This window comes from Vitis riparia, chromosome 18, assembly GCF_004353265.1.
Source record: "Vitis riparia cultivar Riparia Gloire de Montpellier isolate 1030 chromosome 18, EGFV_Vit.rip_1.0, whole genome shotgun sequence".
NCBI lineage: Eukaryota > Viridiplantae > Streptophyta > Magnoliopsida > Vitales > Vitaceae > Vitis > Vitis riparia.
Genome location: NC_048448.1, coordinates 23,626,139 through 23,754,192, shown reverse-complemented (window position 1 = coordinate 23,754,192; position 128,054 = coordinate 23,626,139). Strand labels below are relative to the sequence as shown.

General features: G+C 32.7%; 7 protein-coding genes and 2 long non-coding RNA genes across 10 annotated transcripts; 4 read left to right on the top strand and 5 right to left on the bottom strand.

Moving 5' to 3' along the window:
• Positions 1-12,307: 12,307 nt before the first annotated feature.
• On the top strand, positions 12,308-15,319 carry LOC117907809 (peroxidase 12). Its single transcript, XM_034821469.1, has 3 exons — positions 12,308-12,721; positions 14,186-14,380; positions 14,456-15,319. The coding sequence occupies exons 1-3, from the start codon at positions 12,461-12,463 to the stop codon at positions 15,071-15,073; spliced, it is 1,074 nt and encodes a 357-aa protein (XP_034677360.1). The 5' UTR covers positions 12,308-12,460; the 3' UTR covers positions 15,074-15,319.
• A 4,744-nt stretch (positions 15,320-20,063) lies between these two features.
• LOC117907851 lies at positions 20,064-20,647 on the bottom strand. Its single transcript, XR_004650069.1, has 2 exons — positions 20,515-20,647; positions 20,064-20,416 (listed from the first exon to the last, which is right to left on the bottom strand). It is a non-coding gene; the product is annotated as an uncharacterized LOC117907851 (long non-coding RNA).
• A 9,014-nt stretch (positions 20,648-29,661) lies between these two features.
• Positions 29,662-30,307, top strand: LOC117907222. Its single transcript, XM_034820683.1, has one exon. It carries the CDS (start codon positions 29,684-29,686, stop codon positions 29,945-29,947), a length of 264 nt encoding a protein of 87 aa, XP_034676574.1. The 5' UTR covers positions 29,662-29,683; the 3' UTR covers positions 29,948-30,307.
• Positions 30,308-31,267: 960 nt separating this feature from the next.
• LOC117906458 (probable serine/threonine-protein kinase At1g54610) lies at positions 31,268-35,376 on the bottom strand. Its single transcript, XM_034819480.1, has 7 exons — positions 34,781-35,376; positions 33,910-34,191; positions 33,508-33,825; positions 33,001-33,222; positions 32,555-32,649; positions 32,064-32,163; positions 31,268-31,710 (listed from the first exon to the last, which is right to left on the bottom strand). Exons 1-7 carry the CDS (start codon positions 35,156-35,158, stop codon positions 31,357-31,359), a joined length of 1,749 nt encoding a protein of 582 aa, XP_034675371.1. The 5' UTR covers positions 35,159-35,376; the 3' UTR covers positions 31,268-31,356.
• A 20,884-nt stretch (positions 35,377-56,260) lies between these two features.
• LOC117907931 lies at positions 56,261-57,307 on the top strand. Its single transcript, XR_004650090.1, has 2 exons — positions 56,261-56,350; positions 56,451-57,307. It is a non-coding gene; the product is annotated as an uncharacterized LOC117907931 (long non-coding RNA).
• Positions 57,308-57,397: 90 nt separating this feature from the next.
• LOC117907930 (light-harvesting complex-like protein OHP2, chloroplastic) lies at positions 57,398-60,811 on the bottom strand. Its single transcript, XM_034821609.1, has 2 exons — positions 60,195-60,811; positions 57,398-57,698 (listed from the first exon to the last, which is right to left on the bottom strand). Exons 1-2 carry the CDS (start codon positions 60,770-60,772, stop codon positions 57,584-57,586), a joined length of 693 nt encoding a protein of 230 aa, XP_034677500.1. The 5' UTR covers positions 60,773-60,811; the 3' UTR covers positions 57,398-57,583.
• A 4,631-nt stretch (positions 60,812-65,442) lies between these two features.
• On the top strand, positions 65,443-66,030 carry LOC117905564 (ubiquinone biosynthesis protein COQ4 homolog, mitochondrial-like). Its single transcript, XM_034818462.1, has one exon. The coding sequence runs from the start codon at positions 65,443-65,445 to the stop codon at positions 66,028-66,030; it is 588 nt and encodes a 195-aa protein (XP_034674353.1).
• Positions 66,031-70,266: 4,236 nt separating this feature from the next.
• Positions 70,267-77,392, bottom strand: LOC117907176. 2 transcript variants are annotated; one of them, XM_034820617.1, is made up of 3 exons: positions 77,201-77,388; positions 75,205-75,826; positions 70,267-70,838 (listed from the first exon to the last, which is right to left on the bottom strand). In XM_034820617.1, exons 2-3 carry the CDS (start codon positions 75,750-75,752, stop codon positions 70,769-70,771), a joined length of 618 nt encoding a protein of 205 aa, XP_034676508.1. In that variant the 5' UTR covers positions 75,753-75,826; positions 77,201-77,388; the 3' UTR covers positions 70,267-70,768. The 2 variants fall into 2 exon arrangements, with proteins under 2 accessions (XP_034676508.1, XP_034676509.1); XM_034820618.1 differs by lacking the exon at positions 70,267-70,838 and adding an exon at positions 70,845-71,283 and having other exon boundaries at positions 77,201-77,392.
• Positions 77,393-84,121: 6,729 nt separating this feature from the next.
• On the bottom strand, positions 84,122-92,259 carry LOC117907184. Its single transcript, XM_034820626.1, has 3 exons — positions 91,931-92,259; positions 86,531-86,611; positions 84,122-85,005 (listed from the first exon to the last, which is right to left on the bottom strand). Exons 1-3 carry the CDS (start codon positions 92,087-92,089, stop codon positions 84,595-84,597), a joined length of 651 nt encoding a protein of 216 aa, XP_034676517.1. The 5' UTR covers positions 92,090-92,259; the 3' UTR covers positions 84,122-84,594.
• Between the last annotated feature and the right edge of the window lie 35,795 nt (positions 92,260-128,054).

Genomic DNA, 128,054 nt, shown 5'->3' with positions numbered 1-128,054 from the left:
ATTCCATTGTTTGGAATTACGAAAAATTCGTTCATGCTTATTAAAAACAAAAGGAGCAGAAGATTGTTTAAAGACCAGAATGGAATTAAGCTATTTGAGAGAAAATCGGATTTTTGAAATTCATTTGAAAAGTTGGAGTCTCGAAAGTTATTTGAAGGCGGACTTTATAGAAATAACGAATAAGATGATAATGATAATGATAATAATAAGTAGTGGGATAAATACGGGAATTGGAGCATGGAAAACTGAAAATTAAGTTCAGAGATTGGACAATTGGAGTTTCAAATAACTAAATTTAAAAATCGAAATTTTGAAGAATTAGACCTTAATGATTGAGATTTTTAAGAGAAATAAATAGGTAAATATGGAATAATGTTCTTAATTAATCAAAAAGATATTTGGACGGATGAATAGTGAATAGTGGGATTTTGAAAATTAAGTTTGAAAGTCGGATCTCTGAATAATTGGACTCTAATTATTGGAATTTTTAGAAGAAATAAATAAATAAATGTGGAATTTATAACAATAATAACAAAGATGATATTTGAATGAATAAAAGTGAATGGTGGAATTTTTTAGTCTCAAGGTTAAATTTGGAAGTTCGGTTTTGAAGAATTGAATTTTAATGATTGAAAAAAATAAATAAATAAGTATGGAATAATGATACTAATTAGCAAAAATAATGTTTAAACGAGTAAAAAAAAAGAATAGTGGAATTTTTCTAATTAAGAATTTGAATTAGGGCGTTGGATTTTTAAAGGATATGACTTTGAATAAATAGGTAGGTATAAGATTATAATACTAATTAACGAGAATAATATTTAGGTGATTAATAGAATTTCTAAGGTTGAAAGTTAAATTGAGGCTTTTGAAATATCGGACTTTAAATAAATATGGGATGATGGTTCTAATTGATAAAAAGGAAATTTAAACGAATTGTGGAATTCTTAGGATTGGAAAATTAAATTAAAATATGAAATGTTCGAAGGATTAGACTTTAAATAACTAAATAAATACGGGATTGTAACTCTAAGTGATGAAAATAAGATTGAGTTGACTTGTAGAGTTTTTAGGATTTGAAAGATTAAATTAAAACGTGGAATTTTTGCAGGATTAAACTTTAAATAACTAGATAAATATGTGATAATAATTCTAATTGATGAAAATAAGATTTAAACGAATTAGTGAAAGATTAAATTAAGATTGAAAAATCAAATTAAAAAAATATGGAGTGTTTGAAGGATTAGAATTAAGTTTTAGCGAATGAGATTTTTAAAAGGTGATAAATAGATTCATACGAAATAATAATAATAATAAATAATCATAATGTTTAAGATAGTGAAATCGAATAGTATAAATTTCGAAATAAAAATACAATTAATAATTTGTCTTTAAGTTTGAGCTAACTAAATTGGTGAAGATAAAAATAAAATAAAATAAGTAAAATGACAATGCATGAATAAGTTAATAATTTATTAAAATTAAAGACTTAAAACTTGTTAGTATATGAAGTAACTAAATGGGCTCACTCATCATGGACTTGGGCCATGAGAGTGGCTAGCATAAGGAGCAATTGGGCCTTCCATCAGCAACCCTGGGCTTGGGCTCCAACTTAAACCCAAAACCAAAGCCAATATAGGATTGGGCCTAATGCCCCAGCTCAAGCCCAAGCCCAAGACTTACCTTTTCTTCTAGCTTGCCTCTCCCTCCGCACCTGGCTTCAGCACGATCACCACCTCCCCGCGGCGGTAGCGGCGACGCCAGCTAGCACCAGCACCAGCCAGCAGCCAGCACAAACCAGCACCAGCCAGCTTCGAAAAATTTTCAGAATCCTCTTAAGCGCCAGAAAAACTCATTTCTCCTTTCTTCTCTATTTCGGACCATCCCCGAAAAGTTTTCTCTGCCCGTTTTTCTACTGCTCCTCAAGTTTTCATTCAAATTTTCTTGCAATTAGGTGTCATTAAACCTAGACAAACAAATGGATCCCCCAATCCACACCAAAATGACAAACTGATGCCCACAAAGACAGCTAAAAATGGAAATCCAACCATATAACAAAAAAATGAGAAACTAACAAGCTGTAAGAGTTGTACCTGGGAAGCTCTCCTCAAGCCAAGAGTTGCTCATCTCCCACCATCTTCGTTTTTTTCTTTCTTTCCTTCCCCTCATTTTCTTGCTTATTTAGCTATGGAGTACCCTCTCACCCGGATGCTCTCCGCAACCCTCTGCTCTGGATTTTTTTTTTTTTTTTTTTCTGTTTGTGTCTTTCTCAGCAAGCCATCCTCCCTGCTGCTACATGTCCCATCTGGTGGCTACCCCCCATCCTCTCTAGCTGCCCGAGAGCAGCCCACTTGAGAGGCAGTCAAAAAACAACAAATAATAATAATAATAATAAAAAGCTAAAGCTCCTCGGGAGGGTCTACACTAAGACTAGCCACCCCTCCAATTAGGAGGCAGTGTACTACAATCTTAAAAGGATTGTCTAATTACATGAATTGGTTGTGAACAAATAATTTATTTGCAAAGAACCTATGACTTGGATCTTTCTTGCAACTCTTAATATACTCAAGTTATGTACAAAACAAGAAATGTAGGTCAAAATGTTCATAAAGTATAATGTATGGAATAATGATACATAAAAGTGCAACTAGAATACAATTAAATAAATAATAAAATTCCAAATTTGTTATATAATGTTATGCTTTAAAATGTTTTATCCTAATAATCGACACTCTACATTTAATTTTATATATTGATTTCAATTCCAAGATTTAATTCTTATGACTAAGAATTAAAGTTTGGAAATAATGAAGATTCTATGTTTTATAATTCTTGTTTGATTGGCTTTAACACTTTACATGGTAATCTCTATTCATTGAATTTAGATTACAAATATTCACAATCTCTTTTATCTTATTATGTGTATGAATTCTCTAAAAATGAGATTGAGTGAATGAAGATTCATCTATATTGTGGCATAAGCAATTGGATCACATTTCAAGAGAAAGGATGGAACTTCTTATTAAAGATGAAGCATTAACTTCATTTGACTTTTTTTATTATTATTTATTATTTTAATATTTGTATTGAATGCATTAAAGGAAAATACATTAAGGTTAAGAAAAAAAATGTCTTGAGGACACTAAATTGTTAGAATGTATTCATACTAACATTTAGGGACCTTATCCAATTCTAAATGTTAGTGACATAAGTATTTTATTAATTTTATTGATGACTTTTCAAGGTATTCTTATGTGTATCTTATTTGTGAAAAATCTAAAGCAATAGATGTTTTCAAGATCTATAAATCATAGGTTGAAAATCAACTTAATTGAAGAATTAAAAGTGTAAGATTTGATAGAGGTGGTGAATATTATGATAAGTTCACCAAATCAAGTAAACATCCTAGTGCTTTTACCTTATTTTTAAGAGAACATGGTATCGTTGCAAACTACATAATGCTTGGCACATCAAACTAAAATGGTGTAGCAAAGTGATGAAATTGTACTTTAATTACATGGTGAGAAGTATGATGAATAACATAATCTTGCCTAAATTTTTGTAAGGTGAAACATTGAAAATTGTAGTTCACATTCTCAATCATGTTCCTAGTAAAGCTATACTTAAAACTCCTTATGAGTTATGGGTGGACAAGAAACCAACTTAGAATTATTTACATGTATGGGAATGTCTAGTTGAAGCTAAAAATTTTAACCCATAAATAAAGAAATTGAATTCTAAAACCATAATTTGTCATTTCATTGGCTATCCTAAAAGGTAAAAAGGTTTTAAATTTTATTGTTATGGTTAGGATCCTAAAATTGTTGAAACTAGACATGTTATGTTTTTAGAAAATGAAGATTTTAGTAGGAAAATTGAACTTAAAAAATTTACCTTTAATGGAAATCGGGTTATCTAAGAAAATGAAGTATCAACACCAATGATGGAATATGGTACAATTGAAGAGGCTTCTCATGATGAAAGTAAGAATGTCTTAACTGTAGAACAATCTTTACGAAGATCACAAAGAGAGAAAAGACCTAATATATCAAATGACTACAAGGTTTATCTTAATGAGTGTGATTATGATTTTGACTTAGAATATGATCCTACTTCTTATGATTAGGCCAACAATAGTGAAAATTCAACTCCATGGCTTAATGTCATGAAAGAAGAGTTGAAATAAATAAAAGATAACGAAGCTTGTGATCTTTTAGAATTGCTTAAAAGAATTGAAATTATTGGTTGTAAATAGATTTTTAAAACCAAACATGATTCTAAGGGCAATATCAAAAGATACAAAGTCAAGTTAGTTGCAAAATACACTCAAAAGGAAGGAATCAACTAAAATAAGCATCTTCTTCAGTTTCTAAAAAAGATTCCCTAAGAATAGTCATGGCTTTACTAGTTCATTTTGACTTAGAGTTACATATAAGGGATGTTAAAATTGCCTTCTTAGATGGTGGCTTGCATGAAAAGGTTTATATGGATCAACTTAAGGGTTTTCAAGATAAAGGTAAGGAATATATGGTATGTAAACTTAAGAAGTCCATATATGGTCTAAAGTAGGTTTTTAAATAATGATATCTTAAGTTCCATGAAATTCTCATTACTTTTGGTTTCAAAGAAAATCTAGTTGATCAATGTATATACTTTAAAATCAATGGGAGTGAGATTTGTGTTATTGTATTACATGTTGATGATATGTTGCTTACTAACAACAATTTGGGAATGATTCATTTTTTTTTAATAAATAGCAATATGGGAATGATTCATGAAACCAAACAATTCCTATATAAGAACTTTGATATAAAAGATCTTGGTAAAGCATCCTATGTGATGAGTCTTGAGATTCATCGAGATAGGTTGTGTGGATTATTATGATTATCCCAAAAGAATTATATTGAAAAAGTTCTTAAAAGATTCAACATGCAAAATTGTTCTAGTAGTGTTGCCCTTGTTGTGAAAGGGAACATATTTTGCGAATTTCAATATCCTAAAAATGATCTTGAAAAAGAAACATATGGAAAAAATTCCTTATGCTTCTGAAGTAGGGAGTATCATGTGTACTCAAGTTTTCACACAATCAAACATAACTTATGTAGTAGATATGTTTGGTTGATATCAAAGTAATCTGTGTATTTGATTGCAAACAATTAAGAAAATGCTGCGCTATTAACAAGAGACAAAGTACTACATGCTTACATACAAAAAAACAAATGATCTAGAAATTATTGGTTATTTTGTTTCTGATTATGTTGGTTGTAAAGATACTAGAAGATCTACATTTGGATATATTTTTATGCTATTTGATGGACTTATTTCATGAAAGAGTCAAACAATCATTGATAGCTTTTTCCACAATGGAAGTAGAATATATAGCATATTATGACGTCACATGTTATGTAATATGGTTGAGAAATTGTCTCAAGGCTACGTGTTATTAATTCAATAATGAGACCATTGAGAATATGTTGTGATAATAATGTTGATATGCGATTTTCTAAAAATAATAAAACTACAAGAGGATTAAAACAAATTTAAATTAAGCATATGGTTGTAAGAGAGAGAGTTCAAAATAGAGTTGTCTCTATTCAATGTATTAAAAATACACTCATGTAGGCATATTCTTTGACCATAGACCTTTCACCTAAGTATTTTAAGGCTTATGTAGCACACATAAGCCTAGTGGCAAATTTGTTAATTTTAGACTGATTGAGAGTGTAATGTATATAATCACATTATAATGTATATAATGTCTTGATTATGAGATATTGATTATTATTATTATGTTACTTTTACACATCAATTTTGTGCATGATCTTGATGTTTAAAAGTTAATGAGACCATTATGCAGATAAATTAACATTATTACATATTGTTAATGTCATAAAAGTCATTAATTCGTGTTAATGAAGGTGCTAACACTATAATAATAAAAAAAATATTGCAACATTGCATGATTCAATTATTTCAATAATTTGAAGTTAGTGGTTCCATAAACATAATTTTAAATGTAAAAAATGCAAATTTTTGAAAAATTGTTATGGTTATATTATCATTATAATCTATTATAAATATAATTATGTAGGCAAAGTGTGAGATTGTTGTCATTTTTTTATACTATAATGAAAAAAAGTACACACACGAAAAAAAAAAAGTACTATATTATTATTTTACCATTAATTAAAAAAATTAGATTAAGATTTTGATCAAAAAAATTTAAATGTCGTTCGAGAAGGAAAAGGTAAGTGGTTGTGAATCTAAGTGATTGAGTTTTAATAATATTTTGCAGTAATTCATTAAGTACAAAAGAGAATTGTGTTTTAAATGTGAAAAAAGAATATAGATGATAACCGATATAAAATCTTGAAAGTAGATGCTTTTATTCTTCGTCAAAATTAGTCGATAAATTTTAATTGTTGAACAATTTGTGGTTATTTTAGATCTAGAGTTTATAGAAAATTTAGTAGGTGCTTTTTTCTGTGACAAATTCAATGTTTATTTACATATTTTATTTATGTATGAAATTGATCAACTTTTGACCGATATTGATATGATAATTAAAATAATTAATATCATATAGAAATTAATAATTTGGGGTTATCTCGTTTGTACTACCTATTTATGTGTCTCTAGAGAATTTTGTTGATCAAGATAAGAACTTTTAACGATAACAAAAATTCTTTGTATGAATTCATTTTTAGATTTAAAAATAATAAATAAGGAATGCCTCCCTCATTAGGTCGGCCTAAAATTTTAATGGGCCTCGTAATTGGGCCCATCTAGAGCCAAGACCTGCAACCTTTACTTTAGGCCCAAAGATTCTATTTTTATATAAAAGTTTCTAATTTAAAAAAAATAAAAAAATAAATTAAAAGGCACTTACATCAATTGTTCTAAGCGGAACAAATCGTTTTGGGGTTGAATCAACCATTCTAAGGTTAACCAACCATTCCAAGGTTGAACCAATCAACATATTGTTTGACAAAAACCTTAGTGGACTTTCTCTTTGCTTGGCACCATTGTGCTATACAAACTCCTTTGATAAGTATATTGTTACATATTTATATATTAATGTTGGTTACAATTTTTTATCATATAAAACATTTAAATTCGTATTTATTTTTATAATAATTATTAACAATGAATATGAAAATAATTTGAATTAATTAATATAATAATTTTTAAAATTTCAAAATAATCAAATACATAGATAAATTAAATATTATCATTTTATTTTTATATTAAAATATTATACATATTTTATTTAATAAAATTTAATATATTAATTATTTAAATGATATATCAAATATATTAAAAATATAAATTATATATAGCTTTTTTTATCGGTTTAATGAAACTTTGAAAACATTGAAAATATCTTTAAAAATATTACTTACCAACTCGGAACTCCCCCTGGAAGCATCAGAACCCAAAAATAGTGAAGATTCTCAATATTTTTTTACCATGATTGAGATTTCAGAGGCAACTTCTTAAATTTTTTTTTTTTTTGTCTTTCTTGAAATCTCAATGGTTGGCTGCTGCTGCCTTCAACCATGACTTCTTTTCATGTACTTTTGTGCATCCCAAAGAGGGTGTGTTGTACGCACGCGGGCGGCTACTGTTGGATAAGGCCAAAGTGTCAAGCTGACAAGGATTGACAGACCCCCCTTTCGAAATCATCCTCCCATTCGAAATCGAAATTGAAAATTTCCCGGAAAAAGGCCAAAAGAAACTTCCTCATCACGGAGGTGAAGCCTTTAATTCTGTGTGCGATTTTTTCTCGCAAACTTTTTCAAATACTTGCGCCGAGCATACACCACTAAGCTAATATCTCATTCGCCTGATTCTAATTCCCCACTCTTCTTTCTCAAGCATCCATAAATGATTTTGGGCACGGCTCTTTTTATTTTTCCAAAAAGTTGTCTGCCATAGAAAAGCAGATGAAGGATATAAACTCCAACTTAATTTATATGAAACTCAAGACATAGATAATATTTATACAAAGTCAATGTTGGATTTCAAACTTTGGTGAAACTTGAAGAATGGTTTTTTCCAACATCTTGGAGAAAAAGGTTTTTTTTTTTTTTTGTGTTGTCATTTCACCTTAACATGGATGGATGGTTTTCTCAAAGATAACTATGAATATGTCATCTTAAAGTGGGTGGATTTCTTGAAAGATCATTGAATGGTCAAGTTCTAATTTTATCAAAATCAGATGGTGTGCGTATTATTGAAGTTCTATTACTTCATACTTGAATACTTTATTGTATTATATATTACGTTTCATTATATTACACTTTTGATTTCATTCCATTATATCTTATTTCATTTATTTATAACTTAAAATCATTCTTTTATATCTTGGTTATATATTTGTAACTTTCTTACTTAAAATTCATTCTACACTTTCTTCCCAAATTCAAAGTTAGATATGAACTTGGTAACTTAATAATTTTCCATTTCCCAATACTTGATATTAATCATATGTAATGATCCCCATCATGTAAACTAATAATAATGATAAAAGTAATGTATTTTGTTCAATAATTACTACAACAATTCATACCCAATCATAAAGATATTATCTGTTTTGAATTCAAAATACCATCATAACTTTAAAATACATTTATAAGGTTAAGGAAAACTCATACATATATAGCGTTAGAAACTTTATTTCCTATTCGATATAAGATATCATAAACACCCCTTTTATAGACATTGTGTCCTATGAGATTATGATACCAAATGGGCAAACATCCATTACGGGGCTAAACAAATTCCTATATAAGGGTTGAGGATAAATTCTAATATCATTTATAACAGTCCACTCTCAATCGTGTATATATTATCCGCTTTGAGACCAAAGGGATTGTCACGACTTTAAAACGTGTTTATAATATTAAAAGAAGTTTATAAATATATAATATAAAGAATTTTTTTCTCTATCTAATGTGGGGCATTATAATCACCCCCATGCATACACAATATCCTTATTATGTTCCACAAAATTGTGAGGTCAAATAGATAAACACGCATTGCAAGGCCAAACAAACTTCCCCATCGGGGTCAAGGATCAATTTTGATACCATTTGTAACGACTCCTATCAAACCGTGTAGATATTATCTAAAACACATTTTAAAGTCATGAGGGTCTCGTTGAGTTCAGAGCGAATAATATCTATATGATTAGAAGTGAGTTGTTACAAATGGTATTAAAACCGATCTTTGATGTCGATGTGGGGGTTTCTTTGATGTCATGAGGGTCCTGCAATTCCATGGGACACAACGTCCATGAGGAGAGTGTTTGTGATATATTACATTGGATATGAAAAAAAGTAATTGACGCTATATACGTATAAACTTCTCTTAACCTTATAAATGCGTCCTAAAGCCGTGAGAGTCCCTTTAGGCCCAAAATGAGTTACTTACAAATGGTATTATAGTAAATCCCCGATCTCCAATGAGGAGATTTGTTTGGCCTCGTGAGGAATGTCTATCTGTTTGACGTTCGATCCTGTAGGACATAATGGTCATGAGGAGAGGTGTTTATGATATTCCACATTAGATATGAGATAAATTTATATATATATATATATATATATATATATATATATATATATATATATATGAGCTTCTCTTAAAGTTATGGACGCATTTTAAAGTCCACCCTAATGGGTTAGGGGGTTGTTTGACCTTATGATATGTGTTTGTCTGTTTGGCCTCATAATCTTATGGGCATAATGAGGATGTTGTGTTTACATGAGGGTGATTGTGATGTCCCACATCGGATAAAAGAGAGTTTTTAGCGCTATCTATATATGAACTCTTCTTAATCTTGTATACATGTTTTAAAACTGTGAGAGTCTCTTTGAGTTTAAAGCGAACAATATCTATACAGTTAAGAACGAGTTGTTATAAATGATATTAGAGTCAACCTTGGTATGAGGGTTTGTTTGACCTTGTGAGTGGTGTTTGTCTATTTGACCTTATAATTTTGTGGGACACAATATTTATAAGGAGGATGTTTGTGATATCTCACATTGGATATGAGAAAAAGTTCTCAATGTTATATATGTATGAGCTTCTTTTAATTTTGTAGACACGTTTTAAAACCATGATGATCCATTTCGACATAAATGGATAATATCTATACGATTGAATATAAATTGTTACAATTAGATATGAAAAAATGGATTATAGAATCTTAGTTTATGTAAAAGAAATGAACTAATAGTCTAATTTATGTGTTGGTGACCATAATGATTAATGAGTGGTGCTTTGATTCACCATAGTCATAATTACATTTTTGGGTTAAAACTGCAGGCAGGTGCCTAGCAAGTTCATAGAATCATGACGCTTTATGATTCCTTTCTCATGGGGTTTTACTATTAGTGACATATCAACTTCGTACACTGAAATGAATGCTAATTAGCTGTCATTTATCTCTAAGTTCTTCACATATATATTCAATTATTTTTTACCCTCTTTCTCTCTCTCCCTCTCTCTAACATTTTGGAAAGGTGGGAGGCTATTGGGTTTTTACCTTGAATATCTCAAATGGAGCATTTTGAAAACGTGGAGGAATGGGGATATGGGCTTCTAAACCACTGAGTTGCGTGTTATTGGGAAACACCATTATTTTCAGTGTTCTTTGCTTCACTCATAATTGAGATCAGTTGAATTTTGTGTTTTAAGTTCATTTATAATTGGTTTGTATTCCTCATAAGGTTATTATCGAGTGGAGGTTTGTTTTCCAAGCTAATTAATCATACCCTAGCCAAATTATTCGCATTATATTTGCTACCATCATTATCTATGTGACTAAAGATGTTAAATCTTCTAGAGGTATATTGACATGCATATGAAAATTTCTATTTCATTTTGAAATTTTGATAGTATATGAACAAATTAATCCCTATTTTTGTTATAAGATTGTGATTTGATATATATATATTTATGGTAAAAAGAATAATCTTTTATTTTATTTTGAGAATTTTAAATATAAATTATTTACTTTTTAAGTTACAAAAAGAAAAGAAAAAAGAAAAGAAGAAAGTGCGAGAAAAGAGAAAAACGAAGAAAAGTAAAAAGAAAAAAATTTAAAATTAATAAATTATTTATTTATATTATTTTAAAATTTATTTAATTTATTTTATATAAAAATAAATAATTTAAAAATATATAAACTTTTAATTAAATACTATAATTTTTTCAATAATTTTTTCATGAATTTGGATATCCTGGCAAAGTCATTATTTAAGTTATAACATTATATAAATCATATTTGGTACTCCTTTATTATTTTATATTTATAAAAATTTTAATTATTTTAGTGTGATTGAGATATAATTTTTATTTTTTATTTTAAAATACAAAATAATAACAACTCCCATATAAAATGCACAAAATTTCATATAAAAAGGAGGAATTTATTTGCTATATTTTATACAGAATTTATTAAACTTAATATTATTTTATATATTTAAAACACATTCCATCAAAATAAAACATTTCCAAACCAACCTTGATACCAATCATAGTGTGAAAGGAGTGGACATTGAGTCCAAATCATGAAAGTTTAAGTTTTTAAAAATTTTAATAATTTAAATTGGTACTCAATTTGATGTTATGAGTTCAGTCATTTTTTGGTTTATTGGATATAAATTTAAATTTTGCCATTCTCTCCATGCATGAATTGAATTAAGATAACTTTTTCACACTCAGTTAAGCCGAGTTAATTTTTAGAAAAATTGATAATTGAACATAAAACACCATAGAAATTCGATAATTCTAAATATTTGAAAATTTGGGTTTTCTTTAAGAATGAAAAAAACAAAGATAATCTAAATGCGTCTTCTTAGTATGAGAAAACTTATGGGTCTCTTCTTTTAAGGACAAAATTCAAAAAGATAACGAGAACATTGAGAAGTAAAAGATAAAAAAAAAAAAAAAAAGTCAGAGAAAGACGATTTCAAACATGTGGCAAGCATCAGACAGATGATTGCTTCCATCTACACGGCGCGGGGGCTATGTCCCGGCTTTGGGGGTGCTTGGGCACCAAGTTGAAGTTATTGTGCTCAGCTTTCATTCAATAATTTGTGACCCTTTTTTTTTTTTTTTTGTTGGCTGGAAATCTAGTACCAAATAAGATAGGATTTTCCATGAATCTGACTTCTTTAATTTAATCATCCATTCACATTGAGATAGAGGAGAGATGTGTTCACCACGTGGCCTCTCAATTCACCTTTCTCTTTTCAAGCTAAGCCTTTTCCTTAAAGTCTTCAACTACTCCAAAAGCTAGCCAAAGTCGTCTAATAGTGTTGTAGGGGAAAACCAAGGCATTAAGCATTTAGATCATTCAAACCAGTGGTGGGTATAGCCTATAAATATAAGCATTCTGTGGGTTGTGTTGGGCATCAAAGCTCAAACCATCGACGAGTTCAAAGTTAAAGCCATGGCTCCTTCTTCTTCTTCTTATTCGACATCTCATCTTCTGCTCTTGGTTGGGTCCTGTCTTTTGCTGGTTTCCTACTTTGCTGTTTCAGAGGCTTACACTACCCCACATCTGGTGAAGGGTCTGTCGTGGAGCTTCTATAAAAACTCATGTCCAAAAGTGGAGTCCGTCATCAGAAGGCACCTCAAGAAGGTGTTCAAGAAGGATATCGGCAACGCCGCTGGCTTGCTTCGCCTCCACTTTCATGACTGCTTTGTTCAGGTACAGTCACTACATTCCTCCATCTTTGGTCTCGTTTTTGGCCTTTTTACTCCATGCCCATCTGCTCCTTTTTTGCTCCACTGCTCTCTCTACCACACGCCTTCTCGATTTTTCTACTGAAGTTCTTTTTCCCTTTCAAACTTTTTAAAATCTTAAGATAATCGAGAATCACGCACAGTGATGGTGGGTCCATTATGAACTATTTGGTGATGAGCCCCATGGCCCACTCTCCAATATTTTCTTAAAAGGATAGGTCTGTGCTAATTTACGCATGTGCACAAGTTAGCAGAAAGATCCCGTTTGTTTCTTCATAATTCTGTAGGACAACTTCTGAGAAGAAGAAAGGGAAAAAAAAAAAAAAGGAAAGTTGGGTTCACGCTGGAGAACTACGTACTTGGTCGGTCGCTTGGTCCATTCCACGAGAGTCTAATACAAACAATTTGGGTTTGTGCTAACTTACGCGTGGGCGCAAGTTAGCAGAGAGATCTTGTTTGTTTTCCTGGAAATATAGTGGGATAGGTGGTTGGTGACATTTGTAGAAGCACGTGCGTGGAAAGTAGAAACATTGACCGACAGAGAGAGTGCAGGAGCCGAGGGTGAAACCTCGGGAACCTTGGACACGCTCGCTTGACATTATAGCGAGGGTTGGGGACCGGTTGCCCCATCCCAACCCCACCCCGCCCCGCAATTGTTTTTTATAAAAACTATTTTTAAAATTTTCTAATTATATCAAAACATATATATTTTATAAAATATTATACTTTTTTTATAATTTACTTTATTATTATATATTAAAAATAAAAAAATAAAAATTAAATTAATTTTATATATAATGAAAACAGAGTAAGATAATACTTGAACTTGCATCGAGTTTTAAAAAAATAATTCTAAATTCATTCGTAACTTATTTATTTAAATCTTAAATTAGCCCCATTAAGAACTATTCAAACTCATCTCGTTAAAGACGGGATGTAACAAGTACACGAAGAAACCACCCAATCATCCCTAATTGAAAAGACAAAATTCAATTGAAAGTATTATCATTCATTTTCATTCTAATTAAATAAGGGGCACATGTTATTTTTATTTTATTATTTAAAAATTTAATTAAATAAAAAATTGCTTCCAAGGGTATGGATCGGTAAACGAAGATTTGCTTTTATCTATAAATTATTAAAAAATTAATTTACAAAATTTATTTCCAAAATTTGAAAATCGATAGTAAACAGTAAACACCTTTTTCTTTACATTTATTCATTCGATTATTTGTCATAATTTGTGAAAAAAAATTAGAGGCCATAGACTTGATTACTTATTACTTTACCCTTGATTGTCCACATCTTTGAATTGTCAAAGGCGCTCCTAGGCATATTATCACATCTTATTTTTTTTGAACATTTTATTTTAAGAAGCAAAGAATCATAACCTAATACCATATATGTATGAAAAAAAATAAAAATGCAGGGATGTGATGCCTCAGTGTTGCTAGATGGCTCAGCAAGTGGTCCTGGTGAACAAGAAGCCCGTCCAAACCTGAGCTTGAGAGCCGCAGCATTTCAGATCATCGACGAGCTCCGCGAGCTGGTCGATGAGGAGTGTGGCACTGTTGTTTCCTGCGCTGACATCGTCGCCATCGCCGCCCGTGACTCCGTCCACCTGGTAAATTATAATTAAATCCTATATCTATATCTATATATCTCATCAATTTCTCTCGTTGATTTGTCTCTGTTACAGTCAGGAGGACCCGACTATGATGTCCCATTGGGAAGGAGAGATGGACTCAACTTTGCCTCAAGCGACGCAACAGTAGCTAACCTACCTTCACCCAACACCAATGCCAGCACCCTTATTGAATTTCTCGCCACCAAAAACTTGGATGCCACAGACCTTGTGGCCCTCTCCGGTGGCCACACCATTGGGCTCGGCCACTGCAGCTCCTTCACCGGCCGTCTCTACCCTACCCAAGACCCAACCATGGAGGAAAAGTTTGCCAATGACCTCAAGGAGATTTGTCCCGCATCAGACACCAATGCCACCACGGTGCTGGACATCAGGACTCCCAACCATTTCGATAACAAGTACTACGTCGATCTGGTGCACCGACAGGGCCTGTTCACTTCAGACCAAGACTTGTACTCGTATGAAAAGACTCGCGGCATTGTTAAGAGCTTTGCGGAGGATGAGGCTTTGTTCTACGAAAAGTTTGTGCATGCTATGCTGAAGATGGGGCAGCTGAGCGTGTTGACGGGCAAGAAGGGTGAAATTCGTGCCAACTGCTCGGTGAGGAACTCCGATAACATCCAACTGAAGACAGTGGTGGAAGAGGACAAGGAAACTTCTGCTGAACTTTAAGGATGTATGGTAGTTATGTGACTGTTGGGTTGTTTACTTGGATGTTTTGTTGTTGATAATTGTGTGAATTTCTAGTTCCTTTGCCTTTTCTCTTTCGAGAATACTCTTCAATAAGGAGATGGTTATATATGACTTATAACTAACTGTTTTCAGAGATGGGCCTGGTTTAGTCATCATCATGGACATGGCTAGGATTAAGTCATGATTAAGAAATCTTAAACAAACAAATTGCAAGTGATTTAATTAGGAGTTTGCTTGCGTATATTGTGAGATTCATCTTTCCATTGTCATCTAATAAGTTTTTGGCTTGGATGAGTTTGGAAAAATTAATTTATAATATGCAAATTGAGTTTAAAAAATATATTTTTCCAATTATAACTCAATTTGGGTTGTACTCAAGCAAATCGATTGGATAGCCTTTACCTATCTCATCTGCCCAATTTAAATAACATTTATTTTTATTTTTATTTTTATTTTTAAAATTATGAGATGTTTAATTTGAGTTTAACTTATACAACTCGATGTATTGATTAATTAAAGATTAACTCAAGTTTGATTCCATTTGGAAAAAAAAAAGTTAGATTTATATTCAAATCTAAAACTAAAAGTGGGTAGAATTTGAATTTGGATGAAGGGCTTTGTATTCGGCTTGATTGGGTTAAACTTAACCTGACAACATAACTCTAAAATGGATTAGGCATGCAGTTCACTCATTTTTTTAATTCAAGATATTTATGAAGGAAATACTTGATTAAAAGAGATGAGACGATGTTGCATTTAGAAAAATAGCTTTTATATATTAAAATTTACACATAATTTTATTTTGATATTTTTTATCCTTAAATTATTTTTATTCAAAAACCATTAGACATGAGATAAAAATTTTAAAAATTGTTTTGAAAGTATTTTTATCCAAAAAAAAATAATAATTATATTTGATATTTTAAAAAAAGGGAGGTCATATTTCCAAATTTGTATTTTTCAGTTACCCATCTAATAATGGAAACCCTTTATTAATTGCTGATGTCCCATTGCCTGACCCACATTCTGTACTCCATTCTATTTGAATTAAAATAAAAGCCTGCATGCGGACCCATTAACACACCCCCAACCATTATAAAGTACGAGATTTATCTAGGTTTGCCAATTCTTTAATCCTGAATATGGACAAGAAATTTATTGAAAGATCCCAAAGACAATAAAACATGGCCCAAAGAGAAGAGGATTGGCAAATCGAAAACTAAAGCGAAAATTGTGTTTTGGACCCAACTAGGCTCAAAAATTAAACTTTGGTCCATCTAAGTTGCATAATTAATGAAGATGATATAAAATATGAAAAGACCAATATACCCTTCAAAACTATTTTCTATAATAATGTTTGACAAGTTTTTTTATCTTAATTTTTTTTAATAATTATTCTGAAAATGATATATTTTTAGAAAAATATATTTTTAAAAAAAATATATTCTAAAAATATATCATTTAAAAAAAATAAATTTGACATATTTTTAGTTATTTTTTATATACACAATTTTAAAAATATATATTTTCCAAGATATTTGATTTTTAAATAATAATAATAATTATTATTTATTTATATTTTTTTTGGAAAAAGAGTGTATTTTTTTAATCACTAAAGTATATTAAATTTTATTGAGGTTTACAAAAGGAATAAAATTTAAATTAATATTTTTTTACTCTTTTTTTTTTCATAGTCAACAAATATCATTTATGGAAAGATAAAAAATTCATACCATTCTTCTCAATTTTCACACTTCCTTTGGGTCTTGAGCTTAAATGGTGAACTTATGTGGACTAAAGATTAATTTTTGGGCCTAACTAGATTCAAAATACAATTATCTCAAAACTAAAAAAACACAGACTCTTCTTACTAACTTGGATCTAACGATTCTACATTACGGCTTGCTTTTATGAAGTTGAGTGAGTCTTTAGCTAGGGTCTATAGATCATGTTGGCCTAGGAATTATGCACACAGAAACATTCTAGACTTTCCTTTTGATTATTAATTATGATAACCATACTTCACTAAGGAATTGTAAGCGATAATTTATTAGGATCTAATTTAATTTGAGGAATATTATGATAAAAGAGACTATGGGGAGCTTATTATTATTATTATTAGCCTAAAGGTTCTCTTAAGTATGTTTTGATAATAATAAATCATGGCTAGTATGCTAATGGTTCTAAATTGAGATAAGTTTCAGGATAGTATTAATAAAAGAAAGTCAAATAAACAACAAGTGCAACTTAAAGAATCGAAGGGAAGCAAAGTCAAGGATATGTAAAGACCTTTCAAGTTTAGAAAATCAATGTAAGATGAATATCTTGAGTGCACTTAAGATTTTTACTTGTTCATGCATTTTTTCATACTTAGTTTTCTTGAAATCAAGCTTTAAAGATCATATTTTATCTAAACTCGAGTATATTTTCAAAAACCTTAGGCAAATTGATTTTAAATTAACCTATAGAGGTATGTAGCTAAAGGTGTAAGGTTTTGGATTTGAAAAAGAAAGGTTTTGAGCATTTTTAGGTTCAAATGGTTAAGGGTGGATTGAATCGGCTCAACCGGTTAGGTAGATTATATTAATAGTCCATAAATTCTACAACCCTCCCAAGCTATCTAGCAATCAAAAAGCATTTCCTCTCCCCTCCATGGTATTCTTTTTTTCTATTACAAAACTTCTAAAATTCTCTTTTACGTGGTGGTAGCAATATGCATGGCTCTCAACTTTAAATATCTTAGGACAAATTAGTTATAATAATATGTAAATATAAAATTCCTATTACTAATTAAATATTTACTTGCAATCAATTATGATATTGTTATTTTTTTAATATAAGAAAATTTTCTAATTATTACATTTTTAAGCCATATAATTTTATTTAATTTTATAGGATATAGGATGAATAAGTAAGATTAAAAAATAATATCAATATAACTTAATTTCATATAATACTTTTATACAATTAATTACAACTAAGTTAATATTTCCTACTCAATTTTTTGTAGATAGTCAACTATTAAAATAACATTAACAAATGAAAAAACATTTAAGGAAATAATTTCACCAATAGAAGATAACCAAAATTAGTGCTATACTTTAATAAAGTTACACATAAAAACAAAAAGTTAACAATAATTAAAAAATTAACTACACGAATTTGACAATAATTTTATTATTTTAAAATAAACTTGGAAGCAACCAAAAAAACAAAAAAACAAAAACAAAAACAAAACAAAACAAAAAAACAAAATTTGAGCCCGGAAAAGACAAAAGGTATTTCAAATTTAACACAATTTAGGAAGGAGACTTCTCATATTGCACTAAATAAAAAAATCATAAACTAAAAAGGAAAAGAGAAAAAGAAAAAGGTAAAACAAAACAAACAAAAATATTAAAAATTCGAAAATATAGGTAAAAAAATCTTCTTCTTCTCCGTAGAGCTTCTTGTGTATCGTAAAATCCATTGATTTTTTTTTTTCTTTTTTTTCACTAACTTAACCAAATTTATTTATTTATTTTTCATGCTATATTCACACCGGAAATCTATCCTCCACAACCCTATTTTTCAAACTCATTTTTTCCTATTGCCTTTAGTTACAGCCACAAAATCCTAAACCAATCCAAGTTCTCACACATCTAACTCAAATATATTACAAAACATATCTCAAATCTACCTACCTCAACAATCATACAAACAACACATATAGACCTAAATCGCAATAATTATAGGTACTTGAATTTTTTATACTATCTTTAATAATGTAGCTAGATATCAAGAGAATGGTGGGAGTTTGTGGATGCAAATAAAGAGATGTCATCAAGGTTACATCAAGATTGGGTGGGGAAACCTCTCATTCTCCTCTTTTTCCATCTCAAGTGTGACAATAAAGCCTATTAATAAAAATTAAAAAGAAAAAAAAAAAAGGGAAAAACCCACTCCATGAGTAAGTTTTGACATTTTTTAAATATTCAATAGGGAATACCTATCTTTTCTAATGTAGCTAGATATCAAGCAAATGGTGGAGTTTGTGGATGCAAATAAAGAGATGTCATCAAGGTTACATCTCGATTGGGTGGGGAAGTCCTTCTCCGATTCTTCTTTCAACCCAAGTTTGACAGTAATATTATCAATTAATAAAAATAATTTTTTTTTAAAAAGAAAAGAAAAGAAAAGAAAAACCCACTTCCATAAGTCAGTTTTGACATTTATGTTGGAGAGACTCTTATTACTTTAAGTTTGAAATTTTAAACTCTTTTTTAAATAAAAAGAAGGGTTCCCCCATAGTCTTTTTACCATAATTTTTCCTTTATTTTATATGTTAATCCCATGGATCCAATTTGGACATAGGTTGTCAAAACACAATCTTATTATTTGGGGCATGTATCTTTTGCTACATGGGGATGTGATCAGGTATTAAATTTGTTACTTGAAACTACTTATATTGAGGCAAAATATTAATGTTGGAGCCCAAAAAAGAATTAGATTTGAATCTTTTCCAAAATTTTTAGGAGAATGCCTTTCCAGTGAGCATTGAAATTGCAGGAAATGGGTTGCTTTTCTACAAAACATCAGTTTAGGACAAAGGGGTTTCCCCAATACTTTCACCAGCACTTAGGTATGAGATTTCCTGTGCCGAACACTCACATGCATATTCATACAATCTATATTCATATACTCACTTCTCAATTCATACAATCTATATAATCTATATGCATATATCCACTTCTCAAACCAGTAACCATACAAAGATCATCACAACCACAACTAGAAAATGAAAGGAACCACATAAGGAAAGCAATTTTCTGCTTTTGTTGATCAGCTGGCTTGTATTTTTCAAGAAGATTGGCCTGCAGCAAACACTAGATAGATTTGGAACATGAAGCATGTAACATTAATTAGCTAGCAGTACAAAGGCATTTTTACTAGCATATATATGATTAGTTCACTACTTCAACATTTCATGTAACAATAGCTGAAAACTTATTCAACCAACCATAAACTTATCTTCCATCAACACTTCCAATATGGCTTATAAGCAAACTGCCAGTATAGTTAACTTATTTCCAAGGAAAACCAGAATACTAGTTGGGGGAAGTTATTCCCTCCTGCACTGTATATAATTACTCCAAACCCTACTTACTTGCATATACTATATATACTAATTATGAATAGGTGTCTTTCTTCGAGCCGGCGTATAATCCATGGCCAGCCAATCTTCTTCTCCACGATGGCCATCTTCTTTCGTTATGAGAACTGCATTCTGACTCGAATGAGGGACATCATGGGCTGCATGGACATCGGTCTTCACACTCCATGCTGCTTGAACAAAACCATAATATTATTGAGTGACTTCCTGAGAAAATTTTTCATGGATCGATAGGGGTAATAAATCAAGCACATAGAGTAGAAGTTACCTTGGAGGAGAACCGATGAGGAGAAGAAGAATATAAAGCTCACCAGAAGAACAGCCTTCCAAGGCAGATAGTGGTTTTTCATGTCTCCTTCTGAAGGCTTCTGCTGAATTAACGAAAATTGTTTGATTCGAGCTTTGCGTTTGTTTGTGTTTCCTTATCTCACTAGCTTATATTATTTATAGATAGAGAGATGACAGTTATAGACGTGTAACATGTAAGATAATTATGTATTCTCATCTGTGTCCAACTATGGAGATTAATTTCACAAGGACAAATTTTATATATGTTGGATGTTCAACATTTCTTCTATGCTGATAATATATGTCTTGATGGAGTTGTTCTGATTGGAGGACATGAGGCCACGACCACATACAACAAAAGGTTCCAAAGTGTTTATGGAAAATAATACAATATCTAGTGGGAAAAGGGAGAGCAAATTCAATAATTTTGCATGGTGAGGAGTTGAGCTCAGTAAGTGTATAGGATTGAGGAACTGATGTGGTGGGTTACATTGATGATGCAAGGTTGTACAGAGAGGGAACAGCTAAAAGCATGTCTTGGATATGTAGCCATTGGTCATGGCTATGGACCTGCAATATCAAGTGAGGTGTTGGAGCTGTTCAGCTTCTCCAGACTTGGTGTGGCCGTACTGATTAGCTCCTGCCTGTTTTCCTTCTAATATCATACAACCCTAGACCCTTCATGTTCTTGAAGAGTTAACAGCCTGTTCTGCAAGAAACAAAATACATCTGTGTCGGTTTGTTTTCTCTGCTTGCTTCTTAGATAAACGCATACACATGTTTACAACATCTTTGAGAAAAGAAAAAGAAAAAAACAGACGGGTTTGATCAGCTTCTGTAACATTTATATATACTTTTAGCAGAGTTCATTACAAAAAAAGGGCAATAATAGTGAAGACAACTGTAATATTTTCTCTTGATGCAGTCTTCAAAATACATGCTTCTATGTAAAATTTAGAAAACTCCCATTTCGAATTGCAGAATGAAGATCAGTAATCAAACAAGTCTCCTGTGAAATATAGGCCATATATATATATCAAGGCTGTGAGCTGAAGATCAGCAAGGATTAGTGAGTTGGCCCAAAAGGTGGAATGAAAAATGGACAAGTTGAGAATAGGTCCATTTGGTGGAACAATGGAGGGCCTTGGCTGGGGCCACGTGATGATCCATTGAAGAGCACAGAAAAAGGTGAAGAGTAGAGAGGGCAATGTGAGACACATAGGGGAGGGGGCCGAAGACATCATGTCTCACAGCAAATGAATCCAAAAATGTTCTAGTTGAGAAGCCCGGACGAAGCATAGGCATGATGCACAATGTCCGGCTTCTGGGTCCTTTGTCTCCCTTCTAAGCTGTAGCCCTTCTATCTTCCAAGGCTACTATACTTATGGAAATAAAGCGTTTCTAGGGTCAGGAAACACACACACCCCTTGTTTCGTTACATTGTAAAGTAAGCTGATCATGAGAAAAATCTTCCCCAATAATGTAAATCAAGTTTAGCCTGTCTTGCATTGCCATCTTTGCCCCGTCCTTTACATGACAAGATGATCAGGAGTTTGCCATTTTCCCTGTCAATGAAGAGTGGGCATCTACAGTTTCATAATCAAAACCCACTGTGTCAATTGGTACAAAAAAAAAAAATAATACCACCACTGTAGAGGTCCATGTTTATCCACTTACCTTGTACTGAATTTTACTCATCTGTACCTTTGTACGATTCTCTGTTAATATTATTTATTTATATCTTTATCCAATAATTTAAATTTTTCTACAACTATATTATAGAGAATTCTACGGTGTCATTTTGATAGGTTCTATTTAATTTTTTATTATAATTTGTACACCGTTCAATATCTCATTAGACAATATTGGAAGGCACGTCAAGTTACCATAGTTTGACCCATGTATCGTTGGATCACAATCAAAGATATTTTCTCAATAGATACTTTAAAACCAACATCATGAATTTAGTAGTGTCATATATATACATTTTCATGTGTCATCTTCTGGAGTGGATGATACCTTCGTATAACAGAAAAGATGCCCACGTTATTTGGTTCATGTTCTTGATAACACGGCCACAAAAAATATTATCTTCAACGAGGAGAGATCATATTGAATTGCAAGGCGAAAAAAGGGGCTCTCCATCATGGCCACCTCATCACCCATGACCAATTCCATGGTCATCATTAAGAGAAAACAACATTGTTACAACTAAAATTAAAAATCATTAAAGGTGGTAACCTAATCCTCTTACTTGAATGAGAATGGGTTTTACCAAGTCTTAACCTCAAATTAATTATGGATTAATCAGCAATAAGAGACGACAATACTTTGAAACAAAACCAGGGTCACATATGTAACCCACTATAGCTTAAACTGACCCAATGATCCACCCATATGGTCCATCTGAGTGGGAAATCCCAGCTACCAAAAATTGTATTCGACAATATGTGCCACAAAATGTATAGTTTAATTTAAAACACTCGAATTTTCAAGACATGGCACCCGCATCATCTTATCAGAAACAGGAGCCAATGACCCACCAGCCAATAGGTTCATATTTTCTGATATATGAAGAAGAAAATGAAGAGAATTGGATCATCACAACCATTCAATTAATGGAGGTGTTTGAATGTGGTGCACAAGTATATAACAATAAAAGACAGAATAGAGATGTTGTGAGGAAGGAGACAGGGGTGTTGACGTTGAGTAGTGCTGCTGCCATGGCCACATACAGGTACCATCAAGGTTAGTGGTGATCTTCACCTTTGATTTAAGTTGAGCTTGCTTCTGTCTCCTTTCTAGAGCTCATTTTTAGGTTTTTTTTCACTATATATATAAAACCAATTCATGTGATAGAGAAATTTTGAACTGGGTTTGCCATCTACGAAGCTATAGTCTTCCCACATTACTGATTTGTCGGTAAGGATGAAGATCTTCTCTTGTGAATTCAATTTGTTATTTTACTTTATTTTGCCTTGAAGACAATGAAAGAATTGGAAATTAGAAGAGAAGATAGTACATTTGACTAGATGTATGAGTAAAAACGAAGATATTGTTGGGACAATGAGTCCTGTACTTTGTTTGTTGATGATTTTGCTCTTTTTTAGGTAGTAAAGTACTCTCTACAAAAGATGTGAGGTTGTTCATTTAATTGGATTGTCATAGATAAGTTTAAAAAAGTTTATTAAGGGTAATTTTTTTAATAAGGTGGCATTGGATCATATATTTTAAAATTGAGCTAAAATAAAATTAATTTTTGAAATTTTGAAATTTTATTTTTTAAAAGAATTTCATTTCCAGCACTTTAGGCTATTAGGCATATATATATTCTACATAAATATGTTTTTGGTGGAACACTTCAAGAAAACAAACTAACTTATACTAATCTCTTTACGAATTTTGGGTTGTTGGAAGGATCTGTATTTCTTAGATATTGAGAAAAATCCATTGGAGTATCGAAGGTGCAAGGTTCTGGTCGTAAATCAAAGTATATGTACTAGAGAATTTTCTATTTTTTTTTTTATGATTTATTATAAATATTTGATTATAAATAGAAAAAGTGAAATATTTCAACTTTTTTCTAAAATAGAAAAAGTAACCTGTTGACTTTTCTTTACTCTTAACACTTAATATAAATAAAATATTATAAAAACAAATAACATAATACTTAACACTATTTAATACTATTTTGTTTTAATTTATATTTAGAATTAAGTAAAAAAAAACAAATATCACCTAATTCTTTAAGGTAAAGTGACCAGATAAATTTATGTACTTTGATATCAAATACTAAATTATAGATTAAAGGTTTTAGATACTATGATTTTTTTATCTCTACAACTAGTATGAGGTTTTCATGTAAAAATTCTTATGTTTCTTGTTGATGTTTGATTATTTTGTTTATTAATGATATTTCCTAGTTTAAATTTGGATACAAATGTATAATCCTTATATTATAATTTTTAAAAATTACTCATTTACATCCTCTTGGTGATTTTTTTTTTCAGATATAATAAAAATTAATAAGACATTTATATCTCATTTAGAAAAAAAAAAATTAGTTTCTATTTTAAAAACTTGAGCTTTCCTTTATTCATGGTTCACGAGTGATTATGCCATCCTCAAAAATTAGTTATTAACTCATTATTTCCAAAACATACATAATGTGGGATTTCTAATCAAATTTCTTTTCTTAAGAAAAGGTTCAAAAATGTTTTTGCTACAAAAAAAGAAAGTGATAATAACAATAATAATAATGAAGATGTTACGATCCATTAGAGGGCCTACATGAGATATATGAAATGATTCATATTAAGTTTTGTAATTATTAAAGTTTTATCAAACCATATTACAATTAATAAAAAAATTTAAAATTTACCTTCTATATTTGAAGCATATAAAAAAAAAAAAAAAAAAAATCCTAATTTGATGGTACTTTAGAGAAGAGTAAAAAAAAAGAAAAAAGAAAGAGGCCCCAAAACAACACCATAGGCCCTCAAAAGATAGTTGATTTTCTTTTCTTTCTTTTTTTTTTTTTCCCTTCTTTTTTTTTCTTTTTTTCCTTTCTCTGTAGTAGAAGTATCAAATAATGTCACCGACACCTTTCTTTTTCCCTTTTTAACATGAGATAATTATAAGGAATTAAGGTTGAGACAATTATGGTTTTGGACCAGCAAACTGAAGTTGGAGATGGTATGACATGACTTCTCAGAAAAATTACTTTGGAAAAAAAAAAAAACAGTTACCCATGATATGAATGAGTCAATTCCTTAGCTGAATTGAGTCCTTCCACCAGTTTGACATGCTTGCAGACAAAAGAGTACATATTTCCCCAGCAAGAGAGAGGTAGGAAGCTGAACTGAATTAAAATTACTTGAATTGAGTTGAAAATAATAGAAAAAAGAAAAAGAAAAATGAAAGGAACAAGGAGAGAGCAATTATTTAGAAGAGCATATTTTGTCTGCCATTTGAGTTACTTAAACCAACAAAAGACAGGCTGCATATATAGAATATAATGTATGCTTGGAACTTGGGCTTGAACAGGTGTTGTGCCTAATTCTCACAAGTTGAAGGCAACTGAGAGGGAAATTGTTGTAAAAAGTAGAAAAGAAACCCACAAGGCTGAGAGAGAAGCCAACTACATTATGTTGATTGGTGTCAGTTTTAGATGCTCATGGACAGCACATTCTTATCCCGAGTCTCCATCTGTGGGATTGACTTGGAGTTGGAGGGTCATGGTCACCTTTTTCAGTTCTGGAAACCCACCCCACACTCAAAGGCCCAAAACACACACACATACATGCATGTATATTAATTAAGGGTTATGATTATACATCAATTGGGGGAGCTTTGTGTTTATCTATACAGTTTCTGTGCATCTGGACATGTGTCTATGCATCTTGTTCAATCACAAATTAATCAGCTGTAAATTCATTCTTGAGTTCAGAAATAAGTTGGGTGTTGATGTTTCCAAGGAGACTCCATTGTATGTATATCATGAATAGAAGTTTAAAATTAGAAGAAAAAATTGGGATTAGGAAGTGTTCAACAAGTATTGGTGGGATGAGTGTCCTGGACAATGGGTAATTGCAAGCCACAAATCTCAAAGAAGAAGAAGAAGAAGAAAAAGTTTAAGGTATTGAAGAGGTAGTTATATATTGTTGGTCTTAACTATCAAAAGTGCATGGTAAAATATAAATCATTAAAGGATGATCTAAATAATAAAATCAATTAACAAAAAATACGGATCGGGTATAAACAATGGAATGTATGTATAAAAAAAAATGAAATTGAAGTAAAAAGAATGAAATTAGCCTTAAAACAAAACAAAAAAATGAGATCAGATATAAATCAATATTGGAACTCATGTATCAAAGAATTGGATTGAGATATAAAGCAATAGAATTGAGTTTGATACAAAGTAAAAGCATGATTAGGTATAACCAATGGAGTTCAAGTATAAGTAAATGAAAATTAAGAACAAAGCAATAAATCAGATTTGATATAAAGCAATAGAATCTAAATATATATGTGACATGACCTGATGATCCGATTGATTGCATTTTTGAACACATACCTATTCTACATTGATAATTGATGAAGGGTAACCTAAATGTCTCTAAGTTCTCATTTGGGGAACTTGTGGGGACTTGCAAGGTATACTTAATATTCCCATTTTGATACCTTTTAGAAGGACGAAAGTGCCAAAAATCAAAATCAAAGGGAAAAAATTAAGGTAAATATTCTTGATTTGAGTATCTATAGATTCATAATGATAGGCTTATAGGTAGGAATGACAATGAAGTGAGGTTTTTTTTTTTTTTTTGGTACCTGCCCTATCTCAATTCTAATGAGATAAGTTTAAAAAATAAATAAATAAATTAGGGAAGAGTTTGAAATTTTATTTAAAACTTAAGAGAAGTTTAGCATGGGTTTGGATATTACTATGTCTTACCTCGCCCAAATTATATATAAAATTAATTTTATCTTATTTTTCTATTTTTAATATATAATAATAACAACAATAATAAATATTTTTCAATAAAATAAATTATAAAAAATTATAATATTTTAATTATTTATAAAATATAATTATTTTAATGTAATTAAAAATAATTTTAAAAAATTAAATAGGGTGGGCGGCGAGTATGAGAAATTTGCATATCTATCCTATTCCATCCCACCCTATTTAATTTTTTTTCATGGGATGAAAATTAAAATTATTTTAAATAAATAGGGTAAAATTAAGATGATGTCGACTTGTTTTGAACCTGCTATATTACCATCCCTACTTATGGGACCCAATATTTGATTTATTGAATGGGCGAGGATATGATTTGGAGGGACATAGTCAATTTTTAAGATGCTGCATGGATTGAAAATTGTGAAGAAAATAGCTAGGCCTATGAGAATACATAAAAGCCATAAAGAAACTGAACAAATGTTAGGACCATTTCATAAAGAGAAGATGCTCTTCAAAAGTACTTGTGAATGGAGTAACATTTAGCTGAACTAATGTTGTTTGGACCATTTATAAATAGCCAATACAATATTCTTTCTTCCCTTTTTTATTTACTCTTTCAACCAAAGAAAAAAAGGCAGTGGCATATGCTGTCTAAGCTTTGAAATCTCAAGGCACATGTGTAAAGGCTGCAACTATTTTTTTCTTTCCTTTTTTTGGGCATCATAGTTTCACTTCATTTTTACTATTTTTTTCCTCAAATGGACACTCTGAAAACAGCAATAGCCATCCTTTTCAAGCCCCACCAACTAAAATAATTAAATAAATTTTTAAAAAAAAAAGAAAAAAAAAACTGAAAACCCATTTTAAAAACTTTTCATGATTCACAAGGGAGCCTCTTTAAGATACTAATATCTCATCAAATCTTTATTATTGATTTAGTAGTACTAAAGGACTAACTTCTTTCTTCATTAAACAAGTTACACACATTCTTTTAAAAGAAAATGAAAAATAAAATCAATAATAAATTAAAAATAAATAAATAAATTGATGATGTAAGTAGGAACATGAATCATGAATTAAGATGGATGGTTTCCAAATGTCAAAAAAAGCAAGCTTCTTCAAGTCACCAATAGACATAATGACCTTGCCTTTTTCATCAAGTAGGGCAACCCATCTTTTGGGGCAAGAGGAAGGTAATCAAAGTAGATTTCATTTGCTTTCACTTTGTGCATCACAAAATATATACTTTTTGGAATATGTATTGATATTAATGAAGAAAACAATAACAAGCATGAGACATATTCCCACAGTGAATTTGAAGAGCTGAACACCATGTCCAATTTCATAGGTTCTCAGACATTTCCTGTCTACTTACCAGAATAAATATGATCTTGTTCATTCCTCCACTATCACTAGTGGCTAAAGGTTGCCTCTCTTCATTTATTAAGCTTCCCTTTCTTAATAATAATAATAATAATAATAATAATAATAATAATTAGAACTGCAACTTGTACAAGTTGGTCAAGTTGATAATTGACCCGAGTTCAACTCAAAATAATCACTCCAACACAATCTCTAACTTAAGGTATTCAACTTAACTCCAATCCAACATTATTTTTCTAAATTGTGATTGAATTCAGATTGGTAAAATTAAACTCGAGTTAATCGCGTTAAACTTGAGTTTATCGTGTTAAACTCAAGTTGGTGAGATTGATTAAATTGCATGATTTAAATTTTTAAAATCACTACCAAAACAACTTTTATTTCTATATATATATATATATATATATATATATATATATATATATATATATATGTCTTTCTAAATAGTATAAAATGATTTTTACCATTTGGACATCACTTCCAAAGTACATAATATTTTGGAGTATTGCCAAGTGGTCGCATTTTGCTCATAATTATTGCGCGTGTAGCGCGGGGCCATTAACATATTAATAAGACCAGACAAAACAAGTTAATTAGCAAAGCTTCAAGGGTCCCACATTACGATTACAAAGTAGAAGTCTCTGGAGCCTAACTTAATCAATCAATGCCCCCGGTGACACTTAGGCCCCACATCCCACTAAGCCACCATCATCCATGCCTAATCACTTTTCATAAAGCCAAAGTTTCTATACAAATTATCGAAAGAAAAACACGGTTGGAAACTGCACTTGTAGCTTGCCTAGTTGCTCTCCTGTAGATGTGCATCATCATCAATGTGATAATCCTATCCCCATTGCAAATAGCCTTTATCCTCCCTTTAAATTGAAAGAAACATTTCCAAGTATTGGGTCCCAATCACCATGTGAACCCTTGATGGCTGATTGCATCTTCACTCAACTTGGCCCCCCACCACCACACCCTCTCATCATTCTCCCAACCCTTTTCCTCCAACATCACACATGCCCCTTTACCCACTTCTGATCATCACTGCCCCCACAACCTATTATGCTGCACCCACCTAATCTCCACCCTCCATTACATGCATGTACCACTCTGATGCTCCCCTTTTTTGACCCCAAACGCTCTTTTTTCTTGTTTTTTTTATTTTTAACGTGCATGTACACTTCAACTTTTACGTGAATGTAATGCATTGAATTGATTATAGCTGTCACTCTTTCCATCTTGTGTGTATATATATAGAGGGGAATGTGTAGGTAGTATATCAAAGTTGAGCTTGGGGATGGAGAAGAGCAGGTCATTTCCCGAGTACTCGTCCTCTTATGCCGGCGAGTTCGGGTTCCATGACAGATCAAATTCTTATAGCTTTAATGGGCCGTGCAACAAGGGGAGTGGTTTTGCGACGTCTAATGATCCGGAGCTAAAGAGGAAGAAGAGGATTGCTTCATATAATGTGTTTACCGTGGAAGGGAAGCTAAAGACTTCCGTAAGGAGCAGCTTCAAGTGGATCAAGACCAAGTTGAGCGATATACGATATGGTGTGTGAGTTGCAGAGACTGTCCTCACTCCTCAGCCACGAAGTGATCATTTCTCACCCTTCACTGTATAGAGTTTGGCGTCAAAAGTGTGTGCAGCGATTGGATGATGGTGTGTGGCTCTTGTTGCATGGGAAACTACATGCCATGCATCAATCCAGGGAGGCCTTTTTGGGTAGATTAGGTAGTATGTTTTGATGAACAAGAGCTGAACCCATCCCCCCGTTTTTTGTTCTCTTTTTGCTTTTTGATCTTTCATCAAAACTTGGTATCCATATTTCTATCAGATGTACAAATACCGAAGGGTGTGAATGATGATTTTGATGGTCCTTTGAAAGATTTTGTATGTTTTACTGATCTTTTTGGCCAAAGCTGATGATGAGGTATTTAATTTGTGCTAAATCCTGCAAACCCCAATTGAATATGCAGAGTTTCTTCAATGGGATTTGGGCGAAGTTTTGCCTATTTGATCTGAAACCACCCCCCCTCCTGTGTATTTGTCTCTGCCCTTTCTACATTGAATTGAACATAGCAAGGAAGGAGGAGAGAGAGGTTAGGTAGCCATCAAGAGTTGATATTAAAGCAACTCCTCCCCCTTTACTGGGGCTTAAAGTTTACATATATTAATTGCTTGTTTGGCAGTGGTGGAGTAAACAGAAAGATTCAATTAATAAAAGAATTTGTTTGGGGCCATGTCAAAGTAATGGGATCAACTTGAACCTACCTTTGAAGGCCCTTCATAAGTTAGTCCCTTTACTGTAAAAGGAAACTCCTAGCCATTCAATAATGGGTACATTTCAAACCCTTTCTCAAGACCCTACAGGCCACATAACGAGCCAAGAAAATGGCTGGAAAGAAGATCCAAATATTGCAGCTAGTTATGACATTATATTGATGGTATCTTCCTCTCATAAACCCTGTCCCATATCTGAAAATTTTATGTTGTAGAGGTGTCAAATGTACATAAAAAATGAGATCCTTACAGAAAACCCAATTAAAGGTTGCTGGTATTCTTCATCCATCCATTAACAGAATCATGTCCTAAGTAACATTCTCAGCAATTGATTTGGTTGGCTGCTGTGTTTCTCATTTTTGCATTTGTTTTGCTGTTTGCTTTCAAAACCAAAAAGTACGTCAAATATGCTAAGGAGGACAATATCTTATGTGTCAGATCCAAATGTCGCGGTGAATTGTCAGCAGGGACCTACCAACTTGCCCAAAAAAGTGGTGGTGTTGGGCTAAAAAAACAATAACAGAGAGAAAACTAATCATGCTGATATATGCAAATGAAACACATTGATACAATTCATAACAAAAATATGTAACCCTGATATATTTATTCATTTATATTATGGTCTCTGAGGAGAAAAAATATATAGAACCAAGAAAAAAAAACTAAAAATACAGCAAATAAAGTGGCCTAATCTTCCAAAGGATAGGGTTTCAAATGCTTCCTTTGATCCAAATTTCGGAATTCTCTAGTGGATGCAGACCTATGAACATGATTCGATCTATACATGTTATTGTTTTCTTTGCTGCGGTTGGTTGCACTTGTTTTGGAATTCGGTAATGGAGGTAGGTTCTTAATGTTGTTTCCAGCATTAGGATAGTCTTGGGTTCTTGGGGACATCTTTTGACGAGAGGATGCAACTGGGGAGAGCAAAAAGGGTGGGCTCTCTTCTTGAAGTGCTGGCCTTGCACTGGAGGAGGCACTGCCTGTGCTATTCCTGGACTCCTGACTCTGGCTGGTCCGTTCTGTACTCTTTTCGGTTTCCTGACACAGCATGTTATACAATTAACATACCACCTTCAATGTGATCGAATTCAGCTGAATCAGCTCCACCTCAATCATTGCAATTAGCAGCATGCCAACAATCACAATGGCCTGCCTTGCTTTTCTGGTGAAGTCAGGCAGCTTCTTTTGATTTCAGAATGTGGCATGCTGCTGTTTGTGAGGGGTTGGCCATCATAACAGTTGCCCTTCCATGGACAGAAATTTATAGGCGTGTGTTTGTGCCAAATCAAGGCACAAGTCATGTATGGAAATATGAAAAATGAAAAGAGAATCAGAGCAGAAATTCATTTTTACTATGTCTCTGTTCTTTCCACGAGGGATTAGGCTTATACCTCTTTGGAAGACCCAGAATCTCCTTTCGGTTTTTCAGCGGTTGGATCCTTTCTCCTATGACCTGTTCGAGAATGCTGCTTCATTTTGGACCTTCTAGGCCTATATTGAAAAAGATAAGGGATCAGATATTTCAACCAGTTGAAAATAGAGGACCCTGAGGCCTTACATTGATTGATAATTCATAGAAAAAAAACAGATGTACAGATATTCGAACTTATCTGTAAGAAATAGAAGCAAATGATATATGATAAATTAGTGTCAAAAGGTGAACCAAATCTTCCAAAAGATAGTCTACTTAGTAACAGACGGTACCAAATCAATTTTGAGTTTTGTCTTTGATTTTTCATGGAGACATTATTGGAATTCATCCATCTTTTATACATCTCTTTATAACCTTTCTTTCTGTATCTTTCTCAGAATCTATCTACCACATGGCATGAACTTTACTGTGCTGATAAATATTTACCCACTATCAGAATCCATGACTTACTTTCTGTGCTCTCTGGCTTGAGCTGCCTCATCATCCTCTTTGTAAATTACAGGTAGACCTGTAAGGTCACACGCCAACGGCCATGTGTGAAAGAACTGCAAAGCAGAGGTGTAAGGCCTTAGCACAGATGTAAAGAATAAGCTTGTTTTTAATGTACTTTGCTCATACAAAACAAATTCAAGGTAGCTGCTTACACCGATATGTCAAAGAAAATTGTGAAACTAAGTAATACTCTGATAGTGTAGTCAAACCTTTCAATTAGTATTCCTATGCTTACGGATCTTCAGAAGTTTTAGGGCGTTTTTAAGAATGTATGACTAATTGAAAAAATTAACAGGCACAATAATGAATCATTGTATACCAACTAATCCATGTGAGAGACTAGAAGGTTTGTAGCCAGTAAACTAATCTTGAGGCACTTGCTGGGCCTTTCAATATGTACTTACTTCATTCTGAAGAGCAGAACGTGCCGAACCACGATATGAAGGGTCTAGAGCAAGAAGAGTGCTCAAAAGACCCAAAGAAGATGTAGGAAAATCCCTGAAAGCTTCAACCAAACTAGGTTTGTACATTTGTGGTGGTCGGAAGGTTGTGGGCATTCTTAGTTTTTTCCAGTATTCCTCTGAGGGTGTGCCACATAACTTGAAAATCCTATGAATTTGCTCAACCTGAAAGCATAAAAGCATGATTAATCCGAAGGCTAGCTACCTGCCAATGGTAAGATCATCAAGCTCAATGTCATTATCCCTAGACATAATATGAACTAGAACTAGCATCACAACTTCAAATCTCAAAGAAATTTAAAAGAATTTGATGTTCTAGTTTTGGTTTCAGTCCATTTCAGAGCTCCAATCTATTCTGAAATCTGAAAACAAGTTCATTTTGGTCTTTCCAGGATTCAAAGTTTTGCCCTCACTCCATTCTTCAAACCCTTGTTAAGAAAACTGTATTACCTCAGTCCTACCAGGCATAATTGGCCCCCCCAAGAACATCTCTGCCAAGAGACACCCAGCACTCCATAGATCAATGCCAACTCCATAATCTGTAGCACCTAATAATAGCTCAGGTGCTCTATACCAAAGGGTCACAACCCTGCTTGTGAGGGGATGATTTCGGTTAGGATAAAAATGATTCGCAAGCCCAAAATCCGCTATCTTTAGCCTCCCATCTTTATCAATCAACAGGTTGGACCCCTTTATGTCTCGGTGTAGAATCCCCCTCTCATGGCAATGCTGCAGACCAGAGAGCAGTTGATGCATATAACACTTGATCTGCACCATCAGTTGAACATAGCAAATAAGAAAATTGTCACTCCTAATTAGAAATCTCAACCAGACGACAAGGAAAGTCTCAACCTGTGGTTCGGTAAGCCTTTCAGGACAGGCAATGACTCTGGCCAAATCTGACTGCATGAAGTCAAAAACCAAATAGAGACTATATTGCATCCTTGATGTTACCAACCCTTCAAGCTTTATGACATTGGGATGATCCAGCTGTCGTAGTATCGTAATTTCTCGGGCCATAAACTTGACACTCTCAGGTTCAGTTGTTTCAAACCTGACCTTCTTCAAGGCAACAATTTTTCCAGTGTCTTTGTCCCGAGCTTTATACACATTACTGTAGGTGCCCTGGCCTATCTGTAATACCAGACACATCAAAATTCAGTTCAAATATCTACTTCTTTCCCCAGTGGAATCAGTAGACTTATGTATGCACTGTTTGGCTGCTGAGAAAATTAAGCAAAGGGAATAAATTGAAAATAAATTGAAACAATAATTAGTAAAGATCTCCACTTGCCTCAGCCTAATACAACCATCTACTTCAGTTGGGCTGAGTTTTGTACTCCTTGGTAACTAGGAAAGAAACATGAGATCCAAAACTATATTTTTATTTTTCTCCTCTTTCCCAGAAACCAAACGGAACTAGTCCTGAGAAAACAGAGTTACAGAAAGATTTCTTCTAAAAAGTAGGGTGACCCACAAAAAGATGAGAGATTAGGTGAAAAGACAATTACAAGACACAATCCCTTCCACTCTGCTTTTACAACCAGAGAACCCTTCAACATAACAAACAATTGCCAAATATTCGAATCATAATCACTTCAACAATGACAAGTTCATGAAAAAAAATAAAAATTCATTCCTTGTTAATTGCATACTCCTACACATACAAATGAAATTCATACGAAAAAAAGAAAGTGAAAATAAAAAATCAGAAGGGCCTCACCTTATCGAGTTTATCAAAGGATTCAGCACTCCTTGGAACCAAGCCAGCCAGAGCCGCTTTAGGAATATTATCAGTGAGCCAATTAGGCCACCCATCAACTATTTCTTTCCCTTTAACTTGAGAAACCTCACTGCCGCCATCATCTCTCTTTTCCTCTTTATTAATGGATTTCTCCTCCCCACCACCATCACCACTCACAAACAAAACCTTATTACTTCCAGATTCAGGCCTTAAAACCCGACCAGAGTCCTTATCCGGGTACCTCTGACCAGTTGATCTCCGTCCGGACGCTTTTGACACATACCCATTATCCATTTTCAACTTCTCCAAACCTCTAGGTGGTGAATTCATGGAAGTTTTGGCCTGAACACAGCCCATCAACTAATTGCCCTGTGGGTGGAGTACTGTCTATTAGAAAAGTGTGAAGCAGAAGAAGAATAAGAGAAGAAGCTATAACAGTAGGTGGTTAACATAGTGGATGAAAGACCAAGAAGGAGAGGAACTAGAGGAAGACATGTGTTGGAAGCAGAGAGAGAATGAAAAATGAAAAGGGATGGGAGAAGAAGACAATAAAGCCGTCCGTGGCCGGCAATTTGGTACGGGGACGGGGGAGTATAGCGGAGGAGGATCTTTTGGGAAATTGTTCATCTTTCATCTTTCATCTTTCATCTTTCATCTTAGCTTTCTCCGCTGAAATGATTCAATCTGAGAAAAGCTATAACCTACCCTGCGCTGTGCCTCTCATATCTCGTGGGCTTTGTCAGTTGTGTTTGGTAGGATTTAGCGCGAAGCTTTTGCAAGTCCAATTGGGTTTTGAATATGTGATTTTTTTTTTTCTTTTTTTTTTTTTTCCTTTTAAAAGAAAAATCAAGCATTTAACTAATGGGAAACGCTTCTTACCTACTAACATTTTATCAAATGAGTTGTTTTCAAATATTAAAAATACTAAAAATGTTTCATAAAATATGTGTCAAACAAGTTTTTATAATGTTTTATCAAGAAATATTTGATAGGTAATTTTCTAAAAAATACTTATACATTATGTTTCAATCTCAACAAATGTTAAGAAAAAAAAAAATTAAAGTTATGTTTGGTTCTTGGAAAATTTGAAGGAATAAAATAAGGAAGAAGAGTAGAAAAAAAGAAAAAGTTAAATAAAAAATAAAAAATAAATTTAAATTTAATAAATTATTTTTATACGGTTTCTTCAAATTCATTTTACTTATATAAAATTTAAATTAATTTAAATCATATTATATTTTCCATAGTGAAACTAAATATGAGAAAACCATTTTTTTAATATTTTTTTTCTTGTCCTAATATTTTCTGGGAACCAAACATAGTAAAAAAAATGGTTTTCTCATATTTAGTTTTAATATGGAAAATATGAAAGAATATCAAATACAATTAAATTTGAGAGAAAATGCTAAGAAAAGAAAACAGAGAGGAAAAGTGTGAGAAAAGAAAACTTAAAGGAAAATAAAAAAAAATTGATTTGAAATCAATAAATTATTTTTACATACAACTTCAAACTCATTTTATTTAAATTAATTTTTCGATATAAAGATTAAATAATTCAAAATTTCTTAAGTTTTTAATTTATTTTAATTATATTTGATTTTCTTTTGTATTTTTCATAATACAATCAAATATAAGAAAATCATTTTCCTTATCATTTTTTTTCTTTCCTTAATACTACTCTAGAGGAACCAAACATAACATAGAAATTTATGGATTTTAAAATTATTTAATTTTAAAATAATGAAAGAAAAATAGTAAAATAAATTTCACGAAATATATAAAATAATTTATTGACTTTGAATCTATTTTTAATTTTCTTTCAATTTTTTCTTCTTTTTTTTTTTCTTTTTGTTTTCGTTTCTTCACATTTTCCTTGAATTTTCCAAGAATAAAACATAATCATAAAGAAAATGTTGGAGAAATCACAAATTATATAGAATGATTATAGAATCTAATCAACTAAACAATATATATGTCAGAATCTCATGTTAAATCTATATGATAATAATATCGGAAGACATACCTGAATCCATTGAAATTATGTACTTGGGTTTTGTCTTCCACACCTAAAACAAGTATTGCAACCTTAAAATCACTCACTAATGGGATGTGAATAATTAACAATTTTTTTTTTTATCTCCTCTCGTTTAGACTAGATACCATAACCCTATTTATACCCCTTATTATTTTTATTTTATTTATTGACCCATTATTGATAAATAAAATAAAATTGGTCTCTACACATTTCAAAGCCCATACAGTCCATATATATAGAGATGTTTTAAAGGTCTATCATTAACTTAATTGATCACATATAATTAGGTCCAAATATAAGATAGTTGAATGTACAATTGGTTAATATGTAGGCCCATAATTACCAAAATATCCAACAATCTCCCATTTGGGCCACATATGTCATTAAACAATTGAACATTACAAAAATGAGTTCAATATTTGCTATCTTAACTGTAAGCATCTCAAAACAATCTGGCCCATCAATTATACAAATATAGAACCAAAGCGATCTTCGTTACATGTTTCGTAACTAGACCCATCAATGATCACCACATTAATACAATCAACGACATAGATCAAGTATGGATGTGTAGCATGGAAATTTCATGTAATGTGATCCCATATCATACCTATTTCCAATTGGTCCAACTTTATAACTCAAAAGAATTCAACACACTTTCAAATCTTATGCAAAACTGCAATTGAAATAATATAGCTTTATTTTAGAGTTTTTGATAAGTAAAACAAGAATAATACTTAAGTCTAATAAGAAAAACATGTCATTAACTAATGAACATCAATCAACAAACTCCCAATACACAAGCATATCACCAAGATGAACCACACCCATACGAGCCACATGCTCATGAAACACTTTAGGTGGTACACCTTTGGTAAACGGATCGCAATCATGAAGTTTGTACTAGTATGTTCAATAGACACTTGAAAACTCTGAGCTTTCTCCTTAACAACTAGAAACTTCAAGTCAATATGCTTTGATTTTGACGAACTTCTGTTGTTCTTAGAATATAATTCTGCAACTTTATTATCACAATTTATCCTTAATGGTCTCTCAATGCCATTAACAATATGCAATCCAGTGATAAAATTTCACAACCATATTGCTTGGTTCGATGCTTCATAACAAACTATAAATTCTGCTTGCATGTTGGAAATAGCTATGAGTGATTGTTTAACACTCTTCCATGAGACAGCTCCTTCAGCCAACATAAAAACATAGCCAAAAGTGGATCTTCTGCTATCAATGTAGCCAATAAACTCGGAGTTGGAATACCCTATGATCTCTAAATGCTCATATCTCCGATATGTGAGCATACATTCTTTTGTTCTCTACAAATATCGCATGACCCGTTTTGCTGCCTTTCAATGGATCATTCATGGGTTACTTAAATATCTGCCAAGCATACTAACTACATACACAATATCCGGACGTGTACAAACTTGAGCATACATGAAAATCCCTATTGTTGATGCATAAGGGATGTTTTCCATTTCTTTTTTCTCAATTTCGTTATTTGGCCATTGAAGCAAATTGAATTTATCACCCGTAGCAATTGGGGTATCTCCTAGTGCACAATCTTTCATGCCAAATCTACTAAGCATTTTATCAATATATGTCTTTTGTGATAAGCCAAGAATACCACAAGAACAATCTCGATAAATCTGTATGCCCAACACAAATGATGCATTACCAAGATCTTTCATTTCAAAATTATTTGAAAGAAATCTCTTAGTTTCATGCAATATGCCTATATTCTTGTTTGCTAACAGAATATCGTTGACATATAACACCAGAAGAATAAATTTACTCCTACTGATCTTTTGATAAATACATTGATCAACAGTGTTTTCTTTAAAACCAAAAGAGGTAATCACTTTATCAAACTTTTGATACCATTGACAAGATGCTTTCTTTAAACCATAAATTGATTTCTTTAATTTGCATACCAGATGTTTTGACTATTTGGATTCAAAATTCTCTAGTTGCACCATGTATATGGTTTCTTCATTGTCACCATTGAGAAACATAGTCTTCACATCCATCTGATGTAACTCCAAATCATAATAAGCTACAAGTGTCATAATGATTCTAAAAGAGTCTTTTTTTGAAACTGGAGAGAAAGTCTCTTTATAATCAATGTCTTCCCTTTGAGTGAAACCTTTGGCGACTAAATGTGTCTTATATCTTTCGACATTGCCTTTCAAATCCTGCTTGGTTTTATAAATCTATTTACAACCAATCAGTTTTGCTTCTTCAGGCTATTCGACAAGATCCCAAACATCATTGTCTTTCATTGATTTCATCTCATCTTTTATGGCTTCTATAAATTTCTGGGAGTTTACACTTTGTTTAGCTTAACTGAAAGATATTGGATCATCTTCTAGTCCCATATCAAATTCATGTTCTTGGAGATACACAATACAATCATTTGGAATCATCATTCTCCTCTCCCTAGTGGATCTCCTTAACGACACTTCCAATTAAGGGTGTTGTTGTTCCCCCTCCTTATGAATTGGAAAGAGTTCTTCATTATGAGTATAGGTAACTCAAAAGTGTCTAGATTTTCTAGATTTGCATCCTGAATAATGTTAGGCATAGTTACCTGATCATTTTCAGTTGCAACTGTAGAAATAATAACATATTCCTCTTCAAAGACAAAGTTCCTAAGTCTAGTACTCCCACCATATTCAACACCTTCAATGAATTTAGCATTGTCCATCTCAAAAAAAGATTTTCTCGAGGGATCATAAAACTTAAAACCCTTTGACTTTTTTGAGTACCCAACAAACTAGCAGCTTACTATTCTTGAGTCCAATTTTCTTTCATTAGGCCTATATGGCCTTGTCTCAACTGGATAACCCTAAACATAAAGATGCCTAATACTAGGTTTCTTTTTAATCCATAGTTCATATGAGGTTTTAGCTACTGCTTTGCTTGGAACTTGATTAAGGATATATATTGTAGTTTTTATGGCTTCTCCCCAAAGTGATTCTGACAAAGAAGAATGATTTATCATACTTCTTACCATATCCTTCAAGGTCCAGTTTCGTCTCTCAGATATACCATTTTGACTTGGAATCCCTAGAATGGTGTACTGAGGAATAATGCCACATTCCTGTAAGTATCTCATAAAAGGTCCTAGACGTTGTTCACTTGATCCATGATATCTACCATAGTACTCACCACCATGATTAGATTTAACGGTTCTAATTTTCTTTCCAAGTTGATTTTCAACTTTAGCTTTATAGGATTTGAAAACTTCCAACGATTGAGACTTCATGAATCAAATAGAGGTACCCATAACGAGAATAATTGTCTATGAAAGTAACAAAATATTGTTGACCATTCCAAGAAGCCATATGGAATGGACCACAAATATCAATAGGAATTAATTCAAAGACACCTAAACTCTTGTTAGCACCAATTTTTTTTTACATTTGTTTGTTTTCTCTTAGTGCATTCAATGCATATTTTCAAATCTAAAAAGTCAAGGGAATCAAGAATTCCTTTTGACACAAGTCTTTGAATCCTTTGTTTAGAAATATGTCCTAATCGCTTGCGCCACAAGATGGAAGAATTCTCATAAGTTAACTTACACTTTGTATTTACTTGCATGCAAGGATTCATCAATATGTGAGACATTAATATCTAATTTATATAGATTATCAACCAAAAAACCTATACCAATCATATTTGAATATTGAAAAAGACTCATTTTTCCATTTCCAAATGAACAAGAGTGGTTAGTTTGTCCAAACAAGAAACAAATGCCAAATTTCGTCTAAATGACAATGCATAAAAAGTCTCATCTAAATCCAAATAACAACCAGATTCTAATTGTAATCTAAATAAATCAATTGTCTCAATAGGAGCTTTGTTGTCATTTCCCATATAAATGAATCTTTCAGCATCAATTGGCACTCAACTTCTTAGATAACTTTGCATTGTCACACTTATGTGAGTAGTTACACTTGTATCTATCCACCAAGTGTGATTTGGTATTAAAGCCAAGTTAACTTCAGAACAAACAAAGTTGATAATTTTACCCTTTTTGACTAGCCATTTTGCATAATTAGGACAATCCTTCTTCACAAGTCCACATTTCTTGCAAAAGAAACAAGTGATGACCTTATCATGTTTCTGTTGCACCTTAGGCTATAAGGTCCCACTATCTGTAGCTCATTTTCCTTTACTGTTATTGTTCATTTTCCTTTTCCTGTTGGTAGCATTGTCATGAGAGGTAGTATCTAAGTAAGCACTTTTTATCTTTTATTGTTTCAATCTCTCTTCCTTTTGCACACATTGAGCACTGAGTTCATTAAGAGTCCATTTTTCCTTTTGAGTATTATAACTTATCTTAAAAGGACTAAATTGTGGAGGGAGAGAGATCAAGACCAGGTGTACAAGGATGTCATTAGACAACTCCAACTTTAGTGCCCTCAATTGAGTAATAAGATTAAACATTTCCATAATGTACTCACTTATGTTCCATTTGCCTTTGTACCACATTGAAACAAACTTAGACAAAATGGTGTTTGTTTCGACCTTTTCATATCCAACAAATTGGTTTACTATTTGGCTTAGGAAACTCTTAGCATTTTCCTTCTAAGGCATTGCACTCCTAATGGTATCTATAATAGAGTGTTTCATGATCATAAGACTCATGCGGTTAGAATGCTCCCATTTTTCAACGTTAGCCCTTTGTTCCACAGTATTGTCATTAGTAAGGATAGGAAGTCATTCATTTTGGATCGCATAGTCTAGATCCATACACTCAAGTAAAATAGTAATATGTTCTTTCCATTTTCCAAAGTTAGTGTCATTAAGCATGGGAATGTTGCTTATGTTAACAGATATAACGGAAAACATTAATTGTATGCAGAATAAAATAATAAGCTCACAATAAACAATAATGTCATTTACTTTAAGTATATAAGAATTAACTACATGCATACATATAATACAAAAGCAATAAGATGAGCTCTTATAATATACCTAACACAACATTGAAATTTAGTCTTTGGACAAAAATAACAATTTGTAAATCGTACTATTATAAAAAATAAAAATAAAAAAGTAGTTAATAAATATTCATAACAAATCGTGCCAACAATATACCTATCTTTGGATTGACTTATTGCATGCATCGACATCACCAAAATATCACATATTTACTACCACAAGTGTCTAAAATCTAGCTAAGAATAACCTTTCTTTGGGCCAATTATTTTATGCATAGATTTAGACACTACTCAAAATTCCAAAATAAAATCTACATACTTCAATTTAAATAAATTTACATAATAGAGGTCATTTTGGTGACATGTAATTTCAATTTAATTTATATTGAAATATTGGATTTTAAACATGCAAAGTTTTTTTTTTTTTTTTTGTCAACGGTCCAAGTTAACGGTCCACACTACTATTAAAATAGAAAACAATAACGTTTTTATAAAGTATCATTATTTAATGTTTTATTAGATATACAATGGCACTTGTTTGGAAGCATCATTTTTTAGTATATTTTTAATTTTATGACGCGTATTCGAAGTGACATTATTTGTTGTAGTATATTTTACTTTACATTATCATTCAATGGTGCTTATGGTAAACGTCTTAGTATTATTATTTTACCTTGGTGTTTTAGAGAAATGTCAAGGAATTATAACTATATATTTATATATCTCATAGAATTATTTTGCTCCAAAATTATTGAAAATGAACAACCTTTCAAAACCCTCGACAATGGTTGACCTAGAAAACCCTTCCCACCACTAAGATCTACAACAGGCAACAATAAATTGGAAACACCATTGCCTTTTATCGTTTGGCTTCCCCACCACTTCATCGAAACCCTAACTATCCTTTTCATCTTGCTAATGAGGCCTCTACTACTGTCTAACTAATTGAGGAGGAGGCATATACTACTATCGACAGATCCATCTATGTTAATGAAACTGGTATTGATATTGTCCAAAGGTTTTTTAGGAAGATTGGTAAGAAAATTTTTAAGGTCGTGAAAACCAGATCTGTTTCTTGTTTTATGGCAAATGATAGACCTCAGAGTCTTGTTGTGGTTGTAAAAAATTTTCAATGCTCTGATTTTTCTTATGCCATTTGTGATTTTCCTAGTCTTCCAAACGCCTCTAAATATTTTCACTATTTTAATGTTTGTATAAAAACTCATTGGTTTTGGTCATTTATTTCATTTCTTGTTATAGAATCCCATTTCCATACCCTTTTAAAGAATCCCTTACAAGACTGGTGAAATCCATGTTTGGCCATCATTAGCTAAATCTTTGACCGGTAAATCTCTTTCTCTCTCAAAAGATTTTCGATTTTACAGTTTAGGGTTTTTTTTTTTTGGGTGTTTATGATTTTTTTATGGGGTGTTTGTTAAGGCTAAATATTTAATCTAACAAATATAACAATTTGTTTGTGTTTGTATTGTTTTTAGAAACCCATTCCTTCATGTTGTTTGGCATCTAACTGCAATTTTTGGCATTAACACCTAATGTAAGCTCTAATCTATATCTATTCATATTCAGATTTTGTATTATAGGTTTTTTTTTTTTTTTTTTTTTTTTTGTAAATTTTGGGTTTCAATGTACTTGGAATGAAATAATGCATGTTGCTATGTTTTTTGGGAAGTGGTGGTTGGAACTTTGTTTTTGGAAAGTGGCAGCTAGATTCTCTTATACATGCAGAATTGTTGTTAATTTATGGGAAATGAATTTTTTGCAATGGGTTTTGCAACTATTTTGTTTTGGGAGGCATATATCAAACCACTTTTTCATGACTCTTGTGGTGAATTTGTGATGTTGGAGATTATTGATATCATGTTGTAGGCTCATTGAATTTGATTGTCAAACTATGGAAATTGGATTGTTGATTTTCCAAACTGCCAACATACTATTTGCAGATGTTTCGGTGCGAGTAATGATTTAATTTTCCTAAAGAAAATGAGTAAAACTTGATAGAAGAAATAAAAAGTAAATAGTTAATTGGTTGTAATTATGATTATAAGTGAAACAATAATTGTTCAATTTGAAAACTACAAGCAATATCACAAAGATTTGTCATTTTTTTTATTATTATTATCAAAGTTTTGATGTAGTGGTTAATTGATTACCCACAATTCCTGTAAGTTCAATTCTTTGTTAAGGTTAACTCATATTCAAGCATTACTACTCTTATGGTCATACAACATTTAGATGGTAACATGAATTAAGTTTTACCCATTAAAACAATGTCACTTTATGAATTAGAATCATTAAGGTTTTGGTTGAATTTGAACTTTCAGGTAACAATAATGGAGATACACCATGCTTGAATCTCAAAGTAGCTTATCTAATTGCATAGATCAAAAAATTTTACCAGCTTTTTGTTCTAGTTCTTAGAAAGTTTAAGAAATAATTGCGTAGAATAACAACCTAGGTCTTAGTGCTTATTGAAGATGCTTTTGACTCGTGGGTTGCAATTTAAAAATCATGATTATGTGTGGTGAGGATGAGTTGAAAATATGTATGCATTATAAATGCTTCCACCATGTGGAAGCTGGTGGGCTTTCTTTTCTCATTTTCTATTGTACCTTTCTTTATGGGTTGGTTTTGGCATGAAAAGCGAAAAAAAAAATGGTTATGAACTTAGAATATTTTAATTTAAATAAATATGTAGAATTGGTAGTTTTCTTGATGAGAGGTTTGCTATAGTAAGATGTATTCCAACTAAGTTGTTTAGAACTCTATAAATTAAAAATAAAATATTCATTTCTATATGTTTATTATTTCATCCTTTATGTGGGCCTAAGTGAATAGGCACTTAGGGAAATCCCATCCCATTCGTCCTTTTACCTAGATTATCTAAATTTTTTTGTTCAATTATAGTATAAATGAAAGTAAAATTCTTGAGTACTGTACTTCCTTATGAATGATCAAATCCTTGTAAAGGAGAACCTTAGAATTTTAAAATAAAAATAATTAAATAAGATTATGTTTGGTTGTAATTTTCTTTTCTTTTATTTTTTATTTTATTACTTTTCAAATTAAATATAGAAAATTTTCTTTTTTATAAAATCATGTCTAATACCTATAGTAACTTTTATTATACTCTTTGCAAAAAACAAATTTGAGAATGATTTTCAAAAAACAAATAAACCATAAAATAAAAAATAAAATAAAAATTGGTTTTAAGTGTTGAATACATTATAAGGAAGAAAAAAAATTAATAGCAAAGAAAATTCATGGTTTTTAATTTTTTTTTTTTTTTTGGATGGAAAATCTCATTGCAATTATTTCCTCATGGTCATCCCTTTGTAGAAGATAATATTTTAATTAGGGTAATATATGTGCTTTGAATTTGATTTTGTTCCTTAATTTTTAAAATTATATGCAAGAAGCAAGTAGCGTTTTGCTCCAAGGATATTTTATTTGATCAAATATAGATTCTAAGCAAGCAAATAATTAAGGATGACTTTATTTTAGAAATAGATAGCAATCATCTATATCTATATATATATATATATATATATATATATATTTGCCCATTATTACCTTAGTAAGAGTTTCAACAGTTATTTACTATTAATTATACTGACTATGCTATTAATTATGTTTGTTGTACGGTTAAGATAAGTTGGAATTCAAAAAACAAATAAAAATCTTTAGTAACCTAAATTATCAACTTCAATTCATTGAAAGTCTTACCAAGAAAAGGGAATTCTGGTAAAACAAAAGTCCATTTGACCCCTTCATTTGCTACTACTACATCAATTTTAGTGCAATTGTAATCACAAAATATTAAAATAAGAAATATTTTTTTAATAACCACACATCATAATTATTAAATGAATTATTTACTAATAGATTTATTTTATTTATTTATTTATTATTTGTTTTGCATATTCATCTTTTAAGGGACAATGACCTACATTGGACTACGAGAAGTGTGTGATGCAAGACTTGAGACAAAGATAGACTAGGGAAGGTACACTATTTTTCCTTATACAAGCCAACATATTTTAATTATAATGTCATTTTTACTTTGGGTGGTTAGAAGAATATAATGGAGGCATTATTTTAAATTTTGTTTAAATTTTATTAAGTACCTGAATTCTACAAGTTATTCCCCAGCTTAGTTTGATACCAAGGCCTAAAATTTGACCCAAGGCTATGACATAGTCTGGTGTGACTTGATTTGGAAATCATGGGCCATACGTATACTTTCTGTGCACCTAACAAGCTACTTAGGTGTATTGGCACGTACGAGGGTGCCAATTAGATATAACACATGGCAAGATGTCCTTGAACAATTGAAGGACAAGTTGTGGGACTCTATTGAGGTAACTTTATTTTATTTTATTTTTTAACATAAATGAGTTTTCTACAATCTCTATATTTCTTTAAAATTTGAAGGTACTAATGACTTTGTAATTTGTAGATTGCTTTTACATTAGACAAGAAAGTAGAAGGAATTGTATGCTTACATTGGGAAAATGTTTCCGATTTTTTAAGAACATGTTGACTGTGAAACATATTCTTCCTTTCAAAGATGAGCCAGAGTTTCTTAAGAAACCACCAGCTGAATATCATTTTATCAATGATGAAGATTGGAATATTTTTGTGAAAAATAGGTTGTCCAAAAAATTTCAGGTACAAATACAATTAACATTAAACATACTACATGCATCCACATATATATACTAATCATCCATTTAATTTGTAGGAATATAGGAAGTACAAAAACAAATAAGGAAGAAGCATATATATAATCATCATCTAAGTAGAAAAAAGTTTGTTGGACTTGAAAAAGAGATGGTAAGTTTTTATTAGTTCTTATTGTGGTTTAATTTTATACAATTGTATAAGTAATGAAAGAATAGTTTATATGGGTTTCTTAATTGTTTATTTTTTGACAAAAAAAAAAAAAAAAACAAGTGTCATCTAATAACTATCTTTAATTTTCCATTTCTATTATATGATTGAAGTTGGCTCCACAGAAAGCATTGATAGGAGTTTACTTTAAAAGAAAGCAATGTAAAAAAAAAAAATGGTAGCTATGATGATGTGGTCATACCAATAGTGGAAAAGATAGTAAGTAGACATTTTGTACCCAAAAATCACATCTTTAAACAACTTATTTGGTTTTACCTATTTTAAAGTCAACTTCATAACTTCATCTTGTTTTAGCATGAATAGGTGAAAGAGTTTCAAGAGAGTGGCATAAGCTATAGTGGGAGCAATGACATACTTGCTCAAGCACTAGGTACTCTCGAGTATACTGGTCGTGTTCGGGCTAAAAGGAAGCACTACACGCCTCAACAATATTTCAATCGTATGTCAAAACGTGTTGTGAGGGATATTTTAAAAGCAACTCAAGAATGTCAAGTTAAGTTTGAGGCTGATGTGTTATCGAAACTATCTCAAATAGGAGTTACTACACCATACTCCAATGTGAGTAGTTCCAACATGAAATCAAAACTGTTGCTCCTACCAGAAGTAGTGGAGAAACCAATTCATATAGTTGAGGAGGATACCTTACCTGTGAAAATAGAACCACACATGAAAGTGTCTTATTTTCAATTTACATTTCGTAGTTCAATGACGTAATTGTAACAAATTCCTAAATAATTTTCATAAATAATTTCTTCCAATTGCTTATATTTTTGTTAGATTGATACTTACATTTTTGGTAGATTGGTCAAATGGGTTGTTTAAAGGTCCAACTAGGTCGGTCAAACGGGTCAATCAAATATCCAACTAGGTAGGTCAAACGGATAAGTCAAAAGTCCAACTAGATCGGTCAAATGGGTTAGTCAAAGGTCTAACCCTACCCATTACTTGACCCAACTGAAATGAACTTGGGTCCAACAATCCAAATGACCCAATATAATGACTTAGGCCAATGTCCAAATGACCTTATTAAAAGACTCGGGCCCAATGTCCAAATGATCTTATCAAAAGACTTAGGTCCAATGTCCAAATGACCTTATAGATTAAAAGACTTAAGCCCAATGTTCAAGTAACCTTATTAAATGACGAAAAAAATAAGTCATTATCACCCAACCATTTCATCTTTATCCCCAAATTCTATAAATAAAAAAAACACTTATATTTTATCTCGAAAAATATACAACTTACAACCAAACACACACAAAAAAAGGTGCATGAATAAATGAAAATCATATTAAAATAACAATAATAACAACTTAATCCAAACAACTTTAATTAAAACCTAATAGATTTAACAAGAGTGTCTCTGATACCACTTGTTAGAGAAATCACAAATCATACAGAATGATTATAGAATCTAACAACTAAACAATATATATGCCAGAATTTCATGTTAAATCTATAGGATAATAATATCGGAAAACATACCCGAATCCATTGAAATTATGTACTTCGGTTTTGTCTTTCATGCCTAAAACGAGTATTGCAACCCTGAAATCACTCACTAATGGGATGTGAATAATTAGCAATTTTTCTATCTCCTCTCGTTTAAACTAGGAACCATAACCCATTTATAACCCTTATTATTATTATTTTTTTATTGGCTCATCATTAACTTAATTTATCACATTTAATTAGGTCTAAATATAAGATAACTTAATGTACAAGGTGTTAAAATGTAAGCCCATAATTACCAAAATATCCAACAAAAAATTCTTCGAGTACAAAAACTTCAAGTAGAAACATGGCAAATGCACTTTAAAAATGCATCCATCCCTTTATTTATTTATTTATTTTGTTTTCTTTCTTTATATAAAAATTTTTAAATTACATAGCATATATGTGAAAGGTTGTTTTTCTCCTTCTACATAGAAGTTAAATCAGATAGGGATATGCTTTGATTTGATTCCTCCCATTGCTGCTATGAACAACTTTTTCAAATGATGTAATCTCTTTATACCATGTGTCATATCAATATCATGTTTTTTAGTTGATTCTATTTGGTTAAAAGATCTAATGGGTTGTTTGTTTTTTAATTTTAGATAAGGGATTGTTTGGTTCTTTAAGTCTTAGAATAAATTGCTTCATAATTTAAGATTGAACTATTATTATTTTTTATTAAGATAAAATTATCTTAAAAATTATAAGTTAAAAAAACACATAATTTTAAAAATGACTTAGGCTATATTTTGACAAAAACATGAAAACATGTTAGGTTATCAATTGTTTCCAAAGCATATTTTTAAAATTATTATGAAAATATGGTATTTTTTGAAAATGTATTTTAATTATTTTCAGTTGTTTTCATATATTTTTTAAGACTATTTTTAAAAATATTTATATAAATATAGAAAATATTAAAAATAAGCCTATATATATTATTTTTAATAATTTTTTAAAAACATAGAAAAGGTATGCTAAGTGAAAAGCGGTTTTTATTCTGAAAAACATTTTAGAACTATTTTCAAAGTTTTGAGAACTATTTTTAAAAACCATTTTCAAAAGTCAATAAGTTTTTTTAAAATTTAAGTAAAATGAAAAATAATAATTTAATACTTAAAATTATTAAGAACTATTTAGATTTAAGTTAAATTAAAATCTATTTTGATTAAAAACAAAAAATAAAATAAAATAAAATAAACAGCACCTAAGTTAATTTAATATTGAAGATAAAAGTAAAACAAATTTACTTTTTCTATTAAAAAACTATCTCACAAAAAAAAATGTCTTAGAAAAAAAATGATATATTATGTACTTGTTTGTATGCACCTCATGTTTTTTGTTTTTAAAAATAAAAAATAGTAATAAATTTTATATAAAAAGTATAACCTCTAACACAAAAACTATAGATTTGTTTTATGTCTTTAAAAATCATTTTCAAAAGTTTCAAAATTTGACTTAGTTGATACTTTTTTTTTCTTTAAATAGTTTTTAAAACCTTTACTTTTTCAATGTAAACCTCTAAGGAATATATCTTATATAAAAATTATTATTAATTTTTAATTTCAAAACCCAAAAAATATATATATTTAAACATGAAAGGTGAATCTCAATAATGGACTACACCTAAAAGGGGAGGGGGCTGGGAATAGGTGTTGTTGAAGTATTATAAAAATATAAAATAAATAAATCCCAATAAAGATGACTTAACCTTAGAATTACTCAATGTCAACAAAGTCTCTTATCAACAACTTTTCAACAAAGGATAAAATCCACAAGTAAGTATGTATGCACCAACACTTTTTCAACAATTTATAAATGCAATTCACATGCAAATGTTTCAACATTCCTCAAAATTAAGTCAAAAGAATAATTATCTCCTTAACTCATTTCAATTTACTATGAGATATCATTAACCAAAATGAACAAAAAAAATTATTAAAGATATTTCATGGATAATCACACTTATTTAGCTCATATATCTTTCATTCATCACATATGGCTAAGTAACCAATTATATCAAAAACTGAAAATAAATAAAAAGTAGAGAATGAGAGAAATAGACAATGACACCAAATTTTAACGTGGAAAACCTCCGAAGAGATAAAAAAACCACAGGCCTACAACCAATCGAAAACATTCACTATGAAAAAAAAAAAAAAAAAACTGAATACAAGGTTTTACCTAGCTCAAGCCTACCAATCCATGTCAAACAACTTGACTAGTACTTTCCACTTTCAGGTTCTCATATTTTTCTGAAACACACTTGGAGTCCACACCAAACTCAATCTCGACCTCTTCTTCAATCCACATAAGAAGAAATTGAGTTTTTACCCAAACCCAAATAGATTAGAAATTGAGATATGAATGAATAAAGAATCAACCCATTTTTTCCTTAAGAAAATCCATGTAAAACAATTTGGAAAACAATAGGAAAGTTGGATTTTCTTGGCAACCAAACACCCTAGAATAGGAGAAGAGAAGAGAATCAAAAGGGATGGTTGTGGTTGTGTCTCTCTCTTCCTATAACATAGGAAGCAAATTTTGGGTTCTTTAAATGAAAGAAGGCCTTGATCCAATTGATGAGATTTCATAAAAAAAAGTGTAAGTTGGATCAATCTGCCCCTACACATGGATCGATCTAGAAACAGGGGAACAAAAGCCTTTTAGAAAAAAAATATTTATCCCAGCTTTCTTAACTCTTTTAAAGATTAAAAACAGGATTGATTCACTTCATTCAACACACACTCGGCTACAAACCTCGACCTCTTAGTAAAGTTTTAATCTTCAAGGTCAAGTAGTCCGAAAAGAATTGGAAAACCAAGTTAGGAGACACTTAGGAATTTTGTTCGGAATTTCCAACCTAGCTAAACACTCACAAAATAGACATTGAAAAACATAATTTCTCATCTACATAGCTAAAAAATAGGCTAATATTCTCCTTCTCATGCATAATCAATTTTACCACTTTCATCCAATCCCTAATAAAAAGATGAGTCATTTTCATAAGCTCTACATTAACCTTTCCTCTTTGCTTAGACAAATTACGCTCATATCCAATCCCTCTTACTAGCATGGTTATTATGTTTCTAACATCATATTAATTGACATAATCCTAAAGTCAAACTATCACTACAATTACTTTTTTTTTCTTACACATGGTGTTGTTATATTTGATGTTGAAGTATTAGTTTCATCTAATTGTAGTTGTTGGCTTCTTCAACATCTAATTCCTTAACAACATTTGTTGTTATATGAGCTCGTTTTCCAATTGCACGATCTTTTCCAAATATTAATGCAAACTCATCATAATAAGGAAATAACTTGTTTCTCATTTCTTTAACTTTAGGATTTCTCTACAAGCATACCAAATTAATATTATTCATATGATGATAATGAATAGGTATATAAATTAACATATAAACAAGAAAGTAAACAAACACATAAAATAATTTCCTACAAATATGATTCCCATATGTCATCCTCATATGCTTCCACACATTTTTGTGATTCGTTCACCCAAACCCACTTTGGTCAAGCATATCAACAATGATGTTATATTGTTTTTTCCATGTTTTAATTTTTGACTCAATATGTGAGACAACTTTGATAATAGATCTAGGATAAGAAATTATCATTATCTTTTTTAAAATAATTTTATAACCCGATTTAAATATACCATTATCTCATTTATATCCAGAGTTGCACAACTCTTTAAGTGCTTCAACGAGTGTAATATCTTCATCTTTCATCCACAATCGACCATAGGCTATCTAGATCTAAGAAAAATAAAAACATGGTATTTACAAACCAATAATAAGACATAGGCTTAGAGATTAGTATTGTACTTGTGATATGGATGTTTCCAAATCGATTCCTATTGGTATAAAATACTCAAAAACCGTAGATCTTGTAAACACAATAGTCTTTGACCCGATAACTCATCCTTGAGACTAGGCACTAAGATGGTAGAAACCTTGGGTTAGAGACTAAGGTTTTCTCTCTAGATTGAAGGGAAATAATGACAAAAGTTCAAAGCACTAGCCCCTAAGGGGGTATTTATAGGTTTCCTACTAGGCTCAAGTGATCTAAGCCCACCTTGGGTTTGGATTACTTAATCTAGCCCAAAAGGGTCCCAATTGATTTCAATTAGACTCTGATTAGTCAATTAACTCAGTTGAAAGATATTGTTCACTAACTCCTATGTAACCTTGTGTAATTATTGAAACACCTTGATGAACATAAGTGAACCAAGAACCAATACAACCCTCATAGACCATGCCATCAAAGTATATGCAATTAATCGAGGACTACCATGACCTATAGGGTAGTACTGACTCCCTTAGAATCCAATTAATCAACTCTCTGTATTAAGTCAACTACATTCTAGTACCTTATGTATATTACAACAAGACACTAAGTGCTTATATCTGTGACCTACTATCCACTATATATAGTTTTCCCATGAACTAGTGTCTATAATGTAATAAGGTAAAAGTTATTAGTCTCTTAAGATTACCTATACCATTCTTGAGTTACAAACCCTCCCATTATGTGATCAAATAGTATATTCTAGCTTACAAAGAACACATGTCATATTCCATTAAAAGAATTATTATGGTGCCACAAATTTCATGATCATACATCTTTACGATCATCCAAATAGATACACTATCTCAAAATCCATGAAATATCATTGCGTCTTTATTAAAAATACTATTGTTACTGGTTTTCATCAATCGTGACTCAATTCATAGGGAATATATGATCACTTTAGGATTTCACTCATAGGTCAAAGCCACTACTAACTTTGGTGTAAGTTTAATATTCTCTCAAGGTTAAGAAACAATACAGTATAGTATCTTAGTGAAGTCATGACAACTCGATAGCTTTATGTTATGACTCCATTGGGAATCTCAAATTGTTTCATTTCCTAGCATTGGATCATGTAAGGTGTATGCAACTATCCCTAAGGTTCTCTAGATTTATCGTAATGGAAACATATGGCATCAAAAAACCATTATAAAGTAAAGATGTAAAGATAGAAAGCTCAAACCTAAGATTTGAATGCTCCCTAATCAAATCGAATCCAAATGAGATGTCATAGACATTAAAAAACTCATCTATCCAATGTTTTTTTTTACCTAATCTCTCCTTCCATGGATGCTTGGCACAAGATAAGATAAGCTTATTGTTTGTTCCCCGTTCTCTAAAATTTCAAAAAAAATGAATAGAAAGACTAAAGCCCTAACCCCTAAGGGGGGTTATATAAGCTTCCTTGTGGGCTTAAGTAACTTGAGCTAAAATTGGGCTTATGTCACCTAATCCAGCCCACTTGGATCCTAATTAAGTAATTAAAGCTCGTTTTAAAATTTTAATTCATAAGATCTAGTGCAACCTTATGTTTTTACCAAAATGCTTGTATGCACACTCATAAATTACATACCTTAAATACCCTTAAAACTTGTATCACCATGAACTACAAACTCGAGCGAGAACTACTAAGACCCATAAGAAAATGTTGGCTCCCTCATAATTTGATTCTGAAGTTGACTTAACAATCCACTAAAAAGAGTTAATTGCACTCCAATATCCTATAAAAGTACAACAAGACAAAACTTGAATTTGTGACTTACTATTCATTACATGCAAACTCCACATGAACCGATGTTCATGATCTAACAAGATATTGCTATCAGCCCATCAAGATTACTTTTCCAATCCTTGAGTTACAAATCTTTCTATTATATGATCAACTAACATACTCTAGCTCTAAGGAGTATATGTCAAATTCCACTAAAGGAATTACTATGACCATAGATTTCATGATCACATGTCCTTTGGATCAGTCAAGGGAACACATTATCTCAATCCCGTGAGATATCTTGATGTCTTTATTAAGAATACCTGTTACCACCAACCTTCATCAATAGTGACTCAATCCATAAAGATATATGATTACATTAGTATCTCACTCATAAGCCAAATCCTCCTGTTGATTTTAGCACAAACTTAATATTCTCTCAAAGTTGAAAATCCATGTGACATAGTATCTTAGTGAATCATGACTATCTTGTAGCCTTACATCATGATTCATTATAGATCTTGTCCAATGTGTAATCATACGCATAAGTGCACTCATCATGAAAACCTTATCCTGATGGCCAAGACAAACCATCCCTCTAATTAAGAGGTAATGCGTTACAATCTCTACTGGATTGCCCAAACCCATAAACCAATTGTGAAGAACTTATCATCTTGCAAAAAACCTATTACTTGTATCTTCTATGCAACTCTTAATTTATCCAAGTCATGTACAATATAAGTAATATGGGTTGAATGCTCAAATCAATATTAATGTATAAAAAGGATAGCAAGGGGACAATGAAATATAATTTTGTTACATTATATTTTACTTTTAGGGGCTTAATCCCAACAAATTCATTATAGGTTATGTCCAATGTGTAACTGTATGAATTAGTGCACTCACCATGAAAACCCCATCTTGATGGCTAAGACTGGTTATCCCTCTAATTACAAGGTGGTGCATTACAACCTCATATGGATTACTTAAGTCCACAAAACGACTATGAACAAATCATTTACTTATAAGGAACTTATCACTTATATCTTTCATGCAACTCCTAATACATCCAAGTCACTTTATGAACATTCTTGCCTAACATCTCTTGCATTGTACATATTTGTCACATGCATTCTTAAGTTTAAATTTGCCAAAAAAGTGACCATCACTCTATTCACCTTCCTTTTCTCTTTCTCTCGGATGATTACCTTAGGTTGGTATAGTTAGAATCCTAACATAAAGACTCATAACCTCATCTATTGTAGATGAAATGGTGCCAAACATTTGTTGAAAAATCCTTTGAGCCTTTAAAGATATTTTTAATGCAACATTCTTAAACTTGTTTTTTCATTTAGTACATCTCTAATCATAGTTTTAGTTGTATCCTGTAAGCCAAAAATTGTAACTAGGATCTTATCAATATGAATATCTCATAAACCTTGTAAGGTTCAAGTGTGAAGTACTCTTAGAGTTTTATCAAGTATGGAATATCACTTGAGGGAAGTATTCAAATATGGGACCACTTGATAGTTGGCCAAGTACGAGATATCACTTAGGTGATGCTTTCAAGTGTGAGTGATTACTTGAGAAAAATTGTAAGGACCTATTAAAGTTGGTTAGTCTAACTGTCAAGATTGAAAGATTCCTTAATTTGAAATATCTTTGGTATAGTGGAACCTTAAGTTTGGAATTAAATGAAAAGAGAATGAACATAAACTCAATTGTGTCAAACTACTATAAATAAATTGTTTGCAATATCTCTTACCTCATCTTAATTTGAAAGATCCTTGGTATAGTGGAACCTCGAGTTTGAAGTTGAAGTGAGATGAGAATGAATATAGACTCAATTGTGTTGAACTATTATAAAATCATTGTTTACAATCTCACTCTTACCTCGTCTTTTTCATTTATTTATTCTTCATATTATTACATTATTTGTCATTTACAATCGCCTTGCTAAAATTTGTTACAACAAAGCAACACGAAATTCACTCTTTCTTTTTCACGGAATGTGGTCACAAATACCTTTAAGTACAAAAGAAATGTTGACAATTATTTATCCATAATATTTATATAAAAAAAAACTAATAATCATTTTGCCTATCTCTCTAACATATTGTGGAGGGATTCTCAACATTCCTTGCCACCTTCTAACAAAACGAAGTTAACAAGTTATCAGCCATCTGATATTAATTTTATAATTTTTTTAAAAAATAAACTAAGTATATTATTAATAAATATATAATAGTACACGTGTCGTCAGTGGATCTGATTTGACATATCCTTCAGCCATTTTTTTTTTCTTGAAATAGACTACGGAAGTCGCGGTGACGATTGTTTGCCCAATCAGATATGAGCACGTCACATATTTTGTCACCTGCCAGAGCACGTGACATTTCTCTCTTCAATCAACTGCCCAGCCAGCCTCTCCTCCCAATCAGGTTCTGTGATTTTTCTCCCCCTTTCTCTCGAAACAAACGTTAAAAAATAAAAATCTAAGAAGGCCAATGTCATTGGAGGTTGCTGGTCTGCAATAGGTTTCACTCTTGCCTCTCTCTACCTATTTTATGCTTTAAATCTCCATTCTTATGTATGATTTCTGCGTCTAACTCTTTTTCTTTTTCTTTATTTGTTTAGGGTTTATCAAATATCCAAATACCCACACGATTCCAACTAGCATAACTGTTCCCACATTGGAATTTGGTGTTTCTTTATTGGTTTTCCCTGAATTTTGTGTTTGGACAATCAATTTCAAATGGGCATTGATGAAATGTTTGCCTGGTTGAGTTACATTCTATTTTCTTCCAGTTTCTGGGAGAAGAAAGATGGAATGATGTCAGTTGTTTCAAAGATTCCAATTCAAGATTTCTGCTTTTTAATTACTTGTATTAATTTAAAGAAATGCTGAGAAATGATGCCATTAATATTTAGTATTCAAGCAAAGAATTCCTTGTTTTCCTGTCCTAATCTGGTGATATGCCATAAATTTGGCTTCCTATGCATCAGGGCAGACTCAAGGTTTTTGAGCTGTGGTGGTTGTTTCAAAAGAAACTGGATGGGGAGTCTAGCATTAGCATATTCTACAACAATCATGTTGAGGTGTTTAATCACAACTTGGTGAAATCTTGATCTCTGTAATTGCAGACAGTCAAGTTATAATGTGTCGTCTTCGAACTTGGGATGAAGAGGATGAAGACCACTCCCTGAATACTGGTAATCAGCTGGAGCATGATGAGATGAGGGTGGAAGTTCGGGTTGCCATGCTGCGAGCACAGATAGCAGGGATTGAAGCTCGGGTGGAAAGACTAGAGGCAAGGATGTTGTATCTGCAAAGGGGATTGCATATCATTTCTGCCCTGTTTTTTGCTACACTTGTGTATGCATTGTTGAAATGACACAAACGTAGCTATTATTACTGCCTATAATTTGAAAGAACGTGTCACAGATTGCATTGCTTGTTTCATTCTGAGGCTAATACCTTTGTCTTGCCCTAACCATGAATGCCAAGGTGTATGATAATTTCTAACAAAACCAAGAAATAGTAGAAGGAAGCAGAGATCATTGTTGATGGCTCTTGATCCAAGTGTAAAGCAAAATGAAGGAACTTGTATTTTTCAATTCAAGTATACAGCTTATAGCAAAGGAGTGAATCAAGCAAACAAATATTTAACAAATTTACCCAAAAGAAGTTGCTGATGAAACATTTGATGCGGTTACAGAGATTACAACAATGAGGAAGTATTGATGACATTGAAGATCCAGTAGATGGGTCATTCCAGATCTATTATCCCAAAATTGGAGAGAAGGATCTTTACTTGATCAACAAAGTCTGAGCCTGTTGCGTACTCTGTTAGCATCCCAACAGCAAAACCGAACATTGCCCATCTGATTAATGTCCCAGACAGAGACAGACCCAAGTAAGAAGCTAGATTGGCTGATGAAGAAATACATTAATATAGGCCAACATAATAATGTTTATAAAGGATCTATATAAGAAGCCATTTGCTCCATTGCTTTTGGGGGAATGTTCTTTCTTAATCTCTGGTAAGAAAAAATTTCTATCAAATTTACAAAATGAAGAACTAAGACCATCATTTTAATACTTTGCCATTTGTAACCACCAAGCAGTCTACTTAGTTTCTGTATCAGTGAAGGAAACCTTGTATTGAAAACCGTTGAAGGATTAATGAAGACAATAATGAAGGGGAAATAAAAAGAAGATATTGGCAGCCAGCGAGAAATTAGCCAAGAACTGATCATAATGTTAAAATGTAATGTATATTGCCTCAGAAATTTGCTTTTGAGAGGCTATGTCAGATATAACTCCATGGCAAAGCTTACATCCCCCACTTTGCGTCTTTTAAACTCTGTTTGGATCATGGAAAGCATGAGAGAAAGGAAAAAGGAAAGGAAGAAAACAAGGAACAAGAAAAAAAGTAGAGCTGGAGAACAGGAAAAGTGTTTGAACTCCATAAAAGAAAAAAAATTTCCAATCTTTCTCAATCTTTTTTCCTTTCTGTACATGGAATGAAGACTTTGAAAATGTATTAAGTTTTTAACTAATCTTCATCACATTTCACCTTCTTTTTATACTTTCCACGGCCAAACAAGAAATTTTTATGATTGCTTTCTAACTTTTTTCCTTGCCCCAGTACTTCCCAAGATCCAAACAGAGGTTTAGTGTGCCCTAAATGGGTGAGGCTTGGCTGAAACAAGAAGATTCTATGGATCCTAGCTCATTGACAACGGGATGGGAATGCTCCGTATGACCTCTGATTAGTGTCTTTAAATTGGAAGAGACGTTAGTTTATTGGAGGCCAAACACAGTTGCAGTAATTTCATGAAGCAAGAGTTGGAAAAGAAATGAGTTTTGTAAGAAGGAAGCCTGCTCATATTTCACTATATTTCTTTCTATGGTTGAGTCAATAAAGCCAGATACTGACTTAAAACTCTACTGCTGATGTAGCTAGTGCAATGAGTTAAGGACATAAGGGAAGTCATATAATATGGTACAGCTGAGTGCAATGAAATTGACAAAAGCACCAATATGGAGGAGTAATTTGATTTACATTTTAAGGCACGAAAAGAACAAGAGTATGCCAAAAAAGATGCAGATGGGGGCTGTAAGAAAAAACATCATTGCCAAATATCTAAAGATGGCTCTAGATAAAGACGGGTGGCCAATAAAGATCCGATGAGAGGAAGATAAATCATTGTCATGCTTGATATTTGAAAATTTGGGCAAGGAAACCATAATTTTCTGAATTCGGACTTTTCAATGCAAAAGTTCACATTCAATGGTTATTGGATCTTTTCGTGTATTATAAACCATTTTGGCATTGAAACTGCTCAAATTCTTGATAACCCATAACCATCACAGCCTGATTCCATGTTCTGACATATCACAATAGACTCAATGTTTTGTCAAAAGAAGACCAGAGCCTTACAAGCTTCTAAATAAGAAATAGCATATTTAAATATCATCTAGTATAAGGAATGAAAAAGGCCTAACATGCTATTTAAATAAGAAATAGCATATTTGCTACAAACAGCAGTTCAAATCAGTGCTCGAAATCACACATGGAGGAATAGAACACAAAAGGAGCATGACACGATGTGTGGTCAGCTTACTTGTTTGGAGTACCTGATCAGAGGACAGCATGACTATCTAATAATAATGACCAAAAAGATAGCATTAATATCTAGTAAAACAAGGGACTCGATGGTAGGAAAAGGGTCAGATCAAGGGGGAGAGCAATTCACACAAGTGTCTTGACCAGTAACATGTGACCGCTATGGCGCAGAGGCCCTGGATTCAGTTCTACCCATTGATAAACAAGAAGGGTATATGCCTTTTTTGAATTGTTTTTCCAACTATAGTCATTTGGATTCATTCCTTATTGTTGACTGAAGCCTAAAGTTCACTGCAACTTCTTGTTAGTATCTTCAATTTTAACTTAATGGATGCCAATCATCCTCACAAGTAATTTCCAGTGGTTCATGGTAATATTTTGCAGCCAATCACCCCCAAACCCAAGTGATCATCTCCCCTTTTTCTTGCATTCTCCAATTGTTCCCAAGTAACCAGTCTTTTCAAATGGTTTTAAGGGTTTAGTCAAAAGGATTATATACTCATAGTGATCATTCAAATTGTTCAAATTTTGACAATTAAAATCAATCTTTGGAAATCCGATAGTATAATTGAAAAAGAATGGTTAGTTGTTTGCAATTCACCATTTTTTTTCCAATGGTTTTAGGGTTTCATGAAAACATTGACAAGCATTATACTCATATGGGTCAGTCAAATTGGCCAAATTCTTGAAACCCAAAGCTGAAAAACTTCAAAATCTGACAAAATAGAGAAAGAAAAACATCATATACCTTCCATTGGAAATCTCATTCTTGCCAATGAAGCCAAAGAAAGGACCCTGATTGGCCTCCTCAAGCTTCCTCTGCTTGAAATAATCCTGAAGCTCCTTAGCTACCTGCCTCTGAAACTCCAGAGTGACCACATTCTTGTCCACAGAGGCAGATGGTGGGGGTGGGGGTGATGGAGGAGGAGAAGCAGAAGAAGGAGAGGGAGAAGGGGGGATGGGTTTAGGAGGAAGAGGAGAAGGGGCAGGTTCTCTAAGGGGAGCCACAGGTCTCCTGAGTGGGCCTTCAGTTTGGGAGCTCCTTATGGTGAATATAGCAGGCTTGGTGGCAGAGAATCTATAATAAGAAGAAGATGATGAAGAAGATGAAGAAGAAGAAGTAGTTGGGATTTTGATGCATGGAATTGAAGATGCCACACTCATCTTTTTGGATTTTTTTTTTTTTTCTGGGCTTTTTTCTGATTTGCTTATGGATAGAATCCAGAAAGAGAGAGAACGAGAAGAGCAAAATGAAGTGGATTGTAGCCTGTGGGTGGTTCGTGTTATCAGAATTGGAGAATGTGTGTGTGGATGAGATGTGGCCATGTTTTCAACAGGGGTGATGGCTCTCAGAAGGCACAGTTGGAAGTTTCTTTTCCATAAGTTTGGTGTTCAAGCGCCTTTGGAGTGTGTGTATCACACTGTCCAGAATTTGGTATTCCGTGAATTAAAAGAGAACCGAGTAGGAAAAATCCTAGTCTGCTTGAATTGAAATAAGGTCAGATGCCTCCCTCTTTTCCTCCATTGTGTTTATTGCTTTGGTTTGAAGCTTGAGAATGATTAATTTTCCAAGTTTTGGACCAAAATAATTAGCTCTCTTTTGCTAACAATTTTCGAAAATATTTTTAAAAAATAATTTTTTTAAACGGTTTTTAAAAACTATTTTATAATATTTCATGAGATAAAATTTAAAGACTTAAAATATTTTTAATCTATTTTAAAATAATTTTTATATCAAGTATTTTAGTTTTAATCATTTTTATTTTATATAATTATTTTTAAAACAACCATTATAAAACAAACAAAAACAATTAAAAAATATTTTATAAAAATATTTTATTTTCTGTTTTAAATAACATAAAATAGAAAACAGTTTTTTTTACTATTAAACATTTTTTTAAATATTAAATTATTTTCAAAAGCAGTTGTCAAATGAAGTCTTATTTTCTTTTTCTTTTTTTAAATAGTTTATATTTAATTCTAAAATAATTTTTGATCTCATCCCTTTTTACGTTTTTGGAGTTATCTTAATAAGCATAGTTATATACTATGGGTTTTCTTTTAAAATTATTTTGATATTTTTATTTAAATTTAGAAAAGAATTTTTGTAAATTTTTTTTCTTACTTCTACAATAAATGATGATTAGATTGAATAAAAAATAATCGATATTTGTCAAATTTAAAAATTTATTGGTGTGCAATGACCTACTAATACCTTACAATATGGTAAAATTTATGATAAAGGAGATGGTACGACCAACTCATATGCAATCATAGGAATGAAATACCAAAATTTGATACATTTTCATGGTGTTATATCAACTAATAGTTTTATAGTAATTTTTATCACTTATCTGATTTAATAAAATAATGATGGTTTTCACTTATTAAATATAAAATTAATAATACGATAAAAATTATGGTAAAAGTGATGAGATGATTAATAATTTTCCTTATCAAATTTTAAAAATTCTTAGCATTCAATCTCGATTAGAGACCTAACAAGATGATAAAAATGAGGGTAAAAACAATTATTGACCATTAATTTTTTCTTTTTGTTAAATATAACTATGAGCCAATATAACATATATGATTGAGAAATTGATTAAAAAAAAAAAATTAATAGAAGAGATTAAGGTCTTGTTAATAATTGTTTATTAAAACAGTTCTGAAAAATAGTTTTTAAGAACAGATTTTGAAAACTATTCTACAATGTTTTATAAAACAAAAATTTGTTTGAATACCTGAAATAGTTCTAACCTGTTTTTAATATTTAAAAAAAAAATTAAAAATAATTTTTATATCTAAAGTTTTATTTTTAATCATTATACATATTTGTATAATTATTTTTTAAAACAACTCTAAAAATAATAAATGAAAACAACTAAAAGATGTTATTTGAAAACTATAGACCCCTTCAAAAACCAATAGCTTTTCTTTTGTTTTGGGACCACCCGGAAGAGTTGTTTTTTTTTTTTTTTTTGAAGTGGGGGGACCCCTTTCTGGAGACAAACAAGCAGCATGGGACGTTTGGTGAGGGATGTGACCATGGCCATGGTGGTGGTTGAGGATGACATATTCCCGGAGCAAAGAGCGGTGAAGCGGGTAGTGGCTTGCAGGAAAAGACAGAAACATGGGAGGGGAAGAAAATGAGAGAGGGGTGGACAAAGGAGGTATTCAGCATCCATAGAAAGGAGGTATTCAGTTTTAGGGGAAGAAAAGAAGAAAATGGTGGACAAAGGAAGTATTCGGCATCCACAGAAATGAGGTATTCAGTTTTAGGGGAAGGATTTTTTCAGCTAGTTAGGGAGAGATTTTGGAGAGCTGTTTGAGGAAGACCAGAGAGTGAAGCTAGCTTGAGAGAGAAAGCTTGCTGGTGAAGAAAAAAAGCAGAGGAAAGTTGTGCTGAGGATTGCCAGGTAAAGTCACCTTGAGCTTGGTACATTTCCATTTCTTGATCTTCTACTTCTTTCTTTGCTAATTGATGAGCATTGTTTTGTTGTTTGTTGTAGACGCCAAGGGCCACAGGATTGCTTAGGCTGAACATGATTATTTGCATATAATGCTCTGTTTTGTTTCTCTTTGATACTCTTGTTCTTTTCCCTTGTAAATGGTTGAATTCTTCTTTGGGTTGGATGTCTAATAATTATATTGTGGACTTCCATTTTCGTCCTACCAGCTTGCAGCCCATTCATCACTCATGAAATGAGGCTTTGCATGATGATCCCTTGGGTTTCTCATGTTTGGTCTATTTTCTTTAGCAATATTATTCTCCATATTCCTCTGCTCATGTGTGTTCAGTTGTGGAAATGCCTCGGTCTGTATCTCACCATCTGAGAGTTCCATTTTAAAGAGATCCGAGTCTCATCATTACTCACCCTAATTCTGTCCGTATTATATTCACTGAGTTTGACGTTATTGGGGCTAGCTCAGATAAGTTAACTGGAGAGTCCTGCTTCGCAACATAAGGATCTTGATGTCCACTATCTTTGCTTCATTTCTCATATGGAAATATGAAGGTTTCTGCAGTTTACGATATGAAAATAGAGAATCCTAGAAAGACCATACAGGAGCTTTCTATAAGGATGAAGTTTGGAGGCCACGTACAAAAGAAAAAAAAAAAAAAAACAAGATCCACTCTATTTGGCTACTGGTTTTCTGGATCTTTGCTTTCTTTATTCTTTTGGTACTACTAATCCTTAATGCCATTGTGGATGGAGGGAGTATATTTTATTTCTATACTCAGCGGACTTTTGCATTGGTCACAATTTATTTTGAGCTTGGGTCATTGATTTCCATGTATGGATGCTACCAGAATCACAGCACAGTTAGTGGCAAAAGTGTTGATGATGTGGGTTTAGATGTAGAGCAGGGCGGGGACTTCACGGTTCCTATGCATGGAGAAAATTTTAACTTATCCAATACAACAAAGACTTCACAATTCCCATGACGGATAACATATCTACCACATGCCTATGCCCTCATCACTGTTCGCGCCTACCATACCCATTTCTCACTCATGTATATAGGAATCATGCTCCCATCACTGTACCCATATTTCTACACTTCAGATGTCCATTTTCTCTCATTATCACCTACTAACCATTATACTATTCTCATCCTCATCAATGTTCATACCCATCAAACCCATTCCCCTTTCATACTCACCACGTCCATTACCACTCATTCTTGCCATTCCTTCAAACCAACCCACTAACCCCATTTCTCTATTTCTTCATACCCATATCTCATACCCCCATGCATGTTACTTTTTTTTTTAACTCCCATTTACCCACTTATCTCACCATTGTTTCCATCTTACACCTACAAACCCATTTCATCTCACCACCATTACACCCATCTTCATTCTCATATCTCCCGTTTTTTTTTTATCCCACCACCCAATCTATTCCTCTCCTCATGCCCACTACTCTTTCATACCCATGCATTTTCCTACTTGGCTTCATATCTTCCATACACACCACATGTATGTATATACTCATCCCACTTTACCACCTCATTACTAAACCCGTAAACCCATTTCTCTCTAAACCCTCTCATACCTATCAAACATCTCTCTCACTGTTCATTATCCATTCCACCAACACCATACCCATAACCCCATGCATTTCCGTTTTTCCCATACCCTCCTAAACCTACCTTTCTCATCTTTCTCTCATTACCCGTGACCACACTTGGCCGCTTTCATACCCACCACCTTTCTCACCTTACCACCCTTCCATCATTCATGCCCTCCACCTAGCTCATTTCTCATTCATTTTCCTTCTTTTTCTCCCCATGCATGAAGTTCCACCCATGAATGGGAACCATGCAAGCATGACCACCTTTCATACCCATTTTTCTCTCACTACCCGTGTTCATGCTTTCATACCCATCGCATGCACATGGTCATCCTTCACTCATCCCATATTCACCTTTCCTCACTACACACCCTTCATGTACTTGCTACCACTCAAACTCACCACTTTGCCATACCCATTACCATATTCATCTTCTTATCTTTCTTACCAACCATGCCCACCTCTTTGCACCCATTATCGATACCCACCATACCCATTTCACACTCATACACCCGAATCATGCATTCATCACCATGCCCATATCCTCAACGCCTTCATTCTCTCTACATCATCATACCCATCATACCCACTTTCCCTCATCACCATATCCATCACCCTTTCCCTTCATTCCCCATTCACCTATCCCATATCCTCGTACACGCAGCTCATGCACACATCCCCTTATCATCCCTCTCAAACCTTCTCATAAAATTTATCCCACCACCTTCCTAAATCTCCTCATATCTATCATTTTTCATGCCCATGCAATGCCCACCACACTCATCTTTCTCCATCAAACACCCTTCAATACCTATTTTCCATGTACATTCCACCATTCACCACTCTCCATCTAACCATATCACCACCTTCTCTTTCTCTCTCTCTCTCTCTCTTTCTCTTGTTGAGCAACTGTTGATGATGATTGGAGGCGCCCAAGTTCGGCTTAATGGGTGGCAACAGGTTGCTGTTGCTATGGGTTGGGCAATTAGCGCATTAACGGACCCGTGCCGAGCAGATTTGATTGTGGCTCTTGGCGAGACTACTAGGAAGTTTGCTTTTGAAAATGTTCTAGAAAGAATGAAGAAGAGCCCGAAAGGCCAGACTATACCCTTGGACAGACCACGTGTCATATCTACAAGAGTGGGTCATGCATGGGATATGCCCGCAAACACATTTGATGCTACCTATGCGAAGTTCATGGGATCCATAAACTTTTCCCCGGATGACCAGCCACCAGTGCGGTTCATGGAGACAAATGAGCTTGCATATGTCTCCAAGCGTGCCCATGAGGTGCATGACTTTTGGCGCATCCTCTTTAGCCTCCCCACTAACCTAATTGGTGAGTCGGCACTCAAGGTAATAGAGCTTGAGCAAATGTTCCTTCCAATGTGCCTTCTATATGTCATAGGGGGTATGACAAGATTTGGCGAGAAGCAAAGAGTATTGATCTTCCAGCATTACTTTCCTTGGGCCATGATGAATGGGGCTGAGCTTCTCACATAAATAATCAATGTTGACTGGGCCTTCCACAATGGGTCATTCCATAAGAAAGGATTCTAATATGGACAAGTATGAATCCTAAATCAAGGGTACCTTTCTTTCGTTTTGATATATTGTCCTAGGCCCACATGTTGCATGACCACCTTCAGGCTTGCAATGCCAACCACTGCACTTTCTTTATCTATTTTCTTATTTTATTTATTCATTCTATTTATCGTTCCCTTATTTCTTTTTTAATATCCCCAAATTAATTTCCAAATTCCAAAATTTCAATTTTCACAAGTATTTATCCAATCATTATTATTTTTGTTATTATTATTATTCCATTCATTTATTTATTCACTTAATCATTTATTTAAAATTCCATCTCTAAATAATTCTTCAAATTTCCAATTTCTAAATTCAATTTTCAAATTCCGAAATTCCAATTTTCACAAGTATTTATCCAATCTTTATTATTTTCGTTATTATTATTATTTCATTCGTTTATTTATTCACTTGTTCATTTATTCAAAATCTCATCTCTAAATAATTCTTCAAATTTCCAATCTCTAAAATCAATTTCTAAGTTCCAAAATTCCAATTTTCGCAATTATTTATCTAATCATTATTATTTTCATTATTATTATTATTCCATTCATTTATTTATTCACTTATTCATTTATTTAAAATTCCATCTCTAAATAATTCTTCAAATTTTCAATTCTTAAATTCAATTTTCAAATTCCGAAGTTCCAATTTTCATATTTGTTTATTATTATTATTATTATTATTATTATTATTATTATTATTATTATTATTATTATTATTATTATTATTATTATTATTTTAAAATTTCCACTTTCAAACTTAACTTCCTAATTTCCAATTCTTAAATTTAATTTTTAAAACTTCAAATTTGAAAATTTAATTTTCTAGACTTTAATCCTCGAGTAATTTTCCAAGTTCCAATTTTCATGACTCCCAATTTCAAATTATTTCTAAAATTCCTATTTTTCAATTTAGTTCTTAAAATTTCAATTTTCAATTTAGTTTCAATTGATTTTAAATATTTTAAATTCATTTATTAAATCTGTTTATTCGCCTAACTTAATTATTTTTATTCGTTCATCTTTCATATAATTAATTAATTATTTATTTAATTTTATGTTATTTGTTTATTTATTTATTTGTCATTATTATTATTGACATTATTTTCTTCTTTCTTTATTTTTTTTTTCTTCATTAAAATCTTGATTCACCAAAACCTAATTTTTAATAAACATGCTACCATTTTTCATTCAAGTACACATCTTGTGTTTTTATTTGGTTCTTAATTATTTTCTCGTTTTTCACAACTTTAATAAGCACGGAGACAATTTTCATAATTCTAGAATAATAGAATTCGAGATACTAACTCGTGTAAGATCGATTGGGTTTTGGTAGGACTCAACATATGTGATTTTCTCGTTGATTGATTGACTATTATGCTTGATTGGCTTGCTTCACTCTATGACATGCATGCGATTATTCTGTATTTGTACACTAACTTCATCTCTTATGATAACGCTCAGTTTGTGACTAAGGTACGCCTCGTATCTGATAGTGTTTATTGATTTATTTGATATCATGCATGTCTTGCTTTCATACATTTGAAAATATCCATGTTCAATCGATCAATTGTCATACTCACTTCATCTTATTTAGTAGAGACCCGTTTTTAGGGACTTAGAGGGGTGTTACAGTCTTTGTTAGGAATTTGAGGCTAATCCAACCTGTGGTAATCACCCTAGAGGGGGGGTGAATAGGGTGATGGTCTCTTTTTGCAAATTTAAACTAGGTGAATGTAAGAGATAATTATATGCAAGTATATATGAAAACAATATAAAAACAATTGCATATAAATTAAAGGAGTGGGGAAGAGAGAATGCAAACACAAGATTTATAGTGGTTCGGCGCAACCCGGCCTACATCCACTCTCCTCTAGCTTCAATCCCAAGCTTGAGGTTCCACTAATTCAAGGCTTCCAAACCAAGCCTTCAAGCAATACAATTGGATTATGGTTCCAATCCACCCTCTTAGATTTTTGGCTCCAAGCACCCTTTACACTTCTCAAGAGATACCACACTCTTGGAAAACTTCCTCACAAAGATATACAAATAAAGATCTCTCAAAATCCTAGTAATAGAACTTTAGGCTCAAAGATACAAGAAAAACTAGGATTGAATGGTGCACTAAAGATATACAAGTTTTGGAATAATGGTGCACTCAAAAATACTCTTCTAAGGCTCAAATATACTCAAGAATGATTTAGGAAGGTTAAGCTCTTGAAACAATGAAGATTGAAGCCTTTTTATAGAAGAAAAAAGCCAAACTAGCCGTTTGGGGTTTGACCGGTCGAGATAGGGGTCGACCAGTTGACTAGCCGTTAGCATTTAATGCTTGGCAGGTGACCCTTGGGCCTCGACCGAACCTCGACCTGACGAGGTTCAACCTTGACCGGTTGAACAACCGTTCTGGAAGAAAGAGAAAATTTTTGCATTTTTCAAACGGTCGACCGATTACTGTTCATACCCCTCAACTGGTTGAGCTGGGGGTCAACCGGTTACTGTTCATAACCTCAACCGGTTGAGCTGTGGGTCAACCGGTTACTGTTCATCTGGTTCAACCGGTTGAGCCATTTTTGGCTAACACACAACTTTTTCAATTTAAAACCTTTAAAACAAGTTTGGAAAATATTTGACACAAGGTTTTAATTGAAAACATGAAATCATCTAATTTTAAAAGGATTTAAAATGAATTAATTCTTGGATGATTTTGGTGCATAAGTAAAGAATGTAATGCATGAAAAAACCTAGTGCACCAACAACCTTACAAGGAGATCTTATGAAGCTTGGGTCTTGAAAAACACTTCTCTTTGAGGTGGTCTTCTTCTTCATGATTTCTCCTTGGCTTGATTTGTCTTTGGATTGCCACTTTGGAAGTTGTCTTGCCTAATCACACTTGAAATATGATCATTAATTCTAAACCTTGTTTTGTTATCATCAAAATCAAGATTAACCAAACCTTGGTTTTACAGTCTTTATTGTACCTTCCCAATAAGTAACTTAACCCCCAGACCCAACTCAGTTTTTCATAGACCTGTTTTCCCAAATAAGGAGTCACACTTAGGGTTTTCTTTTTTATTTTGTTTACCCTTTAAAAATAAAACAAAAATAAATGGCAACTTCAAGTCATTTTCTGAATTAATAATCATTTTCAAATAATAAAAAGCGAGTTTCGTCATCGAGTGGGAACGTATCGAACAAAAATGCAAGGTCCACAAAAACACCATAATTTGTGATTGTCAAACATATTTTCTGGTTTTTTTATTCTAAAAAATAGTTATCAAATAGAGCATAAGGTTTCGATTTGGAGCGCTTCTTGCTTTTGGCTTTACTATTTTTAAAAGACAATGATATTATAAAAACACTAGTAAACATGGAAGAACTTGTTATATGAACTAAAATAAAGCTTTTACAAAAAATAATATTTTCATGGTTTTTATATTAAAGTAGTTTACACTCATAACTTCTTTGAATCAAATTAGCCAAATATGCATAGAAGTTTTTATTAAGCTTAAACAAAACCTTTTGACTTTTCCATACTCCATTCAAACCGACCCTTAACGGAAATATCAGCAAGTGTTAGAAGAAGGAAGGGGGGGGGGGGGGGGGGGGGGGGGGGGGGCGGGGGAATAGGTTTTATTAAAAAATGAGTCATATTTCGTCTTTTTCTAAATGAATACATCCTTTTTTAAAAAAAGAGTAAAATAAAATATTAAAAAAAACATGTAAAATGATTATAAAAATTGAGAGATATCAAATGGCATATTTGATAACCACTTTGGAAAATAATTTTTTAACAAAAAAATATAAAAAATATATTTTTATGACTATTTTAAAAAATAATTATACAAACAAATAAAATGATTAAAAATAACATAACATACAAATCATTTTTAAAAATATTTTAAATTTTACTTTTTTTAAAAAAAAAAATCACAAAAAAGTTTTCAAAAACTGTTTTAAAAAGTAGTAATCAAACATGTCCAAAATATCCCAAAACAAAAAAGGTTTAAAAGCCGACTAAGATTTTAATACTTCCATCAGACGATTTGAAATTTTCACTCTACATTTAAAGTTTCTTTAAAATTAAATTATAACATTTCGTCTGAAATTCTTTTGCTTTCCCATGGACTCTTGGGAGACTCTTCCACTCTGAAATAAAATTACACCATCCAAAGCTTTAAAAAAGATGTCACGTCTACAAAATTCGCTCTACATAGTCCCAGAAGAACAAATACCATAAGATCTGTTAAAAACCCAAATGACCAATTTTTTTAAAAAAAAAGAAAAAGAAAAAAGAAAAAAAATACATATTAATTACGATGAACCAATGGACAATGCAGTTCTATTTAACAAGAATAATAAAAAGAAAAACCAAGTGAAGCCAAGAGCAACAAAATTGAAATCCCCAGGAATATTATATAGACACAGCTGCTCAGTCGTCTTCTACAGGGATGGCCACAACTTCGTCTCCTTCGAATGCTCCGGTTCCGGTACCAAACCCCCCCTTCAAAAACCTGCTTTTCTATCTCCCAGAGAAATCAGTTCAACAATGGAGAATCCAAATGAGCTGTTGTTAGTAGTGATTCAAGCGATGCAGCATTGCCTTTTTAGAAAAGTTGAGACCATATGACATTTTTATAGTAAGAAGCCAACTACATTATTGCACAAGAACAACTCCTTTCACTTCCGTTGTCGAATTCGTCATCCGACTCGCCCACTTCACTGCATTGGAGCCGCCAGTTCCATGTTAGCAACATAATTTGAGGGAACGGGAAATTAGAAAGGAAGAGGAGGAAGAGCATGAGGGGTGACATGCTAGCATTGGAGAAGAATATTTCAGGCATAGAATACAATCTCGGGTTTTACAACTTTTTAATAGGAATGTAGCAAAAGAACGAGAATATTTCAAAAGAATAATAGGCTTAGGGAACCTGAAACCAGACAGATTACAGTCAAAAATTAATGTGGGTTCATTTCCCTAACTCACAGAGAGCAGTGATGTGAAATATAAGTCCAGAATGTAACACCCTTATTCGCCAAGGGCAAGTAATGCTTACCATAGGCAATAATTCACTATGCTGTTCAAATATGTGCATGGTGGATAGAAACAGTAATCACTTACAAATAATGGGAACAGGGAATGTCTGAAATTTTTAATTTGACCCATCCGAGAATAAATGCCAAACATATGCCAAACACAATCTAACAGTGTGTGGAAAACCTAACCTTAAGACGGATAACATTGCATCTCAAAGGGGTGTCCTTTGATAATAAGAAATAAATGTTGCTACATATTTCAAGTTATAACTCAAGTAAGAGATCAAGGAAAATAAACAAATAACAATCCTTCACAATCAAATTACCAGGAAGAATCGCAAGAGAGGCATTAAGGTGGAAAATGGTAACAGGAAGAATTGCAAGAGAAGCATTAGGGTGCAAAATGGTGATGGGATTCAGCAGTGTCCAGTGGTGCTGATATGTTTATTCATTAATAGAAACAGTAAATTACCAAAGACAGAACAAAGCATCAATGCGCATCTCAAAATCAACCACATTCGGATCGTAGTTCAGGGTAGCTTAAAGCTATATAGGACATAACACAATGAGGTATCATGGTTTCAAGATCAGGGGAGCATTCATGCTTATCACATTAAAAGACGTGTTCTCATCATATGGTTTGAGGCATGTTTCAGTTCTGTGTAGTGGTGAAGTTTTCATCTGTTTGCTACTGGTTAGTAATTTTTCAGCATCTCTACAAGGGTGCCTACACATTTGTACAGATGGAGGTTATTTGTTGTCTAAAGTATATTTTATGTTAATTAGCTACTTGAGCCACACAAGGAGACTATTTCATAGCAACGAAAAAAAACATAAAGAGACTAAACTCCCGGAGCTTGTCTACCATTAAGTTCCTCATCTGGGCAAGTGATAATCAGGCCACTTGCATCAGGATACATGCACACCAACTGGAACTCCAGACAACCAAAAAAGTCCAGCTCTTCTTCTCTCAAGTATGATTATCAACAACCATCATGCATTTCATAAATGCATCTTATTTTCACGTTTCCCCTTGGCTAGTGGTGTATTCAACTTGAAGAACCAATTGATTAGGAGGTTTTTCAATGCAGATGTTCACCTAAAGGTTTTGTGCTAGCTGTCTACCCATGCAATCCTCCTTTATACGAGCTTCATCAGCTGGGTCAAATATAAGACTCTAAACATGAAAAAATGTGGAGCCAAATTGTGAACCATCAAATAATCTTTCTACAATCCTGGTCAAAGAGATGGTTGATGATCATAATTATGGTTCAGAAACCTCAACAAAAATATACACAATGAAATACAAATAAGAGTGGTGAATAGACTCCATGCAGATTATATACTCGTGTATATAATGATGCAAGCCTGATTAATTTTGCAGCCCATATGGTTTGGAAAGTAACAGGATCAATAACTCTGGCTGTATTGCATGACAATTAAGCTATGTCAGACATCAAACCAGCAGGATTCAGAATGGCCATTGAAGCAAAACTCTTACCATCTGGAGGGGTTTGTTCCAGCATTTGGTTTGGGCATTAGGAACCTTCTAATAGAAGAGGATTCAGCAGTGGCTATTTCTCAGGATTCTTCAGGGGAGGGGTGGTCCCCTGAAGCACTATTTTCAAATTCATGGTGCCTCCTTCCTATTTCCTTCTAGGCCTGGATTTTCATATGGAGAAGAAGGGACAGCAGACAATATCACCATACAAAACAATTGAGCAAGAGATATACCCCACTCTATCCCTCTGTTTTAATAAGAAAAAACATAAGAAATATGCACATGGCACACTATACCGCACATGATTTAAAAGAAAAGGAAAGAAAAGAATAAGTGTATAGAAAAGGAAAGAAGTACAAGTTTGCTTAATTGTTTTGAGGGGAAAAAAGGAAAATAAGGGAGAGAGATAAACAAGTGAAAAGATGGTGTTTCCAGATGTTGAGATTGAATATGCCCATTTCCCTTTTTTGGTCAAGGGTGGGCTGCATAGCCAAAGTTTATAAGTTGTGCAACCATTTTACTCCCACTATGGATCTTGTTGCTTGGTCATAGGCTCAAATGTAGAAAGTCAAACGCTGTGAAAACCTAGATCAGCTACAAGCTACTTGTGCAGCACCCGCCTCATTTGTCTGTTGGCCCTATTAGGGCAGACTTTCAGTTATGTTGCTGCCATTTTGTAGTTCTAAAAACAAAATCTGAATGAAAATGCTGGAATCTTGACTTCTGAGAACATTGGACATCTTTACAGAGCCTTGTGAAAAATGGATTTCAAAATCAAACTTCAAATTGTGTGTCATTTTGATTTTATTCTTTTTTAAAAACATGAAATGGCTTTTCAGAATGGAATCAACCATTCCCTTCTTTATATTGGCAAACTTTTCCAAGATCAATGATCCAATTATCGAAAATTGATGACCCAAAATCCATGCCTAGATTCAACAGCTATTTACACCTGGTGCTAAGCCCTCATAATAATGTCAATAAGATCACAATTTCAAAATATAAAGCAAGTGCAACTTCACAAATTGGCGAACCATCATAACAATATAACACAATTTACCTGAATTTTAATGGATTTTAAGGCCATAAAGTTACATAAGATTCAGTATGACAGAAGTTCATAATAAATAAAGGATTGAAAGAATCATAGGAAACTTCAAATAATAAATGAAGTGCTAATTGAATCTAAGAAAAAAACCTTTTACAAAGAGAATTTTGATAGGGTTTTTCTTGGGCCAAAGATACCACAGGGCCACACAATGTTGGGTAGCCTATCCCCATATGCCCATAAACCACCAATGAGGACTGCAGACCAACAAAAATCAAACACCAGACCTCAATCGGTTGGTTTGACGATTCCAATCTAGTCCTCCGTCTTGAAATTTTCCCAGGCTCTACGTAAGCCTGTTGATCAGCCTTAACCAATCTAAGAACCCACCTAAATAAAATATCTATTTAAGTTGCTATATGCTATTACTTTTATAATGATTATTTATGGGTAAATTTTTGTCCCCATTGGAAATTGAACTTGGAACCAACCCTCCCAAACCCTTTACCACTTGAACAAGCCTCAAGGGCTATGCTATCATATTAATATATTTCCATCAAGAGTAATTTTCAGGTTTGTGATATACTTTGTTTAAGTCTAGGATTTCATGCAAGCGATCACATCTTCAAATAAAAAGAAGTTGCAGAACCCTAGTTTCTCATAAGACTATTCAGAGTTCTCAGGTTTCAAGTTAGTACTTTCCCAAGCAGCAACAATCCAGGTCTGCAACCTTCTATTACATGCGCCTTCTCCTCAGTGATTGTAGCATGCCTCCTCATTGAGGTTTTCCTTTCATATATTCCTCATTGGTTGTAGTATTTCTCCTCACTAAGTTTTCATTTCATGTGTCATCTACTACATTGAGTAGGTGGTTCTTTCTCCCCATTTTAAAACTGGCAGTTTAACCTCCACAATACAGACTATGATGAATGTTTTGGAATACGACTGAGATAGAAAATCAGGGTAGAAAGCGATCACTTTAAGCTTCTCTAAACAAGAGCTTATAACCACCCAAGCACTTATTAAAAATAGGATTGTAAGAGTCATATAAATATCGGTCCCTAGTATTCTAAAACATATCTGAAGTTCTGAACAACTTCTCGATTATTCAAGCAGTGTGATTTGATATACTGGACAGTAGTCTCCAATTACATAACTTTGTTTTCGATTACTACTTACCATATGCATGTTTGAGTGCCAGAAAGAAAAAAATATATATTTCAAAGATGTAGGAGACAAAATGCAAATGGAAACAGCATATCAAAAATCAATTTTTGGAATTTTAGCAGTGTTAAACCATATTGGAGTATGCAGGTAAAATTACAACATTAAAAAAAAATTAAAAGGAAGGATGAAGGAAATAAGAAATACATGCACAAGCACATGCATCAATAGAAGCATCTAAATATAACTCTGGCATATTTAGGGCAAAAGAAAAATAATAAGCTAAATAAACTGCATGCATAAAAAATGAAATTTGATTAGATATGAAGTGTCCATACCTGGGCTCAAATTCCTTAATCTCAACAAGCTCTCTACCACATGCATCTGTCCACTGCACTTTCCTCCTTTCAGTGCAACCGGGGATGTCACTACATGTTTCACCCAATGGCTCACATTCATTATCACCACCAGAAACTGGAATACTATTAAATGGTTTTTTCAAGCTACTCTTAAGAGGAACATCTCTTTCATTGTTATCGTCACCATGATCAGTAGTATGATCCTTGCCCTTGTCTGAAATAGGAGGCCCTGGCAAGCCATCCTGCTGTTGAACAGGGCCCACCTTCAGTGGGGATGGGACCTCAAGTCCTGCGGAAGCGCGACCAAAGCAGACAAAGGAAGCGCACCCGCGGGAAAGCCGGTTCTTCCCGGAAGCCAGCTGGAGGTCGGTGTCGGATTCTTGGTCCACCAACTGGTACTGATTCCACGGGGAAACTCTCATGGGTTTTTCTTCGTTCTTCTGACCCAAGAGAAGAAGGGTCAGGCCCTTAGTGTACCCCGAAGCTGAAGAAGAGAAGAACCCTCCTCCTTCCACTGCCAATAACATCAGTTCTGCTCATCTGGGCATCAAGAAGCAAGTTCTTCTAAACTCCCTCCCTTGTGAAGAACCAAGCCGCCAGCCTTGCATCCACCCATAACTCAGAGTCAGAAAGCTTATCCAAAATATCACTAAAGTGTAAATACACACACTCAAAAGACATAATATACACTGTGTCTGTAAGGAAACCTGATGAAACAATTAATAATGCAATTGCATATCATTAAATGGCCATTATAACAATGAAATACAAATAAGTAAAAGATGCCTATTGGTAAATTGATTCCTAAAATGGTCATAGCATAATTAAGAGAGTGAATTTTACTATTTTTCCATTAATACTTCTAATGACTTTATTAATGACCTGCAAGAGAGGGATAATTTCGAATAAGGATTAATTGGCCTAGATGATAATATGGATTAAGATAATAACAAATCATTCCACAAAAACATCACCAAAAAAAAAAAAATAAATAAATAATTCCAAATTCTTAAGATTCACAAAGAAGCCAGTTTACATAAATGAACCGATTGAATATGAACCATAACTAGCAAAGCCTTGATAGCATGTATAAACAAATTATTATGGAACTAAAAAATTCATCAAAAATCTGCTAAAGAATTTTCTAATTCCAATGTGACTAAAAAATTTCAACAAGAAAAAAAAAAAAAAAAAAAAAAAAAAAAAAAACCCTTAAATGCATTGTAATCACAATTTTAGAATGAATAAACATGAAAAAAATCAATAAATTTAATTAATAAAAGTGATGAAGTTGATGAAGTCAACACTTCAAATCAATTTTTCTACGTCAACCACGACTCATTCAAGGGAAAAAATTTCTACATAAATCACCACAAATTCAATTGGAACTCTCAGTGAAGTTTCTATATAAATCTTATCAGTTTGATCAGCACTCATAGAAGTTTCATATCAATCTGTTATTCATAAAAGACAAGTAATTCATAAAAGCTTATAAATTCCACTCTTCTCTGATCAAGGATGAAAAGCTAAACAAAATAAATCAATAAATAAACCAATACTTTCATAGAACTTATCGAAAAATCATTTGTCAATCATCACAGAAGTAGAAGATCTCTTCACTCCTCCCACGCATCATCTAAAACAAAACGGTTTTGCTAACATGCAACCCCTCACATAGGCCCCCTAATTCCACCATCTTCAACGGAAAGAGCTACTGCTCTCACAGAACTGACTCTCCGCTCCTTTTGCCAAGAAAACGAAGGAAAAAGAAAATAGAATTCGAATCTCAGATTTAAAAACCTCCACTCCACTGAGCACAATTCAACCACTAGCTCAGTCAAGATGCTCTCCCCATTTCCGCCTAATCCAAACCAAACCAACACCACATCACTCCAAAGCAAAACTCCACTTCCTTTCATCTTCCTGCGTTACATCCGAAAGTCAGAGAAAAAAGGAAGCATGTAACGCACAGTACCTGAAATTAGCTCACAGATCTGAAAGCAAGATCTCCGGCGACTCAGAGGTCGGCGGCGGCGTGAGAACGTCGGAGCGGCGAGCAGAGCATCGCCGATCGCAGAGGAAAAAGGTGGGGAAGCAGAAGCCGAAAAGGTTTATAAAGGGGGAGTGATCGGCGAGGAATTGGAGAGGAAATGAATAAAAAACAAAAGGGTGAGTTTACTTGTGGGTTGAATTATTTGAAGGAGGAGGAGAGAGGGGAGGGGGGATAGTGATGCCGTGGCGCATGATAGCGATCGGACCCTCATTTGAAATTTTAAAACCTTGAGGGCCTATGAATTATAGGCAAATATTATGAGTGCGGTAATTAAAAGGGAAAGCTTGCTTTTGTTTTGTTGCCTACGGATAATGTCTGCTTTTAACTCCACTCTTTTCTTCTTTATTATTTTATTATTTTTATTATTTTTTTATTTATGGAAGTGGGATGTGTTGTATTGCTATTAACTATGATTAAAAGGGCCAATTTTTTTAATATTATATTTTTTATCTAATAAATAATATTATTTTAAAATTAAAATAAAATAGTGACTAAAATTAGAATATAATAGAATATTATAAATTTATTGAAAAAGATAAGAATTGATTCACATTTTTTAACAACTTAGTTTTGATTTTTTTTGGGATAAAGTTAAAAAAATAAATTATCTTATAGTTCGAGAGTACTAAAGTGTTTTATTTATAAATGTTTTTAATAGAATCAACCATTTTGAGTGTTTTTAATGGAAATATTTTATTTATAAATGTTTGAGAATCACTTCTCGAGTGTTTCTAGTTGAAGTTGAAGTGTTTTTCTAAAAAATATTAAAATCTATTTTCAAATTTTCATATTTGTAACTAAATACCTAATTTTTTTTTTTTCAAAAACGTTTTTTAAACTAAAAGTATTTCCTAAATTATTTTTAATATCATTTTTCAAATAATGAGACCAATTCCAACAACAAAATTTGAATTATTTAAAAATTTATTTTCAAAGTAAAGAGACTATAAAATAGTCTTGGTTTATCTTCCTTTAAAAAAATAAAAAATAATTTCTTAATTAAAAATAAATTAAAGATATTTTTTTATAAAATATGTATTAATATTATAAAAAATGTAAATCATGTCTTTTATAAAAATATAAAATAAAAGATAATATTTTAGCAGATATTATAAAATATGTATTTTAATATTTAATAAAGTTATAAATTGGTTTTTTCTAAAATAATTGGATAATAATATTTTTAAAATAACAATTATTAATAATATTTTATTTAAACTGAATTATAAAAAAGAAGAAAATTTATTTTTTTAAATATATAAATAAATTAAGTTTTTTAGTAATCGCATAAATTCACGATTCAAATACGTATTTGAATCCGTCATTTTCATAGTTTCAAATTATTTTTAAAAATTATAAAATTTATTAATAAATCCGACACATCAAATTTTAATTGATTTGAAAACCAATTACTTGACAAGAAAATTTGAAAAATTATAATTGTGTGTAGAGAAAAATAACTAAGTAATCTTTACTTGTGATTTTTTTTTTATTAATTGAGTTTTTGAGTTACAATTTATTTAAAAAATTTTACTATAATACACCAAATATTATTTATTTTAAAATTCTTTTATAAATAATTCCTAATTTTAATGGAAATTTCTCATAGTATCCAAAACATTTTTTATTGTATTTTTTATATTTTCAAAAAGAAAATCTAGATATCTAAAATATCTTATTTTGATTTCAAAAATTAATTTCTAAAACCCAACTTTTTAGAACGGCCAAACGACTAATATGTAAATATAAAAACTACCGATAATATTTAATATTTTTTTTATAAAACATTTTCATATTATTTCATTTATTACCTAAATAACAAATACACTAAACAAAGTAAATTAATATGACATAAAAATTAAATTAATAAAAATACTTTTATTATAAAAAAAAATTAAAAATATTATCCTCATGGTTCTTGATTCACGACCGAAATTATATAAAATCTAATATCCACTAAGAAATAGAAATGAAAACCAAATACCCCCTAAGAGTTTCTTTGATAAGAATTTTAAGAAGCGTTTTTATCCCTTCTAATATTTCAAAGATAGATAAAAAAAATTTAATATTAAAAATGTTAGAAATATTTCTTAGAATTACTACGAAATGAATTTTTAGTGTTTGAATTGACAATAATTTTAAGAAGTTAAAAGTTTTTGAAAAGAAATTAAATGTTTAGCAAATTTTAGAAAATACTTTAAAATTTTTAGTATTGAAAAATTATTTATAATGATTTTTTAAAAAAAAAAATTGATGGATTATGCTTTTGAAAACACTTTTAAGAGAAAATAATTCTACTTAACACACTTTGGAATAAAAACAATGTAAAACACACACAAAATTGGGCCAATTGTGGAGTATATAAAATTAGTTTTTAGCATTAATTAATACCATTGAGAACAAAAACCCTGGCACCCACCTTGAAGGACAAGTGTGGGTCATATTTTGTAGGCTCCAAAGGCAAAAACCCCTCATTGACTTGTGGGTGACATCACATTTATGGGTACATTTCTTTTTCTTTTTCTTTTTTTGCCCTTTTTCTCGAAATGACCAACATGGGAGGATGAATTAATATTTGGTGATGCAAATTGCAAATGAGAAACCCAATATGAGGCAGTTATTACAGTTACAAATGGAGCAAGCTGCCATTAATACATACATCAGACAAGAGAAAAAGAAAGAGAAAGAGAAAGAGAAAAAGGAAGAGAGAGTTGTAGCACTGATTGCTAGGAGGAAATAGGGAAAAAACACACAGCATTGAATTCAGCTCAAAGTGACAGCCACCCAGTCATTCAAATGACGTATGGGACATGATCTCACCACCCATCATCCCTGAAATGACACTACCTAATTATCTATCTTTGTTTCTAAAAATCTTATGTAATAGCCTGTTACTTGACACTGTATATGTAAATACTTTTCCGTTGATCATGGAAAGAAATGTTTCAAAAAGATTGATTGAGAGGGTACTTGGGAAGTTGACCTATGTGGGAGTGGGAGAGGGGAGCCTTTTCATCACAAGCTTATACGAAGAATGAGTTTTTCTTTTTCTTTTTTTAATTTTTCCTTTTATCCAAACAGATCCGTGGCACACTTCCTGCAGATAGAGCTACAGAAGTAATGGAGCACAGTAAATGGTGGCTTGTGGGTGTGGCTTCCAAGTTCCAAAGCAGCCATGGGTGTGTTTCTTTCCTATGAAAGGGAAATGTGATTGACACCTGAAAGCTATGGATCACATCCAAGTCAGTGAACTCTCATCTCGAAAACAAAAATTAAAAAATTAGGTTGACCTATTTTTTACGCCATTTGAATTCTCTCATCTTTGGGCCCAGAAAATAATTTTTTTTTTTGTCATGGCAGTAGACATTTGGTGATACAACTCTATATTCGAATAATTAAATATGTATAATTACACGTTTGAATGAAAATATAAGTAAATTAAATTAAAACATATGAGTAAAAATAAATGAGATTAACATATAAATAATGAATTTTAAAAATATATATATAACATCGGTTAAATGATGATGTCTTTTTGTACCGACTAAAATAAATGGTAACCCTAGTAAGTAAAAATTTAGATATTTTAATACTTTCAAACTCGTTGTAAATATATTGGTTTTTATATAAATTCAACCATGTAAATTTTTGGCATTTTGAAGTGTCGACAAAATAATATAAAAAAAAAAATACAAAATGCATAGAGTGAGGACAGTTTGAGGCCCTCAAAGGCCTTCTTGTGCTCACCAACACATGGGGTGTCTTGGTTTTGGCTTTGGCTTTGTACTCATTCTGCCACTTTTAGGCCCTCAAGGGCATGAGCTATTAATATACCATTCAAACGACTCTTGGGTGCCACTCCATTCAAGTCTCTTAAAGCATTAATCACAAAAATGTTCATCACATTAGCTAGGCTGACCAAAACTTTAATGGGAAGGAGTTAAAATTGAATGAATACATAATGCCACTTTTTAGAGTAAGAATATGCACAAGTCTCAGTGCAGAGACAATAGGGCAAAACCCACACTTAGGCAATGATTTTTTCCTTTGTTTATAAATTCTAAGACAAAGTTACATTGTCCAAATGACTAGATACCAATGCTTGAGGCAATCATTTTTTGGTACCCTATTTCATGTCATGCAAAGAAAGATGACCACCAAAAGACTAAGCAGAAAAGAAAGATAAGATGATTGCCATTTGCTTATGATCCTCATATGTCCCTATTAAAAATCATATCAATATCTTGTGCTTCATAGCCTTTAATCATGTGTGTAGCAGGTTATGCAAATTTTGTATGCCCCATTTTGCTCAATATGGACTATGTGGGTCAGTATCATTAGGCCAAAGAATGATGGTATAGCTCCAATGTTAGCTTTTGTGGAAGCAAATGATATCTATACTCAATTGACATGAGTTTAAATATTGGTTTCTGCATCCTATTGGTCCAACTCTATTGTATTCATGAAGATCAGAACCACTAAATGGACTTTACTTTAGAAGGAAAGGGGAGAAAATTCTTTGTTCTTTTATCTATTTTATTTGATTTGGGTACTTTGTTTATACCCCATATCTTTCCTTTTCCTTCTCCTTCTCCCCCATTCTCACTTTTCCAACATTGTTCATCCTAGTGCAGCTAAAGTTGTGGCTATGGTCCACAGGGTGTAAAGTTCAAAAGCAAATTAAAGGAAAAGAAAGGTTTTTGTGAAAGCTATAGGTTTATTGTAATCATTTTTTTCAATTGTTTCAGATCTGAATCAAGAGTGATCAACTTCCATCTCACTTTCTCCTTCTTGTGACACCTAAATTAACAATTAGGTGATAGAGTGTGACCCAATTGCCGATTAGAAAAGCCGTTAACATCCATCATATCTCAATTATACGCCTATTGTTCGATATGTGAAGCCAAAACATGATTAAATTCATTAAGAAGGCGTGCTTTTGGCGCGATTGAAAGGTATGGTATGACACTATCGCATTAATCGTAGGCATAATGTATGGCCTAAGCATGGGAATTTTGTGCCTTTCTTAATGCCATCTTGGAAATATAGATGGTTGTTTGGAGGTTTAATTAAGTGAAAGCCTGTTGGATCAATGATTGGGAATGGTCAAAAAAGTTGGGCAGGACTGGCTTATCTTCTATCTTACTATAAGCCCAAAAAATGAGTTTTGTCTAGTGAACTTGGTATGAATTTTGGCAAAGGGATGGGCTGTGGGGTCATGGTCATGTAAGCTAGAATGCCCTTTTTCATCTACCAGGGAGTTTTTAAGAGTAGGAGTCTAGCTATGAATGAGAGGGAAAAGAAAGAAAGAAAAACATCAATCATTCTCTGAGACCTTCAAAAAGGACTAAGGCTCTAGCTATGGCCAAGTTGCATGGGATTCCTTGGTGAAGAAACAAATCGTGAGGGCAATTGTGGGTAGGTGAGATGCAATTTTCATTTCATTTCAAGCCAATGATAAGAGTGGCGCATATGGGCTTGAAGGGGTTGGACCCCATGTTTATTGTCTGGTATACCATTGTAAGATCACACCGACGTGATGTGAAAGTCCGGGAATGATCAGGGGCGTTCATCCTTTGCTCTTTTGTGGGTTGATTCTTTCTTATGTTGTCGATGTAAGGTGGTAGGCCATGGTGGTTCTGCAGATGATGGCAACCTAGCCGACCTCCTATAGTCAAGTATGGTGACACTCATGAAAATATTCGGGGTGTCACACAATGGTCCGGAACACTTTTTTTTTTCACTTTTGTTGGAATTGAGTTAAAAAAATGTATTTTGAAAATTTAAAAGAGCTATCTTGATTTTAGGGATATTTATGTATTTTGAAAATTTAAAAAGACTACCTTAAATTTAGGGATATTTATATATTTAATTTTTTTTTTTAAAAAAAAGATAGGTGAGATAATTTTATCCCTTAAATGTCGGCTAAAATATGTTAAATATGAATTGAGTATGAAAGTGTTTTATTTGCTTCTATTTTTAAATTGAAAGTGTTTTATTTTAATAAACGTGCTTACATACTTGATATTTCTTATTGAATTATTTTTTCTCGGTGAGATACCTTAGAGAAGAAATCAGGTCTAAAATTGATTATTTAGATTCTAATAGGTGAAATGACCATGATGCCCTTGACATCTGGGTTCTGGGTGTCACAGTAACTAATTGGAATAACATCAAAGGTGGATTGTTGTTGCACCCAGAAAAGAAAGGAGTTTTTTCTACTGCATCTTTATTTCAGGAAATGAGGAATCTCTGCTGAGGAGACCGAGACCAAAACCAAAAGCCGAAGCCCTGAATTGGACAAAAATGTCATCATCTTTTGTATATCATGAAAGGACAAATATCTTTCCAGAGTGATCATAACTTTCACAAGAGGCATATAAGGAGCATTAACTAGAGGACAATTATAACTAAAATGATAGATGGTTTGTATTAGACCTGCCAAAGTTCTATCTAGTGTCAAATCCTAAATCTTCCAAAGCCAAAATGAATTAGTAGACATGCTTGCATGAGGACAATGAACCCTCAGCAACACGCTCCTCAAGAGGAGAGCCACAATCATAGAGACCTTGGGTTGGTGAGTGAAGGGCAGAATTCTTCATTGTCCTCACCATCCCTAGGGCATTCCCCCTGGACACAATAGGGCAAAGGAGAGGGCCCCTCCAGAAATGCTATAAGACAGATTGATGACTCGACTTTCTTTCATATCCGCCATTCATATCCAATACAGAATGTAGAAGATGAAGAGAAAAGTCAATAATGGGTCCAGTAGGATACTTGCCTTGCTGAAGAAAAGACATCCGAATCTCACTTACTACTGAGGTTTCCATGCTAATAAGCACGTTTTCTGGGTCGAAACTTGAAACTAATATATCAACTGGAATCCACAATCTAGTATACACTGTAAGTATACAGAATTACAGATTTACAGAGATAATAATAACACAACAGGAAGAAACAGGATGATGTTAGCAAAGAGTATCAAACCAATCCAGAGGTTTCAGAATCTATCTGAAATAAATGCTTTACATAAAACACCTAAAGAGACTAATAAAATTCAATAGAACAACAGGGTTCATCCGACTGCTTTGGTGCTTCGTCACATTGCTTCTGCCCCATGAGAACACACGCCACTTGCCTACTTTGGTTTCCCACACTTCGAACAAGTCACCAGCATCTTGTGTTTATTCTTGTATGAAGTACCATTTCCATGTTCTGCTACCTTGTAGAAATTTTAGTGAACACTATAGTAAGAGAATTGCAAACTTCTGACCTGCACATAACAAGCAGCTTCTGAGATGGCTATTTCGGCATTTTCAGTAAGTAGATTCATGACCTGGGCTATCTGCATGCATGTCCATAGAGGAGTCATTGGAGCTGGGAGGATTAGAATCTCTGTTTTGGTGATGGCTGAAATTGGTCTCAATGTTACGGACTCCGTTTCCTAATGGTGCACTACCATTTGGGCAGTAGCCTCCCTGAGGAAAGTGATAGTTTTGAAGGTTGCGACGAACAGGGCTTGACAGAGCATTTGAAAATACTGAATTCTTGGGCTGCTGATCACAGTGCTCTGGCCGAGGGCCCTGCCCTGCATTTGTGTGGGCAGATGAACCTGAGGAGACCAGGAAGCCTGAACTTGGGAGGTGCATTATTTGTTGGGCATGCTGATAAGCGATTGGTGCTCGAGGGGACATTGGTGGCTCCTCTCCACAATAGTCCAATTCATTCTACAAAGGAGATGGAGAACCTTTTGATTTTCAAAATACCACTGCAAAAATCTAAATCTACCACCATAAAAAATATTCACTGAAAATTGGGAAAATATCAGTGAGTTTTTGCAACCTAACAAGCTAGAAATCCTCAACTTAAGTTATTGTGTGATTTCGGTGAAAAATCTCTAATTGTTTTCCAATCAAATGACAAATTAAAAATACACCATCTTTCATTTCCACATGCTCCCTCTTTCAAATCTCTGATTGTTTTCAAATCATGATTAAATCTAGAGTTTTAATGACTGCAGCTTGCTAACTATGAAGGACACCAAAGTTCTTATTGGCCCCTAATCATGAATCAACATTAACTAGCCCATTAGAGACAAACAATCTTCCTTTCCAAATTAGAAAGGTAAAACTACTTTATTAATTCTGTGAAGGCTAGAGATCAAATAAGTTTGATATACATTGTTGTACCACTTACCTAACAGATTAGGCTTTTAGGTTAATAGGTAAGTTAATGTGGTATTAGAGCCTTGAATTACTGAACATCATGAACATCTTTGATCTTATTTCCCTCAGTTTATTGAGCTCAACAAGAAAATCCAAAGCAGGTTGTGCCTGAGGCGGGTTATTAAAGCCACAACCCATATATGTTTCATATACAATATCTTCCCTAACCAATCATGATCATAACATTTAGAAGCATGTATGGGATAGGTTGGTGTGACTTTTATAAAAAATAGTTTAGCCATTATATTCTAAATAATACATGGCAAGAAACTAAAAGGTGCAATGAATTGAAACCACACTCAATTTTAAAGTCAAACTATGAAATCATGAGTGCAATGAAAACATGAAAAATAAAAAATATAAAAGAGAAACAAAATGAAGGGTGCAAAATCCATCATGTAAAATTAAGGCACAGTCATGATCAAATTGGAGCTTACAACAAGGATTATCTTTCTAGTTCCTTCATTAGGCACTGTTAATAATGTCTTTGTTTTGCCTATCAAACCAAAAAGGATTATTTTCTAGTTCCAATAGATCCGTGTAAAACTAGGTTTTTTACACATTAGGAAGTATTGTCAGAGAGATTTTATACCAAGACTCCAAGACCACTACTTATGACGATTTCTGAAAAACATAGGCAATTTGTGCATTTGTCATATTTAGAGTGCGTTTGATAGTAATTCTAAGAAGTATTTCTAGTCTTTTTAATACTTGAAAAATAAAAAATTTTAAGTATTAAAAAAACTAGAAATACTTTTCAGAATTACTGTCAAACACACTCTTAGTATCACTTGATGCCTACTGGTCCATATTGGTATGTGCATTTATAATGCTAAGGTCACTACTTACCATGATTTCTTAATTAGTGAGACAAACTGTCCATTTTAATACACTCATGTTCCAACCAGATATTTGTAAAATCTATATTGGCATGTGTGTATTAGCTTGCCTGTATCCTTACAATCTCATAAGCTGAAAGCAATAATAACAAAATAATCAGTAACAGAAATGGGCAAGAATTGGAAACCTGCAGATAACTGAGTACATCAACTGTTGTCACTCTTGAACCTCCCTCTTGTTGCCTCAAAATCCATTGATAAAGCTTTTCCTGCAATATAAGGCAATAAGACTACGTCAGTGAAATGTCAAGAAACATTCCAAACTAAAAGGCTAACACAGAAATCAGACCAGCAATAAACAGATAAAGCCAAATATCTATTAGAGATGTGTAAGTCACAGCAGCAAGCCCCATTGAAAATTCAATGATGATTTGCACATGCAAAGTAATTATCAGGTTAAGTAGCCAAACTAGATAACCATTGTTTAGAGAAATAATTTAAAACTAGCCAAGAAATGAAGGACATAAAATTGAGAAATTCCTGGTGCCAATAAAGCCAGCCACTGCTATGGAAAAACATGATCCCAACGACCTAGCAGAGGAAATGTACTTCAAAGCTGAATGGTAAAAGAAAAATATCCAGATTTGGGTGGCATTTTATAGGTCAGGCTAGGTTGTGGTTGAAAAATAACCATCTGACCTCCATTTGGTTTGGCCCTGAGAAAAGAGCAAGGGGCAATCAAGCCTGACCTAGTTTATCCATTTATTAAATTACTATATTTATCATCACTTCTTAAAAAGGTTATTTACCAGTAGGAAACTTCCAAAAGGTACCCCAACATCTTCCCTCTCATTCTCTAGCCAGGGAAACCCACCTATGTCAAGCTCTTGTCACCAAAACCCACCCATGCTATTCGCTTCTTCTGATATTCATGCAAACAAAACCTTTCTTTTTTAAAAAAAAATAAAAAATTGATTGACATTAGTTTTTGAAGAAACAACAGTCCCCATACTCTTCTCTCTCTTTGACTTTTCCATCTATGAAATGCTTCTCTTAGATTTCACACATTTCTCGCAACCCTCCCTCTTGCAAGTGAGACATATTTACCATTTTTTTAGGTCTTTTTGTTGCTGAAATTTTATTTTATTTTTCTCTCTTTTTTCCCAACTATTTATTAAGCTGCTTCTTGTTAATCTAACTTAGTCTGATATTTTCCCCATTTTCTCCCTTTAAATCTTTGTATTGGTCTCTTATCCTAATTGGGTTTCATCCACAATCTAACCCAAACTGATTCAATCCCAAGCAATCCAAGTCTAACCCAATCAACCAAAGCTCAAAAAAATGAGCTCAGATTGGGGAAACCTGGGTCAGAGGTTGGGTCAAGTTGAGCTGATCTCCAACTCAACCAGTACTTGTGGCTAAGGTTTTGTTTCATTGCTTGGGTAGAGATGAGGTATGAATTTTCCATTACAAGAAGTTGAAGGAGTGAAACAACACTAGATAATCCTTATTCAGCACACATCTTTGCAGTAATTTCTCACCCCCAATGCTATCAAGAGTCACCAGACTCATGACAACATAAAGTTTAACATGACTATATCCCTGTTTTCTTTCCCATGTTTTTACTCTTTCTAATTTGAAACATTACTCTTTAAAAAAGGAAACATGAAATGCAGAGTGAACTCTTAAAAAATCTAAAGAAATAGAATTCATTCTGACATTATCCAATCAAACTAGCAAATTCAACCAAAGAAAAAGAAGGTGACCTCTACAAACTAAAGTTGGAATTCTTCATATACTGTTTCTCTCAGCTTCTAAGCCCTTGAGAAAACCTAGTTCTCACCCCTATAGGGTTCAAAGAATGGGTCGAGTCCGGTATGACTCAGGCGAATCGTATCCACAATGAGTCGAATATTGATACCATCCTAAACATAGACTCAGCCATGAATCAGTTAATCTTGATTGACTCAACTGATTCTAAGTTGAATTGGTTGAATTATCTGAGTCACTGGGATATTCCCGAGTTGAAACCAGAAATCATTTTCATTACTTTCAAATATATATATATATATTTATATATAACCCAAAACAGAGAAATCTCTGAAAATCAAAGATTCTCTCAGAAAGAAAAACTTCAAGACCTGTGAGACAAAGACAAAGAAAGAAGAAATCTAATGATCCATCCAACCAGGGACCAAATTCTATCAGGTTGAGGGCATTTCATCAGTAACCTCATAATGACTGACAGATGGACTGTAGGTCTTTGGTGCCTGGATGTCACTATGATGAGAGACATCAAATTCCTCCACCGATGACGAGGTCAGTGATCATTGCATGTTGCTCTCTCCTTTCTCTTTGCATGGTCTCTGTGGGGTGGTTGACTAGGTGTGCCCTTCTCCTCACTTTGCTTCTAGTCTTCGTGGGAGTGTCCTTGGTGGTGTTTGGGAATTGGGAATGTGAAGCAGGTTTGGTAATTGGTAAAGTATTATTTTATATGGTAATAGTTTATTACATTATATGCGTAGTATGAATTGAATGGTGATGTGCTATTTTATATGATAATGATACCATCAATGGTGTATTATTTTATATGTTAATGGTGTGGTATGACTTAAATCAGATTTGGTAGTATATTATTTTATATAATGATGGTGAATTATTTCATATGCTAATGGTGTGGTATTCCCATATACTTTAAATGTGGATTTAATGATATTGTAGGATTTAATAATGTGATCTAAATTTAATGATTTAAACTTATTTAATTGTATTTATTTTTCTAATAAATTATATAATATTTTTTGAACTTTTTAATTACCATATTTTGCATATCGCCTTAATACCGATTCTAGACATTGAGACCGATGTGCCTTAGGACCCTCCATGTCAATGACCAAGACCATAACTTTAAAAAAATGCACCCCTCAGCATCATTTTAGTCAATATGTCCACAATGATTGTGAAAAGAAAGAAGTGGATCCCCCTGCCAAAGGCCATGGAGGGCTTCAATAGGATAAACAACCCTAAATCCATGATCTCCAACTAGCAGTAAAACCTTTCCTAAGCAAGACATGGTCTAGAAATAGATGCTATTCAGGCATCAGCTGATACCTTTTCAATCACATCCTCGTAAGAAACAAGGGTAAATTCTCAATATTTTCTTCGTCTCTTATTTCCTGGTTAGTTGCAATCTGATTCTGCCATCTAAATCCCTCTGTTTCCAGCATTCATTTTATTGATACGCTAAGATAGAGAAAGTAATTTTACAATCACTTTACATTACAGAAAAATAATTTTTTTTTCCTTTTTGATTCCATTTGAACTTTTGTGCAGGCCTTTTTTCTAGTCTTTCTGTTTTTTGTCTTTACACGTTTTAGTTCTACATTTTCATCTCATTTATAACAGCAACTAAATTCCTATTCTTCTTTCTTTTGCCTCATAACAATAAACACTCATCAAAGTTTTTACTAGGTAACAAGTCTCTACGTAAGTTCTTCTTTATCTCTCAAGCCTAAGTACCCTTTTCCCGGTAAGTCAGTATAGCCCAGGACCACCCCAGAAACAATATCAAGGTGAAATCTACATCAAGTTAATTGCTAACCATTAAATACTGTTCACCAACCATGGATGGTATCAATATTAAAGCTACAAAAGGCTCTTCCTCCCTCCTTCCTTCATTCCTCTACTCTACCTCCTTCATTCTCTCCTGACCCCTTCATCTTCCGTACTGAAAGTCCTCACAAGAACACCCTTCAAATCCAACTCTAAACAGTTTTGAACCATAACCACTCCTCTTTTTTAGTAAAGAAACAACACAAATTAACCAAGGCCTCACATAATATATATATATATTAGTGCAATGTCACATGATTCAGGCAAGAACACATCTTGATGAGAACGGTTAAAGTGCATGATATACATGGTCAGCCCAAATCCTACAAGGATAAGCTTTTAGGAAATTGATTGTTCAACATGGTATCGGAGCCTTGTTTGGTGGGAGGTCAAGTGTTCGAACCTTACCACTACATGTTTATTTGCTTAATTTATTAAGCCCACGTGTAAGGCCAAAAATGGAGGTTACACATGAGGGAGGGTGTTAAAGTGCATGATATACATTATAGACCCAAATCCTACAAGCTTAAGCTTTTAAGAAAATTGGTTATTCAACAAGATCTCATCCCATATTGTCACTCCACACATCCCATATCGTCACTCCATACACAGATATATATCAGCATATTAAAACTGATAGTAATGATACAGATCAGTGGAATCTCACAAGATTCAGACAAGAACCATCCCAATAAGATCTCATCCCATATCAGGGCTCCGTAGCTCCATCAATCTGTCCTGTATCATTCTTGGATGATACCAAGAGCTGGTACCGTGAAACATGCACCTTTATGTCTCCATTACAATGTCCTGCACTCATCAAGTAAAATATAAAGAAACAATAAAGGTTATTCTAAACTGCATAGAGTTGGAGCCTCGGAACAAAAATTGGTGGCTCCAATTGCAACTCTTTTGTCTGGCTTCTTTATTAACCAAAGGATTTTCAGTTGAATCTGCATTCCACTAAACTGTAACTCACAAAAAAAAATTCCACGCCAAAAGCAAGATTTCTAGTTCCACGTAATTGGACTTCCTAATCCAACATATTTGTATATAGGCCTATATATCCAACTACTGATCATCTGTTAAAAGATTCAATCCTATACTGTCCTCCTGAAACTGGTTCTCCTTGAACCGTTTAAGACACTTGCAAAAAGCACATACAACATACCCACGTCCATAAAATCACCCTTCTTCTGAAAGGCACAATCACTCAAGCAGCCAATATATTTATAAGTTGGGTTTGACACTGCAAAATACTTCTACCGATTCTATCTCTTCAGAAGCCAAGTTTTGAACTTGCATTACTCTCCCCTCAGCAGTCACAAGATAACAGAGGCACAACTTCCACCTCAAAAAAACAACACTCCTAGTATCCCCAAATGAGGAAAGAACAATATTCTTGCCCAAACTTCTAAGGTAGACAACCATATGCTTTTCCACCTTCAAAAGTTTTCCATCTCTACATTGCAATACAGCCATCAACTCCTCAGTAACACAATATAACCTCAATCTCCCCATACCCCCTAAAAGCTATTATATCATCGCTATTTCTTAGTCTGCCTACCTCACATCCTCTCATTTCATTACATAATTCCAAAACCCACAATATCTCATACTAGTGAATGAAAACGTGCAATAGAGAATCAAACGTCGTCTCTCAAAACAAAATATACTAAACCATTTAACAAAAAAAAATTAATTATCTATTCACCAATTCATCAATTTCTATTAAGCACTAGTCCAATATTACAAACAAACTAGCTGAAAGAACATTAATCCAATACCAAACAACCAAGCTTTTAAATAATTTAATAATATAAACGCATCTAAACATTATCCACATAATTAACATAAGAAAACGCAACCTTCATCCGAAATCACAATCAAAGACACAACTTTTTTTCAAAAAAAAAAGTTAATTGGAAAAGAAAAAAATAAATTCATGAAATTGAAAAATAAATAGAGGGCCGTACAAGTCCATGGCGTTCACCGGCTTGAAAGGAGAGCTTTTGCTGGTTCATGGTCTGCGTATAGAGCTGCGAAAGCGAGTTCGCGGCGCTACAAAAGGTGGCGTACATGGTTCGATCGACCTCGTCCAGGCTCGTCGCCACCGACTTCCTCTTCTTCCCCATCCACACTGCAAAATTCCTCTTCAAATCTTCTTCAATTTCAGCTCTGCAATTCGATCTCTTCCAAACCCCTAAAGACCACAATTCTCCGGAGACCGACGAAATAGATTCGGGCGAGGCTCCTCGGCAATCGAACTCCGGTGGAGGAACTTAAAAGAGGAATCGAAGACGGTTGTGGTGGCGATTCCTGGTTTTTATGGAGCTCGAGAATGAGGGCACGTGGTACGTACTGTGGGCATGCGACGCACGTGGTACTTGCTCCGAAATGTCGACATGCGTTCGCGTGTCCTCCTTCCCACTCTAATATCATGGGCCCCACCACAACTTGTATATGTTCATTGTTCAGTCCTACCCTTCCATTTTTGTCCGATCTTCAGTTTCCAATTTCCAACAACAATTTTAAAATATGTCAGTACTCACAAATTTCATAAAAGTTCTACCATGCAAGTAAAGTAATAGAAAAATATTACGAATAAAATATTTTATTAAAATTAAAAATGGTAGGATTCAATCTTTGTAATATTTTTTATTAAAGATATCCTTTGATTTTTTTTACTTTTGATCATAATTTGAAAGATGATGATGATGTTTTTATAATTTCAAAAATCAATCGAAGACACACGTGACTTATTCTCGAATAAATTTATTGATAGTGAAGACGCGTGTATAGAACTTCTATTATTTCTTGGATTTGTTAGGAGATTTTTGCGAAACCTTTTTTTTTGTGAAACATTTTTTCCCTATAAAGTAATTTTTTACTGATACGAAAAAAAATTCCTCCGTTGAAGGAAGTTACCCTAGGTGAAAATGGAGAATCAAATTTTGAAATTCCCTAATTTGTAGTTGATTGATTTTAGCAACTTGTCTTTACCGTTTAAGGAAAGTTATCAATAAAAAATATTTGTTTTATTATTATTATTATTATTATTATTATTATTACTTTTTTCTTAATTCTCTTTTGACTTTAAAAAGAATATTTGTTTCATTTTTTTTTTAAATGTCAATAAGAGAGTATTTATTTAAATTTTTTTTATTCTCTTTTGACAATAATATGGAATATTTAATTTTATTTGAAAGAATAAATTTTATAGTCTTCTAAATTTGGCTACATGTCAACTTTTTAACATATGTCATGTGTCAAATATGTGTAGAACCAATCATGTGCCGATCCCAAATTTTATCAAATCGGAGAGTCACATTTTTTTTAAGACCAATTTAATGATAATTTATTTGACTAAAAATTTGGATGTCTACAAATGCTTCCATATCAAGACGTATCACGTACATGCCCTGCAATGTATACGGGTAAGTCTTGAAGTTACCCTCCAAATTATTATTTTTTCAAAGAAATGTTTTTAATAGAAAGTTTCCTATTTAAAAATACATCTTTCCCACTTTCTGAAATATTACTTTATTTCCTTTCTTTCTTTCACTTGGCATCAATGGAAGGTTTGTGTTAATAGGAAAGTTTCAATTTTCACTATCCACTTTCCCTTCTCCCAATTTACCTTCCCTATTTTTTATTTTTTATTTTATATAAAAAGGGTAAAATTTTGAGAAATCCAACCCAAACTCTCTTGACAACTTTTGGACAATCTTTAATCCAATTTGAAAAGTCTGACTTGAATTCTTTCATGAGAAGTCTTTCACCTTAAGCCAATTTCCAAACCCTTAAGTTGTATTTATTTTATTTTGTTTTTTTATTTATATTTATTTTCACCTTCAAGGACTTCCGCCATGGGAATGTCAAGATTTAATAATAGTGGCATGGACTAACATTCACGTGATGGAGTAGCATGTTTTGGGAGTGAATGAGACAATGTCATGTTGTGGGTTATGTAATAGCAACCAACATATGCATATATCTATTTGTACATATAAATGGCTAACGGTGGGAACAAAGAAAGTAGTTGAAATATATATATATATATATATATTTTGGAATCTTCTTAGAAAGTGCTTGACATGTGATTTCCTTACTGATTTTTCTTTCATTTTCTTTACTCTTCTTTTTTTTTTCTTTTTCTTTTTCTTTTTTTTTTTTTTTTTTTTTTTTTTTTTTTTAAGAAGGAAAAGAACACAATCCTGAAGACATGCCAATATTCGTCGCTTTGTAAAGACGAATTTGGCTTTAGTTTTTTTTTCTTTTCAAATTACCTTAACGCTTGAGGAATAATTTTTTTGGTAAACTTAAATATCCATAAGAATTTATAAATATTTAAAATTTGATCATCATGTAATCAAGTTGTAGCCCTAATGTGAAGCGGTGTTGTATTTCAGCATTCATGTGCTAAAGTCTTCACCCATGCAAATTGGTTTGACTTGAATGCATAGTAGTATTCAAGTTTTAATATTTAATTAAAACTAGAATAATATTTTATGCATATGCAAATAAGTTATGGCTTTGACGCTACCCAATGTTGGGTCTTCACTCATACAAATTGGCCTAACTTAGATGTATAATGGTGTCTAACTTCTAAAAAAAATAAAATTTGACCCACATTTATTTTTTATTTTTTATTTTTTGCAAGATGGCATTCTTCAAGTGTTTCAAAGAAAAGACCGTGACAATTCTCGATGATGATAGTGAAGATTTTGAGGAGGGAACTACTCTATCAATGCATAAGTCACTTACTGACCTTCAATCCTTGTTAGTGCCAGTGAGAAATGATCCATTACATATTTCTTCTTAGTCTTGAGTAGCATTTTGCAAGCTTACAAACATCAATAATTCAAAATTCAAAGTAAAACTTTTTTATGATATTTTAATATTAAATTTTTCTCACCCAACTACTACTGAAACTTAGAGTGAATTTGGATTGTTGGGCTCTCGTGTTCATGATGGAGAAGTTGAATGGGGAACCTCCTTCAAGGTGCTTGGGGAATCCCTTTTTATCGAAGGATATTAGGAATGGGTAGAAGATGTGTTAGGTCGACAAGGAAAACTTCTTAAAGAATGCAAGCTTTACAAAGCTATCTTTGCTTCCTTGTTCAGTTACAATCGCCATGCGTTTATCATCAGAGCTTTTTGCGAACGGTGGTATCCCACAACCAACACTTTGCAAACTTCTATTGGAGAGGTTTCCATCTATCTTTAGGACTTATATCGTATTGTTGAACTACCTATCATTGGATCTTTTATGGTGAAATGGTATCGACTGCAGAAAGGCTATTGAAACCCTCACTCTCATCAAGTTGTCAAAACTTGTTCCTTGCATATCATTGCTCTAAGACAAAGGGGAAGTCTTTAGTTAAGATAGCCTCTTGGGTGTCATTTTGGTATAAAGGCTCTATGAAGTGTGCAAAACCCCCAAAGAAGAGCACAAGGAACAAGACACATAGACCTAAGGAGACTCATAATCTTTCTGGAAATATCGACCCTATTACATCTCGTACTCAGTCAAAGATAGAGGTATTTGACAACCTTGACATGGCTAAAAAAAATGTTTAGAAAACTTATTTGGCGACTTTCCTTGTATGTTGGTTATGCAAGTTTGTTCTTCCTAAGAAGTGTGTGAATTTGATTCATCTTGGAGTCTTCAAGGTAGCTAGTAGAATGGCTCAAGGTGAGACATTTAGCCTTACTATTCCGATGTTAGCAAGCATTTATAACGGCTTGAATGAAATTGTTTGTTCTTCAAAGCTTGAGACTAATGCATCTATATTCCCTATTCACTATTTACACGGATGGTTAGGCAAATATTTTGATACCCATTTCCTCTTTCCTTCTTGGAATCATTAGCCACAGATGACTTATTATGTCGGCAAGTTTTCTGCTAAGTTTTTCAAAGATTCACAAGTGTGGGCATTGATAACGTCTTGCAAATGTGTAAAGTTGAACCACTTAGAATTACGAGACAAAGAGCTCGTGTATTGGACTGATAAGGAGTTTATTACTACTACCCAAGCTTCTTATCTCATAAGTCTTCGTTTTAACTATTTATCTTTATGACAAGGTAACCATCGGGCAATCCAATCGTATAATCCTCATCGATTTTGCAGATAGTTTAGGTATCCTTAAGATGTTCCTAGGGGTTTACCAGAGATTTTCGCACTAGAACTTTAAAGGCGGTGTATAAACATTGGAAGTCATGCACTAGGCTTGGTATCCACTTCAAAGTTACTATACTAGATTATCATAGTCTTAAAAAGTTCTCAATCACCAAGAGTTTCTTCTAAGCACTCAATGGGTGGCATTAAAATAATGTTTTCACACATGAAGGAACTATCTTTTATGGTAGTGATGGTCACCATCACCAAACTTTTAAACAAATCAACAATGCACAAGTTCTTCATGTATCAGATGATGACTCCAAGTATACAAGCGAATGTCACTTCAAACATTGAAAGACTAGACCCTCCTCTATATACTATGGTGAGACTAACTCTCACCCACTTGATGCAGATGTTTTCTTTGTTGATGTTCCATCATTTACTCAACAAATGGAACTTATTGGTGAAGAGGTTTATTGGTTTGTTTGTTTGTTTTTTTAACACATTGATGATAACAAGAAAAAAAAAAACATTTTGCATTAGGATGAAGATGACAATCAACTTATCAATGAGGGTGATGATACTTTTCTTAAAATAATAATAATAATAATAACTTACTAGAAAATCCTCACCAACCTTTTTTCTTATGGAACTAGAAATCATAAGCTTTGAGTTGAGACAAATTGATATCCTTGTATTACCCTTTAGATCACTCTGAGATAAATTGATATCCAAAATCATGATATTCAATATAAAAGAGATCTACTCAATGATTTAATTACAACAATTACTTTAAAAAATAATCACATAAATCCACTCATTCACAAATCCATATAAACTGCATGACTTGATAATTCTTATAACACTTACTCAATGTCACATGAATCCATTTATTCATATTTCTTACATTAATTAAGAAATTTTAAAATTCAAAACAAACCTCAAAGCAATAAAAAAAAATTCTTTTCTACTCATATTTTTTTTTTTTTTTAATTTTCACTCATTGTTTAGCTAGATAGTATTTTCAAAGTCTTTATTTCTTGAAAAAAATATGTGCATGATATTAATCATAAAATAGGGAATCAATAATTAAAAAAAATGATGAATTTAATGACCTTAGAAAATAAATAAACAACTATTTACTAAAATGCAGAATTTCAATATTAACAAGTTAATGGGATAGTTACAACCTTCACATCAAAACAACAAGGTCCTAAATTTAGTTGCATAGAAGATTTGTTATCAATCCAGAATCTCTCACAATCTTCTCGAATGCAAATAACATCAGAGTCATCCATTGTATCAAATGATTCAACTTGTGGCAAGGTGGTAATGAGAGGATGGTGTTCAATAGAATTATCCATGAAGTCTTTAGAATTCTCTCTTTTGAAGAAGTCCCTTCGAGGAGTTGACAAAACAACTGACCATCTTGGATCAAGTTGGTCTTATACATAGAATACTTGCTTGGCTTGGGAGGCTAAAATGAATGGATCTAATTTATGAGACATCTTAGTGAAGTAAACTAATGTAAGCCCAAACTCATCAACTTTGATGCCGCTCTAATTATCAACCCAATTGCACTTGAAAATTGGAATCCTAAACATGGTATAATCAAGATATCATATCTCAGTAATAATCCCATAGAAACATAGCTCACCAAATACTGGGTTCTTATCCTTGGCACTAGAAATTTGCATTGTTGTTGCTACAATACTGACTCCACTATTCTGGGTAACTCATAATTCATCACGATCTTTTGTATTGTAGTGACACCCATTTATAACATAGCCATGATACTTGGACACGTAGTGGGTAGGACCATGTACTATCCATCTTAGGGTTTCAGATATAGGTTCTTTGTCAACAATAGCAACTTCTACATGTTTGAATGGGTCATAGTTATTAATATTTTTTATGATTAGTACTAAGAATGGTGCAATTTTGACAATAAATTCAATACCTTTTTTCGCAACCAATGAGTGAATGTTCGCATGTGTACTTTTTATAGCCACTTTTGTTGCTTAGATTGACGAGAATTGTTCAATTTCAACCATTTCATGTGTTCTCTATAAGATATGTATAAGAAAGTAACAATAAGTTTCCAAATTTAGTTTAAGTAATCTACACATAAAATCAAAATAGTTGACCCTTACTCGATATAAGCTTGGATGATAGTTGTATTTTCTAACACATAATGATGTGCTTGCAACAACAAATTAGAATCAACTTCGATGTATGACCTCCAGGAATAAGCGCCCCAACTTTATGGTCAACATTAGTGATACTAGGAACCCCAATTGCATCCACATTTGATAAGTACCCTATATAAAATTCAACAGCTTCCTCTACAATGTAGCATTCAACAATGCAACCTTCAGGGTGGTTATGGTTTTGCACATAACCCTTTAATACTTTCATGAACCTTTCAAATGGGTACATCCATCTAAAATAAATCGGTCCACAAAGTCTCACCTCTCTAACAAGATGAACTGTTAAATGAATCATGATATCAAAGGATGGCGAAAATTACTTTTCAAGCAAGCACAATGTCACAACTAGTTCATTTTGTAACTTATCCAATGTAGACACATCAACCGCCTTCTTACATAAAGCATTGAAAACAAAGCTCAATCTAACAATATCATGTCATACATGTTTTGGCAAAAGTGATCGCAATGCCATTGGTAACAATTGTTGCATCAGTGTATGATAATCATGGGACTACAGGCCATAAAGCTTCAAATCTTCCATTGACACAAGTTTTCTAAAGTTTGAGCAATACCCTTCAGGAACCTTTAACTTAGCTAAAGTTTGACAGAATACCTTCTTCTCACTTTTAGACAATGTATAACATGTAAGCGAAAGGTAAGTTCGATTCGATTCAAACCTTGGTGCTAGTTCACACCTTAAGCCCATGTCCATAAGGTCTAGGTGAGAATTGAGTCCATCTTTTGTCTTCCTTGGGATGTTAAGTAATGTACCAATGATGTTTTCACAAACATTTTTCTCAATGTGAATTACATCCAAATTATGATGAACATGCAAATATCTCCAATACTCAAGTTCGAAGAATATGAACTTTTTCTTCCAACAATTGGTAGAAGCCACATTGTATTTATCATGTCTTGTCATTTTTTCTCCCCATGAATTACAAATGGCATTCATTTTCAATAGTATTTCTTCTCCACTTAATGGTTGTGGAGGTGATCGAAACTCCTGCTCACCATTGAATGTCTGTTATGTTTTCTAAAAGGATGATTACATGGAAGAAAACATTTGTGGTCTGTAAATAAGTTTCCATATGCAAGAAAATCATTTATTGTCCATAATAAAACAACCCTTAATGTAAAGACCTCTTTTGATATGCATCATAAGCTTCTAACCGCAAGGTTTTAAGGTCCTCAATCAATGGTGATAAATAGATATCTATGTCATTGTCGGGTTGTTGTGGACCCGATATTAACAAAGATAACATCATAAATTTTCTCTTCATGTACAACCACAGTGGAAGGTTATAAGTGATCATGACAACCGACCAACAATTATGCCTGCTGCTCAAGGAACTATGGGGATTTATGACATCTGCTAAAATGGCAAGTCTAAGGTTTCTAGGTTTTATAGCAAAATCAGGCCATCTATGGTCAATTACCTTCCATGATGGGGAGTCGGATGGATGACACATTTTTCCATCAAATTCTCCACCTTGTGCATGCCATATGAGGTTTTTTACCATTTTTGAGGACTGAAACATTCTTTTAAATCGTGAGATAAGTGGAAAATACCACATCACTTTAACATGAACTCCTTTACTCTTTTTGGTTCCTCTTCTATTCACCTTCCACCTTGAAGCTCCACATGTAGGACATGAAGATGCATCTTTTAACTCATTCCTAAAAAGTATGCAATTATTGGGACATGCATGTATTTTTGCATATTCCATTCCCAATGCATTCAATGTTTTCTTTTTTTTTTGCTTCATACATAGACAATGACAACTCATTGTTGACAGGCAACATATCACCAAGTAAGCTTAATAACTCAGAGAAGTTTTTATCATACCACCTATATCTTCCTTTCAAGTTGCATAATTTAACTAAAGCAGATAATTTGGTGAAGTTTTTGCAATCGAGATACAAAGGTTTTTCAACATCTTCAAGCAATATTTTAAATAATTTTGGATTAGCCTTACAATTGTCTTGTGCAACTTCAACCATTTCTACTGTATGATCCACATTACCAATATGAATTCTATCAAAACATTCAACCCTTGTAGTTGGCGGTCCACTACTTAGAGCTACCTCCTCATGCCAAAACCAAGTATGGTAACTTTGGTCAATTCCATAAAAGAATAGGTGTTCTCTAATCTTTTGAGGAGTATTGAATATCAAATTTCCACACTGTAGATAAGGGCATTTGATGGAGTTTTGATTTGCAGAATTTTTAACTGCAAATGAAATAAAATTTTCAACCCCATCCTCATATTCTTTTGATATTCTATCTTTTGACATCCAGAAACGATTCATTTGCCTATAATAGGTGAACTCAATTCCTATATACCAAACATAAGAAAACAATGAAAATGGAAAAGACTTAGAAAACACTCAAAACTTTTAGTTTCTCATTTGTGACATCCAAAATTTCTTTTTAATTTTCTATGGACAAACAATCAGGATTCAGATTCAATAAAAAATTTGAACCTCATCCTCAATAAAATAGGATTAACAATATAACAATAGAACATTGTGATTCATGTTCTTATGCCTTTTAACATGTCCAACATCCAAAATTGGGTAGTAGTTCCTATCCCATGTAGGAATACATAATCCCTATTTTTTAACTACCAATGTACTCAATTTCATTTTAAAGAAATTTCGGCAACATTTCCCCATAGTTCTCCAAGTACACAAAATGAACAAGGTATAATATGTGACCTTGTTCAAATATGCACCCAGAGAACAAGAGGAAAAACTACCAAAATTTCTAAAAAGTGAATTAAGCACAAGCAGTTAACTTCATAGATATTATGTTTTCCTACACTATCCAATCGGACAATTTAAGCATCATTGCAAAAAAAAGATCTTTATCACATGCTAGACAATTTAAAAGTTGTCGACTTGAAAATGGCTTTGATAAAACCTTTTTCACCTTTGACAACTTAAATGTCTTTAGTATGTAATAAGAGAAACTTTTATCTTACAATGGTACTTGAATAAGAACTCTAAGGTTTCATGCATGCATGTTTCATTAAAATTAAAACACAACTACTTATTGAATAATCTAATAATTATAAAACATCTACAGATGTTCCATAATTATTGGTATATTTCATGTTATCCATTACCCATTAAACAATATTATTATAAGAAAGTATATGTATGGCCCATGATTTGCAAATCAAGTCACACCAGGCTATGTCACAGCCTTGGGTCAAATTTTGGGCCTTGGTATCAAACTAAGTTAGGGAATAACTTGTAGAATTCAAGTACTCAATAAGAATTAAACAAGATTTAAAATAATGTCTCCATTATATTCTTCTAACCACCTAAAGTAAAAAATGACATTATAATTAAAATATGTTGGCTTGTATAAGGAAAAATAGTCTACCTTCTTCAGTCCGTTCTTGTCTCAACTCTTGCATCACACACCTCTCACAGTCCAATGTAGGTCACTGTCCCTTGAAAGATGTACATGCAAAACAAATAAAATAAAATAAATACATTAGTAAATAATTCATTTAATATTTATGATGTGTGGTTATAAAAAAATATTTCTTATTTTCTTGATTTTATGTTATAAAAAAAAATTCACATTTGTTGATATTAACAAATAAATAAATAAAATTAAAATAAGAAAATAAACTAAGAAGAAAAGACATATAAGTAAGAAAATAAGGACTTTCACATGTGCAACAATGGTTAGGTATTTTTAAAAATTTATAAAATTATTAAAATCAAACTATTTTAGTTATTATTATTTTTTAAATGGTAATTAATACTCATATAAAATAAAATATGTTTAATTGTTTTGATAAAAAATGTAAATATATTTATTCATTGCATTATTGTGGAGTTTGTAATTTCCCTGAGTAGTCTTATATCCCTTTGAGATGAGTGGTAAGTTCATATTTGTACAGTTTTTTCCTTTAAGTTTTTACACTCTAGTTCATCCACTTTAGTTTTGCATTGATGCATTATTGGAGATGCATAATAAGAATATAAAAAATATTTATTGGAGTGATGCTACTTAGGGCTTCTCATTAGACCTAAGTTTAGAATGAGTTTGATTACATTCTGAATTACTTTAAACTAATGAAATGAGACTCAAATTGCTTTAAAATTTACGATAATTAGAAATTTATAATATTATTTAGTCATTCAAAATAATAATATCGCATTGAAAACATACAATTAATTAGTAGTGTTTTTGGTAGGTGAGAATAAGAATAAAAATAGGATATATATATATATAGGTGAATCATAATCCCATGTAAAAGTAGGGAAAGCAATAAGAGATGGGTTCCAGATGGGAACACCCATATCTCGACTCTGTTTCAATTATTTAAATATATTTTCATTTTTATCTCAAAAAATAAAATAAAATACAATAAATCAGGTGTGGTGGGCATGAGAAATCCCATTTAATTTTTTTCAATTTTTTTTAAAAAATAGATTACATAAAAAAAAATTATAAATAAATAAATATTATATAAAATTTTATAATTCATTTAATAAAAAAATTATGAAAATTTTATTTAGGAAAATTAAAAAGAAATTAAATTAAATTAAAGATAAGCTCCGACAATGAAAAGAAAATTCAAATTTTAACAGTTAGGTGTATTTAATGAAAAGAAAAAACATCATTTAATTAAAAATAACATTAGGCTTAGGCACGCCTAAAATGGTAGAAGGGTGGGTCTTCTTCAGACTACCCTTTCTTTCTAGCGGGAACAAAAGCCCTAGCAAAAGTAGATAGAATGTGATTACATAACCTATCACATTTTCACTATTTTGATTACTTTACTAAATAAAACCATGAAGGCCCATATAAATCATTGTCAAGGGTCTCTGCAAACTAATCAGAATTAGGCTTCCTCATTTCTTTAATAATAATAATAGGATGCTAAATGGAAATGGAGTCATTTCATTATGTTCTCCACATTACCTAAATCCGCAAAAGCCAAAGAAATGCCTAGTATAGAGAAGAAAAGACTAGGCAGAAGTGGGAAAACGACTCAACAAATTTGGAAAATTTGGAGAACGGATAGCTAAACATACTAAAAAGATTATGATTGAACACTACTGATACTTCTCCTCACAAACTAGCATAAAAGAGTCAAAGATAGATTTATGACTTTAACTGGCCTGTGTCTTTTCAAAGTTGGTAATTGTGGGAAGGTGAGGGTCAATCAGCCAGAACCCCCCCCCCCCCCCCCCCCTCCGAACAAGCTGGATGATGAGTATTTTTTACCTCTGCTTTCTGAAGGAAAACTTGGGTTGCTCACCCACATGGAGTACGAAGCATGATGCCAAAGAAACCCAAAGAAATAATTATAGGTGAGTTGTTAATTTGGAAAACCCTAGAACCCAATTTTGAATAATATAAAAATGACTTTGATTAAAACTCTTGAGAAAACTGCATTTTAAACAGACAAACAACACATGATATGAAATGCTACTTATAGAAACATTTTCCTTTATTTTTCTTGTTTTTCTCCTATACTACTAGTTTGCTACTCAGAGAAACACTGGAACAAAAAATTCAGAAAACCCATCATTTTCTTTTCTTTAAGAGTGAAAACTTAGAGCTCCAAGTCATATCATAGCGTAGTGGGACTACTACTCAATGTGTGTGTGTGTGTATATATATATATATATATATATATATATTTCCCCAAAAGCTTACTCAAACCCACTCAATATGTAGCAAGATTATCTCCTTAATTCCCACTTTTGTCAATTGCATCTAACATGTCATCATGTGTTTATTATTTATCTCCCAATCTACCTTTACTGTTTACCACATCCACCAAATTATCTCAACCTAAGAATGCAAAGTTATCTTTAGCCACCAAGGGAATGGCATGATATAGGTGTCCAAGCTTTGTGATCATCATAAAACACCAAAGAAAATTAGCAAGACTAGCTAGATAGATTATAAGCCCCCGAAATAATCAATTTTTAAAAATAAAATAATTTTGGTGATGATCATATAGAAAACCTTAAATATTGTCCTGAGTTGCTTTGGGTGTAGTCAGAAAGATAGATCCCACAAAAGGCTCCCCACTTTTGTGTTTACTAAACATGGTTAGATTGAAATTGAACTGTAGCTTCTTTATAAATAAACTGTATCCAGGTTGCTGCAAACCATATCAGCATTGGTTGCCAAAATAGTTTCAATATCAGCAGTCTATAAACATTAATTATCAATGACCTTTTTTTTTTCTTTCATTTGGGTAGCAATACAGAAAATTCTTCAATGCAACTCTTGATCGCTGCTTACAATGAATATTGTAAGTAGAAGCATGGAATTAAATAATTAATTCATGGGTTCCTTCAGACACTTCTTATTGAAGCCTAGAATTAAAGGGGAACATACAAGACATCGAAGAAGAACTTGTTAGAAGACTAGTTTCACGCTGGACATGAGCCTAGGTGTCTCGACCCATGGAAGACATGATTGAGGCCTGCCCATGAGCCCAACATTAATTGGTTGCAACAGACAATACTAGTATTAGAACCATGGTATTAATTGGTCATAACCGATTACAACACCTCTAAGACACTCAAGATTATGAACAAGGACCACCTCTGAACTAGATGTGATATATATATATATATATATATATATATATATATATATATATATATATATATATATATATATATATCCACATCAAATTGGCCAAAAAGTTTATAGGTTTGTATCTTCTTCTGACACACTTTGAAATGGCATTATTTTTAACACACATAGACACTTCATTTTGACAATTGTAACTGGATATCCTAAACTATCTGGCACTCCACTTGCACCTTGGGGTAGTAGGTTGTGCACTAGTTTGGTGGACCTCTGTTTTTATTGCAATTCTAGATTTGGAGCCTGCAGCTTGATTCCAACCGGTCCAAGCCCATATCTTTTGGACCTGGGGCCTCCCCCAACCCTTGATTGCCCAACAACTGATATTCAAACCCAAGCTCGCCAGAGAAAATTTTAAAACTCGTCTCTTCCAAACACGTCATTCATTTTCCAATTGTTCCCCTCTTAATACCGCCTAAAAAATCCCCCTCTTCTGCAGTTTTCTCAACTGCTACAGTCTCACCTGTCTTCTCCTTGGTGTACAAACAGGGCACGTCAATATCTACAGATGGCAGAGACTGTACCTCCTTTCCCATCCCTGTGCTAGTGCGTGAGCCACCCTCCATATTAGCCCTAACTTCCATCTCACCATGCTCGCTGCTACATCTTCTTAGCACAACTAGCCAAAAACAGGGTGGCACTTCCCACCACAACTGAAATGAGAAGTTGGAACTACCTACTACAACTTGCAGCACACCAGGCATATTGCTTCTAGAACTAAATCGATCTTTGAGATGAGAAGAAGAAAACAAAAATTCACACTATGATGGAAAACTAGCATGTTGCCAGCCCCATTCACCCAAATTTGATCAAACTACAACACAAAGTAAGCCATTCCTCTTCCAGTTGGTGCTACAAACCACTACTCCCTCTTTCCCCTCCACCCTCAAACAAAAAAAATCCAATGGCAGTAGGATTAAATGGCACAACAAGTAGTTCTTCAAAGTGGAAAAAAAAAAAAAAGTAGAATACAACAATTGGTTGTAACATCCTATCAAGTTAAGGAAAAACGATAACAAAAATGCACTATATTTATTTGGGATACCATCTCCCTGATTTCGTCCTCCCAAAATAATCTCCCTATCTATGAAACAATAATATTAGATATTTGGAACAATGAAAACCCTTCCATTTGTCTTCATTCGTACTAATCTATTCAAGTATGAGAAAAACAACATTAATTGAGAAAAAAATTTACCTATAACTCTATGATGCTCCATAGTAGATTTTGACAATAGTGACCCCCCATGGAAGTTAGACATGGCCATTCCAACGGATTAGGGCATTATAGTGGTGGACTTTAGTGAGAGCTATAGGGTTTCGGGGTTTGTTGAGTTCTAAAATGGTGGAGGAAATGTTTAGTGGGTACTCATAGAAAAGGAAAAACTTTTAATTAATATATATTCAGAACATTTTTATATATATACTATTATGTAATGTCACCTAATATAAGCGCCAATGTAAAATATCACAACTATGACACTACTATAAAGTATTATGGCATAACTAGTTATTCTTATAAATGCCACATCAGACAATGATACTTTAAATAAGCGCCATGACATAAAATATAAAAAAACTACTATAAAAAAATGACTCTTTTAAAAAGCACCATTGTATATCCCAATCTAACGATACTTTATGAAAGTGCCAAGGATTAAAGCGTCATAATTTTCTATTTTTGTAGTAGTGTCTCAAAATTACATTACAATCCTTGAGTTTTAGATCCCCCTATTATGCAATCAATTAACATATTCTAACTCACTAAGAGCATATGTCAAATTGCACTAAAAGAATTATTGCGACATCATAGATTTTATGATCACAAGTCCTTAAAATTATTCAATGGGACATTTTGTCTCAAACTCATGAGATATAATTGTTGAGAATACATGTTGCTACCTACCTTAATCAATAGTAACCCAATCCATATGGACTATATGACCACCTTAGGTTCTAACCTATAGGTCAAAGCCACTGAAAACATCAACACTAACTCAATATTCTTTTAAGGTTAAGAGTCTTTGCGGCATGGTAGCTTAGTAAAATCAAGACTACCTAATAGTTAATGTCGCAATTCACCATAAGTCATATCATTCTATAAGCATACATATAAGTGCACTTATAGTGGGAAAACCATCTTAATGGCCAAGATAAGACATTTCCTCAATTAAAAGATAGTGTCTTAGATGAATTGCCAAAGTTTATAAATAGACTATGAACAACTCATCCACATGCAAGAAACTTATGACTTAAATCTTCCATACAACTTTAATACACCCTAGTCATTATGCAATGCAAGTGATGCAAACTTGAATGTTCAAATAAATATGGATGCAAATATGGATAGAATAGTAAAAACTAATTTTGTTACATATGTCTTGTTAATCTGGAAGAGATGTTTGGTGATAAAAGTAGGTTACCTAAACAAGCTACCCTTAAGACTATTATGAACACCAAGATGATAGAAAGAACTTCCATTAGAGATCATATGCTTTGTATGATCAGATTTTTTAACAAGATGAAGATCATTATAGCTAAATTGATAGTGAGACCAAGGCCAACATAATCTTAGAGATCTTATTAGACTCTTTTAGGCTATTCAAACTTCATATGAATAAGATGTTATTGAACTTTCCAAAGTTGATAAAAAAAAACTCTAGGTAACTAAGGGGATTCTCAAAGATCATAGAGGTTTTTATATGACAGTTGAGGATTCTTCAAGTTCTTTTAATAAGAATAACAAAAATAAAAACAAAAATGGAAACACCAAACAATGAAAGTCCAAGGTTAGGAAAGGAAAAAACAAAAGAAATGGCAAGTTTTGTGGCAAAAATGATCATTAGAAAAGTGAGTGCCCTAAATACCTGAAACAAAGGAAGATGCATACTATTCACTTGTGGTTGAATGTTGTTTAATGGTGGATTTCACTAATTATTGGTGGGTAGATTCTATGACCACCAATGTTTTTAGAATTAGATAGGTCATTTAACTGAAAAAATTACTAGTTCATGGTTCACTGGTCGGACTAGTGGTCGAACCGGTGATGTCATAAATCTATAATTTATATTTTATTAAAATTAAAAATAATTTTAAGAAATTTATATAATAGTAAAATTATAGCATTTCATTTTTGTGTATTTGATATGTCTATTAAATGATAAACAAAAATATAAATGTATTAATATATCAAATTTTATTAAATAAAATATGTATAATATTTACATATGAGAAGAAAATAATAACATTAATTTTATCTACATATCTATGCATTTATTATTTTAAAATTTAAAAATATTATATTAATTAATTTATATTATTTAATTTATTTTCATATTTATTGTTAATTATTATAAAAATAAACATGAATATAAATATTTATAGTTGTTTAAATGTTTTATATTATAAAAATTTGCAAACAACATTAATATAAAATATTGTTACCTATATCTATCAAAGGAGTTGTGCAGAATAATGGTTGGCATCTTTCTTTTGTAAACCTTTGATCCAAGATTCAAATCCTCACAATGCAACACAATTGCATTTATTATTCTTTATAACCAAATCCCACATCCCACATCGAAAACTCATAAATATAATGAGTTCCCTAAATAACCCACACTTGAAAGAAAAGACAAGTTACTCAATGGGTTGCCTGTGGGTTGGCTGGTGGGTGGGAAGATTGTAGGCCCAATGCAATAGATAAAGCCCAAGAGTGTTTTGGTCAACCCACATGTTGATCGGCTCACAGAAAACCGGACGTTTCATCCGATTCGATAATTCAACTGTCAGTCAGTCCAGTCCAAAGCCCCTTCGGTTCAAAATTTGAATTGGATCGAATTAGGGTCTGATCGACGATTCAACCGGTTGAACCGACCGGTCCAATCTGGCTTTTAAATCATTGATGACCACTAACCATATCTATAATTCTTTACAAAGGTTTCAACAAAGGAGAAGATTGAATGATAGGAACATATACCTGAGTCTAGCTTTTGATGTGAGGATAATTATGCAAGTCGTAGAAGATTTCGCCCTGGTATTAGAGAATAAATGTCATCTAAAACTTAAGAATTGTCTTTATATACTTTAGTGTAGAAAAAATATATTTTCAATTTCTAGTTTAAATAAATACAAATATTCAACTCATTTCAAGAAAAAGGTTTTTATAAGAAAGAATAATTTATTTATCTACTTAAACCCATAGTTTTACAATCTTTATTGCATTATTGTTTCCTACATTCTACCTTTACTTGAGAATAACTAGATCTCATTAAAGAGAAAAATACCTAACACTAATCAAACCTTTTTATGACATCTTTGCCTAGGTAATAGTTATCTAAATAGATCCAAAGATTGGTAAAGTTTAGATCATTGAACTCTTTGATTCTAGTGCTAAGAATCTTGAATTGTTCCATTTCTTGATTCTAGATTGAATAGGATACATGTAATCTATCCACTCTCTAGATCTAACACAATGGAAATCATGGCATTAAAAACCACACAAAAAAAAAAAACCTAAATCTAGAGATATAGTGTATACACATGCAAATTTCAATGTTCTAAGATAGTTTCCAAGTTAATAAAGATGTCAAAGAAGATGTACAACTCTTTTATCCAATGTTCTTCCACCCAATCTCTTTTCACACGAATGCAAACATGCAAGAGAAGTGTGGGTCTTTCTTCATCCTTGAGGGTGGCTCATCTAGAAGACAAAGTAGCAATAGTCTAAACCCTAAACCCCTAAAAAGGGTTTATTAGGATTTCATGTGGGCTTAAGTGACTTGAACCCAAATTAGGCTTTGGTCACTTAATCCAACCCACTTAGGTCATAATTAATTAATTAGTCTTATCATGCTCCAATTAATTAATTTGTCTAATCTAAAAAGACAATTCATAAGCTTTGGTGCAACCTAGCATTTTTACCAAAACCCCTTATGAACACTTAAAAAATAGAAACCCAAATCCCTAAAGAAGAAAAATGTGTTTTCATAAATTAAGAGCTTGAGTGGGAACCATTGGAACCCATAAGAAAATATTGACTCTCTCATAATCCAATTATGAAATTGATTCAATATCCCACTATAGATAATCAACTACATTCTAGTACCTGATATGAAAATAACGATGAGATGAAGCTTGGGTTTGTGATCTACTATCCATTTGTGGACCCATTAAATTCTACGTGTGTTCCCACTCGATGGCAAAACTTACTTTTTAGGTGAAAAAAATTGTATTTTATAAAAACTAAAGTTGTCACTCATTTTTATGTTTTTATAAGGAAAATAAAATAAGAAACTAAAACCTTAAGAAAAATGACTCTTTAAACTTTTGAAAAAAATGCATATTTGAAAAACCTAAGTCTAGGTCTAGGGATTAGGTTACCTATTGGGAAGGTATCTTAAAAAGGTAGCACCCCTCTAAGCCCTAAAAAGGTCTCTACCATTTAAGTTGAGGAAAGTATTGTTGGGATTGAGCCCCTAAAATCAAGATATGATGTAACAAAGTTAGACTTAACTATCTCCTTGCTATCCTTTTGGTGTATTGACATTGATTTGAGCATTCAGTCCATATCTCTTACATTGTACATGACTTGGGTGTATTAGGATTTGTACAGAAAATACAAGTCATATGTTCCTTGTAAGTAGATAAGTTGTCCACAACTGGTTCATGGATTTAGGCAATTCAATAAAGACTGTAATGCACGACCTCCTAATCGGAGAAATGACTTATCTTGGTCGTCAAAATGGGTTTCCCATGGTGAGTGTACTAATGTATGTGATGCCTACTATACAAGACATATGGTAAATTATAATGAAAGACTATCAATTCTCACAATTCACCAAGCTACTACACTGCATGGACACTCAACCTTGAGAGGATATCAAGCTTGTGCCAAAATCACAGGAGGCTTTTAACCTATGGGTGAGACCCTAAAGTTGTCATATATCTCATGGATTGGGTTACTGTTGATGGAGGCTAGTGGCAACAAGTATTCTCAATAGAGGCACTATGACATCTCATGGGATTGAGACAGTGTGTCCCATTGGGTGATCCAAATGACATGTAATCATAAAATATGTGGTCATAGTAATTCCTTTAGTGGAATTTGACATATGCTCCTTAGAGTTGTAATATGTCATTTGATCACATAATAAGTGGGATATATAATGCAAGGATTTAAGAGGTAATCTTGATAAGTGATAGCATCACCTTGTTAGATTACAAACATCAGTTCATGGAGAGTTTGTATATAGTGAATAGTAGGTCACAAACCTGAGCACTTGGTGTTTCGTTCTAATATACATAGGGTATTAAAGTTCAGTTGACTATCTGTATAGGACGTTGAGTTAATTTTAGAATTTGATTTTGAGAGAGTCAATACTCCTATGGGTCCTAGTGATCCCCGCTCTAAGCTCATATTCCTTGGTGGCACAGTTTATAAGGGTTGGATGGGTTTTTAGTTCATTTTTGTGCATAAGGGCATTTTGGTAATTACATAAGGTTGTATAAGGATAAATGAGTAGTATCTTTGGACTAAGTTAAATGATTAATTAGGCATTGTATGGTTAATTAATCAATTAACAACCTTTTTAGGCTAGATTAAGTGGCTCAAGCCCATAGTAGACTTAAGTCACTTAAGCCTACAAAGAAGCCTATAAATACCTCTTTAAGGGTTAATGTTTCTAAGTCTTGTCATTCTTTTCTTCAATCTAGAGAGAGAACCCTAACTTCCATCATTGAGATCTCCACCATCTCAGTGCCTAGACACAAGGAAAAGTTATTGGGCTCAAGATCATGGTGTTTACGAGATCCATTACAACTTTGGAGTTATCTACATTGGTTGGAATTGATTTGGGAACATCTGAATCAAAGGTATGTGGTTTTATTCTCTATATCTAGTTTTTTTTATGGTATCCTTATTGTTTTTTAATAATTGTTTATCCATTGCGATAGATTTAGAAAGCCTATGATAGATTTGCATGCACCCAACACGATCTAAGGCATGGAAACTGAGTAATCCAAGGTTCCTAACAAGTATGACAATTAAATAATTGATTAATGATACCAAAGAAGGTTGAAGGTGAATTCTAACAACAAATTAAGCGTGCCAAACAATCATTTTAGTCATGAGTACAAAAAAGGGATAAAGTCCGTACCTGGACTATAACTTAAGTGCTATCACAATTCATCTAAATTAGTTCAGATATCATAACACTCAATATGCGTTATCATTTAGATCAAAGAAATAAATAGCAACCAAGGCAACTAATGGTAACACTAAACATAGAGATACTCACACAAGACATGTGTATTCATAGAATTAAAAGGTAAAGGTGAAAAGCGTACTTGAATAACATATCTTAAAAATAACGTGCTTCCAATAGGAATAGAGAGGTTAGGACAAAAGATAATGACAAGCAATTCGGAGAACAAAATCTAACATGCATGGTCTCTGCATGGTGTAAATAGAGAACATGAACTCACAATGACATTCATTTATCATACAAGGCACATATACAACTCCTAGATATAAATAAGATGGAAAAAACAAGGATTATAACAAAACATATGACCAACTAATCAAAATATGGGCATCACAAGTATAATTCTAAATTATTACCTAAGCACCACTTGACCAGATAATAAATCCAACATCTCTATCCATTCATCATGAATTAAACACTAAGATCAATTAATCTGCAAAAATTAAGAATATGACCAGAATAGATTATCTTCATAAATAAATTCTAAAAAATATTAAGAGATGAATTTGACCACATAAAAGCACAAAGGATTTATCCTAGACGTCTAGAACAACAAACAAAAGTCCAAACACTCATTTAAATATCATATTTAATTCAAAAAAATCAAAAGTTCCAAAAGGTCTAGAATTGGGCAAAAAACAATGATATGCATAAATTGAATTTTAAAAAATATTTAGAAGCCTTCCAAATTCATACAAAAAAAAATCACATATGTCCTTTAAGATGTTTAGATTACATAAAAATAAATAAAAGACAAAACTAGAGAGCACTTAAAAGAATTTTTAAAACACTTAAATTCATTAATTGTTCATAATCGATCAAGTACTATAGGTATGACTTTGAAAAACCATATCTCCCTCTATAAAACAAAGATTTCAATATTTTGCATCAAATTTCAATTTCAGGAAGTCAAGAATTCGTGAAAAAATATTAATTTAAATTAAAAAGTTCAAAAAGAAACTTAATTTCACAAAATTCTCTCACATGTATAGTATTAGGCCAAAACATAATATGTTGAAAGAAGAGATCATAACTCAACTTTTAGAAAAGCTTTTTGACTCAAATAACATTCTAAAATTAACTATAAATAGTAAATAACATCATACAATTTTTAGAAGAATTTTTAAAACATTCTGAAATAATTAAAACAATTTTAATTTTTTTTTCCTAAAGGGTTAGGAGTTAAGTTGAAACCGATATCAAAGATGAGTTTAAAAAATCTTTCATGTAGGGGTTTCATCAAATCCCCATTCAATATTCATAAGTTTAACCCAAGCATCCTCAACCTCAAATGAAAATATTCACCAAGGTAAAAAATATTTCCATTAGTTTGGGGGCACAAGTTTAAACTTGTGTAAAAAAAGTAAAATAAATAAAAAACAAAGTTTTGGAAAGCCAAAAGAGAATGCAACTTGGGTGAAATTGAGTCACATATTTTAAAAAAGAAGTGATATTTTTGCCCTAAAAACCTAAAATGGATTTTTTTTTTTTTTTTTTAAAGTCTTTAGATAGTTTAAATTCTTTTGAAAATGATTGTAGAAGAAGCAAAAGGAACCAAGTAAATTAAAAGATTCCAAACAATAGACATAAAATAGAGATTTTAAGTTTCCAACTTAAAGGGACTTAAAAACAAAAGAAAGAATATCAACTTGGACCCTCTTTTTGGCTATCCTTCATTTGTGATAAAAGAGCCTCATTCATGATGGAGAAAATTCTTCTTCTTTTTTTCTTTTTTTTGGTAAAAGAAATTTTGACTCAACTTAAAAAGTCATTTTAAAGAAAAAACTCTTTCTAAAGAAAACAAGCTCTCAGAGATAATTAAGCAATGAATTTTAAACAAGGGTACTAAATCATAGAATAAATAGTGAATTTCCAAAAACAACTAATCAAACTTCATGCATTTCAACAATGAGTTTAAATCCTAAGGAAATTAACATGTTTTCAAAAACAAATAATCAAACATCATGAATTTTAATAAGGAGATTAAATCCTAAAAAAATTAACATGCTTTCAAAGGCAAAATAATCAAGTGTCATGAATTTTAGCAAGGAGACTAAACCCTAAAGAAATTAATATGCTTTCAAAGGCAAATAATTCAGCATCATCTATTTTAACAATGAAACTAAATCCTAAAAATAAAAGCTTTCAAAAGCAAACAATCATATCATATAGTTTAACTAAATCATAAGTTTGATAACATTCACTTTGTTAGATTACAAACACCAGTTCATGAGGATCTTGCAACCAATGGTTAGTAGGTCATTCTTTATTTCTTAATTCCAAAAAAAAAAAAAAATTGCCTTTGGTATCTACAAAGATTGGATTAACACTCAATTACGAGTAAAAATAACATCACAAGTCTGCAAAAAGAAAAAGAAATAGCATATCAATCTGGACAAAACTTCAGGGAAAATCCCAAAAAAATTTAGTGTCATGAATGTCAAACTCACATCCTCGCAACACTTCTATGAAGCTAGATTCCCATCCCCTATTGCAATTAGGGGATTATAAATCAAGAAGTAGGTCCTTAGAAAAGAAGAAAAGAAATAATCATTTTCCTTCTATAACTTTTTAAGTATATATATGAATAAAATATCTCTACCATCGAGATTAATCTTGTGAATATAGTTGATGACCAAGTATGCAATGACTAATTGGAAAATGTTAGAATGAATTAGGCATGGGTGGACTTTGAAGAAATGTAAGAACCTCTTAATTAGATGATGAAAATAAGATTCTAAGGCTCACTTGAAATAATAATTATGGGGAATTCTGGATTACTCCATTTATTGGCACTAGATTTCATTAAGTACATGCAAAAACTTCCTAAGGCTTTAGATCTATGCACAATAAAAACAACAAATATCAAATGGTGAAGATATGGAAGGTAGAGGTTGGGGTTCTATCCTAGAACATAAAGGAGAGTGACAAAAGTTTGAAGCCCTAACCCCTAAAAGGGTATTTATAGGCTTTCTACTAAACTTAAGTAACTTGAGCTCACCTTAGACTTTGGTCACTTAATCGAACCCAAAAAAAGTCCTAACTGATCAATTAACCCAAGGACTCCTATGCAATCTGACATGATTATTAAAACATCCTTATGCACATAAGCTAACCAAGAACTAATACAATCTTCATAAATTGTGTCATCAAGGCATATAAGCTCAAGTGGGAAACATTAGGATCCATGTGATTAGGAATGGCAACGGGGCGGGTTCGGGACGGGTCGCCCCCATCCCAACTCCGCCCCGTTTATTTAAAACAAATCCCATCCCCATCCCATTTAAAAACTTAAACAAGGCGAGGCGGATACGATAAATTCCTATACCCGCCCCGCCCGCCCCGTTTAACTTTTTTCTTTTTTTTTTCTTTTTTGAATTCACCATTGAAACCGGCGAGACAGGGCTTACTGCCGCAGTACCGCCGCAATAAGATCTCTGTGGGTAAAGCCAACCACCACCCCTCCTTCGCGTATGACCGCAGTATCGCTGCGATCAGATCTCTGTGGGTAACGTTGCCGCCCCTCCTTCGCGTACTGTCGCAGTGTCGCCGCGATCAGATCTCCGTGGGTAACGCCAGTCGCCGCCCCTCCTTCGCGTACTGTCGTAGTGCCGCCGCGATCAGATCTTCCTGGGTAACGCCAACCGCCGCCCCTCCTTCGCGTACTGCCACAGTGCCGCCACGATCAGATCTCTGATTGTTGAATCTGACAACATCACAACCTGGACTGGCCAGCTTCCCCTTCCAGTTCTTCTCTTCGTGTCCTCTCCGGTGAGTCTTGGAAGTGGAGAAGAAGCTCTTTGGTTTCCTGCGACAGGAAGCTGCCATACCCAGATCTCCGATTGTTGAATCTGACGACATCACAACCTGGACTGCCCAGCTTCCCCTTCGGGTTCTTCTCTTCGTGTCCTCTCCGGTGAGTCTTGGAAGTGGAGAAGAAGCTCTTTGGTTTCCGGCGACATGAAGCTGCCATGCCCAGAACGGTGGAAGAGTTCAAGGGCAAAAGTGTGATGGAGGATCGGGGCGGGGCGGGGTGGGGCAATACCCGTCCCCGCCCCGAACCCGCTCCGGGTTTTTTAAACCATTCCCAAACCCGTCCCAAACCCGTTTAATAAAATTTAACCTCGTCCCATTAGGGGCGGGGCGGGTACCCGAAAAAACCCGCCCCATTGCCATCCCTACATGTGATAGTATTGGCCCCTTAAAATCCAATTCTGAAGTTAACTCGATATCCTACTATAGAGAATAAATTATACTTCAATACTTTATATATATTACAAGGAGACATTAAGTGTTAAAGTTTATAACCTATTATCCATTGTATATAGTTTCCCTATGAATTAGTGTTCCTAATCTAACAAGGTGAAAGTTATTAGTCTGTTAAGATTACCTCTACCATCTTTGAGTTACATATCCTCCTATTATGTTATTAACTAACATATCTTGGCTCATAAAAAGACATGTCAAATTCCATTTAAGGAATTATTGTGGCCCTAGATTTTATGATCACATGTCTTTAAGATCACTTAAGGGGGCACATTATTTCAAAGTCTATAAGATATCATGGAACCTATATTGAGAATTCATGTTATTACTATATTTAATCAATAATGACTCAATCCACAGAGTATTATGCGTTGAGATTTAATACGAAAATTAACACACAATAATCCAGATCATTGAATTCAAACTCATCTTTGATAATAAAATAATAAAAACATTAATTAAAAATAGATTACATACCGTTTGAAGAACACGCAGCCATGAGAGATTTCCCTTCAGTTTATAGATCTTAAATCCTTGATCTCTTCTTCTCCTCATCAAACCTTAATACACAGAATTGTTTTCTGTAATTGATGGAAGAGAGCACTCACCGCACATGAAGGGGTTTCTGTATATATATCTTATTGATAGGAGAAGAGGGCTAAGAATACATGTTCAAAAACCGTTCTGAACGTGTTATTCGAATAACTGTTTTTATTCCAAATAATAATATTAAAATTATTATAATTTAACCACTCCATCAAGGGTAAATATCTTTATAACAGTTTTAAAGATATTGGGTATTCTTTTAATTGGCTAAATACTAGGTTAGTGGGCCACCCACTTAATTTTAATGTGGAAATAATATTCTCCCACTTGGCCCACTAAATCGATTATGAAAACTATAATATATTTAGTTTATATATAAAATATATACTGGAAAATAAATTTGACACGTGATCACGATTTCAATAAACTTAGCCAATACGTCCAAAATCATATACCATAATACTGAATCAGTTTAGATCATAAATGTGAGTCATGGCAGTCACATAACCATAATGTCATGTTTCCTTCCATGCACCACACATCAATAACCCTTACTAACCCAGTCCTTAATGCCAAATAGGCCCTGTAATTTGTCTTGTCAAGACAATTCTCGTTTATCAAACAATAAAACGTGCACCCATAATTGAAAACAAGAATAAATAGAAACAATTTTAATGCGCAAATTGTCAATTACATAACCACCATTCATTATCATACATATTATGGATTACTCAAAAGGCCCATCCTCATAACATGTTCCAAATATGCCTTTGGAGGTAATCCTTTAGTTAATGGATCAGCAACCATAAATGTGGTCCTAATATTTTCAATTGACACTTGTTGTTTCTGGACTCTTTCTTTAACAACTAAATACTTTAAATCCATGTGTTTCGATCCACTAGAAAATTTGTCATTCTTAGAGAAGAAAACAGTTGCGATGTTATCACAATATATTCTCAAAGGTTTAGCAATAGAGTCGACAACACCAAGCCCTGAGATAAAATTCCGCAACCATAAAGCATGACTTGAAGCTTCAAAACAAGCAACAAACTCGGCCTCCATCGTGGATGAAGCAGTAATTGATTGTTTTTCACTCTTCCACGAGATTGCCCCATTTGCTAGCATAAAGACAAATCCTGAAGTTGACTTTAAGCTATCGAGACAACCACCATAATTAGAATCTGAGTAACCGACAACCTCTAATTGTTCTGATCTTTTATATGTGAGCATATAATCCTTTGTCCCTTGTAAGTACCTCATCACCTTCTTTGCAGCTTTCCAGTGTTCGAATCCTGGATCACTTTGGTATCTTCCTAACATGCCTACAGTAAAGCTGATATCCGGTCTTGTACATGTTTGAGCGTACATCAAACTCCCCACAACTGATGCATAAGGAATTTTCTTCATTTGCTCCATTTCCATGTTATTCCTTGGTCACTACATTTTACTTAATTTGTCACCTTTCAATATAGGTGCAATACCCGATGAACATGATTGCATATTAAATCTCTCTAAAACCCGATCAATATATCCTTTCTGAGATAAACTTAGCACTCCTCGAGATCGATCCCTAAAGATCTCGATGCCAATAACATAGTTTGCCTCACCCATATCAACCATATGAAAGTTTTTAGAGAGATATTCCTTGGTTTCACGTAATAAACCAAGATCACTGCTAGCAAGCAAAATATCATCCACATACAGTATCAGAAATATAAACTTGCTCCCACTAACTTTTCAGATATATACACTGATCAATAATGATCTCTTTAAATCCGAAAGATGTAATGGTATTATTGAACTTAATATACCATTGTCTGGAAGCTTGTTTAAGACCATAAATGGATTTCTTTAATTTGTAAACTAGGTGTTCATTTCCTTTCTTTGCGAACCCTTCAGGTTGTTCCATGTAGATATCTTCATCCAAATTCCCATTTAAGAATGCAGTTTTCACATCCATTTGATGTAACACTAAATCAAAATGAGCTACAAGTGCCATGATGATTCTAAGCAAATCTTTCTTGGAAACTGGAGAGAAGGTATCTTTGTAATCGATACCTTCCTTTTGAGTGAAACCTTTGGCCATAAGTCTGGCCTTAAATTGTTCGATATTGCCTTTAGCGTCGCGCTTTGTCTTAAAGACCCATTTACAACCGATGGGTTTACAACTATTAGGTAATTCGATGAGATCCCAGACACCATTATGGGCCATAGATTTCAACTCTTCATTCATAGATTCCATCCATTTACTAGAATCATTAGTTTCCATGGCTTGTGAAAATGAAACCGGATCCTTCCTTATCCCAATATCAAAATCAGATTCTTGTAGATATACCACATAATCATCTGTAATGGCAAGTCTCCTTTCTCTTTGAGATCTCCTCAAAGGTGTCGGTTGTGGTGGCTCTACAGCATTTGCAATGGCAATATTTTCTGGTGGTAATGAACTGTCTCTATTATGTTGCTCATTTTTCTCAACTTGTTGAACAGGTTGAGGGACAATAATTTCTTGAGGTAAAAAAGGTGATGGGATATCCACTCTTATCTCCTCAATATCTACCTTTCTTGGTTCATTACTCCCACTGATTTCGCCATTCTCTAAGAATCTGGCATTACCGATTTCAACTATTCTCACACTGTGGTTAGGACAATAAAATATGTACCCTTTCGATTTATCCAGATAGCCAATGAAATATCCAGATATCGTTCTTGAATCAAGCTTTTTCTCATGTGGGTTATAGATTCTTGCCTCCGCTGGACAACCCCATATATGTATATGTCTCAAGCTAGGTTTCCTACCAGTCCATAACTTGAAAGGAGTTTTTGGAACTGCCTTACTAGAACCTCTATTCAAGATATACATTGCGGTTTTTAAGGCTTCACCCCACAATGAAATAGATACAGAAGAGTAACTCATCATACTCCTAACCATTTCCATTAATGTGCGATTACGCCTTTCAACAACACCATTCTGTTGTGGCGTACCAGCCATTGTGTACTGAGCACGAATGCCGTACTGAGCACGAATGCCATGCTTTTCAAGGAATTTGGCAAAAGGACCAGGATTTTGTCCTGATTCATCATATCTGCCATAATATTCACCGCCTCGATCTGATCTCACAATTTTAATCTTTTTATCTAATTGTCTCTCGACCTCTGTTATGAACATCTCGAAGATGTCAATGGCCTGAGACTTTTCATGGATTAGATAAACATAACCATAATGAGATAGATCATCTATAAAGGTGATAAAATATTTCTTTCCTATAAAACATGGAACAGAGAGTGGTCCACAAATATCTGTATGAATTATCTCAAGGAGCTCATTAGTTCTTGTGGCACCTTTCTTTGTATGTTTAGTTTGCTTTTCCTTTATGCAATCCACGCATACATGAAAATCAGTGAAGTCAAGATTTTGTAAAATTCCTTCCTTCACTAATCTCTCAATTCTTTCCCTAGAGATGTGCCCTAGTCTTCTGTGCCACAAGATTGAAGAATTTTCATTAATTAAGCCACATTTTGAACCAACATTTGAATGCAGGGTTATCAAAGCTTGTGCAAATTCATGATTCAAGGAAATTTTATATAAACCGTCACATAAAATACCAGAACCAATTGTAACAGAATTTAACATCAAACTTAATTGTCCAGAACTGAATAAAATAGAATATCCAGTAGCATCTAATTTGGACAAGGAAACTAAATTCCTAGAGATAGAAGGTACATAAAAAGTGTTTAAAAGATCATTCTGATGACCCGTCTCTAATAGTAAGCGATAGGTACCAACAGCTACCACTTCAACCTTGAGACAGTTTCCCATATAGAGGAACTTTTCACTTTCCTTTGGTTTCCTGGTTGTAAGGAATCCCTGCATTAAATTAGTCACATGAGTTGTGGCTCCAGAATCAATCCACCAAGTATTTGAAGGAACTTCAGCAAGATTGGATTCATAACATACAAAAGAAAGATTTATACCTCTCTTTTCGAACCAAGCCTTGCGCTTGTTACAGTCCTTCTTCACATGCCCTTTCTTGCCACAAAAGTAGCAACTTACCGTGAATTTTCCATCATGACTCTGGCTACCTTCCCCAGGTCCACTTTTCTTAGGTGGAAAGTTCTTTCCTTTTTTGAATTTTTCTTTCTTCTTCGTGACTCCATGAGTTACAGCAAGAGCAAGATTATGTCCTTCTTGTCTTAATCTCACTTCCTCTTGTATACATTTATTGGTGAGTTCATTCAAGTTCCACTAATCACTGTTAGTATTATAGTGGATTTTGAATGGAGCAAACTGTGATGGAAATGAGTTAAGGACAAATTGTACCAAGAAGGACTCATCCATACCCATGCCTAGTGCCTTAAGCTTTGCAGCCTTTTCAGTCATGTTTAAAATATGTTGCTGAATACCTTTCTAACCATCATATTTCATGGTGGTCAATTCAGCCATCAATGTGCCTACAAGGGACTTATCAACGCATTTGAAGCGCTCCTCAACAGATTTCAGAAATTCCGAGGCAAACTCGGTTTGAGGGAGAGAGGTCTTGATATTATTGGCAATAGTCATTCTCATAAACATCAGACTGAGTCCGTTGGATCTTGCCCAGGCTTTTGATTGTTCCACTTGCTCCGGAGTACTGTCATCCGTAGCTTCAGGAGGTTTATCCGTTATTAAAGCCAGGTCAAGATCCAATACGCCCAGTGAGAATTGAACCCTTTCATACCATTCAGAAAAGTTCGACCCATCAAAAACAGTCATTCCAGATGCAAGAGAGTGTAATGAAGTGGGAACTGTACAAAATAGAACAATGCTCACAATAAGGCCTCAAGTATAAAATAAATAGCAATGAACTATTGATATCATTAAAATTCTCCTTTGGGTAAATTTTAACATATCCAGTGTTCACTTGGAGGGAGCTTAAAACACTTTACTATTTTGTATCATTTATATATTACCTTTGGGTATCCATTTTACCTTTCTAAGCAACACAAAATAAAAACATTAATTAATAATTAGCAGAAATTGACTCTTCTTTGGGTTAGTCTCATTCTCCTAATTATAAAGAGAATTATTAGGAATTTTAGAAGTCTCCCTTTATTCTTTTATGCAATTCAATAAATACAAGGCTCACTAATTTAGGTTACTTTGGCAACTATCTATATTAGTTAACCTTACATTTATAAATTGTCATTTGGATCAAATTTCACAAGATGAAATTAATTCTTTTATTTGAGTTAAAAAATCAAGGAAATAGTATCTTTAATAATCATCTGATTCAATAATCAATCATAATAAAATCAAAGAAATCGGCATTCATCAGATATAATAATAATTTCACAAAGGTTCAAATCAAATAATAAAAAAATCAAGGAAATAGTATCTTTAATAATCATCTGATTCAATAATCAATTTACATTGTATATCAAACTAAAGTCTTATGCACCTTTTATTTTTTTATTTTTTTTTATTTTTTTTTTATTTTTATTTTTTTGAATTTCAACCTAAAGCTAAAGCTATGACTTGAATAGATTTTTTTTTTTTGTTTCATGAAATTGTTGTTCAAATAGCACAGGATACATGGACATCTTAAAAGAGAATTTCGGTTTCATATTCAAATAAGTGATAATGACAATCGGCTAACTAGTGTTGTGATTCTGTATTTCTCCTTTATTGAAGCTTCTAATATGGTGCCTGAAGCGCGCTTAAAACAGCGCTGCAAACGGCGATGAAACGGTGCCTGCAACTAGAAGATAGCGCCTGAAAACGGTGCCTTCAATGGCGCCTGCAACCAACGCGCAAACGGCGAGATGGCGCCTTCAATGGCGCTAACAATGGCGCCTGCAACCAGGGCGCAAACGGCGAGATGGCGCTCCGGCAATGGCGCCTGGACTGGCGCCGACAGTGGCGCTTGCAACCAGTGTGCAAACGGCGAGATGGCACTTCGGTAATGGCGCCTGGACTGGCGCTGACAGTGACGCCTGCAACCAGCGTGCAAACGGCGAGATGGCGCTCCAACAATGGCGCCTAGACTGGCGCCTGAAAACAACCAGCAATGGCACCTGAAAACGGCTAGCAATGGAGCCTGAAAATGGCCACTGGACTGACGCCAAACCAGCGTCCCTCGCCGGCATTGATCCAGTCAACATTGCAAGGAAAAATAAAAATCTTCCTTCTACGCGTTGAGGCTGGTCTTTATTTTGTTTAATTAAATTTTTTTTTTTTATTCATTTTAGTGAGCCAAATTAGTCAAAGATAAATCTCAAAATTTAATCTTTATAAAACAATGATTCTGAATATTTAAATTCAACCTTGCGTTGATACCAATTGTTGAGATTTAATACGGAAATTAACACACAATAATCCATATCATTGAATTCAAACTCATCTCTGATAATAAAATAATAAAAACATTAATTAAAAATAGATTACATACCGTTTGAAGAACATGCAACCATGAGAGATTTCCCTTCAGGATCTTAAATCCTTGATCTCTTCTTCTCCTTATCAAACCTTAATACACAGAATTTTTTTCTGTAATTGATGGAAGAGAGCACTCACCGCACATGAAGGGGTTTCTGTATATATATCTTATTGATAGGAGAAGAGTGCCAAGAATACACGTTCAAAAACTGTTCTGAACGTGTTATTCGAATAACTATTTTTATTCCAAATAATAATATTAAAATTATTATAATTTACCCACTCCATCAAGGGTAAATATCTTTATAACAGTTTTAAAGATATTGGGTATTCTTTTAATTAGCTAAATACTAGGTTAGTGGGCCACCCACTTAATTTTAATGTGGAAATAACATTATGATCACTTTAGGATCTTATTCGTAGGTCAAAGTCACTACTAACTCTGACATAAGCTTAGTATTCTCTTAAGTTTGAGAGATAATAGAACATAGTAGTTTGGTGAAGTCATAACTATCCAATAACATTACGTCATGACTCACCATAGGTCTTATCCAATGTGTACTTATACATATTAGTATACTCACCATGGGAACCCCATCTTAATGACCAAGACTAGCCATCACTTCAATTAAGAGGTAGTGCACTATAGCTTCAAATGGATTGCCTAAGTCCACAAACTAATTATGAACAAACCATTAACTTGCAAAGAACTCATGACTTACATCTTTTATGCAACTCCTTATACACCTAAGTCATGTATAATGCAAGAAATATTAAGTCAAAATGTTCATAAAGTATAATACATGAAATAATAATAGATATAAATGAAACTAAAATAATACTAAATAAATAATAAATTCCAAATTTGTTGCATTATGTCATGCTTTTAAGGATTCTATCTTAACAATAATAACATGAAGTGTTCTTGGAATAATTATCTGATAAAAAATTAGGAAGTTCAATATTTGGGACTCTTGGCACATGGATTTGTCAATCTATATAGTATAGATGCCTATTTATGGCACTAGGAGTATCAAACAACCTCATGATAGCTAATAATGACTACAAAAGAGAAAAAATAGCCAAAGATAGGATAAGAATTAATTGGTACTAGGTTCAGAGATGACCGTCCATGGAACACTTTAGAGGATAAACACCAAGGCAGCGTAAGGCCTCATAAGAAACTACAACCAAAGGAAGTGATGAGGGACCCTAGCTTTTATACTAAGAATTAATGCAAGAAATATGGGGTTTCAAATTTCAAACAAGGTAAGGGCATGGCATTTGCACTCTATGGAGCGATTGCACCACATTTTAAAGGAGCAAAGCCCTTTTTTGAGAACAATGCCAAGAGTAGACTTTGCAATTGCGACTCATCCACTACTTACAATGTGTTTCAAAGAATCAAACCATGGGAGTAGAACAGGGAGTGGTGTGGGTGTATGCCATAATGTAGGCTACTTGACATACAATAGGGTTGCAAGAACTTCATTTTGACAACTTTTTAAGTAGTTCCATGCCAATCACGATGTAGTTCCACAAAACATGGAACATGGCACTAGAGTCAGCCCATCATCCACTACCACAAATTCACATCAATGATGATGTACCCATGATCCCATGATCCTACGATAGAATCATGGGATCAATTATTAAAAACTATTAATTGATCGAGAAATGGCATATCCTTTTCCAATCCAAGAGCTTGAGAGTTCCTCAACCATTCATTGTATTCACAACCATATCACTTATCATATCTATAACAACATCATTTCCTATATTTACAAACAACATAACATTCCTTATTTCCGGAAAAAAAAAAAAAAAAAAAAAAACAACATGTGCTATTCATTTTCTATGAATACTCATTTATAGTTTTTTTAAAATTTTTTAAAAAATTAATGATTTCAATCAACTAAAATGATAACATATTTTAATAAAATAAAATATTTTAAAATTTTATATTTTTTATTTCCTTAAGGCAATTTTAAGCACTTATGCATATCATATAATTAAACTCAAATTACTATATTTTAAAATATATCATGCATTTAAGGCACCATAAATAAATCATAATTTACATAAAATTAAATATTTTAAATTTTATCAAATAGCATTTACGGTTCCTCTCACATAAACATTCCTCGGTCCTCATTTGCTGGGCCAGAACGTTGGGCCTGTCCCTTCCTAGATGTTTTCCCACATGACTTGGCCCAACATGCCGGATCAAATGTCGCCTGGCCGACTACTCTATTGGGCCTATCCGTTGCTAGTTGGCATCCCATGTTGGGGCCTCCAACTTTCGGACCACAGGAAACTTATCCCAATGTCGATCTCTGCCCTCTGGTTGAGAGTTGACTCTAGTGGAAACGGTCAAACCAAAGAAAGCAGCCTCTCCGCGTTCGTTAAAATTCAACAATTAACTTTCCATTATTTATCTTTTTTAGTGAATTGCACGCGCTCGCCCTAGTTTGAATCCTTGACGTGAAATAGCGCACTTTTCGGAACTGATTTCGAGGAGAGTTTTAATAATTTTTTGTTATTCAAAATAAAAAAATAAAAAATATATATATTTTACCATTAAAAATTACTTTTTATTTTTTATTTTTAAATAATAAAAAGTGAAGTATTTTCAAAAAATATTTTTTCATTATTTTCATTTGTTTTATATAGGTTATTTTAAAAAATAATTATACAAAATAAAGAATATATTTAAAAATATTAAAAACAAATAAAATATATTTTAGGTTTTTAAAAAAACTTTTATTTTATAAAATACTAAAAAATAAATTTTAAAAACAATTCTCAAAAATTATTTTTTTAGAACTGTTTTAAAAAACAATTAACAAATATACCTATAATCAACATGATTTCAGCCCAATATATTTTTCGTAGTTTTTAATTTAATATAATTATATTTGAATCATTTAACAAATATGATATTTTTTTATCAATTGATATAATATAAATTCACTCAAATTAACTTATTTAATAATTATATCAAAAATTAACTTATTTGTTATCATTATTATAATTTTATTAAATTAAAAAATTAATCATATAAATTTATATAAGATCTAATTCAACTTAATTATTAAGATAAATTGGCTTGACCTATTTAATATAACGCCCATGTAATATGACTACTTTCCTTTCCTTTAATTACCAAGCTAGAAGACGAATCGAAGAGCAAGGTTGGGAAAGGCAAGCACATGGAGTGTACGGACCACGCACAGACGCTGCCGTGCCTACCACGTCAAACCCACCACAAGTTCTCTTTTTACGCGGCAGGCCTTTCCCTTTTTCTTTCTTTAATTCCTTATTTATTTATAAATAAGTTGAAAGGAGGCATGTGCGACCGCGACGTGATTGACGACTGAGGAATGGAATTGCAATTGGTATGAGTAAGGTGAGAAAAATGTGCCGAAAGCTTTGGGGAAATTTATGCCTTGCTGCCAAACTTTTTCCATTATGGTTTTTTAACAAAAACAATAATAAAATCATTTTTTTACTTATTTTTCCGGATGCACTATAATTTATAAATTTATCATTAAAACACCTCAATTTAAAAGAAAATAATAATGGATTTTAAGAACAAATTTTGAGAAACCCGTCTTGTTATCAAAAGTTTATTAAGCATGTTTTTTAAGTTAAAATTTTAGTGTGTGTTTGGTTAATCAAATCTTCCTTTTACTTTTTTTTTTTTTTTGTTTTATCTCAATGCTAATTACTTCCATCATCCTTTTTTGTTATTTTATGACCTTTATTGATATTCAACTTTCTTTATCTTATTTATAATTTGAGAATAAATATGTCAATTTGATGATTTATAATAAATTTTAAATTAATTTCATATAACAACTTTAATACTTAAAATAAGAATTAAGTAATAAGTTTAAGTCGATAACTTCAATATAATTTAACTTAAAGTCAACTTATTTTTAAGTATTAAGTTTAAGTTAATTTCATAAAATAATAAGTATTAAGTTTTATCACATTCCTAGTAAAAATGAAGAATAAAAAGCAAAAATAAAATATTTTACAAAATCCATTTAATTTTCATCTTTATCTTTCTTTTTTTTCTCATATGCAAATTTTATCTTTTTTTAAAAAAAAATTGCTCAATTTTTCTTTTCAACTTTCCATTTGTTTATGTCATTTTTTTTAAATATAGGATTTAAACTATATAATTATATTAAATTACATACTATTTACTTATAAAATTTAATTTTATTAATTATTTAGATGATGAGAGTTTATATTAAATTTAATCATAGGAGATAAGATGATTAAATTCTATCACTCCCAAATAATTTACATTTAATTATTTTATAAAAATCCTATAATTTATTTACAAAATTATCAAATTTCTTGATTTTTTTTAAAGATATATTACTACAAAAGATTAATAAAATTACTGACAAATACATTTTCTTTTTTTTTCCTTTCATAACTGAATTTGAAATTAATTTATTATTATGAATTAATTGTAAAATATTAATTAAAAATATAGTAAAAAAATAAACAAATACAAAGTAATAATAATGTCACATATAATGACATAATAACATATATGAAGTTTTATTTTTTAAAATAAATTTTCACTTTTGGTTATCAAGACCATTTGCAA

Coding starts and splice junctions, on each gene's coding strand:
- LOC117907809 (XM_034821469.1), top strand. CDS start 12,461: ATGGCTCCTTCTTCTTCTTCTTATTCGACATCTCATCTTCTGCTCTTG. Junction 12,722..14,185: donor TTCATGACTGCTTTGTTCAG/GTACAGTCACTA, acceptor ATAAAAATGCAG/GGATGTGATGCCTCAGTGTT. Junction 14,381..14,455: donor CCCGTGACTCCGTCCACCTG/GTAAATTATAAT, acceptor TCTCTGTTACAG/TCAGGAGGACCCGACTATGA.
- LOC117907222 (XM_034820683.1), top strand. CDS start 29,684: ATGGAGAAGAGCAGGTCATTTCCCGAGTACTCGTCCTCTTATGCCGGC.
- LOC117906458 (XM_034819480.1), bottom strand. CDS start 35,158: ATGGGCTGTGTTCAGGCCAAAACTTCCATGAATTCACCACCTAGAGGT. Junction 33,826..33,909: donor AAAGGCTTACCGAACCACAG/GTTGAGACTTTC, acceptor CTGATGGTGCAG/ATCAAGTGTTATATGCATCA. Junction 31,711..32,063: donor ATTCTGGGTCTTCCAAAGAG/GTATAAGCCTAA, acceptor ATGCTGTGTCAG/GAAACCGAAAAGAGTACAGA.
- LOC117907930 (XM_034821609.1), bottom strand. CDS start 60,772: ATGGCCACATCTCATCCACACACACATTCTCCAATTCTGATAACACGA. Junction 57,699..60,194: donor AATGAGATTTCCAATGGAAG/GTATATGATGTT, acceptor GACATTAATCAG/ATGGGCAATGTTCGGTTTTG.
- LOC117905564 (XM_034818462.1), top strand. CDS start 65,443: ATGATGATTGGAGGCGCCCAAGTTCGGCTTAATGGGTGGCAACAGGTT.
- LOC117907176 (XM_034820617.1), bottom strand. CDS start 75,752: ATGTTATTGGCAGTGGAAGGAGGAGGGTTCTTCTCTTCTTCAGCTTCG. Junction 70,839..75,204: donor ATTAAGGAATTTGAGCCCAG/GTATGGACACTT, acceptor GCTCCAATGCAG/TGAAGTGGGCGAGTCGGATG.
- LOC117907184 (XM_034820626.1), bottom strand. CDS start 92,089: ATGGGGAAGAAGAGGAAGTCGGTGGCGACGAGCCTGGACGAGGTCGAT. Junction 86,612..91,930: donor CCGGTGAACGCCATGGACTT/GTACGGCCCTCT, acceptor CTTATATTGCAG/GAAAAGCTTTATCAATGGAT. Junction 85,006..86,530: donor ATGTACTCAGTTATCTGCAG/GTTTCCAATTCT, acceptor TCTCCTTTGTAG/AATGAATTGGACTATTGTGG.